This window comes from Ranitomeya variabilis, chromosome 5 (genome assembly GCF_051348905.1).
Source record: "Ranitomeya variabilis isolate aRanVar5 chromosome 5, aRanVar5.hap1, whole genome shotgun sequence".
NCBI lineage: Eukaryota > Metazoa > Chordata > Amphibia > Anura > Dendrobatidae > Ranitomeya > Ranitomeya variabilis.
In genome coordinates, this window is record NC_135236.1 from 48,356,451 (window position 1) to 48,500,629 (window position 144,179).

The 144,179-nt window shown below is 46.6% G+C and overlaps 1 protein-coding gene across 1 annotated transcript; it reads left to right on the forward strand.

The window, feature by feature from the left end:
- Positions 1-23,435: 23,435 nt before the first annotated feature.
- On the forward strand, positions 23,436-106,132 carry MISP3 (MISP family member 3). Its single transcript, XM_077261829.1, has 7 exons — positions 23,436-23,472; positions 29,486-29,526; positions 65,783-66,632; positions 76,836-78,159; positions 96,954-97,544; positions 101,651-101,718; positions 105,798-106,132. The coding sequence occupies exons 3-7, from the start codon at positions 65,802-65,804 to the stop codon at positions 105,885-105,887; spliced, it is 2,904 nt and encodes a 967-aa protein (XP_077117944.1). The 5' UTR covers positions 23,436-23,472; positions 29,486-29,526; positions 65,783-65,801; the 3' UTR covers positions 105,888-106,132.
- Positions 106,133-144,179: the final 38,047 nt, after the last annotated feature.

Consider the following 144,179-nt stretch of genomic DNA (forward strand, 5'->3'; position numbering starts at 1 on the left):
GCCAACACGCCAATTATCTATACTGTTCTTTGCCCTCTGTGTTCTTTTGATTTTAATTGTGGGGATCTAGAACTCCCTTAGTGTAGGTGGATCTCTGTATAGCCTACAGTGGTTTCCTAGGCTGCGGGTAGTGGGTGTTCCGTAGCGGATATAGGGCTGCATAGGGCCTCTAGGAGCAGCCGCCGAGGAGCGGGGGCGCCACAACGTTTCCCTTTAGGGTGCCAACCCCCGCAGACAGGCAGGTGTGAGTCCAGCGCTCACTAGGGATGTCTAGTATTCCCCATTTTTATTAAGTGTTTGTATGTGAGCACAGTGTTTTGTTTGTATAATTTTGGTCCGTCTTTTTGTGGTGTGAACCAACTTTTCAGGTTCAATAATAAAGGTTATAATTTTAAGGATAGGCATACGATAATATAGTTGAGATCCTGGCCAATATATATTTTTTCTAGACAAATTCTGACAAGGTGGCTCTTTTAGTTCGGGTCCCTGGCACTGCTGCAATAATCGCTTGTGAAGTTTGTCCCTCATACCTCAAAATCGCCAGAGAGGCAGGTCTTTCCCCCGATCCAGATGCCTCCCAGTCGTCACTCAGGGCCTCTGCGCCGCCTCCTCTCCTTCTTTAGAGTCCCCGGCGCCTGCGCTGTAAGTTCGAAGGGCAGCGCAACTGCGCATGCCCGATAAAAACCCCAACAGCACAGGCGCCGGGGAAGCTAATGAAGGAAAGGAGGCGGCGCCCGGTGCGCAGAGGCCCTGAGTGACGGCTGGGAGGCGTTTGGATTAGCCGGGAAAGAAATGCCTCCCTGGTGATTTCACAGGTATGAGGCCATGTGCACACGATCAGTATTTTTTGCGTTTTTTTCGCGTTTTTTCGCTATAAAAACGTGATAAAAACGCGAAAAAAATGCTTACATATGCCTCCTATTATTTACAGTGTATTCCGCATTTCTTGTGCAAATGTTGCATTTTTTTCCGTGAAAAAATCGCATCGCGGAAAAAAAAGCAACATGTTCATTAAATTTGCGGAATTCCGGGGATTCCGCACACCTAGGAATGCATTGATCTGCTTACTTTCCGCATGTGGCTATGCCCACCATGCGGGAAGTAAGCAGATCATGTGCGGTTGGTACCCAGGGTGGAGGAGAGGATACTCTCCTCCACGGACTGGGCACCATATAATTGGTAAAAAATGTTTTATTAAAATAAAAAATAGTGATATACTCACCTTCGATGGCCCCCGGAGTCTTCCCACCTCTCAGGTGCACGCTGCTGCTTCCGTTCCTATGTGTGTGTGTGAAGGACCTGCGATGACGTCGCGGTCTTGTGTTTGGTCGCGTGACCGCTCATGTGACCGCTCACGTGACTGCGACGTCATCGAAGGTCCTGCACACACACACCATCTATAGGAACGGACGCCGCTGAGGAGATCGGCTGTCTGCAGGTGAGTATAACCATTATTTTTATTCTTTTTATTATTTTTAAACATTCTATCTTTTACTATTGATGCTGCATAGGCAGCATCTATAGTAAAAAGTTGGTCACACTTGTCAAACACTATGTTTGACAAGTGTGACCAACCTGTCAGTCAGTTTTTAAAACTTTAGCATTCTGCAAGCTAATTACGCTTGCAGAATGCTAAAAAAAACGAGAAAAAAACGGGAAAAAACGCAAAAAAAAAAATGCGGATTTCTTGCAGAAAATTTCCGTTTTTCTTCAGGAAATTTCTGCAAGAAATCCTGACGTGTGCACATACCCTGAGGGACAAACTTCAAAAGCGATTATTGCAGCAGTGCCAGGGACCCGAACTAAAAGAGCCACCTTGTCAGAATGCAGCATCAGTGCTACACAAGGTGGCTCTCTTAAGGCCCCGTCACACTTAGCGACGCTGCAGCGATACAGACAACGATGCCGATCGCTGCAGCGTCGCTGTTTAGTCGCTGTGTGGTCGCTGGGGAGCTGTCACACAGACCGCTCTCCAGCGACCAACGATGCCGAGGTCCCCTGGTAACCAGGGTAAACATCGGGTTACTAAGCGCAGGGCCGCGCTTAGTAACCCGATGTTTACCCTGGTTACCAGTGTAAAATGTAAAATAGCAAACACTACATACTTACATTCGCGTCCCCCGGCGTCCGCTTCCCGCACTGACTGAGAGCCGGCCCTAACAGCAGAGCGGTGACGTCACCGCTGTGCTTTCACTTTCACTTTACGGCGCTCAGTCAGTGTGGGAAGCGGACGCCGGGGGATGCGAAGGCGAGTATGTAGTGTTTGTTTTTTTTACATTTTACACTGGTAACCAGGGTAAACATCGGGTTACTAAGCGCGGCCCTGCGCTTAGTAACCCGATGTTTACCCTGGCTACCAGTCAAGACATCGCTGGATCGGTGTCACACACACCGATTCAGCGATGTCAGCGGGACCTCAACGACCAAAAAAAGGTCCAGGCCATTCCGACACGACCAGCGATCTCGCAGCAGGGGCCTGATCGCTGGTACGTGTCAAACATAGCGAGATCGCTACTGAGGTCGCTGTTGCGTCACAAAACTTGTGACTCAGCAGCGATCTCGCTAGCGATCTCGCTATGTGAGACGGGGCCTTTAGTTACAAACGCCTGGGGGGATGACAGGTTCCCTTTAAGTATAGAGATGGCTACTCCTAGTTCGCACCTGTGCACACCAGTTTCCTGATTTGTAAGTGTCTTTTGTTATTTGTAGATTAGCCCTCTGACCGAGCTCTCCGCCCTCCAGCCTATGGCGGTTTTGATTGCAGCAGGATCCTACCCATAAATTTAGGCTTTAGTCTTAAAGAGGTGATCTCAGCAAAACCGGAGATTTGCAGTTCTTGGCTCTGGTGTTCCAGAATCATGGGTTCCAGACTCTGGTTTTCACAATTCTGGAGTTCATGGCTCTGGTGTTCTTGGCTCTGGTGTTCTTGCATGGGTGTTCTCGGCTCTTGTGTTTAAGGCTCTGGTGTTTACGGCTCTGTCGTTCTCAGCTATTGGGTTTCTGGGCTATGGTGTTTACGACTATGGTGTTCCTGTTCCCAATTATGGCGTTCCTGGTTCTGATGTTCAAAACTCTGATGTTCCTAGTTCTGGCATTGGCAGCCCTGGTATTCAGGGCTCTGGTATGCCAAGCTCTGTTGTTCTCAGCTCTGGTGTTCCTGGCTCTGGTGTTCTCAACTCTAGTGTTCCTGGCTCTGGTGTTCTTGGCTCTAGTGTTCTCAGCTCTGGTTTTCCAGGCTTTGGTATTCCAGGCTGTTCTTGACTCTGTTGTTCTCGGCTCTGGTGTTCCAAGCTCTGGTGTTCTCAGCTCTGGTGTTCTTGGCTCTGATGTTCCTGGTTCTGGTGTTCTCGGCTCTGGAGTTCCAAGCTCTGGTGTTCCAGGCTCTGGTGTTCTCAGCTCTGTTGTTTGAGGCTCTGGTGTTCCAAGCTCTGGTGTTCCTGGTTCTGGTGTTCATGGCTCTGGTGTTCCAGGCTCCGGTGTTCCTGGCTCTGGTGTTCCTGGCTCTGGTGTTCCAAGCTCTGGTGTTCCTGGCTCTGGTCTTCCAAGCTCTGGTGTTCCTGGTTCTGGTGTTCATGGCTCCGGTGTTCCTGGCTCTGGTGTTCCTGGCTCTGGTGTTCCAAGCTCTGGTGTTCCTGGCTCTGGTGTTCCTGGCTCTGGTGTTCCAAGTTCTGGTGTTCTTCGCTCTGGTGTTCCAGGCTCTGGTGTTCCTGGCTCTGGTGTTCTTGGCTCTGGTGTTCCTGGCTTTGGTATTCCAGGCTTTGGTTTTCTCGGCTCTGGTATTCCTGGCTCTGGTCTTCCAAGCTCTGGTGTTCCTGGTTCTGGTGTTCATGGCTCCGGTGTTCCTGGCTCTGGTGTTCCTGGCTCTGGTGTTCCAAGCTCTGGTGTTCCTGGCTCTGGTGTTCCTGGCTCTGGTGTTCCAAGTTCTGGTGTTCTTCGCTCTGGTGTTCCAGGCTCTGGTGTTCCTGGCTCTGGTGTTCTTGGCTCTGGTGTTCCTGGCTTTGGTATTCCAGGCTTTGGTTTTCTCGGCTCTGGTGTTCCTGGCTTTGGTGTACGTGGCTCTGGTGTTCCAGGCTCTGGTGTTCCTGGCTCTGGTGTTCTTCGCTCTGGTGTTCCAGGCAATGATGTTCCAGTCTCTGGTGTTCTCAGCTCTGGTGTTTCTGTCTCTGGTGTTTCTGTCTCTGGTGTTCCAGGCTCTGGTGTTCCTGGCTCTGGTGTTCCTGGCTCTGGTGTTCTTTGCTCTAGTGTTCTTCGCTCTGGTGTTCCAGGCTCTGATGTTTCTTGTTCTGGTGTTCCAAGCTCTGGTGTTCCAAGCTCTGGTGTTCTCAGCTCTGGTGTTCCTGTCTCTGGTGTTCCAGGCTCTGGTGTTCCTGGCTCTGGTGTTCCTGGCTCTGGTGTTCTTTGCTTTGGTGTTCCAAGCTCTGGTGTTCTCAGTTCTGGTGTTCTCGGCTCTGGTGTTCTCGGCTCTGGTGTTCTCAGCTCTGTTGTTCTCAGCTCTGGTGTTCCTGGCTCTGGTGTTCTTGGCTCTGGCATTCTCGGCTCTGGTGCTCCAGGTTCTGGTGTTTCAAGCACTGGTGTTCCTGGCTTTGGTATTCCAGGCTCTGGTGTTCTCGGCTCTGGTGTTCCTGGCTTTGGTATTCCAGGCTCTGGTGTTCTTGTCTCTGGTGTTCCTGGCTCTGATGTTCCTGGCTCTAGTGTTCCTAGCTCTGGTGTTCCAAGCTCTGGTATTCCAGGTTGTGGTGTTCTTGGCTCTGGTGTTCCAAGCTGTGGTGTTCAAAGCTCTGGTGTTCCTGTCTCTGGTGTTCCAGGCTCTGGTGTTCCTGGCTCTGGTGTTCCTGGCTCTGGTGTTCTTTGCTCTGGTGTTCCAGGCTCTGATGTTTCTTGTTCTGGTGTTCCAAGCTCTGGTGTTCCAAGCTCTGGTGTTCTCAGCTCTGGAGTTCCTGGCTCTGGTGTTCCAGGCTCTGGTGTTCCTGGCTCTGGTGTTCCAAGCTCTGGTGTTCCTGGCTCTAGTGTTCCAAGCTCTGGTGTTCCAAGCTCTGGTGTTCCAGGTTGTGGTGTTCTCGGCTCTGGAGTTCCAAGCTGTGGTGTTTTCAGCTATGGTGTTCCTGGCTCTGGTTTTCCTGGCTCTGGTGTTCCTAGCTCTGATGTTCCTGGCTCTGGTGTTAGCTCTGGTGTTCCAAGCTCTGATGTTCTCAACTCTGGTGTTCCAGGCACTGATGTTCCAGGCTCTGGCATTCTCAGGTCCGGCATTCTCAGCTCTGGTGTTCCTGGCTTTGGTGTTCTCAGCTCTGGTGTTCCTGGCTCTGGTGTTCCAAGCTCTGGTGTTCCAGGCTCTGGTGTTCCAGGCTCTGGTGTTCTTCGCTCTGGTGTTCCAGGCTCTGGTGTTCCAGACTCTGGTGTTCCTGGCTCTGGTGTTCCTGGCTCTGGTGTTCCTGGCTCTAGTGTTCCAAGCTCTGGTGTTCCAAGATCTGGTGTTCCAGGTTGTGGTGTTCTCGGCTCTGGAGTTCCAAGCTGTGGTGTTTAGAGCTATGGTGTTCCAGGCTCTGGTTTTCCTGGCTCTGGTGTTCCTAGCTCTGATGTTCCTGGCTCTGGTGTTCTCAGCTCTGGTGTTCCAAGCTCTGGTGTTCTCAACTCTGGTGTTCCAGGCACTGATGCTCCAGGCTCTGGCATTCTCAGCTCTTGTGTTCCAGGCTCTGGTGTTCCAAGCTCTGGTGTTCCAAGCTCTGGTGTTCCAGGCTCTGGTGTCCCAAGTTCTGGTGTTCTTCGCTCTGGAGTTCCAGGCTCTGGTGTTCCAGACTCTGGTGTTCGTGGCTCTGGTGTTCAAGGCTCTGGTGTTCCAGATTCTGGTGACCCTGGCTCTGGTGTTCAAGGCTCTGGTGTTCCAGGCTCTGGTGTTCCTGGCTCTGATGTTCCTTGTACTGTTGTTCTGGGCTCTGGTGTTCCAAGCTCTGGTGTTCTCAGCTCTGGTGTTCCTGGCTCTGGTGTTCTTGGCACTGGTGTTCGTGGCTCTGGTGTTCCAAGCTCAGGTGTTCCAAGCTCAGGTGTTCCAGGCTCTGGTGTTCACAGCTCTGATGTTCTAAGCTGTTCATGACTCTGTTCTCATCTCTGGTTTTTCTGTGATTTTCTTTCACAGATCAGAAATGTCTCTTTATGTTCTTTAAAGATAAATTGGAAAAAACATGGATTTGTGCAATATTGCCTTGCACAGGCGTGTACTCCGGAGGACAGAGAATGAACTTCAATCCAATATTGCGGCCAGCATGCAGCCAGCGGATAAGGAAAGGGTGAATCAAACACCCGAAAACCCCGCCCATATGACCCCAAACTGGTCCTGCCAAATTCAGGTGACAGGTTCCCTTTAACTCCAATTATCTTGGATAAGACCATATTCTGCGCTTTTTCCTTCAACTACAATTATTCTTTATGTTCTTTAGCACTTCAAGAGCTTTTTCCTCTGTTGTTATGAGGTATAGTACGGAGCCAGGCGATATCACTGGATGCCACTTTATTCTTGAGATTTGGTGTCTCTTTGAAACCCTAAGCAGGAGCCATGGATGGACCAAGATGTTTGTCATTGGGAAGCACAGGTGTTCTCCTGGACTTTTTAGCACAATCTCATGGATATAAATTGGCTCCTTACAAGCTCCTTGTGTCGTTTCCTTGGTTTCAGGTGTGGTTCTTAATCAGAATCAGATAGTCTTTCTCCTTCCTCCCTCTCGCCCAGGACAAGTAATATTCCTAAGTCCGGGATCACACATGCGAGAAACACGGCCGAGTCTTGCATATTAATACCCGGCCCCAGGGCCGCCATCAGGGCATTACAGTCGTTACTGCTGTATGGGGCCCGGTCAGCAGCAGTACACAGAGGGGCCCGCAGATCCGGGGCCCCACTGTTGTGGTTCTACTGATCGGGCCCCATCGTGCACTAAAATACTGTGCACTGCGGCGCACATGTCGGTGCTGGGGCCCGGGAGCCGTCTTGGAGCTGTGCACGGCCGTCTTACCTAGTCGGCTGTGCAGCTCCTGCTCGGCTGTAGCTAGAATGTATGGGCTCCCTGCAGGTCCTGACTACAGCCCATCCATTCTAGCCAGTAGCGTAGGGGGGGGGGAGGGGGCCATCGCCCCGGGCCCTGTCACATGAAGGGGCCCACCGGGAGCCAGGGCAGGGCCACTTCTGTGACGAGGCAGAACACATAGGAACAGAGCAGTAACTATCACTCCCTTGAGAAAGCGGACAATAAGGGACGCGAAACGCGCGTCGGGAGGCTTTTCTTGGACACCCGGTCTCTTTTTCCTCCATACCCCTGCCTGTGGTAAGTGCCTGCTAGCCCCCCATGGACTCACTATCACCCTACTTTAGGATTACGTCTGTGTTAGGGTCCAGGGTGGCGATAGGCATGTCCACCTATGCCATGTTAATATGCACGTGCACTTTAGACTAATGAATTGATTGGCATTGAGAGGGTGGGGATTTTTTGGAGGATTTCTACACCTTGCTGGGTTGTCCTCTGCGCATGTATCACTTTATTTCCTGTGTGTAAATTGTTTTGGTTATATATTATTGTTAATAAACTTTGTACTATTTTTACCATATATATACCTGGCAAAACTCATTTTTCTCTTCGTATTATCATGTTAGTCTGAGTGGGTATACTCTTGTATTTATAGGCTGACTACAGCCTGGCTTCTGATAAAAAGGATGTCAGAGAGGTTTTTGTGGCTACGCTGGCTACTAGCACAGTGGCCGGTTGCAGTCTCCCCCCTGCAGTGAATGGTTTCGCCCGTCTGACCTGATCATGAAGCTTTTCCTGGCGGCAGTTTTTCTTTACTCTGTGCACGCTGGGATTGGCTCAGGCACGCTGGGTCCTAGTGCCCACACTCTGCATTTCACTGACACTTCCTGGTCCTGCAGTGCAAACGTTATCAGTAAGTGCTGGGGATGGGACATGTTAGGTTTAATGAATTCAGGTATGTCACTGTGAGACTGTTGGGGTATTGTGGGGGCTGAAAGTGGGTGAGGGGGGACAGGATACTGGGGGGTGAATGTGAGCCCATGGGGGTATTGTGGGGGAGGGGAGACAGGGCACTGTGGGGGTGAAGGTGAGACCATGGGGGTATTGTGGGGGAGGGGAGACAGGGCACTGTGGGGGTGAAGGTGAGACCATGGGGGTGTTGTGGGGGGCTGAAGGTGGGTGAGGTGGGACAGGGCACTGAGGGGTGGATGTGAGACGATGGGGGTATTGTGGGGGAGGGGGACAGGTCACTGGGGGCTGAATATTATAATGTTATGATAGTATATGTACGGGGAGGCTGGAGATGGGGGGGTAGGGGGCCTTTGATACGTACCACCTGGATATTTTATGAGTATTAGTATAAGGAGCCCCCATACAGTAACCAAGAGCTGCATCACATTTACAGCACCACTTCCAGGTGCTGAAAATCCTCGTCCCCTGCCCCTGTCTGATACTCACCTTCTGGCGTTTTCATCTGTTTTTGTCTCCGCTCGGCTCCGTCTCCTGCAGTTTGTGACCTGTCCGAGGCTCCAGTGTTTCATGGAGCAGCGCAGAGGTCACTAATCAGTGTGAGTCTATGGGAGCCTCGTTCTGGCCTCTTTCTCACTCTCAGGCTATGTGCACACGGTGCGGATTGGCCGCTGCGGATCTGCAGCAGTTTTCCATCTGGTTTACAGTACCATTTAAACCTATGGAAAACCAAATCCACAGTGCACATGGTGCGGAAACACTGCATTGTATTTTCCGTAGCATGTCAGTTCTATTTGCAGATTCCGCAGCGTTTTACACCTGCTCCTGTATAGGATTCCGCAGGTGGTAAAACGCAGGTGAAATCTGCACAAAAAACACAGGAAATCCACAGTAAATCCGCAACAAAGTGCACATAGCCTCATAGTCTTACATTGAGCGCTTGTGACATAGCTTCTAACTTCTGGCCTGTCAGAAGCTGCGCTCACAAGTTTGAGCAGTGGCACTGCAGCAGTGCCACAAAATACTGAATACACCGGAGGATGAGTAAATGTCCATCATACTGTGTATACGGGAGCTGCAGGTCCATCATACTGTGTATAAGGGAGCTGTGAGTCCATCATACTGTGTATAAGGGAGCTGTTGGCTCATCATACTGTGTATACGGGAGCTGCGGGCCCATCATACTGTGTATAAGGAAGCTGTGGGCTCATCATACTGTGTATAAGGGAGCTGTGGGCTCATCATACTGTGTATAAGAGCTGCGGGCCCATCACACTGTGTATAAGGGAGCTGCGGGCCCATCATACTGTGTATAAGGGAGCTGTGGTCCCATCATACTGTGTATAGAGGAGCTGCAGGCCCATCATACCGTGTGTAATGGAGCTGTGGGCTCATCATACTGTGTATAAGAGCTGCGGGCCCATCACACTGTGTATAAGGGAGCTGCGGGCCCATCATACTGTGTATAAGGGAGCTGTGGTCCCATCATACTGTGTATAGAGGAGCTGCAGGCCCATCACACTGTGTATAAGGGAGCTGCGGGCCCATCATACTGTGTATAAGGGAGCTGTGGTCCCATCATACTGTGTATACAGGAACTGCTGCCCTATCATACTGTGTATAAGGGAGCTGGGGGTCCATCATACTGTGTATACGGGAGCTGTGAATCCATCATACTATGTATACGGGAGCTGCGGGCCCATCATACTATGTATAAGGGAGCTGTGGGCCCATCATACTGTGTTTAAGGGAGCTGGGGGTCAATCATACTGTGTATACGGGAGCTGCGGGCCCATCATACTCTGTATAAGGGAGCTGGGGTCCATCATACTGTGTATACGGGAGCTGCGGGCCCATCATACTGTGTATAAGGGAGCTGTGGGCCCATCTTACTGTGTATATGGGAGCTGCGGGTCCATCATACTGTGTATACGGGAGCTGCGGGTCCATCATACTGTGTATAAGGGAGCTGCGGGCCCATCATACTATGTATACGGGAGCTGCGGGCCCATCATACTGTGTATACAGGAGCTGTGGGCCCATCACACTGTGTATAAGGGAGCTGCGGGCCCATCATACTGTGTATACGGGAGCTGCGGGCCCATCATACTGTGTATATGGGAGCTGCGGGCCCATCATACTGTGTATACGGGAGCTGCGGGCCCATCATACTGTGTATACGGGAGCTGCGGGCCCATCATACTGTGTATAAGGAAGCTGTGGGCCCATCATACTGTGTATAAGGGAGCTGCGGGCCCATCATACTGTATATATGGGAGCTGCGGGCCCATCATACTACATATAAGGAAGCTGTGGGCCCATCATACTGTGTATACGGGAGCTGCGGGCCCATCATACTGTGTATAAGGAAGCTGTGGGCCCATCATACTGTGTATAAGGAAGCTGTGGGCCGATCATACTGTGTACAGGGGAACTGTGAGGGACATCATACTGTTTGATGGGAGCTGCCGGCCCATCATACTGTGTATAGGAAACTGTGAAGGCATATTGTGCATATGGGAGCTGTTGGCCCATTACACTGTATATAGGGGAGCTCTGGGGGGCATTATACTTTCTATAGTGGAGTTCTGTCAGCATTATACTGTGTATAGGGGAGCATTGGGCTCATCTATAGGGGAGCAGTGGGAACATCATACTGTGTAAAGAGGAGCAGTGGGAACATCATACGGTGTATAGGGGAGTTATAGAATCATCATACTGTGTATAGGGGAGCTGTGGGGGCCTTAGACTGTGTATAGGGAAGCTTTAAGCTCACCATATTGTGTATAATGGAGCAGTACATGGGGGAACTTAAGGGACATTATTAAATGTTAAGTGGGCACTTAAGCATTATTGTTATAGGGGCACTCAGAGTATTGTGACCATCAAAGTTGCATATTGTCACAATATGGTGGTAAAGTCAATGTTCGTTTTTGTATAGAGATTTATTTTCAATAACAGTAGGGTCATATTCTGAGGTTCCCCTATATTCACAATAAGTGCGCAACCGTCGCTGTAATCAGGGTTAGCTGGTTAGGGGCCCACTCAGATGTTTCGCACCCCCCTAAGTTGAAACCCTAGCTACGCCTCTGATTCTAGCAGTCTCAGTAGTGAATGTGCTAGAATGTATGGGCTCCTGTCAGGTCCTCTCAGCAGCCCATACATTCTAGCTGCTGCTTCACTGCTGGAAACACTAGACGCCCCGGAACGACTGAGGTAAGTATAAAAAACATTTTTATTTTTGTTTTTTTAAATGGGTGAGGTGGGGGGAGAGTGAGACTGCAGATGATGAAGTGTGTTTAAGGGGGCACTGCGCATGATGAAATGATAGGGGGCTGCAGATGATGAAGTGTGGTTGAGGGGGCACTGCGCATGATGAAATGATAGGGGGCTGCAGATGATGGAGTGTGTTTAAGGGGGCACTGCGCATGATGAAATGATAGGGGGCTGCAGATGATGAAGTGTGGTTGAGGGGGCACTGCGCATGATGAAATGATACGGGGCTGCAGATGATGAAGTGTGTTTGAGGGGGTACTGCACATGATGAAATGATAGGGGGCTGCAGATGATGAAGTGTGTTTGAGGGGGCACTGCACATGATGAAATGATAGGGGGCTGCAGATGATGAAGTGTGTTTGAGGGGGCACTGCGCATGATAAAATGATAGGGGGCTGCAGATGATGAAGTGTGTTTGAGAGGGCACTGCGCATGATGAAATGATAGGGGCTGCAGATGATGAAGTATGTTTGAGGGGGCACTGCGCATGATGAAATGATAGGGGGCTGCAGATGATGAAGTGTGTTTAAGGGGGCACTGCGCATGATGAAATGATAGGGGGCTGCAAATGATGAAGTGTGTTTGAGGGGGCACTGCGCATGATGAAATGATAGGGGGCTGCAGATGATGAAGTGTGTTTAAGGGGGCACTGCGCATGATGAAATGATAGGGGGCTGCAAATGATGAAGTGTGGTTGAGGGGGCACTGCACATGATGAAATGATAGGGGGCTGCAGATGATGAAGTGTGTTTGAGGGGGTACTGCACATAATGAAATGATAAGGGGCTGCAAATGATGAAGTGGGGGTGATGGGGACTGCAGATGATGAAGTGGGGGTGATGGGGACTGCAAATGATGAATTGTGTTTGAGGGGGTACTGCACATGATGAAATGATAGGGGGCTGCAGATGATGAAGTGTGGTTGAGGGGGCACTGCGCATGATGAAATGATATGGGGCTGCAGATGATGAAGTGTGTTTGAGGGGGTACTGCACATGATGAAATGATAGGGGGCTGCAGATGATGAAGTGTGGTTGAGGGGGCACTGCGCATGATCAAATGATAGGGGGCTGCAGATGATGAAGTGTGTTTAAGGGGGCACTGCGCAAGATGAAATGATAGGGGGCTGCAGATGATGAAGTGTGGTTGAGGGGGCTCTGCACATGATGAAATGATAGGGGGCTGCAGATGATGAAGTGTGCTTGAGGGGGCACTGCGCATGATGAAATTATAGTGGGCTGCAGATGATGAAGTGTGTTTAAGGGGGCACTGCGCATGATGAAATGATAGGGGGCTGCAAATGATGAAGTGTGGTTGAGGGGGCACTGCACATGATGAAATGATAGGGGGCTGCAGATGATGAAGTGTGTTTGAGGGGGTACTGCACATAATGAAATGATAGGGGGCTGCAAATGATGAAGTGGGGGTGATGGGGACTGCAGATGATGAAGTGGGGGTGATGGGGACTGCAAATGATGAATTGTGTTTGAGGGGGTACTGCACATGATGAAATGATAGGGGGCTGCAGATGATGAAGTGGGGGTGATGGGGACTGCAGATGATGAAGTGGGGGTGATGGGGACTGCAGATGATGAATTGTGTTTGAGGGGGTACTGCACATGATGAAATGATAGGGGGCTGCAAATGATAAAGTAAGGGGGACTGCAGATGAAGTGAAGGGGGGATAGGGGACTAAATGATAAAGCAAGGTGGACTGCAAATGATGAAGTGAGGGTGATGGGGACTGCATGCACATCAAGTGAGTGTGAGGGACGGTGGACAGCAATTGAATTCTAGGTGGGGGTGGGGAGAGCCAATGGTATATTGAAGGTAGGGAGAGCAAATAATGAATTTTGAGGGTGGGGAAGAGCAGTTGATAATGAATAGAGGGTGGGAGAGAGAGAAGACATGACAATGAATTGAGGCAGAAGGGGCATGTAACTATAATGAATCGGAGTTAGGGTTAGAGCGGGAGGTGCATAGTGGGATCGTTGAGGATAAAGTGACTGAAAATAAATTGGGAGAGAGTACAGGTGCTAATTAATTTATATATTAAATGGGGAAAGTGGCTATGTATAGCTAGAAGGGGCTCAGTGGCGTATTATAATTTATATTTGGAATGGTGGGTTGCATAATAACCAATTACAGTATATATTAATGGTGGGTGAATGTCTGTATTCAGATGGGTAGTGTAGAAGAAAGGAAAAAAGTGGGGAATGTGCTCTGAAAGCGGTGCTCTAGATAACTGTGTTATTTTATGCAGAGACGAGTCCTGGCTGAAAGAAGTGATGGCGGTCTGCGCTGGATTAAAAAGAAACGCAAAGATGAAGGACTTCAGCTAGAGACATCACTGGTGAGTCAGTATGTTACCTGTACACTGACACCATACACTATATACTGTATACAGAGCTCCTGTGTATCATGTCACTAGTGATCCCTGTATTACCTATACACTGACACCATACACTGTATACAGAGCTCCTGTGTATAATGTCACTGGTGATCGCTATATTATCTGTACACTAAACACTATATACAGAGCTCCTGTGTATAATGTTACTAGTGATCACTGTATTACATGTACACTGACACTATATATAGAGCTCCTGTGTATAATGTCACTGGTGATCCCTGTATTACCTGTACACTGACACTATATATAGAGCTCCTGTGTATAATGGCATCGGTGACCACTGTATTACCTGTACACAGACACTGCATACTAAGTACAGATCTCCTATGTATAATAGCACTTATGGTGATAGTATTTTTTTTTTAATTAATGATCAGTATTGTACTATTCAGTCACAATGTGGTGGTAATATGTTGTCCGGCCATGGTGTGGCGGTATTTGTTCCTTGTATGTGCTATTATTTGGTCACTATTTGGTGGTAATATGTGGTCTGGTCATGGTGTGGTGAAAATTTGTTCCTTGTACGTGCTATTATTCGGTCACCGTGTGGTGGTAATATGTGGTCTGGTCATGTTGTGTTGGTATTTGTTCCTTGTATGTAGTTGGTCACCATGTGGTGGTAATATGTGGTCTGTACATGCTGCTGTGGTATTTGTCCCTTGTATGCGATATTGTTCGGTCACTGTGGTGGTAATATTTGGTCTGCACATGGTGTGGCAGTATTTATTCCTTGTAGATAGTATTATAGGTCACTATGTGGTGATAATGTGGTGTCTGGTCATGGTGTTGTGTTATTTGTCCCTTGTATGTGGAATTATTGGTCATTTGAAAAATTGAAAAATAAATAAAAATATACCTAAATTGTATTGCATATTTTAACAAATGTTTAATAAGTTAGAGTAGAGTAGGGCCCGGCCAAAAGAGTCTACCTTGTCATCGTGGCAGATTAAAAAAACCTTTTGGCCAAAACAAAATCTGCTGGCTATGTGTGTGATCTGATGATGGGAACTGTTAATGTGTGATTGGTGAGAAGTGTAGTTTTTCCAAGAGTCAGCGGTGGTGCTGTAGACAGTTCGAGGGTTGGAGGCGGGGCTGGGGTGGAGCCTGGGCGGAGTCTTAAGGGGGCCCCGAAAATGTTGCCAGTATGGGGCCCCGAAATTTCTAGTGGCAGCCCTGCCCGGCCCTGCACTCCGGAGCGGAGCGTGTGGCTGCATAGCAATACATGGAGCCGCACGCTCCGCTGCTGAGTGCCAGCGGGAGACCCGGGTATTAACATGCAAAACTCGGCCGTGTTTCTGGCATGTGTAATCCCGGCCTAAGGGTTGTACGTGGACAAGTGGTGACATCACGATGACCCAGGCTATGCCGCAGATATGCAAAACATAACATTTAAAGGAAATCTATCAGCAGGTTTTTACTCTGAGAGCAACATAATGTAGGGGCAGACAGCCTGGGATGTGTCACTTGCTCAGTATTATGCTGTAGCGTCAATACAATCAGTGTTTTATCAGCAGGAGATATCACTGCAGGACTAGGTGTGGCATTCAAGGCAGTACAGCTAATCTGTGTAACCCGCCCCCAAAACTGATTGACAGCTTGCTTACAATATAATGTGTACACAGGATGCTGTCAATCTGGGTTATGGCCGGGTTAAACAGAGCTCAGCAGTTATAGCAGTGCTTCATGTACAGCAGACAGAACAAGGATTTAATAAAAACTTCAGCACAGTAAGTGACACATCACTGGTATCAGGATCTCTACCCCTACATCATGCTGCTCTCAGATTACCTAGCAAAAATACAATTGACAGATTCCCTATAATCTCCCATTCAGAGAGGTCACACGCAGGAGGCATTGAGCAGAGAGTTGTTGGAAGGGCAAACTTTGTCTGTGCACAGCCTGATTAACAAAAAGGTGCTAATAAATGCAAGGTGAAGGTATTTGCCAATGATCAGAGAAAATATTTGATTTGCATCTATAAGTAAAATTGCAATAGTTTTGGTAGCCTTGAATTATGAATATGTCATGTCTATGTGTGGTATGTATAGAATGCTTCAAGGATATTCCCTAAGATGACAGCCACAAGGTTTCTGGGGGAACATATGTCCGACAGCATAAATATGACCTAAAACTGGATTTAATACGAGATATGTTCCCAGCCCAACATAATTTACCTTTATTCTTTGAATTTTTCTTGTGAGAGATATAACAATGCATAACTTTTTTATTTTTAAACTTTTATATTAGCAAAAAGCAGAAGATAGAGGGTCAAAGGGTAAACTATAATTATATTACCAGTAAATGAGTTTTATTGAAAACTAGCTGTACTACCCGGCTTCGCCCGGGGTAATAACTGCTTTTAGCAAAATAGAATGTGTTAACAAAAATTTATTCTGCACAAAAAACCCACAAAACAAATAGATAGAAATGTAATTATTAAAAGGCAAAAACTAAGCTAATAGAAGCATTTTACAACATATATTTCAACACCAGAGATATTCCACACAGATTTAACTAAATTGGCCAAGTAATGTGAAGTAATCTTCTACTACTTATTCGAGAGCCTTTTGATAAACGACATTCTTAGTTTTTCTTTCAGGTGCAAAGACAAACAGATTTTTGGCTGTTCCAACTCTTGAACAGGCCACATAAAGTTGACCATGAGAAAAGCATGGAGATTGTAAATCTCCTCCTGTATATAGTATATACCTGTGTGTCATCTCACCTATATATAGTATATATCTGTGTGTCATCTCCTCCTGTATATAGTATATACCTGTATGTCATCTCCTCCTATACATAGCATATACCTGTATGTCATCTCCTCATGTATATACTATATACCTGTAGGTAATCTGCTCCTGTATATAGTATATACCTGTGTGTCATCTCCTTCTGTATATAGTATATACCTGTATGTCATCTCCTGCTGTATGTAGTATGTACCTGTATGTCATCTCCTCCTCTATATAGTATATACCTGTGTGTCATCTCTCCTGTATATAGTATATATCTGTGTGTCATCTCCTCCTGCATATAGTATATACCTGTGTGTCATCTCCCCTGTAAATAGTATATACCTGTGTGTCATCTCCTGTATATAGTATATATCTGTATGTCATCTCCTCCTGTATTAGACCTCGTTCACACGTTATTTGGTCAGTATTTTTACCTCAGTATTTGTGAGCTAAATTGGCAGCCTGATAAATCCCCAGCCAACAGTAAGCCCACCCCCTGGCACTATATATTAGCTCACACATACACATAATAGACTGGTCATGTGACTGACAGCTGCCGGATTCCTATATGGTACATTTGTTGCTCTTGTAGTTTGTCAGCTTATTAATCAGATTTTTATTTTTGAAGGATAATACCAGACTTGTGTGTGTTTTAGGGCGAGTTTCGTGTGTCAAGTTGTGTGTGTCAAGTTGTGTGTGTCAAGTTGTGTGTGTTGAGTTGCGTGTGGCGACATGCATGTAGCGACTTTTGTGAGATGAGTTTTGTGTGGCGACATGCGTGTAGCAACTTTTTGTGTGTCGAGTTGCATGTGACAGGTTAGTGTAGCAAGTTGTGTGCAGCAAGTTTTTCGCATGGCGAGTTTTGCGTGTGGCGAGTTTTATGTGTGGTGCCTTTTGAGTATGTGCAAGTTTTGTGTGAGGCAACTTTTGTATGTGTTGCAACTTTTGTGCATGTGGCAATTTTTCTGCGTGTGCAAGTTTTGCGTGTGGCGAGTTTTCCATGAGGTGAGTTTTGCACGTGTGGAGAGTTTTGCATGTGGAGAGTTTTGCGCGTGGCGAGTTTTGAGCGGCGACTTTTGTGTTTCAACTTTTATGTGGTGAGGTTGGTGTATGTGTGGTGAAATGTGCGCTGAGGGTGGTATATGTGTTCGAGCACGTGGTAGTGTGTGGCGCATTTTGTGTGTGTGTTCATATCCCCGTGGTGGTGTGGTGATTATCCCATGTCGGAGCCCCACCTTAGCAACTGTACAGTATATACTCTTTGGCGCCATCGCTCACATTCTTTAAGTCCCCCTTGTTCACATCTGGCAGCTGTTAATTTGCCTCCAACACTTTTCCTTTCATTTTTTCCCCATTATGTAGCTAGGGGCAAAATTGTTTGGTGAATTGGAAAGCGCGGGGTTAAAATTTCACCTCACAACACAGCCTATGACGCTCTCGGGGTCCAGACGTGTGACTGTGCAAAATTTTGTGCCTGTAGCTGCGACGCCTCCAACACTTTTCCTTTCACTTTTTCCCCATTATGTAGATAGGGGCAAAATTGTTTGGTGAATTGGAAAGCGCGGGGTTAAAATTTCACCTCACAACATAGCCTATGACGCTCTCGGGGTCCAGACGTGTGACTGTGCAAAATTTTGTGCCTGTAGCTGCGACGCCTCCAACACTTTTCCTTTCACTTTTTCCCCATTATGTAGATAGGGGCAAAATTGTTTGGTGAATTGGAAAGCGCGGGGTTAAAATTTCACCTCACAACATAGCCTATGACGCTCTCGGGGTCCAGACGTGTGACTGTGCAAAATTTTGTGGCTGTAGCTGCGACGGTTCAGATGCCAATCCCGGACATACATACACACACACACACATTCAGCTTTATATATTAGATTCCTCTCAAGTCAAACCCTCTGTGCTGCAAATCTCTGCAGCCGCCACTGGGGGGAGTATATAACATATGTCCTATTATCGTGTTCAATATTTGTGCTCAGTATGCAGTAAGCTCCCTCTAGTGGTGGCTGCAGGCACCTATAATTTTACCATTTAAAAGTGATTTCCGAGATCAAAAAATATTTGAGACAGACAAAAGGAACAGTGAAAAATAACAAAAGAACCTGTACCACTTGGAGTGCTTCTCCAGTACTTCTTGTCAGTGACGGTTTACTTGGTGAAAGCAATGATATCCTGTCTACTCACGTGATCTCTGCAGCCAATCAAAGGTCTCAGAACTCATACAATATCCTACTGTAGCAGTGATTGGTTGCAGCGGTGTAAGACCACTCCTGTAGTTCTGCTATGTAGCAGACCACTTTCTTTCCAGTGTGGCAGAACACAGCTTTTCTGGTTCTCCCATGAGCCACACCATTATGTGCCAGACCACTCCTGCCCCAGTTCCCCTATATGCTAAACCATTCCTTCCCCATTTCTCTTATGTGCCAGACCACTCCTTCACCAGCTCCCCTATGCGCTAGACCACTCATTCCCTTATGTGCTAGACCACTCCTTCCCCAGTTCCTCTATTTGACAAACAACTCCTTCTCCAGTTGCCCTAAATGCTACACCATTCCTTTCCCAGTTCCCTTATGTGCGAGACCACTCCTTCACCAGTTTCTATTTGTACCAGACCACTCCTTCCCCAGTTCCTCTACGTGCAGACCACTCCTTCTCCAGTTCCCCTACATGCAGACCACTCCTTCTCCAGTTCCCCTACATGCAGGCTACTCCTTCCCCAGTTCCCCTACATGCAGACCACTCCTTCCCCAGTTCCCCTATGTACCAGACCATTCCTTCCCCAGTTCCCCTATGTGTAGACCACTCCTTCCCCAGTTCCCCTACGTGCAGACCACTCCTTCCCCAGTTACCCTACATGCAGACCACTCCTTCCCCAGTTCCCCTATGTACCAGACCACTTCTTTCCCAGTTCCCCTACGTGCTGACCACTCCTTCCATAGCTCCCCTATGTGCCAGACCACTCCTTCCCCAGTTCCCCTACATGCAGACCACTCCTTCCCCAGTTCCTCTATGTACCAGACCACTCCTTCCCCAGTTCCCCTATGTGCCAGACCACTCCTTCCCCAGTTCCTATACGTGCCAGACCACGCCTTCCCCAGTTTCCCTATGTGCTGACCACTCCTTCCCCAGTTTTCCAATGTTCCAGATCACTCCTCCAGTTCCCCTATGTTCCAGATCACTCCTTCCCAAGTTCCCCTATGTACCAGACCACTCCTTCCCCAGTTTCCCTATGTGCTGACCACTCCTTCCCCAGTTTCCCTATGTGCCAGACTGTTATGATCCGGTGACCTTGGAGCCGCATGAGAGACTTTCTCAGGAGTAGGTGGAACCTGTACTGACCGCAAACCCTAAACTGTCACCGCAACTAGAAGTAGCCGTGGGATGTACCTAACACGTCCTAGACACCTCGACACAGCCGGAGGACTAAATACCCCTATAGATGGAAATGGGAATTCTATCTTGCCTCAGAGCAGAACCCCAAAGGATAGGCAGCCCCCCACAAATATTGACTGTGAGTATAAGAGGAAAGAAACACGCAGGCAGAAAAACAGGATTTAGCAAAAGAGGCACTTCTAGCTAAATAGAAAAGGATAGGACAGAATTCTAAGCGGTCAGTATTAAAATCCTAAAAATATCCACAGCAGATAATACAAACATTCTACATCTAACTAAAGACATAGAAAGTATATCTGCATCTCCTGAGAATCCAGCATGACTGAAAAATCCAAACAAAGTCTAAGCTGGACAAAAACACAATGAATTGCACTGAATTGCAAAGCACACTGCATGTGTGCACAGTGTTGTGAACTCTGTTTCCGGGCTCCCTCCTGTGGTCATGAGTGGTACTGTGTGAGTTCTCTCTTTGGGCTCCTCCTGGTGGCTCTTTTTGTTATTTTGCAGGTTTCTGGCAGGATCAGCTGTCTCGTCATCTGCTAGTTAGGTTTCCTATTTAATCCACCTGGTCCTTCATTCCTTGCCTGTTGTCGTTGTATTCAGTGCTATTCTGATTGCTCCTGTCTACATCCGTTATCAGTCTCTCCAAGAGAAGCTAAGTTCTGTTTGCTTATTTTTGCTCATCTGTGTTCAAGATGTTTCCTAGTATATGATGAGTTTTTGTCCAGCTTGCTAATATGTGATTTCCCTGCTTGCTGGTGCTCTGGGGTGCTGAGTTGCTCCCCCCACATCGTTAGTTGGTGTGGGGGTTCTCGCATTCTCTGCGTGGATATTTTTGCATAGGGTTTTTTACTGACCGCACAGATCCCTTGCTATTTTCTGCTATCTAGCGTTAGCGGGCCTCATTTGCTTAACCTGTTTCATCTCTGCGTTTGTCTTTTCCTCTTAACTCACCGTTATTATTTGTGGGGGGCATCTATATCTCTGGGGGATTTCTCTGAGGCAAGTGAGGTCTTTACTTTCTCTTTAGGGGTAGTCAGTTTCTCAGGCCATGAAGAGACGTCTAGGATTTCAGGAAACGTTCCACGGCTGCCTATAGTGTGTGCAGTTAGGATCAGGTTTGCGGTTAGTCCAGTTACCACATCCCCAGAGCTCGTCCTATTATTTTCTACTTAGCTGGTTAGATTTGTGATCCTAAGCCACTAGGATCATAACAGCACAGAGACAAAAAAACAGACACTTATCTTAGCTGAATTGGCAGCAGGGCATGAGGAACCAGAGAGAGATGCAATCCCTCCAAGAACAATGGACAACTGGCATGGACTCTTGGATCCTGCACACCTAAATACCTAATAGAGCTGCAATCAGCAGGGACACCTGCCCTGGATTACAACCCCAAGACAACTGCACTACCACCAACAACCACCGGAGGGAGCCCAAGAGCAGAATTCACAACACCAGACCACTTCTTCCCCAGTTCCCATACATGCAGACCACTCCTTCCCCAGTTCCCCTATGTACCAGACCACTTCTTCACCAGTTCCCTTACGTGCCAGACCACTTCTTCCCCAGTTCCCATATGTGCAGACCACTCCTTCCCCAGTTCTCCTATGTGCCAGACCACTCCTTCCCCAGTTCCCCTATGTACCAGACCACTTCTTCCCCAGTTCCCATATGTGCAGACCACTCCTTCCTCAGTTCTCCTATGTGCCAGACCACTCCTTCCCCAGTTCCCCTATGTACCAGACCACTTCTTCCCCAGTTCCCATATGTGCAGAACACTCCTTCCCCAGTTCTCCTATGTGCCAGACCACTCCTTCCCCAGTTCCCATATGTGCAGACCACTCCTTCCCCAGTTCTCCTATGTGCCAGACCACTTCTTCCCCAGTTCCCATATGTGCAGACCACTCCTTCCCCAGTTCTCCTATGTGCCAGACCACTCCTTCCCCAGTTCCCCTATGTACCAGACCACTCCTTCCCCAGTTCCCATACGTGCAGACCACTCCTTCCCCAGTTCTTTTATGTGCCAGAACACTCCTTCCCCAGTTCCCCTATGTACCAGACCACTTCTTCCCCAGTTCCCATATGTGCAGACCACTCCTTCCCCAGTTCTCCTATGTGCCAGACCACTCCTTCCCCAGTTCCCATATGTGCAGACCACTCCTTCCCCAGTTCTCCTATGTGCCAGACCACTCCTTCCCCAGTTCCCATATGTGCAGACCACTCCTTCCCCAGTTCTCCTATGTGCCAGACCACTTCTTCCCCAGTTCCCATATGTGCAGACCACTCCTTCCCCAGTTCTCCTATGTGCCAGACCACTCCTTCCCCAGTTCCCCTATGTACCAGACCACTCCTTCCCCAGTTCCCATACGTGCAGACCACTCCTTCCCCAGTTCCCATACGTGCAGAACACTCCTTCCCCAGTTTCCCTATGTGCCAGACCACTTTTTGTCCCAGTTCTTTCTTGTGCTAGACAATTCCTTCTCCAGTTCTCTTATGTGCACGTTTACCGGCACACCTTATATACTATTTTTGGCTCCACACATCTGCTTGTGCTCAGCCATATAAAGAAAACAGTCCCAATAGCTAAGACACTCTTCAGAAGCAGGAATACGGCAGTTCTCGCTGGTCTATAAAATATAAGCTCTGTATTCCATATAATTTAAAATACAGGGTGGAGCACAATGTGGAGTACATGGACACGTATGGACAACAGCCGTTTCGCACCTGGCAAGTGCTTCTTCAGGGTACCTGAATACCACCCCCAACAACACACCTAATTATATGACTGGAGGACTACACACAACTCCTGTGACATCATTGTAAACAAAAAAAAATATATAATCAATTATGGCTGCAATTACATTGTATGCGTTTCACTAGAGGAATCCATTTAAATTGTTGCACTCATTGATCTGCCCCTGTGCGAATAGTACAATTCACTGGTTCCATGCCTTTGCAGAAAAGATAATATGGTTGGATGATTTGATTACGATGGTCAGTTACTAGATGTTCATCTTTCCCAATTACTGAATAGTCAAAAAAGATTGTGAATGAGGTTAATCAGCCATGTCTTGCCCAAATCCTGTACATCATTTCCAGGAGGCACATCGGAGTAACCCTACGGTGCTGTCATTTATAGGAGTTGAATAAGTGAATGGGAATTCGGCATCTGTAGATAAAGATACTTTGCTATTACTAAAGAAGAGCATTTCATTATCCGCACAGATGCGCTCGGTCCCTTGGGGAGGGATGAGTGCAACAACTGAAATGAATTTTTCTAGTGAATATGATATAATATTAGTGTTTGCAATAATGTCACAGGAGTTGTGTGCAGTCCTCCCATCACATAAGTAGGTGTGCTGTTGGGGGACCCTGAAGAAGCTCAAGGCTGGAGCGAAACAGCTCTTGTATGTATCCATGCACTCCGCATTATGCTGTTTTTAAATTCTATGGAATATAGGGATTACATTTTGGTGACTGGTGAGTGCCGCAATAATTCTGCCTTTGAAGAGTATCCAGTTTTCCTACAACCACTCCTTACTCAATTTTTGTTTGTGCCAAACTACTCTTTCCTTAATTCTCCAGCATGGTAGAACATATTTCCATGATTTAGCATTAGAGAACATGATCTTCTGAGCAGCAGCACCCAGGTAGCTGTGCAGTACAGGTGAGTGATTTAGGAAAGTTCATACCTCTTATGTGCCCTTCTCTGTGTCCTCGGTACCAGGCAGTCACAACCAGTCACCAAATTACACAATCGGCTCATTGTGCCACCGAGTAACACAGGACACACTCAAGGTGAGAGAAGGAGAGACGGGTGCTGCAGAGAGCGCGACAGCCAGGTAAGCACTCACAACACATAGACAGGTGGTTGGGCTTGTAGGGTGAACTGATGGGGTGTTAGACGGGTAGGTGGTGCAGTGACAGAATTCTGGGCATGTGGAGTGAAGTCATAGGGTGCTGGGTGCTTGGGATGCAGTGACAAGGAGCTGGGAGTGTGGGGTGTACAGACCAGGCACTACGTGTGTGGGGTGTACAGACCAGGAGCTGGGAGTGTGGGGTGTACAGACCAGGAGCTGGGAGTGTGGGGTGTACAGACCAGGAGCTGGGAGTGTGGGGTGTACAGACCAGGAGCTGGGAGTGTGGGGTGTACAGACCAGGCACTACGTGTGTGGGGTGTACAGACCAGGAGCTGGGAGTGTGGGGTGTACAGACCAGGAACTTGGAGTGTGGGGTGTACAGACCAGGAGCTGGGAGTGTGGGGTGTACAGACCAGGCACTACGTGTGTGGGGTGTACAGACCAGGAGCTGGGAGTGTGGAGTGTACAGACCAGGAGCTGGGAGTGTGGGGTGTACAGACCAGGAGCTGGGAGTGTGGGGTGTACAGACCAGGAGCTGGGAGTGTGGGGTGTACAGACCAGGAGCTGGGAGTGTGGAGTGTACAGACCAGGAGCTGGGAGTGTGGGGTGTACAGACCAGGAGCTGGGAGTGTGGGGTGTACAGACCAGGAGCTGGGAGTGTGGGGTGTACAGACCAGGAGCTGGGAGTGTGGGGTGTACGGACCAGGAGCTGGGAGTGTGGGGTGTACGGACCAGGAGCTGGGAGTGTGGGGTGTACAGACCAGGAGCTGGGAGTGTGGGGTGTACAGACCAGGAGCTGGGAGTGTGGGGTGTACAGACCAGGAGCTGGGAGTGTGTGGTGTACGGACCAGGAGCTGGGAGTGTGGGGTGTACGGACCAGGAGCTGGGAGTGTGGGGTGTACGGACCAGGAGCTGGGAGTGTGAGGTGTACGGACCAGGAGCTGGGAGTGTGGGGTGTACAGACCAGGAGCTGGGAGTGTGGGGTGTACGGACCAGGAGCTGGGAGTGTGGGGTGTACGGACCAGGCACTACGTGTGTGGGGTGTACAGACCAGGAGCTGGGAGTGTGGGGTGTACGGACCAGGAGCTGGGAGTGTGGGGTGTACAGACCAGGAGCTGGGAGTGTGAGGTGTACGGACCAGGAGCTGGGAGTCTGGGGTGTACAGACCAGGAGCTGGGAGTGTGGGGTGTACGGACCAGGCACTACGTGTGTGGGGTGTACAGACCAGGAGCTGGGAGTGTGGGGTGTACGGACCAGGCACTACGTGTGTGGGGTGTACAGACCAGGAGCTGGGAGTGTGGGGTGTACGGACCAGGAGCTGGGAGTGTGGGGTGTACAGACCAGGAGCTGGGAGTGTGAGGTGTACGGACCAGGAGCTGGGAGTGTGGGGTGTACAGACCAGGAGCTGGGCATGTGGGGTGCATGGACCAGGAGCTGGGCATGTGGGGTGTACGGACCAGGAGCATGGCGGTTATGGAGCTGAGACAGGTGTCCAGATGTAAGTGGAGCAATGACAGGGTATTGGGTATGTTGGTGAAGAGACGGGGAGACGTCTGTAATGCCAAGTACTGGGCGTGTGTGTGTGTGAAGGGTTCTTTGTGTGTTGTGCAGTGACAGGGTACTGGGTGCGTGGAATGTAGGGACAGGGCGATTAGTGTGTGTGGAATAGTATGGGGTGAGGTAGACGGGATCTTTGTCTATTGTGCAGTGACGGTGGTACGTGGATGAGGGGTACAGTCATGCAATTCTTCGTTTGTTGAAAGCAGTAACTGGGTACAGAATTTGGTAGCGGGGTGCTATGAGAAATAGGACCAATGTAAAGTGCGCTGCTGTCACAAGGTGCGGGTGTAGGATAATCTGACAGGTTTGCAGTTTATAAGGGCAAAGCTGGTTCCAGGAGTGTGACAGGCGCAGGGTGTAGTGAAAAATTGCTGGGTGTAGTGACAGGGTGCCTACCATGAGGGTACAATAACAGGGTGCTGCTAGCTGTGGGGTTGAATTAATGGGCTAAGGTGATTAGGTGTATGGCTGAAGTGACAGGGTGCTGGTTGTTGGGCTGAAGTGACAGAGTGTTGGGCTGAAGTGACAGGGTGTTGGGATGAAGTGACAGGGTGCTGGGTGTTGGGGTAAAGTGACAGGTTGCTGGGTGTTGGGATGAAGTGACAGGGTGCTGGGTGTTGGGGTGAAGTGACAGGGTGCTGGGTGTAGGGGTAAAATGGCAGGGTGCTGGGTGTTGGGATGAAGTGACAGGGTGTTAGGGTGAAGTGACAGGGTGCTGGGTGTTGGGATGAAGTAACTGGGTGCTGGTATTTGGATAAAGTAACAGGGTGCTGGGTGTTGGGGTGAAGTGACAGGGTGCTGGGTGTTGGGGTGAAGTGACAAGGTGCTGGGATGAAGTATCTGGATGCTGGATATTTGGATGAAGTGACAGGGTGCTGGGTGTTGGGGTAAAGTGGCAGGGTGCTGGGATTAAGTGACAGGGTGCTGGGTATTTGGATGAAGTGACAGGGTGCTGGGGTGAAGTGACAGGGTGCTGGTTGTTGGGCTGAAGTGACAGGGTGTTGGGGTGAAGTGACAGGGTGTTGGGCTGAAGTGACAGGGTGTTGGGGTGAAGTGACAGGGTGTTGGGATGAAGTGACAGGGTGTTGGGGTAAAGTGACAGGGTGCTGGGTGTTGGGATGAAGTGACTGGGTGCTGGGTATTTGGATGAAGTGACAGGGTGTTGGGGTAAAGTGACAGGGTGCTGGGTGTTGGGATGAAGTAACAGGGTGCTGGATGTTGGGGTGAAGTGACAGGGTGCTGGGTGTAGGGGTGAAATGGCAGGGTGCTGGGTGTTGGGATGAAGTAACTGGGTGCTGGTATTTGGATAAAGTAACAGGGTGCTGGGTGTTGGGGTGAAGTGACAGGGTGCTGGGTGTTGGGGTGAAGTGACAGGGTACTGGGCGTTGGGGTGAAGTGACAAGGTGCTGGGAGGAAGTATCTGGGTGCTGGATATTTGGATGAAGTGACAGGGTGCTGGGTGTTGGGATGAAGTGACAGGGTGTTGGGGTAAAGTGACAGGATGCTGGGTGTTGGGGTAAAGTGACAGGGTGCTTGGTGTTGGGATGAAGTGACAGGGTGCTTGGTGTTGGGATGAAGTGACTGGGTGCTGGGTATTTGGATGAAGTGACAGGGTGCTGGGGTGAAGTGACAGGGTGCTGGGTGTTTGGGTGAAGTGACAGGGTGCTGGGTGTTGGGGCGAAGTGACAGGGTGCGGGTGTTGGGATGAAGTGAGTGGATGCTGGGTGTTGGGGTGAAGTGACAGGGTGCTGGGTGTTGGGGTGAAGTGACAAGGTGCTAGAATGAAGTGACAGGGTGCTGGTTGTTGGGATGAAGTGACAGGGTGCTGGGTGTTTGGATGAAGTGACTGGGTGCAGGGTATTTGGAAGAAGTGACAGGGTTCTGGGGTGAAGTGACAGGGTGCTTGGTATTTGGATGAAGTGACAGGGTTCTGGGTATTTGGAAGAAGTGACAGGGTGTTGGGATGAAGTGACTGGGTTCTGGGTATTTGGATGAAGTGACAGGGTGTTGGGGTAAAGTGACAGGGTGCTGGATGTTGGGGTGAAGTGACAGGGTGCTGGGTGTTGGGATGAAGTGACGGTGCTGGGTGTTGGGATGAAGTGACAGGGTGCTGGGTATTTGGATGAAGTGACAGGGTGCTGGGTATTTGGATGAAGTGACAGGGTTTTGGGGTAAATTGACAGGGTGCTGGGTGTTGGAATTAAGTGACTGGGTGCTGGGTATTTGGATGAAGTGACAGGGTGTTGGGGTAAAGTGACAGGGTGCTGGGTGTTGGGATGAAGTGACAGGGTGCTGGGTGTAGGGGTGAAATGGCAGGGTGCTGGGTGTTGGGATGAAGTAACTGGGTGCTGGTATTTGGATAAAGTAACAGGGTGCTGGGTGTTGGGGTGAAGTGACAGGGTGCTGGGTGTTGGGGTGAAGTGACAGGGTACTGGGCGTTGGGGTGAAGTGACAAGGTGCTGGGATGAAGTATCTGGGTGCTGGATATTTGGATGAAGTGACAGGGTGCTGGGTGTTGGGGTAAAGTGACAGGGTGCTGGGGTGAAGTGACAGGGTGCTGGGTGTTGGGATGAAGTGACAGGGTGTTGGGGTAAAGTGACAGGATGCTGGGTGTTGGGATGAAGTGACAGGGTGCTTGGTGTTGGGATGAAGTGACTGGGTGCTGGGTATTTGGATGAAGTGACAGGGTGCTGGGTATTTGGATGAAGTGACAGGGTGCTGGGGTGAAGTGACAGGGTGCTGGGTGTTTGGGTGAAGTGACAGGGTGCTGGGTGTTGGGGCAAAGTGACAGGGTGCGGGTGTTGGGATGAAGTGAGTGGGTGCTGGGTGTTGGGGTGAAGTGACAGGGTGCTGGGTGTTGGGGTGAAGTGACAGGATGCTGGGTGTTGGGATGAAGTGACAGGGTTCTGGGTATTTGGATGAAGTGACAGGGTGCAGGGTATTTGGAAGAAGTGACGGTTCTGGGGTGAAGTGACAGGGTGCTTGGTATTTGGATGAAGTGACAGGGTTCTGGGTATTTGGAAGAAGTGACAGAGTGCTGGATGTTGGGGTAAAGTGACAGGGTGCTGGATGTTGGGGTGAAGTGACAGGGTGTTGGGATGAAGTGACAGGGTGCTGGGTGTTGGGATGAAGTGACAGGGTTCTGGGTATTTGGATGAAGTGACAGGGTGTTGGGTATTTGGAAGAAGTGACAGGGTGCTGGGTGTGGGGGTGAAGTGACAGGGTGCTGGGGTGAAGTGACAGGGTGCTGGGTGTTGGGATGAAGTGACAGGGTGCTGGGTATTTGGATGAAGTGACAGGGTGCGGGTGTTGGGATGAAGTGACAGGGTGCTGGGTTTTTGGATGAAGTGACAGGGTGCTGGGTATTTGGATGAAGTGACAGGGTGCTTGGTGTTGGGGTGAAGTGACAGGGTGCTGGGGTGAAGTGACAGGGTGCTGGGTGTTTTGGGTGAAGTGAATCAGATGGGAGCTATGATTTGTGACTTGCTGTAGGGGGAGCTCTATTTCTATAGTAATATGTGTGTATAGAAATGTATATATATATATATATGTTTTTTCTTTTTACCCATTTCTTGTTATATGTTTGTACCCATGAAGCAGGACACGGCGTCCGTAGGAAGGCACAGTGTTAGGGGAGGGGGGTGCATGTTATGTCATTGCCTGGTACGGGACGTTTCCAAGGTCAATCCGTGTACAGTATATGGAGAAGGCCAGTGAACGATGGGGCGCTGATCAGGGTGGGGGAGGGGTGCAGCATGTTGTATATTTAGTATAAACATGTTGTGGTTCTGTGATAATTACAGCCTGCGATAATCAGTGTCTCATGTCCCCATATAACACATGCCCCCCCATATCCATTATCGGCTGTAATGTTACGGAGCGGCCTATAACACTTGATGCCACCTGTAGTGCCAGCCAATGGTTCCCATAATGTAAGTCACTGATGATCCCAAAATGCCAGCTAACGATGCGTCCACAGTGCCAGCCACATACTGTATGTACTGTATACTCTTTAATACCAACCCCCGATGTCTCTATGAATGTAGCCCCCAGATGTGGTGACAGTGCCCACTGGGATTTGTAGTTCCACAGCCACAGCGGTAGTGTAACCCCGGTCCTGTATGTGTGGAGGTGGTCTCCCTGGTTAATAAGTAGTCTCTCGCTGTCTCTCGCTCTCTCGGTGACTGTCTCTCACCAGCACTGTGTGTGTGGTTCCACTGACGCTCACTGTCAGTAAATATCTCCTCATCTGTTTGGCAGATACCAGTGAATTCCAGCAAATCCCGGATTTCTGAGAAGAGGTGAGTGTCATCGTCACCCCAGAGATGGTATCACGCGATCGGCTCAGATACACCCGCTCAGCATACAGTATCACACATGATAGCTCAGAAGATATTACACACAATAAGCTTAGGTACACCAACTCATCACACAGGATCACATATGAGCGGCTTAGATACCCCTGCCTAGCAGACAGTATCACACACAAATCTGGACAATTTCTGTCTTACCCTGGTTACACACGTACAACATTCATGGTCCAACTACAGACACACGACGTCCTGACTGGCCACGGGTGTGCTGACCAGCAGAGGCGTAACTAGAGTCTGATGGCACCCAGGGTAAAATTTGGACCTGAACCCCCCTGCATGTTTGTCAGATGTATGGGCCCTTGTAGTGTTCCAGATCCTGTGAAGACATACGTGTTCGCCCTCTCATGTAACAATGTCCCCCTTCCTGTAATAATGTCCCCTATCTTGTGACCCTATCCTGTAATAATGTTCCCCATCCTGGCCCTTTCCTGTAATTATGTCCCCCGTCCTCAGTCCTTTCAAGGCATAATGTCCTCCATCCTTGGCATTTTCCTGGTATAATGTCCCCTATCTTGGGCCCCTTCCAGTAATAATTTCCCCCATTCTGGTATAATGTCCCCCATCCTGGGCCCCTTCTTAGTATAATGTCCTCCATTCTGGACCCCTTCTTAGTATAATGTCCTCCTTTCTGGGCCCCTTCCTAGTATAATGTCTTCCATCCTGGGCCCTTTCCTGGTATAATGTCCTCCATTCTGGGCCCCTTTCCTGTCATAATGCCCCCAATCTTGGGCCCTTTCCAGTAGTAAATGTCCCCCATCCTCTTATAATGTCTCCCATCCTGGGACCCTTCCTGGTATAATACCTCCAGTTCCTGGTATAATGTCCTTCATCGTGGGCCCCTTCCTGGTATCATATCCCCCATTCTGGGCCCCTTCCTGGTATCATGTCCCCCATTCTGGGCCCTTTCCTGGTATAATGTCCTCCATTCTGGGCCCTTCCTGGTATAATGCCCCCCATCCTGGACCCCTTCCTGGTATAATGTCCTCCATTCTGGGCCCCTTCCTGGTACAATGTCATCCATCCTGGGCCCCTTCCTGGTATAATGTCCTCTATTCTGGGTCCCTTCCTGGTATAATGTCCTCCATTCTGGGCCCCTTCTTGGTGTAATGTCCTCCATCCTGGGCTCCTTCCAGTAATACATGACCCCCATCCTGTTTTTCAGCTCTTCTCCAGCAAAAGATCTTGGAGCTCAGATCACCTTCATCTTAATAGGAGCTGGAGTACACTATTTATATACTGTATGTCTGTGGTGGGAGCTGCAAACAGCTGATCGGTGGAGATACCAGGTGTCAGATCCCCATCAATATCTAAATCCTGGCAATTCCCATTTAAAAAGGCAAATCTGCCATTCAGGATTTCGGAAAAGCCAGATGACAACTCCTGTAAGAGCCGTGATGGTGGCCATAGTGGTTGTCGCTCATCTATCCCAGAAACACATGGTTGAATAGAATATTTATCAACACTTATTCCAGGTGGGACTGATACAGGGGCGGACATATCATTGTTGCAACCTGTGCAGCCGTACAGGGGCCCAAGAGGTGCAGGGTCCACAGCTACCTCCAAAGCAGCGGGGATTGTGCACTATGAGGGGCTCCTGGGCTGCAGAGGGCCCAAACATTGTTCTTGCACAGGGGCCCCTCCTGTCTGTGTCCGACAGTAGACTGAAGCCGATATCACCCAAAACTGGACATTTCTTTCAGAAGGGCTGACTCTTGACACCAAGATTAGCAATTCTTGTCAAAGGACCTCTGGACAAATAATGATTAGGGAAGGTGGAGAAATAGGGAAATGCTGTAGATGACCCAGGGGAGGAATAGTTAATAGGATGTCACCAGACACATGTATGTGCGGCTGCAGCGGTCACATATTGATTGATAGCTCAATGGCCTATATGTCACTAACAGTCATAAAACTTGTCAGCAGGGGGAGCCGAGGAGCAAAATGCAGAATAAGATGCAGATCAGTCCGCGAGTACATAGAAGCCATGCATTATATCCACCGCGTTCCAATTATTACACAAATGCTATTTTTCTCAAGTTTTGCTGAAAAATGGATGCAAATAAGTCAGTATAATGTTAAAATCATCAACCGTTAGAGGATAAATCACATTTTATTGGACAAACCTCCCAATGATAGCCGGATAACAGGCCAAGTTACATGTTAACATAGGACCCTTCTTTGATGTCACCTTCACAATTCTTGCATCCATTGAACTTGTGAGTTTTTGGAGAGTTTCTGCTTGTATTTCTGTGCCTCCCAGAGCTGCTGTTTTGATGTGAACGTCCTCCCCCCTCATAGATCTTGTGCTTGATGATCCTCCAAAGGTTCTCTATAGGGTTGAGGTCAGGGGAAGATGGTGGCCACACCATGAGTTTATCTCGTTTTATGCCCATAGCAGCCAATGTACCATAGAAGAAAGTGGTCAATTAGAAACTCTATATACTTTGCCAAGGTCATATTCACACCTTCAAGTGGCTACCAGCTCATTCTCCGTGATTCCAGCCCCAAACATGGCTCCGCCACCTCCGTCGCAGCCTTGTTGGGTCATGGTGACCATCCATCCACTACTCCACCCATCTGGACCTTCTAGGGTTGCTCGACACTCCTCAGTAACTGAGACTGGTTTAAAATCAGTCTTCATGTATGTCTGGGTCACTGCATCCGTTTCTGCATGTGAGTGAGTCGCCCGCCAGGGCCGTGGGGATACTCGGCTTAACCCCTTCACGACCTTTGACGCATACGCTGCGTCATGAAAGTCGGTGCCAATGCGACCTATGACGCAGCGTATGCGTCATGGAGGGATCGCGCTCCTGCAGATCGGGTGAAAGGGTTAACTCCAATTTCACCCGATCTCCAGGAACAGGGGGAGTGGTGCTTCAGCCCAGGGGGGGTGGCTTCACCCCCTCGTGGCTACGATCGCTCTGATTGGCTGTTGAAAGTGAAACTGCCAATCAGAGCGATTTGTAATATTTCACCCAAAAAAACGGTGAAATATTACAATCCAGCCATGGCCGATGCTGCAATATCATCGGCCATGGCTGGAAAACCTAATCTGCCTCCCCCCCACCCCACCGATCGCCCCCCCAGTGCTCCGTTACGTGGCCGCCCCCCTAATTCGTCCTGTCCGCTCCTCCGTCCACCTGTCCGCTCCCCCCGTGCTCCGGTGCCCCCTCCCTGTGCTCCGGTCCCCCCCCCCCCCCGTGATCCGATCACCCCCCCTTCATACTTACCTGGCCTCCCGGTGTCCGTCCGGCTTCTCCATGGGCGCCGCCATCTTGCAAAATGGCGGGCGCATGCGCACTGCGCCCGCCGGCTGGCAGATTCGTTTCAGATGTATTTTGATCACTGCGATATAGCCTATCACAGTGATCAAAATAAAAAAATAAGTAAATGACCCCCCCTTTATCACCCCCATAGGGACAATAATAAAAATAAATAAAATATATATTTTTTTTTTTCTGCTACGGTTAGGGTTAGAATTAGGGTTAGAATTAGGGTTAGAATTAGGGTTAGAATTAGGGGTAGGGTTAGGGCATGTGCACACAGTGCGGATTTGGCTGCGAATCCGCAGCGGATTGCCGCGGATCCGCAGCGGATTGGCCGCGGATCCGCAGCGGATTGCCGCGGATCCGCAGCGGATAGGCCGCGGATCCGCAGCGGATTGGCCGCGGATCCGCAGCGGATTGGCCGCGGATCCGCAGCGGATTGGCCGCGGATCCGCAGCGGATTGGCCGCGGATCCGCAGCAGATTGGCCGCGGATCCGCAGCGGATTGGCTGCTGCGAATTCGTAGCAGTTTTCCATCAGGTTTACAGTACCATGTACACCTATGGAAAACCAAATCCGCTGTGCCCATGGTGCGGAAAATACCGTGCGGAAACGCTGTGTTGTATTTTCCGCAGCATGTCAATTTTGTGCGGATTCCGCAGCGTTTTACACCTGTTCCACAATAGGAATCCGCAGGTGAAATCCGCACAAAAAAACACTGGAAATCCGCTGGAAATCCGTAGGTAAAACGCAGTGCCTTTTACCTGCGGATTTTTCAAAAATGGTGCGGAAAAATCTCACACGAATCCGCAAAGTGGGCACATAGCCTTAGGGTTAGGGTTGGAATTAGAGTTAGGGTACCGTCTCACAGTGGCACTTTGATCGCTACGACGGTACGATCCGTGACGTTCCAGCGATATCCATACGATATCGCTGTGTCTGACACGCAGCAGCGATCAGGGACCCTGCTGAGAATCGTACGTCGTAGTAGATCGTTTGGAACTTTCTTTCGTCGCTGGATCTCCCGCTGTCATCGCTGGATCGTTGTGTGTGACAGCGATCCAGCGATGCGTTCGCTTGTAACCAGGGTAAACATCGGGTTACTAAGCGCAGGGCCGCGCTTAGTAACCCGATGTTTACCGTGGTTACCAGCGTAAAAGTAAAAAAAAAAAAAACGTACATACTCACATTTCAGTGTCCTTCAGGTCCCTTGCCGTCTGCTTCCCGCTCTGACTGTCTGCCGGCCGGAAAGTGAGAGCACAGCACAGCAGTGACGTCACCGCTGCGCTCTGCTCTCACTGTACGGCGGCACTCAGTCAGAGCGGGAAGCAGACGGCAAGGGACCTGAAGGACACCGAAATGTGAGTATGTACGTTTTTGTTTTTTTTTTACTTTTACGCTGGTAACCACGGTAAACATCGGGTTACTAAGCGCGGCCCTGCGCTTAGTAACCCGATGTTTACCCTGGTTACCCGGGACCTTGGCATCGTTAGTCGCTGGAGAGCGGTCTGTGTGACAGCTCCCCAGCGACCACACAACGACTTTCCAACGATCACGGCCAGGTCGTATCGCTGGTCGTGATCGTTGGTAAATCGTTATGTGAGACGGTACCCTTAGGGTTGGAATTAGGGCTAGGGTTGGAAATAGGGTTAAGATTAGGCTTGTGGTTAGGGTTAAGGATAGGGTTAGGGTTGTCTTGGGGTTACAGTTGTGGGTAGGGTTGGGATTAGGGTTAGGATTAGGGTTGGATTTAGGGTTACGGGTGTGTTGGGGTTAGGGTTGTGGTTAGGGGTGTGTTGGGGTTAGGGTTGTGATTAGGGTTATGGCTACAGTTGGGATTAGGATTGGGGGTTAGTGTTGAAGTTAGAATTGAGGGGTTTCCACTGTTTAGGCACATCAGGGGTCTCCAAACGCAACATGGCGCCACCATTGATTCCAGCCAATCTTGCGTTCAAAAAGTCAAATGGTGCGCCCTCCCTTCCAAGCCCCGACGTGCGCCCAAACAGTGGTTTACCCCCACATATGGGGTACCAGCGCACTCAGGACAAACTGTGCAACAACTATTGGGGTCCAATTTCTCCTGTTACCCTTGCAAAAATTAAAAATTACTTGCTAAAACATAATTTTGAGGAAAGAACAATTATTTTTTATTTTCACGGCTCTACGTTATAAACTTATGTGAAACACTTGGGGGTTGAAAGTGCTCACCACACATCTAGATAAGATCCTTTTGGGGTCTAGTTTTCAAAATGGGGTCACTTGTGGGGTGTTTCTACTGTTTAGGCACATCAGGGGCTCTGCAAATGCAACGTGACGCCCGCAGACCATTCCATCAAAGTCTGCATTTCAAATGTCACTACTTCCCTTCCGAGCCCTGACGTGCGCCCAAACAGTGGTTTACCCCCACATATGAGGTATCAGCGTACTCACAACAAACTGGGCAACAAATATTGGGGTCCAATTTCTCCTGTTACCCTTGTGAAAATAAACAATTGCTTGCTAAAACATCTTTTTTGAGGAAAGAAAAATTATTTTTTATTTTCACGGCTCTGCGTTGTAAACTTCTGTGAAGCACTTGGGGGTTGAACGTGCTCACCACACATCTAGATAAGTTCCTTGGGGGGTCTAGTTTCCAAAATGGGGTCACTTGTGGGGGGTTTCTACTGTTTAGGCACATCAGGGGCTCTGCAAACGTAACATGATTCCCGCAGACCATTCCATCAAAGTCTGCATTCCAAATCGTCACTACTTCCCTTCCGAGCACCGCCATGTGCCCAAACAGTGGTTTACCCCCACATATGGGGTATCAGCGTACTCAGGAGAAACTGGACAACAACTTTTGGGGTCAAATTTTTCCTGTTACCCTTGGGAAAATTAAAAAATTCTGGGCTAAAAAAATATTTGAGGAAAGAAAACACATTTTTTATTTTCACGGCTCTGCGTTATAAACTTCTGTGAAGCACTTGGGGGTTCAAAGTGCTCACCACACATCTAGATTAGTTCCTTGGGAGGTCTAGTTTCCAAAATGGGGTCACTTGTGTGGGAGCTCCAATGTTTAGGCACACAGGGGCTCTCCAAACGCGACATGGTGTCCGCTAATGATTGAAGCTAATTTTCCATTCAAAAAGCCAAATGGCGTGCCTTCCCTTCCGAGCCCTGCCGTGCGCCCAAACAGTGGTTTACCCCCACATATGGGGTATCATCGTACTCAGGACAAACTGGACAACAACATTTGGGGTCCAATTTCTCCTATTATCCTTGGGAAAATAAAAAACTCCGGGCTAAAAATAATTTTTGAGGAAAGAAAAATATTTTTTTTATTTTCATGGCTCTGCGTTATAAACTTCTGTGAAGCACCTGGGGGTTTTAAGTGCTCACTATACATCTAGATTAGTTCCTTGGGGGGTCTAGTTTCCAAAATGGGGTAACTTGTAGGGGAGCTCCAATGTTTAGGCACACAGGGGCTCTCCGAACGCAACATGGTGTCCACTAACGATTGGAGCTAAGTTTCCATTGAAAAAGTCAAATGGCGCGCCTTCCCTTCCAAGCCTTGCCGTGCACCCAAACAGTGGTTTACCCCCACATATGAGGTATCGGCGTACTCAGGAGAAATTGCCCAACAAATTTTAGGATCCATTTTATCCTGTTGCCCATGTGAAAATGAAAAAATTGAGGCTAAAAAAAATTTTGTGTGAAAAAAAAGTACTTTTTCATTTTTACGGATCAATTTGTGAAGCACCTGAGGGTTTAAAGTGCTCACTATGCATCTAGATAAGTTCCTTGGGGGGTCTAGTTTCCAAAATGGGGTCACTTGTGGGGGAGCTCCAATGTTTAGGCACATAGTGGCTCTCCAAACCTGACATGGTGTCCGCTAACGATGGAGATAATTTTTCATTCAAAAAGTCAAATGGCGCTCCTTCCCTTCCGAGCCTTACCATGTGCCCAAACAGTAGTTTACCCCCACATATGAGGTATTGGCGTACTCAGGAGAAATTGCCCAACAAATTGTAGGATCTATTTTATTCTGTTGCCCATGTGAAAATGAAAAAATTGAGGCTAAAAGAAAATTTGTGTGAAAAAAAGTACTTTTTCATTTTTACGGATTAATTTGTGAAGCACCTGGGGGTTTAAAGTGCTCACTATGCTTCTAGATAAGTTCCTTGGGGGGTCTAGTTTCCAAAATGTGGTCACTTGTGGGGGAGCTCCAATGTTTAGGCACACGGGGGCTCTCCAAACGCGACATGGTGTCCGCTAAAGATTGGAGCCAATTTTTCATTCAAAAAGTCAAATGGCGCTCCTTCCCTTCCGAGCCCTGCCGTGCGCCCAAACAGTGGTTTACCCCCACATATGAGGCATCAGCGTACTCACGACAAATTGGACAACAACATTCGTGGTCCAGTTTCTCCTTTTACCCTTGGGAAAATAAAAAAATTGTTGCGAAAAGATCATTTTTGTGACTAAAAAGTTAAATGTAAATTTTTCCCCTATTTGTTGCTTCTGCTGCTGTGAAACACCTGAAGGGTTAATAAACTTCTTGAATGTGGTTTTGAGCACCTTGAGGGGTGCAGTTTTTAGAATGGTGTCACTTTTGGGTATTTTCAGCCATATAGAACCCTCAAACTGACTTCAAATGTGAGGTGGTCCCTAAAAAAAATGGTTTTGTAAATTTTGTTGTAAAAATGAGAAATCACTGGTCAAATTTTAACCCTTATAACTTCCTAGCAAAAAAAAAAATTATTTCCAAAATTGTGCTGATGTAAAGTAGACATGTGGGAAATGTTATTTATTAACTATTTTGTGTCACATAACTCTCTGGTTTAACAGAATAAAAATTCAAAATGTGAAAATTGCAAAATTTTCAAAATTTTCGCCAAATTTCCGTTTTTTTCACAAATAAACTCAGAAATTATCGACCTAAATTTACCACTAACATGAAGCCCAATATGTCACGAAAAAACAGTCTCAGAACCGCAAGGATCTGTTGAAGCGTTCCTGAGTTATTACCTCATAAAGGGACACTGGTCAGAATTGCAAAAAATGGCAAGGTCATTAAGGCCAAAATAGGCTGGGTCATGAAGGGGTTAAAGGGGGATGTCTGTTGTGAACTCTATTTTTGGGCTCCCTCTAGTGGTCACAAGCGGTACTGTGTAGTGTTGTCTTTCTGCAGGTTGGCAGCATCAGCTGGTTCGTTATCCTTGGCTGGTTTCCTATTTAGCTCACCTGGATACTCAGTTCCTTGCCTGCTATCAATGTATTCAGTGCTCTTCAGATTCCTTGTGACTACCTTGCTCCCAGTCTCTCCAAGACAAGCTAAGTTTTTGTTTGTTCATTTTTTTGATTATCAGCATTCATCATGTTTCTTGTCCAGCTTGCTAAAATGTGATTTCCTCGCTTGCTGGTTGCTCTAGGGGACTGAGTTTCTCCCCCCACACCGTTAGTTGGTGCGGGGGTTCTGGAAATCTCAGTGTGGATATTTTGTAAGGGTTTTTTACTGACCGCACAGACCCCTTTTCTATTTTCTGCTATCTAGTATTAGTGGGCCTCATTTGCTGAATCTGCTTTCACCCCTGTGTATGTGCCTTCCTCTTACCTCACCGTTATTATTTGTTGGGGGCTTCTATATCTTTGGGGATTATTTCTCTGGAGGCAAGTGAGGTCTTTCTCTCTCTCTCTAGGGGTAGTTAGTTCCTCAGGCTGGCTCGAGACGTCTAAGATTTTAGGTACGTTCACCGGCTACTTCTAGTGTGTTTGGATAGGTTCAGATTTGCGGTCAGTCCAGTTTGCCACCTCCCTAGAGCTTGTCCTATGTTTGTTACTTAGCTGGAGTATTTGTGATCCTCAACCACTAAGGATCATAACAGTACTGTTGTGAACTCTATTTTTGGGCTCCCTCTAGTGGTCACAAGCGGTACTGTGTAGTATTGTCTTTCTGCAGGTTGGCAGCATCAGCTGGTTCGTTATCCTTGGCTGGTTTCCTATTTAGCTCACCTGGATACTCAGTTCCTTGCCTGCTATCAATGTATTCAGTGCTCTTCAGATTCCTTGTGACTACCTTGCTCCCAGTCTCTCCAAGACAAGCTAAGTTTTTGTTTGTTCATTTTTTGATTATCAGCATTCATCATGTTTCTTGTCCAGCTTGCTAAAATGTGATTTCCTCGCTTGCTGGTTGCTTTAGGGGACTGAGTTTCTCCCCCCACACCGTTAGTTGGTGCGGGGGTTCTGGAAATCTCAGTGTGGATATTTTGTAAGGGTTTTTTACTGACCGCACAGACCCCTTTTCTATTTTCTGCTATCTAGTATTAGTGGGCCTCATTTGCTGAATCTGCTTTCACCCCTGTGTATGTGCCTTCCTCTTACCTCACCGTTATTATTTGTTGGAGGCCTTTCGGGAGCTGAAGCACCGGTTTTCTTCAGCTCCAGTCTTATGTCAGCCAGATGTCTCTCTCCCCTTCCAGGTCGAGGTTGATGCTTCTGAGATTGGAGCAGGGGCTGTTTTGTCACAGAGAAGCTCTGATGGCTCTGTGATGAAGCCATGTGCTTTCTTTTCAAGAAAGTTTTCGCCTGCCGAGCGGAATTATGATGTTGGTAATCGGGAGTTGTTGGCTATGAAGTGGGCATTTGAGGAGTGGCGACATTGGCTCGAAGGAGCTAAACATCGTGTGGTGGTCTTGACTGATCACAAAAATCTGATTTATCTTGAATCTGCCAAGCGCCTGAATCCTAGACAGTCTCGTTGGTCATTGTTTTTCTCCCGTTTCAACTTCGTGGTCTCATACCTGCCTGGTTCGAAGAACGTGAAAGCTGATGCACTTTCTAGGAGTTTTGTGCCTGACTCTCCGGGAGTTTCTGAGCCGGCTGGTAGTCTCAGAGAGGGAGTGATTTTGTCTGCCATTTCCCCAGATTTGCGACGAGTGCTGCAGAAATTTCAGGCGGATAGACCTGACCGTTGTCCACCAGAGAGACTGTTTGTCCCGGATAGATGGACCAGCAGAGTTATTTCCGAGGTCCATTCTTCGGTGTTGGCGGGTCATCCTGGGATTTTTGGTACCAGAGATTTGGTGGCTAGGTCCTTCTGGTGGCCTTCCTTGTCGCGGGATGTGCGTTCCTTTGTGCAGTCTTGTGGGATTTGTGCTCGGGCTAAGCCTTGCTGTTCTCGTGCCAGCGGTTTGCTTTTGCCTCTGCCTGTTCCGAAGAGGCCTTGGACGCACATTTCCATGGATTTTATTTCGGATCTTCCAGTATCTCAGAAAATGTCTGTTATCTGGGTGGTGTGTGATCGTTTTTCCAAGATGGTCCATTTGGTGCCCTTGCCTAAGTTGCCTTCTTCCTCCGATTTGGTTCCTCTATTTTTTCAGAATGTGGTTCGCTTGCACGGTATTCCTGAAAATATTGTGTCTGATAGAGGATCCCAGTTTGTGTCCAGGTTTTGGCGGACTTTTTGTGCTAAGATGGGCATTGATTTGTCTTTTTCGTCGGCCTTCCATCCTCAGACTAATGGCCAAACCGAGCGAACTAATCAGACGTTGGAAACTTATTTGAGATGTTTTGTTTCTGCTGATCAGGATGATTGGGTGACTTTTTTGCCATTGGCCGAGTTTGCCCTTAACCCCTTAATCCCGTTTGACGTACTATCCCGTCAAGGTGACCTGGGACTTAATTCCTGGTGACGGGATAGTACGTCATACGCGATCGGCCGCACTCACGGGGGGAGCGCGGCCGATCGCGGCCGGGTGTCAGCTGCCTATCGCAGCTGACATCCGGCACTATGTGCCAGGAGCGGTCACGGACCGCCCCCGGCACATTAACCCCCGGCACATCGCGATCAAACATGATCGCGATGTGCCGGCGGTGCAGGGAAGCATCGCGCAGGGAGGGGGCTCCCTGCGGGCTTCCCTGAGCCCCCCGCAGCAACGCGATGTGATCGCGTTGCTGCGAGGGTCTTACCTCCCTCCCTGCCTGCTCCAGACCCGGATCCAAGATGGCCGCGGATCCGGGTCCTGCAGGGAGGGAGGTGGCTTCACAGAAGCCTGCTCAGAGCAGGCACTGTGAAGCAGCCTGCACTTTCCTCAGATCGGTGATCTGTCAGAGTGCTATGCAAACTGACAGATCACCGATCTGTATTGTCCCCCCCTGGGGCAAAGTAAAAAAGTAAAAAAAAAAATTTCCAAATGTGTAAAAAAAAATAAAAAAAAAATATTCCAAAATAATGAAAAAAAAATATATATATTATTCCCATAAATACATTTCTTTATCTAAATAAAATAAAAAAAACAATAAAAGTACACATATTTAGTATTGCCGCGTCCGTAACGACCCGACCTATAAAACTGGCCCACTAGTTAAGCCCTTCAGTAAACACCGTAAGAAAAAAAAAAAAAAAAACGAGGCAAAAAACAACGCTTTATTACCATACCGCCGAACAAAAAAGTGGAACAACACGCGATCAAAAAGACAGATATAAATAACCATGGTACCGCTGCAAACGTCATCTTGTCCCGCAAAAAACAAGCCGCCATACAGCATCATCAGCAAAAAAATAAAAAAGTTATAGTCCTGAGAATAAAGCAATACCAAAATAATAATTTTTTCTATAAAATAGTTTTTATCGTATAAAAGCGCCAAAACATAAAAAAATGATATAAATGAGATATCGCTGTAATCTTACTGACCCGACGAATAAAACTGCTTTATCAATTTTACCAAACGTGGAACGGTATAAACGCCTCCCCCAAAAGAAATTCATGAATAGCTGGTTTTTGATCACTCTGCCTCACAAAAATCGGAATAAAAAGCGATCAAAAAATGTCACGTGTCTGAAAATGTTACCAACAAAAACGTCAACTCGTCCCGCAAAAAACAAGACCTCACATGACTCTATGTACCAAAATATGGAAAAATTATAGCTCTCAAAATGTGGTAACGCAAAAAATATTTTTTGCAATAAAAAGCGTCTTTCAGTGTGTGACGGCTGCCAATCATAAAAATCCGCTAAAAAACCCGCTATAAAAGTAAATCAAACCCCCCTTTATCACCCCCTTAGTTAGGGAAAAATAAAAAAATTAAAAAAAATGTATTTATTTCCATTTTCCCATTAGGGTTAGGGTTGGGGCTAGGGTTGGGGCTACAGTTAGGGTTGGGGCTAAAGATAGGGTTAGGGTTTGGATTACATTTACGGTTGGGAATAGGGTTGGGTGTGTCTGGGTTAGGGGTGTGGTTAGGGTTACTGTTGGGATTAGAGTAAGGGGTGTGTTTGGATTAGGGTATCAGTTATAATTGGGGGGTTTCCACTGTTTAGGCACATCAGGGGCTCTCCAAACGGGACATGGCATCCGATCTCAATTCCAGCCAATTCTGCGTTGAAAAAGGAAAACAGTGCTCCTTCCCTTCAGAGCTCTCCCGTGTGCCCAAACAGGGGTTTACCCCAACATATGGGGTATCGGCGTACTCAGGACAAACTGGACAACAACTTTTGGGGTCCAATTTCTCCTGCTACCCTTGTGAAAATACAAAACTGGGGGCTAAAAAATCATTTTTGTGAAAAAAAAAAGAATTTTTATTTTCACGGCTCTGCGTTATAAACTGTAGTGAAACACTTGGGGGTTCAAAGTTCTCACAACACATCTAGATAAGTTCCTTGGGGGGTCTAGTTTCCAATATGGGGTCACTTGTGGGGGGTTTGTACTGTTTGGGTACATCAGGGGCTCTGCAAATGCAACGTGACGCCTGCAGACCAATCCATTTAAGTCTGCATTCCAAATGGCGCTCCTTCCCTTCCGAGCTCTGTCATGCGCCCAAACAGTGGTTCCCCCCCACATATTGGGTATCAGTGTACCCAGGACAAATTGGACAACAACTTTTGGGGTCCAATTTATCCTGATACCCTTGTGAAAATACAAAACTGGGGGCTAAAAAATCATTTTTGTGAAAAAAAAAAAAGAATTTTTATTTTCACGGCTCTGCGTTATGAACTGTAGTGAAACACTTGGGGGTTCAAAGTTCTCACAACACATCTAGATAAGTTCCTTGGGGGGTCTAGTTTCCAATATGGGGTCACTTGTGGGGGGTTTGTACTGTTTGGGTACATCAGGGGCTCTGCAAATGCAACGTGACGCCTGCAGACCAATCCATTTAAGTCTGCATTCCAAATGACGCTCCTTCCCTTCCGAGCTCTGTCATGCGCCCAAACAGTGGTTCCCCCCCACATATTGGGTATCAGCGTACTCAGGATAAATTGGACAACAACTTTTGGGGTCCAATTTATCCTGATACCCTTGTGAAAATACAAAACTGGGGGCTAAAAAATCATTTTTGTGAAAAAAAAAAAGAATTTTTATTTTCACGGCTCTGCATTATAAACTGTAGTGAAACACTTGGGGGTTCAAAGCTCTAAAAACACATCTAGATAAGTTCCTTATGGCGTCTACTTTCCAAAATGGTGTCACTTGTGGGGGGGTTTAATGTTTAGGCACATCAGGGGCTCTCCAAACGCAACATGGCATCCCATCTTAATTCCAGTCAATTTTGCATTGAAAAGTAAAATAGCGCTCCTTCCCTTCCGAGCTCTGCTATGCGCCCAAACAGTGGTTTACCCCCACATATGGGGCATCGTCGTACTCAGGACAAATTGCACAACAACTTTTGTGGTCTAATTTCTAATCTTACCCTTGGGGAAATAAAAAAATGGGGGCGAAAAGATCATTTTTGTGAAAAAATAAGATTTTTTTATTTTTACGGCTCTGCATTATAAACTTCTGTGAAGCCCTTGTTGGGTCAAAGTGCTCAACACACATCTAGATAAGTTCCTTAGGGGGTCTACTTTCCAAAATGGTGTCACTTGTGGGGGGTTTCAATGTTTAGGCACATCAGGGGCTCTCCAAACGCAACATGGCGTCCCATCTCAATTCCAGTCAATTTTGCATTGAAAAGTCAAATGGCGCTCCTTCCCTTCCGAGCTCTGCCCTGCGCCCAAACAATGGTTTACACCCACATATGGGGTATCAGCGTACTCAGGACAAATTGCACAACAATTTTTGGGGTCCAATTTCTTCTCCTACCCTTGGGAAAATAAAAAATTGGGGGCGAAAAGATCATTTTTGTGAAAAAATATGATTTTTTATTTTTACGGCTCCGCATTATAAACTTCTGTGAAGCACTTGTTGGGTCAAAGTGCTCACCACACATCTAGATAAGTTCCTTAGGGGGTCTACTTTCCAAAATGGTGTCACTTGTGGGGGGTTTCAATGTTTAGGCACATTAGGGGCTCTCCAAATGCAACATGCGTCCCATCTCAATTCCAGTCAATTTTGCATTGAAAAGTCAAATGGCGCTCCTTTCCTTCCGAGCTCTGCCATGTGCCCAAACAGTGGGTTACCCCCACATATGGGGTATCAGCGTACTCAGGACAAATTGTACAACAACTTTTGGGGTCTATTTTCTCCTGTTACCCTTGGTAAAATAAAACAAATTGGATCTGAAATAAATTTTGTGTGAAAAAAAGTTAAATGTTCATTTTTATTTAAACATTCCAAAAATTCCTGTGAAACACCTGAAGGGTTAATAAACTTCTTCAGAGTGGTTTTGAGTACCTTGAGGGGTGCAGTTTTTAGAATGGTGTCACACTTGGGTATTTTCTATCATATAGACACCTCAAAGTGACTTCAAATGAGATGTGGTCCCTAAAAAAAAATGGTGTTGTAAAAATGAGAAATTGCTGGTCAACTTTTAACCCTTATAACTCCGTCACAAAAAAAAATTTTGGTTCCAAAATTGTGCTGATGTAAAGTAGACATGTGGGAAATGTTACTTATTAAGTATTTTGCATGACATATGTCTGTGATTTAAGGGCATAATAATTCAAAGTTGGAAAATTGCGAAATTTTCAAAATTTTCGCCAAATATTCGTTTTTTTCACAAATAAACGCAAGTTATATCGAATAAATTTTACCACTAACATGAAGTACAATATGTCACGAGAAAACAATGTCAGAATCGCCAAGATCCGTTGAAGCGTTCCAGAGTTATAACCTCATAAAGGGACAGTGGTCAGAATTGTAAAAATTGGCCCGGTCATTAACGTGCAAACCACCCTCGGGGCTTAAGGGGTTAATAATCGGGCTAGTTCTGCTACTTTGGTTTCGCCTTTTTTCTGCAATTCTGGTTTCCATCCTCGTTTTTCCTCGGGTCAGGTTGAGCCTTCTGACTGTCCTGGGGTGGATTCTGTGGTGGATAGGTTGCAGCAGATTTGGAACCATGTGGTGGACAATTTGAGGTTGTCACAGGAGAAGGCTCAGCGCTTTGCCAACCGCCGCCGCGGTGTGGGTCCCCGACTTCGTGTTGGGGATTTGGTGTGGCTGTCTTCTCGGTATGTTCCTATGAAGGTCTCCTCTCCTAAATACAAGCCTCGCTTCATCGGTCCTTATAAGATCTTGGAAATCCTTAACCCGGTGTCTTTTCGTTTGGATCTCCCAGCATCGTTTGCCATTCATAATGTGTTCCATAGGTCTTTGTTGCGGAGGTATGTGGTACCTGTGGTTCCTTCTGTTGAGCCTCCTGCTCCGGTGCTGGTCGAGGGCGAATTGGAGTACGTGGTGGAGAAGATTTTGGATTCTCGTATCTCTAGACGGAGGCTTCAGTATTTGGTTAAGTGGAAGGGGTATGGTCAGGAAGATAATTCCTGGGTTGTTGCCTCTGATGTTCATGCGGCCGATTTGGTTCGTGCCTTCCACGCGGCTCATCCTGATCGCCCAGGGGGTCTTGATGAGGGTTCGGTGACCCCTCCTCAAGGGGGGGGTACTGTTGTGAACTCTATTTTTGGGCTCCCTCTAGTGGTCACAAGCGGTACTGTGTAGTGTTGTCTTTCTGCAGGTTGGCAGCATCAGCTGGTTCGTTATCCTTGGCTGGTTTCCTATTTAGCTCACCTGGATACTCCGTTCCTTGCCTGCTATCAATGTATTCAGTGCTCTTCAGATTCCTTGTGACTACCTTGCTCCCAGTCTCTCCAAGGCAAGCTAAGTTTTTGTTTGTTCATTTTTTGATTATCAGCATTCATCATGTTTCTTGTCCAGCTTGCTAAAATGTGATTTCCTCGCTTGCTGGTTGCTCTAGGGGACTGAGTTTCTCCCCCCACACCGTTAGTTGGTGCGGGGGTTCTGGAAATCTCAGTGTGGATATTTTGTAAGGGTTTTTTACTGACCGCACAGACCCCTTTTCTATTTTCTGCTATCTAGTATTAGTGGGCCTCATTTGCTGAATCTGCTTTCACCCCTGTGTATGTGCCTTCCTCTTACCTCACCGTTATTATTTGTTGGGGGCTTCTATATCTTTGGGGATTATTTCTCTGGAGGCAAGTGAGGTCTTTCTCTCTCTCTAGGGGTAGTTAGTTCCTCAGGCTGGCTCGAGACGTCTAAGATTTTAGGTACGTTCACCGGCTACTTCTAGTGTGTTTGGATAGGTTCAGATTTGCGGTCAGTCCAGTTTGCCACCTCCCTAGAGCTTGTCCTATGTTTGTTACTTAGCTGGAGTATTTGTGATCCTCAACCACTAAGGATCATAACAGATGTCACAGTGGCGGCGACCCGGTCCGTGGCCCTGGGCGCCCATGTTAAAGGGAATGTCCTTAGAGGGGTTTGTAAAAAAAAGATTGTTCATGACACCACCTGTGGTATTTGGTCAGTGGGGACCGACGCTGCTTAAAGGGGTCCACTGGGGTGATGTTATGGCAGCTAGATGGTATACCTTCCCACAGGTGAAGTGTATCTCCAGGGTTCCCGGTGTATAGATGAGGATGGTGAAAGCTCCTTTCTGGCTTTCCCCAGCTCTCCTCTCTGTACTCTCCCTCAGACTGCTCCAGTCTCCTTGCTGACTCTCTCCCACTCCTCCTACTGACTGACTGACTGACTTTCCCTCCCATACATATCTAGGGAAGCCACTCACAAACCGGGTCAGGGCTCCCCCTTCTGGCCTGGAGTGTGAACATGTTGTGTGCTTTGTGGTTCCCTGATGAAAGAGATCTAACCTTGCTTCCAAGCATGACATCACTCTACCCGTGAGGAAAGCAATGCCACTGTAACAACCACGACCCTGGGGTGTTACATGAGCACTGTTTAGGGGTGGCTGAATAGTAGGTCTGTGCACAACTGAAAGCCTTTGAAGGATCCTACGCCTTGAACTTCACAAGACTCCACAGGCACCAGCAGCTTCAAATACGTTTTTGCTGCTTTATAATGGTATTTTAACAGTTGTTCTTAATCTGATGAATTTGTCTGGCAGAAACCTTCCTCATTATGCCTTTATCTGCACGAACCGTCTGTGCTCTGTATCAGCCACAAATCTCTTCACAGTACAATGATCAGGCTTTTGTTTTGGTGCAATATCTAATGTTTGCATACCTTTCCCAAGGCATTGCACTATTGGATGACTTTTCTTTTCCATGTCACCTGAAAAATGTTGACGTCCTTCTTAAGTGTCTTAGTAGCAGAGAAAGAAAAGTGAACCAGGGAAAGAAGAACTAATAACTGGCAACTGGAGGCAGGAAGCTAAGAGTTAATTTAGTGTGTAGCTTCGCTGAGAGCTCACAAAATGGAGTTAATGAGAAAACAATGTTCAGTCATTAACCCTCAAACTCCTTGCCAGCATGACACCACAAGTCCCAGAATATAAAATCTTTTATTCTTTAGGTCGGTACAATTACAGAGATACCAAGGTTATTCAATTTTTTGCAATTTTGCTAATTAAAAACTAATTTTTACAAACAATGATTTGATTTTGCCATATTTGGATGGAATATAACGTTCTTATTTCAGTATGATGAAAAATGTACATTTTTGTTTTTTGTTTTATCTATTTTTCTACATTTTTAATGTTTGAGTTAGATTATGGGACTGTTCATAGATCGTGGCAGGGATACCAATAATATTTGCTTTTTTGCTTTTTTTTTGCACATACAGAAAAACAGTGTTTTTAGTTGCAAAACATTTTTCTGCTACTTTTTTCTCACTTTTTTATATTTTTAAAAACATTTTCATACTTTTTATTTTACTCTTTTATTGTGTAGGCAATCTTGCACTTTTTTTGCTTAATTGCGGTGACACATAGGAATAGCAGAGCTGTGTAGGCAATCTAGCACCTTATTTGCTGAAGTGCAATGACACATAGGATAACCCAAGCCCTAACCCTGCTCAGCCCTAGCTGTAGTCATATAACTGTAATACTAGCTCTAACCCAAGCCCTAACCCTGCTCAGCCCTAACTGTATTCATATAACTGTAATACTCGCTCTAACCCCAAGCCCTATCCCTACTCAGCCCTAGCTGTAGTCATATAAGTGTAATACTAACTCTAACCCAAGCCCTAACCCTACTCAGCCTTAGCTGTAGTCATATAACTGTAATACTAGCTCTAACCCAAGCCCTAACCCTACTCAGCCCTAACTGTATTCATATAACTGTAATACTCGCTCTAACCCAAGCCCTAACCCTGCTCAGCCATAACTATATTCATATAACTGTAATACTAGCTCTAACCCAAGCCCTATCCCAACTCAGCCCTAGCTGTAGTCATATAAGTGTAATACTAGCTCTAACCCAAGCCCTATCCCTACTCAGCCCTAGCTGTAGTCATATAAGTGTAATACTAACTCTAACCCAAGCCCTAACCCTACTCAGCCTTAGCTGTAGTCATATAACTGTAATACTAGCTCTAACCCAAGCCCTAACCCTACTCAGCCCTAGCTGTAGTCATATAACTGTAATAATAGCTCTAACCCAAGCCCTAACCCTGCTCAGCCCTAACTGTATTCATATAACTGTAATACTCGCTCTAACCCAAGCCCTAACCCTGCTCAGCCATAACTATATTCATATAACTGTAATACTAGCTCTAACCCAAGCCCTATCCCAACTCAGCCCTAGCTGTAGTCATATAAGTGTAATACTAGCTCTAACCCAAGCCCTAACACTACTCAGCCCTAGCTGTAGTCATATAACTGTAATACTAGCTCTAACCCAAGCCCTAACACTACTCAGCCCTAGCTGTGGTCATATAACCATAATACTAGCTCTAACCCAAGCCCTAACACTACTCAGCCCTAGCTGTGGTCATATAACCATAATACTAGCTCTAACCCAAGCCCTAACACTACTCAGCCCTAGCTGTGGTCATATAACCATAATACTAGCTCTAACCCAAACCCTAACCCTGCTCAGCCCTAACTGTAGTGATAATACTAATTCTGCTCCTACTCTTAACCCTAACTGTAGTTCTAACCCTAGTACTAGCCCGAACCTAACCCTACTCTTAGCCCTAGCTATAGTGCTAACCCTAATTCTAGCCCTAACCCTACTCTGAGCCCGTTATAGTGCTAACTCTAATACTAGCTCTAACCCAGCCCTAACACTACTCAGCCCTAGCTGTAGTGCTAACCCTAATTCTAGCCTGTCATGGTTCACGGGGAGGATACCTTTATCATCCCCGCCGTTCACACCAATTTGTCAGGAACCGGGATTTGGTTGCTCCTGGTTCCTTTCTGAAGGGGATTTATCTATATCCCACTTCCCAGTTCTGGTTTGGAACTTGCAGCTCCCTGGCACCCCCCTTACCCTCAGGTCAGACTAGGTACCGCACCTAGGATAATTAGTCGCCAGAAAGGCTGCCTTATTTTGTACTGGCTAATGGGTCCGTTGCTACAAAGCCTCCCAAATACACAGGACAAATACGCCGCCACCAGCTCCGATTTCTTAATAACGGGTCTGGAGCCAACCCAGATTAGTAGCGTAATTCACTACAGAGGATGTGACAGTTCGTTATAGAGCAAGGGTGATAAAGCTAGTAATTTCATATATTTTACTCCAAAAAGGTAGGCAGTGTTTACAAAATGGTAAAAGGATATTATAAAAGAAGACAAGTATCATATGTACAGTACAATTACAAATAAAATGGGATTCCAGTTGAAAAAACACTTACATTTCGTTCATACATTTCATCTCATGGCTGACCATGTGCTGTAGGGGATGGGAACACATCTAGGTGCATTACACATCTGTCTCGCAGCTAGACCCAGGACAAAAGACTAGTGAAGACTGATGTCTCACTCAGTTACCTCCGTGCCCAAAACCAAGACACTCCCCCTGTGGTGACCTCACTCAGAAGCTGAATACTCCGTTTTCTTAGAGTTATGGCAAGCCATTTCTATACATAACTCGCTGGATGAACCTCGTATGAGAATGACAGAATGATCAGGATGTTCACCACATCAGGTGGGTTCGTTTAAGTATAAAAACGGCGTATATACATGACCCGCTTACGGAAAAATCTGCTCCTTGCAACTCGTTGGGTTTAGCTCCTAGCGATTTTAGTGAGCTATAGATCTCTCGGTGGACATCCGGAATATATAATCCTTATATCTCTAGCCCTGATCGGTGCCAGTATACATAACTTTAAAAGAACAATAGAGTCCAATGCAGTTTGGAAGTTGCTTTACCAGTTTTATCTGGTATCAGGCGGGAGGGGAAATGACGGGTTTGGGAAAATACTGGCTTTCGCAGCACAGAGCCATAAAAAATATTCCATGGAGCTGGCACACTGGTCTCACATTACACTGTATAGCAGGAGGGAGGGAGTTGCCTGCAGGCTAAGAGAGAAGCAGAGCTTTCTAGGCAGAGTGAAGAGGGGGGGACGGAAAAGCCCACAGCGTGTGTCTGAAAGCCATGGACCTTTTAGGTATATACTCAAAGCATGACATGTATTATCGCGACATAGCCCTAACCCTACTCTGAGCCCCAGTTGCAGTGCTAACCCTAATATTAGCTCTAATCCTACTCTGAGCCCCAGTAGTAGTGCTAACCCTAATTCTAGCCCTAACCCTACTCTGAGCCCCATTTGTAGTGCTAACCCTAACACTAGCTCTAACCCTACTCAGCCCTAGCTGTAGTGCTAACGATAACTCTATCCCTACTCTTAGCCTTAACTGTAGTGCTAACCCTAATTCTAATCCTACCTCTACCCCTCTCACCTCTAACTGTAGTTCTAATCCTCATACTATCCCTATCCTAACCCTACTGTCATGGCTCTGGATGGGAATTCCTTTCCCCATCCTGGGCTGTACGGAGTTAACTTTGCTGGCCTCCTTTTGGTTTGGGGAGGGCTATATTAACCCGCTATCCTGTGGGGAGTTTGTCAGTGATAGTTCTGTCCTCGGCTGAGCAGCTGACTTTGCTATACCTGTGTATACCATTTGTTCCCGTGTGCTTGTCTAGTGTATGATCTGGCTTGTCCCTCGTTTTGTGTCTGCGCTCTGATTCTGTACCTCTGCTATTTCTCTGGTTCTGATCTCTGGCTTGCTCTCCGACTGCTCTCCTTGTCTGTGCCCTTGAATACTGCATTGCCCTCTGGCTATTGTACCCCTATCTATTGTACCCTATTGTACCCCTCTCTCTCTTGCTCAGAGCTTAGCTCCTTCTCCAGCCACTCCCCCTGTGATCACGTGTCTCAGGTCCTGTTAGTGCAGCCATACACTTCTATTAGTTCTGCAGTCTCCCCATTCACTCCCCCTAGCATTCATTCCCTGGACACAATCTGTGTGTCCGTCACATTATCACTGACCCAAAAAAAACTTTTTTTCCCCTTGTGTTTGGGTTGTTTTTTTTTTCTCAGTTGTGTTATTATGGATCCTCTGCATGCTCTCTCAGAGCAGGTCACCAATTTAACCCAGATGATGCAGAATTTTGTCTGCGGAGCAGAGGAATCTGGCTCAGTCCCATCAGCAGGTTCAGAGGGAGGTTGCTGATGCCATTCGGGGTGATCCTCTCTCTGGAGCTCAGCGTAGGGGAGTTACTGATGGTTCGCTATTTTCCCCTGAACCTCCAGTTAAACTACCTGATACCTTCTCTGGGGATAAGAGAACATTTTGGGCCTTTAAAGAGGGGTGTAAGTTATTTTTTTCTTTGCGACCCTGTTCTTCAGAGGACGAGGATCAAAGGGTGGGGGTTGTCATCTCTTTATTAAGGGAGGCTCCGCAGGCTTGGGTTTTTCTCTTTCCCCCACGGCTCCGGAAAGAATGTCTGTGGATTGGTTCTTTGAGGCACTTGGGCAAATCTATGATGAACCTGATTGTGTGCGACTGGCTGAGGTTATGGTTATGAGTCTGTCCCAGGGGAAGCACTAGGCTGAGTGGTACTGTTCAGAGATTAGGTGGTGGGCCACAGAGATGTTTTGGAATAATTCGGCCCTCAGGGGATTGTTACGCCGAGGTCTGTCTGAACACCTTAAGGACACTTTGGCGTTACATCCTCTGCCGGACACTCTCGAGGAGGCCATGACACAGGCTGTCCACATGGACCGTAGACTCCATGCTAGAGGAGGGATGCAGCAGAAGACCCACTGGTATCCCGTCAAGGTTTATTCTACATCGTCTGTGGAACCCATGGAGGTGGGAGCAGTGACCTTTAAGAAAAAGGATAGGAGACGCCGCAAGGAAAATAAACTTTGCATCTACTATAGGGCTCCGGGACACTGGAGAAAGGACGGCCCCTCTTGCCCTCCATCCTCCAAGGTGTGGGGAAATGTCTAGGTCTGGGTAACGGTCGAGGAGGTTACCCAGACCCTCAGATACACTTTTCCTCAATGTCTAAAATTCTGCTCCAGGTGGAACTTGGGGTAGATGGTAATCTATTCCCTACTACAGCTTTTGTGGATTGTGGTTCAACCAGTAATTTGATTGACTCTAACTTGGTTACACTCTGTAAGATAGGGACAGTTAGGCTCGAGACCCCACTAAAAGTTGTGGCTATTGACTCCATTCACCAAGTGGGGAATCACCTATGTCTCGGAAATATTCTTGCTTAAGGTGGGCTCTGCTCATATGGAACATATTACTTGCTTTGTTTTTGACAAATTACATGTCTGTTTCGTCTGTTGGTCCGGAGGGTATTCCAGAGTACCTAAAGGATTTAGAAAACGTGTTCTCCGAAAGCGAGGCTGAGGTTTTACCACCAAATCGTCCTTTTGATTGCACCATTGATTTGATTCCGGGTGCTAAATTGCCCAAGGTCCGGTTGTTTAACCCCTTTCTGCCAGCTGACGGAATAGTACGTCAGTGTTGTGAACTATACTTATTGGCTCCCTCTTGTGGTCACTAGTGATTTGGCACTTGGATTGTCTTTTACCAGGTTGGTACTCACCTGCTTCGTTAGGCCTGGGGTGTTGCTATTTAAACTTCCTGGATTCTCAGTCCAGTGCCTGGCATCGTTGTAATCAGTTCATTTCTGTTTGCTCCTGTCTTCAGGTCCTGGTTCTTTGCAAGATAAGCTAAGTCCTGCTTTCTTATTTTTTGATCATTTGCATTGTTTATATTTTTGTCCAGCTTGTACAAAATGTGATTCCTGTTTTCGCTGGAAGCTCTAGGGGGCTGATATTCTCCCCCCACACCGTTAGTCGGTTTGGGGGTTCTTGGATATTCAGCGTGGATATTTTGCAGGGTTTTTGCTGACCATATAAGTCATCTTACTATATTCTGCTATTAGTCAGTGGGCCTCTCTTTGCTAAAATCTAGTTCATTCTTACGTTTGTCTTTTCTTCTTACCTCACCGTTATTATTTGTTGGGGGCTTGTATTACTTTGGGGTCTTTTCTCTGGAGGCAAGAGAGGTCTTATTTTCCCTTATAGGGTTAGTTAGTTCTCCGGCTGGCGCGAGACGTCTAGGATCAACGTAGGCACGTTCCCCGGCTACTGTTAGTGTTTGTGCTAGGATCAGGTATATGGTCAGCCTAGTTACCACGTCCCTATGAGCTGGTATTTATGTTTGCAGACTTTGCTGTAATCTCTGAGATCCTTTGCCATTGGGATCATAACAGTATGCCAGGCCAATGAATAGTTAATGCATTGCAGAAGTGGGATTAAAAGAAAAGGAGTTCTGAGTTTTTTTTTTGTTTTTTTTTCCTCCTCTTTCTTCCTTCCCCTTTTTCTCAGAGTGGCTGTAAGCTTTGCTGCAGACATGAATGTTCAGACCTTGATTACTAGTGTGGATCAGCTTGCTGCACGAGTGCAGAGCATTCAGGATTTTGTTGTTAGCAGTCCTATGTCTGAGCCTAAGATACCTATTCCTGAGCTGTTCTCTGGAGATCAATTTAAATTTAGGAATTTTAGGAATAATTGTAAATTGTTTCTATCTTTGAAACCTCGTTCGTCTGGAGATTCAGCTCAGCAAGTTAAAATTGTTATCTCCTTTTTGCGTGGCGACCCTCAGGATTGGGCTTTCTCGTTAGCGCCAGGAGATCCGGCATTGGCGGATGTTGATGCGTTTTTTCTGGCGCTCGGATTGCTTTATGAGGAGCCTAATCTTGAAATTCAGGCAGAAAAAGCTCTACTGGCTATCTCTCAGGGCCAGGATGAAGCCGAAGTGTATTGCCAAAAATTTCGGAAATGGTCTGTGCTTACTCAATGGAATGAATGTGCTCTGGCCGCAAATTTCAGAAATGGTCTTTCTGAAGCCATTAAGAATGTGATGGTGGGTTTCACAATTCCTACAAGTCTGAAGGATTCTATGGCGCTGGCTATTCAGATTGATCGGCGTTTGCGGGAGCGCAAATCCGCTAATCCTCTGGCGGTGTTGTCTGAACAGACACCTGTTTCAATGCAATGTGATAGAAACCCCGATCCAGCAATGCAATGTGATAGAATCCTGACTAGAACCGAACGACAAAATCATAGACGACAGAATGGGCTGTGTTTTTACTGTGGTGATTCTACACGTTATATCAGCATGCTCTAAACGCCTAACCAAGGTTGTCAGTCCTGTCTCCATTGGTAATTTGCAGCCTAAATTTATTTTGTCTGTGACTTTAATTTGTTCATTGTCTTCCTACCCTGTTATGGCGTTTGTGGATTCAGGTGCTGCCCTGAGTCTTATGGACTTGTCGTTTGCCAAGCGCTGTGGTTTTGTCCTGGAGCCTTTAAAAGTTCCTATTCCTCTCAGAGGAATTGATGCTACGCCACTGGCGGAAAATAAACCGCAGTATTGGACACAAGTGACCATGTGCATGACTCCTGAACATCGGGAGGTGATTCGTTTTCTTGTTCTGCATAAAATGAATGATTTGGTCGTGTTGGGTCTGCCATGGTTACAGACCCATAATCCTGTTTTGGATTGGAAGGCTATGTCGGTGTCGAGTTGGGGTTGTCAGGGAATTCATTGCGATTCCCCGCCGGTCTCTATTGCTACTTCTACTCCTTCAGAAGTTCCTGAGTATTTGTGTGACTATCAGGATGTATTCAGTGAGTCCAGGTCCAGTGCTCTTCCTCCTCATAGGGACTGTGACTGCGCAATAGATTTGATTCCTGGCAGTAAATTTCCTAAGGGACGATTATTTAATTTGTCTGTACCCGAGCATGCCGCAATGCGTTCTTATGTCAAGGAGTCTTTGGAGAAGGGGCATATTCGTCCATCCTCTTCCCCTCTTGGTGCGGGATTCTTTTTTGTGGCCAAGAAGGACGGGTCTTTGAGACCTTGTATAGACTATCGGCTTCTGAATAAAATCACTGTTAAGTTTCAGTATCCTTTGCCACTATTGTCAGACTTGTTTGCTCGGATTAAGGGTGCCAAGTGGTTCACCAAGATAGATCTTCGTGGTGCGTACAACCTTGTGCGCATTAGGCAGGGAGATGAATGGAAAACTGCATTCAATACGCCCGAAGGTCATTTTGAATACTTGGTGATGCCCTTTGGGCTCTCTAATGCTCCTTCAGTGTTTCAGTCCTTTATGCATGATATCTTCCGGAAGTATCTGGATAAATTTATGATTGTTTATCTGGATGATATTCTGTTTTTTTCGGATGATTGGGAGTCCCATGTAAAGCAGGTCAGGATGGTGTTTCAGGTTTTGCGTGATAATGCTTTGTTTGTGAAGGGCTCAAAGTGTCTCTTTGGAGTGCAGAAGGTTTCCTTTTTGGGTTTTATTTTCTCCCCTTCTGCTGTGGAGATGGACCCAGTCAAGGTCCGAGCTATTCATGATTGGACTCGGCCCACGTCTGTTAAGAGTCTTCAGAAGTTCTTGGGGTTTGCTAATTTCTACCGTCGCTTTATCGCTAACTTTTCTAGCGTTGTTAAACCTTTGACGGATATGACCAAGAAAGGTTCTGATGTGACTAGTTGGGCCCCTGCAGCCGTGGAGGCCTTCCAGGAGCTGAAGCGCCGGTTTACTTCGGCACCTATTTTGGGCCAGCCTGATGTCTCACTTCCCTTTCAGGTTGAAGTGGATGCTTCTGAGATCAGTGCTGGGGCTGTTTTGTCGCAGAGAGGCTCTGGTTGCTCTGTGATGAGACCATGTGCTTTTTTCTCTAGGAAGTTTTCGCCTGCTGAGCGGAACTATGATGTTGGTAATCGGGAGTTGTTGGCCATGAAGTGGGCATTTGAGGAGTGGCGTCATTGGCTCGAGGGTGCTAAGCATCGTGTGGTGGTCTTGACTGATCACAAAAATCTGATGTATCTCGAGTCTGCTAAGCGCCTGAATCCTAGACAGGCTCGTTGGTCATTGTTTTTCTCTCGTTTTGACTTTGTGGTCTCGTACCTGCCTGGTTCGAAGAATGTTAAGGCTGATGCTCTTTCTAGGAGCTTTGTGCCTGACTCTCCTGGAGTCTCGGAGCCAGCTGGTATTCTTAAAGAGGGAGTAATCGTGTCGGCCATATCTCCTGATTTGCGACGTGTGTTGCAGAGATTTCAGGCTGGTAGACCTGACTCTTGTCCACCCGACAGACTGTTTGTTCCTGATAAATGGACCAGCAAAGTCATTTCCGAGGTTCATTCCTCGGTGTTGGCAGGGCATCCAGGAATTTTTGGTACCGAGATTTGGTGGCTAGGTCCTTTTGGTGGCCTTCCTTGTCACGGGATGTGCGGTCATTTGTGCAGTCCTGTGGGACTTGTGCTCGGGCTAAGCCTTGTTGTTCTCGTGCTAGCGGGTTGCTTCTGCCCTTGCCCGTCCCGAAGAGGCCTTGGACACACATTTCCATGGATTTCATTTCTGATCTTCCGGTGTCTCAAGGAATGTCTGTCATCTGGGTGGTGTGTGATCGTTTTTCCAAGATGGTCCATTTGGTACCCTTGCCTAAGTTGCCTTCCTCTTCCGATCTGGTTCCTTTGTTTTTTCAGAATGTGGTTCGTTTACACGGCATTCCGGAGAATATCGTGTCCGACAGAGGATCCCAGTTTGTGTCCAGATTCTGGCGATCTTTTTGTGCTAAAATGGGCATTGATTTGTCGTTTTCATCTGCCTTCCATCCTCAGACTAATGGTCAAACGGAGCGAACTAATCAGACACTGGAGGCTTATTTGAGATGTTTTGTTTCTTCGGACCAGGATGATTGGGTGACCTTCTTGCCATTGGCGGAGTTTGCCCTTAATAATCGGGCTAGTTCCGCTACTTTGGTTTCGCCATTCTTCTGCAACTCTGGTTTTCATCCTCGTTTCTCCTCGGGTCATGTTGAGTCTTCTGACTGTCCTGGGGTGGATTCCGTGGTGGATAGGTTGCAGCGGATTTGGAATCATGTGGTGGACAACTTGAAGTTGTCACAGGAGAAGGCTCAGTGTTTTGCCAACCGCCACCGCGGTGTGGGCCCCCGACTTCGTGTTGGGGATTTGGTTTGGTTGTCTTCTCGGTATGTCCCTCTGAAGGTTTCCTCTCCTAAGTTTAAGCCTCGCTTTATTGGTCCTTATAAAATTTTGGAAGTTCTTAACCCGGTTTCTTTTCGTTTGGATCTTCCGGTGTCGTTTGCCATTCACAACGTGTTCCATAGGTCTTTGTTGCGGCGGTACGTTGTGCCTGTGGTTCCTGCTGTTGAGCCTCCTGCTCCGGTGTTGGTTGAGGGCGAGTTGGAGTACGTGGTAGAGAAGATCTTGGATTCTCGTCTCTCTAGACGGAGGCTTCAGTATTTGGTCAAATGGAAGGGCTATGGTCAGGAGGATAATTCCTGGGTGGCCGCCTCTGATGTTCATGCGGCCGATTTGGTTCGTGCCTTCCACGCTGCTCATCCTGGTCGCCCTGGTGGTCTTGGTGAGGGTTCGGTGACCCCTCCTTAAAGGGGGGGTACTGTTGTGAACTATACTTATTGGCTCCCTCTTGTGGTCACTAGTGATTTGGCGCTTGGATTGTCTTTTACCAGGTTGGTACTCACCTGCTTCATTAGGCCTGGGGTGTTGCTATTTAAACTTCCTGGATTCTCAGTCCAGTGCCTGGCATCGTTGTAATCAGTTCATTTCTGTTTGCTCCTGTCTTCAGGTCCTGGTTCTTTGCAAGATAAGCTAAGTCCTGCTTTCTTATTTTTTGATCATTTGCATTGTTTATATTTTTGTCCAGCTTGTACAAAATGTGATTCCTGTTTTCGCTGGAAGCTCTAGGGGGCTGATATTCTCCCCCCACACCGTTAGTCGGTTTGGGGGTTCTTGGATATTCAGCGTGGATATTTTGCAGGGTTTTTGCTGACCATATAAGTCATCTTACTATATTCTGCTATTAGTCAGTGGGCCTCTCTTTGCTAAAATCTAGTTCATTCTTACGTTTGTCTTTTCTTCTTACCTCACCGTTATTATTTGTTGGGGGCTTGTATTACTTTGGGGTCTTTTCTCTGGAGGCAAGAGAGGTTTATTTTCCCTTATAGGGTTAGTTAGTTCTCCGGCTGGCGCGAGACGTCTAGGATCAACGTAGGCACGTTCCCCGGCTACTGTTAGTGTTTGTGCTAGGATCAGGTATATGGTCAGCCTAGTTACCACGTCCCTATGAGCTGGTATTTATGTTTGCAGACTTTGCTGTAATCTCTGAGATCCTTTGACATTGGGATCATAACACGTCAGCTGGCAGATCCCCTGCTTTGAGGTGGGCTCCGGCGGTGAGCCCACCTCAAAGCCGCGACATGTCAGCTGTTTTGTACAGCTGACATGTGCGCGCAATGAGCGCGAGCGGAATCGCGATCCGCTCGCGCCCATTAACTAGTTAAATGCCGCCGTCAAACGCTGACAGTGGCATTTAACTAGCGCTCCCGGCCGCGCGGCTGGAGGCGCTCGCACCGCTGACCCCCGTCACGTGATCGGGGGTCAACGGTGCATTGCCGTAACAACCAGAGGTCTCCTTGAGACCTCTATGGTTGTTGATGGCCGATTGCTTTGAGCGCCACCCTGTGGCGGCGTTCAAAGTACACCTGCCTTTCTGCTACATAGAGGTGATCTGTACTTCACCTCTATGTAGCAGAGCCGATCGTGTAGTGCATGCTTCTAGCCTCCTATGGAGGCTATTGAAGCATGCCAAAATTAAAAAAAAAAAGTGTTTAAAAATAGAAAAAAAATAAAAAATATATGAAAGTTCAAATCACCCCCCTTTCGCCCCAATCAAAATAAAACAATAAAAAAAATCAAACATACACATATTTGGTATCGCTGCGTTCAGAATCGCCCATTCTATCAATAAAATCAAAGGATTAACCTGATCGCTAAATGGCGTAGCGAAAAAAAAATCAAAACGCCAAAATTACGTTTTTTTGGTCGCCGCAACATTGCATTAAAATGCAATAACGGGCGATCAAAAGAACGTATCTGCACCAAAATGGTATCACTAAAAACGTCAGCTCGGCACACAAAAAATAAGCTCTCAACTGACCCCAGATCACGAAAATTGGAGACGCTACGGGTATCGGAAAATCGCACAATTTTTTTTTTTTTTTAGCAAATTTTGGATTTTTTTTTCACCACTTAGATAAAAAATAACCTAGACATGTTAGGTGTCTATGAACTCGTAATGACCTGGAGAATCATAATGGCAGGTCAGTTTTAGCATTTGGTGAACCTAGCTAAAAAGCCAAACAAAAAACAAGTGTGATATTGCACTTTTTTTTGCAATTTCATCACACTTGGAATTTTTTTCCCGTTTTCTGTTACACGGCATGGTAAAACCAATGATGTCGTTCAAAAGTACATCTCGTCCCGCAAAAAATAAGCCCTCACATGGCCATAATGACGAAAAAATAGAAAAGTTATGGCTCTGGGAAGGAGGGGAGCAAAATGCAAAAAAACGGAAAAAGCTCCGGGGGTGAAGGGGTTAACCTTTCAGGCCCTGAATGGGTTGCCATGAAGGAGTATATTGCTGAGAGCCTCGTAAGGGGCATATTCGTCCTTCTGTTTCTCCTGTGGCAGCCGGGTTTTTCTTTGTTAAAAAGAATGATGGTGGTTTGTGCCCTTACCTCGACTTTCGGGAACTTAATAAGATCACTGTGAGAAACACGTACCCACTCCCTCTTATTCCCGATTTGTGTAACCAATTGTCCAAGGCTAAATGGTTTTCTAAGTTACATTGATGGGGAGCCTATAACTTGATTAGGGTAGGAGAGGGAGACGAGTGGAAGACGGCGTTTCTCACGTCCAAGTGTCTTTTTGAAAATCTGGTTATGCCTTTTGGACTGACAAATGCTCCTACTTTCAAAATGTTATAAATTTTGTGTTTTCAGACCTCATCGGTCTCTTTGTAGTTATATACCTAGTTGACATTTTGATTTATTCCTCAAACAAGCTCATGTGGGACATTTGCGTACCTTTCTCCAGAGACTTAGAGAGAATCAACTTTTTGCTAAGTTGGAAAAATGTTCATTTTTTGTGCAAGAATTGTCATTTTTGGGGCCTATTGTATCTAAGGAGGGTTTTCACATGGACTCCAAGAAGGTCCAGGCTATTGTCGATTGGGTTCAGCCACGAGACTTGAAGGGGTTACAGCGCTTTCTGGGGTTCGCAAACTATTACCGGAAATTCATCAAAGGATTTTCACAGGTGATTAAACCCCTTACTGATTTTACACTTAAGGGTGCGGATGTAAAAACTGGTCAACGTCTGCTGTGGAATCTTTTTTGACCTTAAAAAAGTGTTTTATGTCCACCCCGATGCTGGTGCAACCGAATCGGTCCAGACCTTTTATCATGGAGGTTAATACTTCTGGAGTGGGGGTGGGGGCAGTCTTGTCACAGGGTCCCGCCACTCTTACCAATCTTAACCCCTTCACCCCCGGAGCTTTTTCCGTTTTTTCATTTTCGTTTTTCGCTCCCCTCCTTCCCAGAGCCATAACTTTTTTATTTTTCCGTCAATTTGGCCATGTGAGGGCTTATTTTTTGCGGGACGAGTTGTACTTTTGAACGACATCATTGGTTTTACTATGTCGTGTACTAGAAAACGGGAAAAAAATTCCAAGTGCAGTGAAATTGCAAAAAAAGTGCAATCCCACACTTGTTTTTTGCTTGGCTATTTTGCTAGGTTCACTAAATGCTAAAACTGACCTGCCATTATGATTCTCCAGGTCAGTACGAGTTCATAGACACCTAATATGACTAAATGACTAAAATTGCGCCATTTTCCGATACTCGTAGCGTCTCCATTTTTCGTGATCTGGGGTCAGGTGAGGGCTTATTTTTTGCGTGCCGAGCTGGCGTTTTTAATGATAGCATTTGGGTGCAGATACGTTCTTTTGATCGCCCGTTATTGCATTGTAATGCAATATCGCGGCGACCAAAAAAACGTAATTCTGGCGTTTCGATTTTTTTTCTCATTACGCCATTTAGCGATCAGGTTAACGCTTTTTTTTTATTGATAGATCGGGCGATTCTGAACACGGCGATACCAAATATGTGTAGGTTTGATTTTTTTTATTGATTTATTTTGATTGGGGCGAAAGGGGGGTGATTTAAACTTTTTTTATTTTTTTCACATTTTTTTTACTTTTTTTTTCACTTTTGCCATGCTTCTATAGCCTCCATGGGAGGCTAGAAGCAGGCACAACCCGATCGGCCCTGCTATGTAGCAGCGATCATAAGATCGCTGCTACACAGCAGAATTGCAGGTGTGCTGTGAGCGCCGACCACAGGGTGGCGCTCACAGCTACCGAGGATCAGTAACCATAGAGGTCTCAGGGACTTCTATGGTTACCTTCCTGACACATCGCCGACCCCCGATCATGTGACGGGGGTCGGCGATGACGTCATCTCCGGCCGCCCGGCCGGATGCGGTAGTTAAATGCCGCTGTCTGTGTTTGACAGCGGCATTTAACTAGTTAATGGGCGCGGGCGGATCGCGATTCCGCTCGCGCTCATTGCGCGCACATGTCAGCTGTACAAAACAGCTGACATGTCGCGGCTTTAAGGTGGGCTCGCCGCCGGAGCCCACCTTAAAGCGGGGGTTCTGCCAGCTGACGTACTATTCCGTCAGCTGGCAGAAAGGGGTTAAACCATGCTCCTTCATTTCCAAGAAGTTCTCTCCAGCCGAGAGAAATTATGATGTGGGTAATAGAGAGCTTCTTGCGGCTAAGTTGGCTTTTGAGGAATGGAGACACTTTTTGGAGGGAGCAGCTCATCCCATCTCTGTGATTACTGATCATAAAAATTCAACCGACATCGAGTCTGCCAAAAGATTGACTCCTAGGCAGGCCGGGTGGTCACTTTTTTTTCCCTGGTTTCAGTTTTCCATTACATTTCGCCCTGGTTCAAAAAACATTTAAAGCTGATGCATTGCCCGAAGTTTTGATCCTTTGTCCCCTCCCGAGCATCCATCCTCCATTCATCAACCTGGGGTGGTTGTGGCTGATATCTCGTCTGAATTGGAGGGGGAGATCATGGAGGCCCAATCTCTTGCTCCTAGGTCTAAACCAGTTGGCAAATTGTCCCTGAACAATTTCGGTTAAGGCTCCTTCGGGAGTTCCATGAGTCTGTTTTGAGTGGGCATGTTGGGATCTTTGCCACTTGTGGGGTGGTGGCTAGGGTCTTTTGTTGGCCCTCACTGATTGCTGATGTCAGAAAGTTTGTGTCTGCGTGTGGAACTTGTGCCCATACTAAAATTCCTCATAGCCGGCCGGCCGGGGAATTGGTGCCTTTGACAATTCCTGATAGACCATGGACTCATCTGTCCATGGATTTTATCACCAACCTCCCTCCTTCCAGGGGTAATACCGTTTTGTGGGTGGTAGTGGACAGGTTCTCTAAGCAAACCCATTTTGTACCTTTATCTGCGCTACCTTCTGCTGAGACATAGTCCAGGTTGTTTGTGCAACATGTGGTGCATTTGCATGGAGTGCCGTTGAATGTGGTGTCTGACAGAGGTGTCCAATTTGTTGCTAAGTTCCGGAGGGCGTTTTCTAAAAAGTTGGGCGTTTCTTTGTCCTTTTCTTCTGCATATCATCCGGAGTCAAATGGCCAGACTGAACGTACGAATCAGGCTCTAGAACAATTTTTACGATGTGTAGCCTCCAATCAACAAGAAGACTGGTGGACGCTTTGCCTTTAGCTGAGTTCGCTTTTAATTATCATGTCAGCCAGGCCACTGGCATGTCCCCCTTTTTTGCCAATTATAGGTTTAATCCACATTTTGGGGAGTTCTCTCGTTTGGACTCTGGTTGTCCTGGGGCTGAGGGGGCTGGACAGCATCTAAAGTAATTGTGGACCGAGGTTCGACAAAACATTACCAAGGCACAGAAAAATTACACATTTTTTGCAGATAAGAAGCGAGTGTCTGGTCCCACTTTCCAGGTTGGGCAGAAGGTGTGGTTATCCAATCGAAACATTAAACTTAAGGTTTCCTCTGCTAAGCTGGGTCCTAAGTTTATTGGCCCATAAGAAATTATTGAGATTGTTAATCCAGTTGCCTTTAGGTTGCTCCTCCCAGACTCCTTTAAGATTTCCAATGTGTTTCACAAATCTTTTTTAAAGCCTTTAGGAACTGTGGATGAGGAGTCTTTGTCTGCTGCTTCCCCGGTACTTGTTGATGGCCACATGGAGTACGATGTGGTATGCATTGTGGATTCTCGGAGGGTGCATGGTACTTTGCAGTATCTTGTTCACTGGAAGGGTTATGGTTTGGAGGATCGGTCATAGGTGTCGGCTCGTTCTGTTCATGATGATTGGTTGGTCCAAGCGCTTCATATCAGACATCCTGAGAAACCTGGGGTCCGGTGGCCCCCGTTGAGAGGGGAATTCCTTTCCCCGTCCTGGGCTGTACGGAGTTACCTTTGCTGGCCTCCTTTTGGTTTGGGGAGGGCTATATGAACCCGCTATGCTGTGGGGGGTTTGTCAGTGATAGTTCTGTCCTCGGCTGAGCAGCTGACCTTGCTATACCTGTGTATACCGTTTGTTTCCATGTGCTTGTCTAGTATATGATCTGCGAGTCCCTCGTTTTGTGTCTGCGCTCTGATTCTGTACCTCTGCTATTTCTCTGGTTCTGATCTCTGGCTTGCTCTCCGACTGCTCTCCTTGTCTGTGCCCTTGGATACTGCATTGCCCTCTGGCTACTGTACCTGGCTTGTCTGACTGCTCTCTCTTGCTCAGAGCTTAGCTCCTCCAGCCACTCCCCCTGTCATCAGGTGTCTCAGGTCCTGTTAGTGCAGCTCGCTCTCTGCAGCAGCTATACACTTCTATTACTTCTGCTGTCTCCCCATTCACTCCCCCTAGCATTCATTCCCTGGACATAATCTGTCTGTCCGTCACACCTACTCTTTGCCCTAGCCATAGTGCTAACCCTAATTCTAGCCCTAACCTAATCCTACTCTTAGTCCTAGCTATAGTGCTAACCCTAACCCTGCTCTGAGCCCCAGTTGTAGTACTAACCCTAATACTAACTCTAGCCCTAACCTAACCCTACTCTTAGCCCTAGCCATAGTGCTCACCCTAGCCCTAACCTTACTCTGAGCCCCAGTTGTAGTACTAACCCTAATACTAACTCTAACCCTAGTCCTAACCCTACTCTTAGCCCTAGCTACAGTGCTAACCCTAACTCTGCTCTGAGCCCCAGTTGTAGTACTAACTCTAATACTAACTCTAACCCTAGTCCTAACCCTACTCTTAGCCCTAGCTATAGTGCTAACCCTAACCCTGCTCTGAGCCCCAGTTGTAGTACTAACCCTAATACTAACTCTAGCCCTAGTCCTAACCCTACTCTTAGCCCTAGCTATAGTGCTAACCCTAACTCTGCTGAGACCCAGTTGTAGTGCTAACCCTTATATTAACTCTAACCCTAGTCCTAACCCTACTCTTAGCCCTAGCTATAGTGCTAACCCTAACCCTGCTCTGAGCCCCAGTTGTAGTACTAACCCTAATACTAACTCTAGCCCTAGTCCTAACCCTACTCTTAGCCCTAGCTATAGTGCTAACCCTAACTCTGCTGAGACCCAGTTGTAGTGCTAACCCTTATATTAACTCTAACCCTAGTCCTAACCCTACTCTTAGCCCTAGCTATAGTGCTAACCCTAGCCCTAGTTGTAGTGCTAACCCTAGTTCTAACTCTAATATTAGCTCTAACCCTAACCCTAGTACTAACCCTTGTTCGGGTTAGAAAACGTATGTAATAATGTACAGTTTATTATAACACTAGTGTTTTTATTTTTTTTTAAGGGGTCACTTTTTAAATTTGGGACAGCTCCCTAGTGGGTCTCTGTCACTCCTCTTATAGGGATCTGTGAGAGAGCACAATACAGCTTCTTTCATTTTGTCTATGCAGAGTGCAGCAGTGGAGGTAATTTGGCTGTTGGCTGCTGCACTCCGCATAGGCAGCAATCAAGATTACAAAACTGCCTATGAAGAGGTTTAGTGTAGGTATTGTTTGTCTGGGGATCTTTTTGTTTGACCTATGAAGACAGTAGCATGATGACAAAGTCATCTCGACTAGTGCCATGCTGCGCTCTGCATAGGCACTGATACTGGCAGTGAGTGGGTTGTCTGACTCTGCTATATCAGCTGATACCGACTTGTGGGGATCAATTTATTTTCTACCATTATAGACTTTTGCAGCCGGGTTGCTGCCCCTATGACCCACCATGCTATGTCACTGGCAGTCAACAATACTAAAAATACTACCCATCGGTTGTGACCATAACCCTGACCAGAAAAGCTTACATTCTAATGCAACGTTTTCTATTAACACAGGAATTCTGCAAAACAATCAATGGCGTCAGAGCAGAAACTGCCAAGCACTGGTGATAACCTGCCAAATGCCACGACCACCAGCATCGGGGAGCCCATAAACCCTGCAAATGACAGCAAAAGACCCAGCTGCTGTACTTCTGATGCTGACCACAAGGGGGAGCCAGAGTCACATCCAGTCACAGGTGTCGCTCAGGACAGGAGAGGACAGGTAGAGGGGGCAAATGATGGGTGCGGGGTCAATACAGGAGAACAGCAAGGAGCAGCAACAGAAGAGAGGCAGAAGGAGGGAGAGAAGAGAGCAGAAGAGAAGGTCACCTGTAATAATACATCCCACCAGGTGCCAAAGGTGGAGGTGTCAGAGAGTAAGGAGGGGGTACATGTAGGGTTATTAGTGTCAGTGGATGAAAGTGACCCATCAGAGGAGGAAGGAGCAGCCCAAGGGCCACAGGTCACAGGACTGGAGACAGAAGAGCATCAGATAAACGGACAGATGTCAGAGAAGCGGACAGGCCCAGAAATGACAGAGGTGACAGGTGAAGGGACAGCACCACAGGTGACAGGTGAAGAGACATCACCACAGGTGACAGTTGAAGGGACAGCACCACAGGTGACAGGTGAAGAGACAGTTCCACAGGTGACAGGTGAAGGGACAGCACCACAGGTGACAGGTGAAGGGACAGCACCACAGGTGACAGGTGAAGGGACAGCACCACAGGTGACAGGTGAAGGGACAGCACCACAGGTGACAGGAGAAGTGACAGCAGCACAGGTGCCAGGTGAAGAGAAAGTGCCAATGGTGACAGGAGAAGTGACATCGCCACAGGTGACAGCTGAAGAGACAGCACAACAGGTGACAGGAGAAGTGACAAGTGTGGACGCTATTGAGCAGGTGGCAGGTGAGGAGAGATGTTCCCGAAGAACAGATGAAGACCCTGCTGCAGAAGCCAGAACTCCTGAGATAGGTGGGAATGCAGGCGCAGAGGAGCAGAGAGGAGCACAGGTGACTGACACAGGGGTGCTGGAAAGTACCGATGCACAGGTGTCAGGTGCTGGCGAGAGGTGGATACACATGCTGGTGCACACTATAGTGACAGAGGCGGCAGGTCAGGGGGCCTGTACAGGTGAGCAGGACACAGGTGCCCAGGTGTCAGTCTGTGCGGAGGCTGCAGATACCATAGCTGTGAGGATAGAGGAGGAAGAACATTCCACCGTGCAAGTAACAGGAACGGAGACAATGGCGGGAGCACAGGTGACGGCACAGGCAGCAGGTGCAGCCGCACAGGTGAACACTGACAGGCAGATGTCTAATGACAACACAGACATAGCTCTACATGTGTCAGGAGAGGAGCCGGGGCTGCAGGTGAGGGCCGAGGAAGCTACACCTGAGCAGGTGACTGTAGAAGCCACAGGCACGCACAGGCAGGTAGAAGAGGCGGCCGCCCAGGTGACTGTCACCGGGGAGGAAGTGCAGGGGGAGAGTGGCAGCAATGTGGAAGTGGGTGCACAGGTGACAGCCTCAGGAGAGGAAGCAGACAGGGAAGTGACACCTGATCTGGTGGCACTCACTGGCAGGGAGGGGACATTAGTCCAAGACCAGCAAGCAGCATGCCGGGAGAAGGAGTGGCCACCTCTTATTTGCACTGTCAGTGAGGTAAGAACAGTCACAGCAGCACAGGGAGACACATCACAAGGGTCAGTTACCCAGAAAGACGCTTCCACCAAGACACCTGAGATGAAGGAAAGGGAAATTGAAGAAGATGGGCACAGTCCGTCCCCAGAAACCCCCATAGAGCGTGAGATCCGCTTGACCATGGAACGAGAGATGATGCTACGTCAAGAGAGGGGCATCAGCTCCCCCATTGGGCACCAGCAACAGTTGGTTGAGGTGCGAAGAAAGACAATATCGGTGGAGCCGGTGGCAGTTCCTGGCAAAGAACGCCAACTGGCGGGGGCACAGATGCAGAGGGAGATCCAGCTGGAGACCCAAAGGGAGAAAGACTTGGTGGACCTGGGCAAAGTAATGGGCACCTACGACCGTGGGCCTCAGCAGGAGCTGCAGGAGAAGAAAATGATCTTTGAGAGCATGAATACAGGTATGTGGTTCATTTTATGTGGGGGGTGCCATCTTGTATACCCCTCACACTCCGTAGGCATGTTTCTGGGCAGAGCTACTGGTATCCCGACTCAAGAGGGCCGCCTAGTATGACATGGCCAACCGATCATCCAGCGAAGTGTGAGGAGTGATCTGCTCCATCGCCGGCCTCATCAGGGATCCCCCACAGGTCACCATTATGCCTCTCAGAAGTGGCCGAACGCCCAGCCACCCATACCCTTCTTTATTATAGGACTGTACGTCTTCTCCACCTGTCTCCAGTACTAAAAGTACACTGGGCTTTCAGTCTAGACCAGTTCCTTTGTACCTGACCGCCTGCCCAGCACAATGACATCCTAAATGGGACTTGTCTTTCTGTCCTAACCTGTTCTTTGGTATTTCACTGTCTGCACCTACCTACGATGGAGACTTCTCCGCTATCGGATATCCATATTAAGGACAATTGGAGATATCGGTGATGGAGCCATATTCTAGTGTAGGGATGATGGATGTGCCAGGGTTTCTCATGGTTCTACTGAACCCAACTTATCTAGAAAGTAATGATGAGGTAAGTGTGGTTCAGTATAACCACGGAGGTGTTATGTGCACGCTGATGTGGCTGCATCAGGGACATCTGTCTTGTATGACCTACATATCACCAGTTATGACCACCACCCAATACATAAAGATCTCCCGTCAGATAAAGGCGGCAACACTCATTCATTACTGTAACCCTCCTACTGTGCACATAAAGGGATCATACTGTATTAGAAATATACCGCTTTATTATGGTACAAAACTATGAATATACTGACCCTGTACCAGGGCCAGACTGGGGTGTCTTTGGCCCACCAGGGGAATGGACTCTAGGGGCCCACCCTACAGCTATATGCAGATATCTGTCAGTCGTTATCCCCATTATTGTGGAGCATCGGCTATAAAACACAGGGGGCTCCTGCACATTTACTGTGCGCCATCATAACTGGGATGTATACTTACGGTACTTTACATTAATGGGGTTCTATGGTTAAAAGAAGTTATCACCGATCCATGGGCTCCATAAGATAGTGATCGCTTAGGTACGACCATTAGAAACTGCACCGATCGGAAGAATGACGAAGTTTTATCGTTGATAGGACACTTATCCCCATTTTAAAATGGAGCGGCAGGTGGGATATCGGACCGCAGCTCCATTCATTATGTTTGGGGCTTATAGAAAAAAAAGTGCAGCCACTGAGGGAATGAATGGATCAGTGGTCAAGTCGGACACTCCACACCAGTCTAATGGGGATAAAAAGTTCCACATTTTGCTGAATGGGTCCAAGTAGTCAGACCCCACCAATCATTACGTTATCACTTATCCTGCGGAAAGGTGATTATTTTTTTCCACAGGAAACCCCTGTAAGTGCATCTCTGCCACTGTGTTCCAATTATCTAATCTCTAATGGAAATAAAGAATCTTCTAATTAATATCAGAGAGAACAAATGACCACCATACACAACACAATCCCCAATACTAAAGGTACCGTCACAATCAACGAGAACGACAACGATCCTTGACGTTGCAGTGACGTTGCAGCGACGTTGCAGCGTCCTGGATAGCGATCTCGTTGTGTTTGACACGCAGCAGCGATCTGGATCCTGCTGTGATATCACTGGTCGGAGCTAGAAGGTCAGCACCTTATTTCGTCGCTGGATCACCCGCTGTCATCGCTGGATCGGTGTGTGTGACACCGATCCAGCGATGTGTTCACTTGTAACCAGGGTAAACATGGGGTTACTAAGCGCAGGGCCGCGCTTAGTAACCCGATATTTACCCTGGTTACCATTGTAAAAGTAAAAAAAAAAACACTACATACTCACCTTCTGATGTCTGTCACGTCCCCCGGCGTCCACGCGCTGCTGCAGAGAGCTTTCCCTGCACTGGCTGTGTGAGCGCCGGCCGGCCGTAAAGCAGAGCACAGCGGTGACGTCACCGCTGTTACTGCCGGCGCCGCTGACACATTCAGTGCAGGGAAAGCTCTCTGCAGCAGCGCGTTGACGCCGGGGGACGTGACAGACATCAGAAGGTGAGTATGTAGTGGTTTTTTTTTACTTTTACAATGGTAACCAGGGTAAATATTGGGTTACTAAGCGCGGCCCTGCACTTAGTAACCCAATATTTACCCTGGTTACCCGGGTGCTGAAGACAGTTTCAACGATGCCGAAGTCTTTCCCCTGATCGTTGGTCGCTGGAGAGAGCTGTCTGTGTGACAGCTCCCCAGCGACCACACAACGACTTACCATCAATCACGATCGCTGGTCGTGATCGTTGGTAAGTCGTTTAGTGTAACGGTACCTTAAGACAAATACCACCACCTACAGGAAGAAATACCACCACACCATGACCAGACTACATACAGTAGTGACTGAATAATACTACTTACAAGGGGCAAATACCGCCACACCATGACCAGACCACATATTACCACCACATAGTGACTGAATAATAACATATTACCAGCATATAGGGACCAAATAATACCACATAATACCACATACAAGGAGAAATACTGCCACAACGTGACCAGACCACAAATTACCACCACATAGTGACCGAATACTACAATACTGATTATGAATACAAACCACAATACTAACCACACTGTTATTACCACCAGTGACATTATGCACAGGAGCTCTGTATATACTGTCAGTGTACAAGCAATACAGTGATCACCGGTGACATTATACATAGGAGCTCCGTATATAGTGTCAGTGTACAGGAAATACAGGGATCACCAGTGACATTATACACATGAGATTTGTATATAGTGTCAGTGTACAGGTAATACAGTGATCACCAGTGACATTATACATAGTGTAATGTATAAGAATTAGATCTGTCTCTTTAAGAAAGTGAGGGCGGGAGTTGAGTTTAGTTTCAGTTTCAGTTATAGCCTGAGGGGAAAATGTTATGCTGTGTGCTGGAGGAAAAGAGGAGAAGAATAAAATACAGTTAAAGCTTACTCTCTCTTAAATTCCTTACACCGTGTGGACGCTACAACTGGCGACGAGGATGGGATTGAATCACCTGCTGCTGTGAGTACTGACCCCTGCTTTACTGCTTCACACGCCAGCGCCACTGAGAGACTCCATCATGGCTGAATACTTGCACACGTTCCCACAGTTTGATATGACTGATGTCACTAATCTCTCTCATAACTGGAGAAAATGGTTAAATCGGTTTGAGAATTTCCTGGAAGCAATAGATATAAAGGATGATAAAAGAAAGCGAGCCGTGTTCCTGCATTGTGCGGGCACAGGAGTCTATGACATATACAGCACATTACCGGCAGCAGAGACAGACACGTACAGCAACTGCTCCAAAGCTCTCACTGACTACTTCAACCCTAAACAAAACATCAGATATGAAAGATACAAGTTCATGATTGCTAAGCAGCTTCCAGAAGAATCCATAGACACCTATGTCACCCGGCTAAAAGAACTAGCACATGGGTGTGCATATTTACTGACGTAGATGATGAAATCCTAACTCAAGTAATTGTCACCTGCTCGTCTAATAACATAAGGCGTAAAGCTCTGCAGCAGGATCTCTGTCTGCATGATTTACTCAAGATGGCCCGCGCTATAGAGATAGCAGATCATCAGGCAACTGCAATGGAGAATGGGGGATAATTTACATGTGCATAATCTCAAACATAACAGTGCACAAGGCAAGCAAGCCCTGCAACAGAAGAAATGTTATAGATGTGGACAAGACTTCCCTCACCACATGAACAAATGTCCAGCTTAGGACAAACTTGCAGCAAATGTGGAAAAGGGAACCATTTTGCAGTTGTCTGCAAATCAGCGCCCAACAAGTCTCCTCTGCCAATGACAAAGCCTGCAAATATAAAAATGGTAAATCAGGATATAGAAGAAATGTCTGTGGCTGAGAACTATGCGTTCACGACTTCTGTTACTGGCTCAGTGCAGTCTCCATGTATTACACTCACCATCTGCAACACGGATATCACCTTTACAATAGATACAGGAGCTTCGGTGGATATCATAGACAGCAATGCTTACACTATGTTCCAAATTATTATGCAAATTACATTTTTATCAGATTTTCCTAAATGGTCGGTGCAAATGACAGTCAGTCTAATAAAAGTCATCACCCGTTAGATTATACATCGAATTTTATTGAAGAAACCTCCCAATGATAACAGTATAATCTCCAAAATGAATAAAACCTCACAATGCACTGTTCCAAATTATTAGGCACAGTAGAATTTCTAAACATTTGATATGTTTTAAAGAACTGAAAATGCTCATTTGTGGAATTTGCAGCATTAGGAGGTCACATTCACTGAACAAAAAAAGCTATTTAACTCCAAAACCTCCTAACAGGCCAAGTTACATGTTAACATAGGACCCTTCTTTGATGTCACCTTCACAATTCTTGCATCCATTGAACTTGTGAGTTTTTGGAGAGTTTCTGCTTGTATTTCTTTGCATGAAGTTGGAATAGCCTCCCACAGCTGCTGTTTTGATGTGAACTGCCTCCCACCCTCATAGATCTTCTGCTTGATGATACTCCAAAGGTTCTCTGTAGGGTTGAGGGCAGGGGAAGATGGTGGCCACACCATGAGTTTATCTCCTTTTATGCCCATAGCAGCCAATGACTCAGAGGTATTCTTTGCAGCATGAGATGGGGCATTGTCAGCATGAAGATGATTTTGCTCCTGAAGGCACGTTTCTGCTTTTTAGACCATAGAAGAAAGTTGGCAGTCAGAAACTCTATATACTTTGCAGAGGTCATTTTCACACCTTCAGGAACCTTAAAGGGCCTTACCAGCTGTTTCCCATGATTCTGGCCCAAAACATGACTCCTCCACCTCCTTGCTGACGTTGCAGCCTTGTTGGGACATGGTGGCCATCCACCAACCATCCACTACTCCATCCATCTGGACCATCCAGGGTTGCTCAACACTTATCAGTAAACAAGACTGTTTGGAAATTAGTCTTCATGTATGTGTGGGCCCAATACAACCATTTCTGCTTGTGAACACTGTTTAAGGGTGGCCGAATAGTAGGTTTATGCACCACAGCAAGCCTTTGAAGGAGCCTACACCTTGAGGTTCGAGGGACTCCAGAGGCACCAACAGCTTCAAATATCTGTTTGCTGCTTTGTAATGGCTTTTTAGCAGCTGCTCTCTTAATCCAATGAACTTGCCTGGCAGAAATCTTCCTCATTATGCCTTTATCAGCACAAACACATTTGTGCTCAGATACAGCCACAAATCTCTTAACAGTACGATGATCACGCTTATGTTTTTGGAAAATTTCTAATGTTTTCATCCCTTCACCAAGGCATTGCACTATTTGATGCTTTTCAGCAGCAGAGGGATCCTTTTTCTTTCCCATGTTACTTGAAAACTGTGACCTGCTTAATAATGTGGAACATCATTTTTAAGTAGTTTTCCTTTAAATAGAATCACCTGGAAAACCAATTATCACATGTGTTTAAGATTGATTTCAGTGATCCACTGAGCCCTGAGACAATACCATCCACGAGTTTATTTGAAAAACAAAACAATTAAATCTTTATGACACTTAAATCCAATTTGCATAATAATTTGGAACACAGTGTATGAACAGTTGAAAACAAAGCCAGTCTTACAGCAAGTGCATACGAAAATCTTTCCATATGGATCTAAAACACCTCTAGTTACAATGGGACAATTTGATGCTGAACTGAGCTATAAAGAAAATAGGCAGAAAACCACTTTTCACACATTACAAGGATCGGGAGGCTGTCTTCTCAGCTATCACACTGCCTTGAAGCTAGAACTCATCTAGATTGTTCATACCATAACCGACCCTGCGGACCTGGATGTACAAGCCATGGTGAACAGTTTTCCCTCCCTATTTAGTGGATTAGGAAAATTAAAGGACTCTCAAGTGCACCTTCATGTGGATGACACTGTTCGTCCAGTAGCCCAGGCTCACAGGCGGATTCCATTTCACCTGAGAAAGAAGGTAGAAAAGGAACTCCAATTACTCATGGATGATGATGTCATAGAAACTGTTTCTGGTCCCACTCCGTGGGTCTCTCCACTTGTGGTAGTTCCAAAACCAAAGACTCCAGAGCAGGTGAGACTGTGTGTTGACATGCGCCTGCCCAACACTTCTATTCCAAGGGAAAGACACATCTCACCCACAATTGATGACATTATTCATTTATTAAATGGAGCAACCGTTTTTTCAAAGCTCGACCTCAGTAAGGGCTATCATCAACTATAATTGAGCCCAGAATCCAGATACTTAACATCATTTTCCACCCATGTGGGTCTCAGAAGATACAAAAGATTGACGTTTGGGGTCTGCTCAGCAGCGGAAATTTTTCAAGATACGATAAGGAGCGTCATTCAACATATTCCAAATGCCTTTAAGTAGAGTGATGACATACTGGTTTTTGGGAAAACTCAAGCTGAACATAATCGTGCTCTATATGCTATCTTTAAATGTCTGCTCTCTGTGGGACTCACTTTAAACAAAGAAAAATGTGAATTTGATAAAAATTCATTGGAGTTCTATGGTCACATTTTCTCGGCGGATGGAGTACGACCTGATCCCAAGAAAGTGGAATCCATCAGAGCAGCTTCAATTCCACAGAATGCCAGTGAAGTGTGCTCTTTTCTTGGAATGGCAAGCTACTGTGCTAGATATATTCCAAATTTTTCAACAATCAGCACTCCATTAAGGGCACTTACGAAACAAAATTGCGTTTTTCAATGGTCCCAAGACTGTCACGCCTCGTTTGAAACAATTAAAAACGAACTCTGCTCAACAACCACCATGGCCTATTTTGATCCAGCTCTTCAAACCGAACTGATTGTGGACGCCAGTCCCGTGGGACTGGGTGCAATTTTAGCACAATACAAGGATGACAATCAAAGTCCCCACATCATTTCTTATGCAAGTAAAAGCTTAACAAGCACTGAAAGAAAGTATTCGCAACCTGTAAAAGAAAGCTTGGCAGTCGTCTGGGGATGTGAACATTTTCACTTATTTCTCTATCAAGCTCCCTTCACTATTGTCACAGATCATCAAACTCTCCTTACAATTTTTGGAAATCCCAGAGCTAAAATGCCGGCACGGATTGAACGATGGGGTCTTCGTCTACAGGACTATAATTACAAAATTGTTCACAAACCTGGAAAATACAGCAATCCGGCTGATTATCTCTCAAGACATCCTACGGATGATGATTTACCTGTGCATTCCTCCATTGAAGAATACATCCACTTTGTTACAGCTCACGCCGTGCCAAAAGCACTTTCTGTTGATCAGTTTGTGAATACAACAAGTGATAAGACACTCTGTGCCTTAATACAAATTATCCAAAATAGAAGGTGGCATGAAATTCAAAAGAAAACAATTCCTGAAGATGGGATTGATCTGAAGGAGTTAAAACTTTTTTCAAATGTACGTGAGGAATTATCAGTCACTGAAGACCAACTCATCCTTCGTGGTACCAAACTGGTTGTACCTAAGGCCTTGCATAACCTAGTCATACAGATAGCACATGAAGGTCATCTAGGAATTGTTGGCACAAAAAAGTTACTCACAGAAAAAGTGTGGTTCCCAAATATGGATAAATTGGTGGAAGAGAAGATTAGACATTGCTCCACTTGTCAATTAATTACTCCATCGTCAACTCTAGAGCCATTACAAATGTCTCTGTTACCCACTGCTGTATGGGAGGAAGTGGCAGTTGACATATATGGACCATTACCAAATGGCCAATACATTCTAGTAACAATTGATGAATATTCTAGATACCTTGTCATTTCACTCATCTCTTCAACGTCTGCTAATAGTGTCATACCAGAACTGGACGACATATTCTCTGCATATGGCATTCCAAGAGTGGTCAAAACAGATAATGGACCTCCATTCAATGGACATGTGTTTGCACAGTTTTCTGAATACTTGGGGTTCAGCCACAGAAAGATCACACCTTACCAAATGACTCTTCAGTGCGATCAACAGATTTCTTTAACAAGCAAGCCATGAAACATTATGCAGACAGAAGGCGAGGGGCACAGCCATGTGCCATCAAAAGAGGTGATATGGTTGTTGTGCGTCAAAAATCAACCAACAAAACCTCAGCTGTATATAGTCCTATAAATCCGTCCGTATCACATACCGCTAACCCATAGCCGTGAAACAGAAAAAGCACAGATAACTTTCTTTCGCTAATAAAATCGTTTTTTATTTTAAATAAATTTTAAAAGATACACATTTAACAATAGTAAATAAACAACCTTATACCTCAAATGTAAGGGACTGCTATGTGTTGTGAATTCCGTCTGGGCTCCCTCTGGTGGCCTTTAGCGATACTGCGGGTCTGGAGATGGGCTCAGCTGCCTCATTTCCTGCTATGCTGGTTCCTATTTAACTCCACCTGCACCTTTGTTTGTTGCCTGCTGTCGTTGTATTCAGTACTGGTTCTGATCTCTCTGGACTTCCTTGTGACCTGTCTCCATCCGGAGAAGCTAAGTCTTGCTAGTTCATGTTTGCTCATTTTTCTCTTGAAAATATGTTTCATTATATGATGAGTTCAGTCCAGCTTGCTTATATGTGATTTTTTGCTTGCTGGAAGTTCTGGGGTGCAGAGTGCGCCCCTCACATCGTGAGTCGGTGTGGGGGTTCTTGTATCTTCTGCGTGGATAGTTTTTGATAGTTTTTGTACTGACCGCACAGATCCCTTGCTATCTTCTGTCTATTTAGCATTAGCGGGCCTCATTTGCTTAAACCTGTTTTTCATTACTACGTTTGTATTTTCCCCTTAACTCACCGTTATTATTTGTGGGGGCTGTCTAAACTTTGGGGTCATTTCTCTGAGGCAAGTGAGGCTTGGCTTTCTCTCTAGGGGTAGTTAGTTCCTCAGGCTGTGACGAGGCACAGGTGCCAGGTGAAGAGAAAGTGCCAATGGTGACAGGAGAAGTGACATCGCCACAGGTGACAGCTGAAGAGACAGCACAACAGGTGACAGGAGAAGTGACAAGTGTGGACGCTATTGAGCAGGTGGCAGGTGAGAAGAGATGTTCCCGAAGAACAGATGAAGACCCTGCTGCAGAAGCCAGAACTCCTGAGATAGGTGGGAATGCAGGTGCAGAGGAGCAGAGAGGAGCACAGGTGACTGACACAGGGGTGCCGGAAAGTACCGATGCACAGGTGTCAGGTGCTGGCGAGAGGTGGATACACATGCTGGTGCACACTATAGTGACAGAGGCGGCAGGTCAGGGGGCCTGTACAGGTGAGCAGGACACAGGTGCCCAGGTGTCAGTCTGTGCGGAGGCTGCAGATACCATAGCTGTGAGGATAGAGGAGGAAGAACATTCCACCGTGCAAGTAACAGGAACGGAGACAATGGCGGGAGCACAGGTGACGGCACAGGCAGCAGGTGCAGCCGCACAGGTGAACACTGACAGGCAGATGTCTAATGACAACACAGACATAGCTCTACATGTGTCAGGAGAGGAGCCGGGGCTGCAGGTGAGGGCCGAGGAAGCTACACCTGAGCAGGTGACTGTAGAAGCCACAGGCACGGACAGGCAGGTAGAAGAGGCGGCCACCCAGGTGACTGTCACCGGGGAGGAAGTGCAGGGGGAGAGTGGCAGCAATGTGGAAGTGGGTGCACAGGTGACAGCCTCAGGAGAGGAAGCAGACAGGGAAGTGACACCTGATCTGGTGGCACTCACTGGCAGGGAGGGGACATTAGTCCAAGACCAGCAAGCAGCATGCCGGGAGAAGGAGTGGCCACCTCTTATTTGCACTGTCAGTGAGGTAAGAACAGTCACAGCAGCACAGGGAGACACATCACAAGGGTCAGTTACCCAGAAAGACGCTTCCACCAAGACACCTGAGATGAAGGAAAGGGAAATTGAAGAAGATGGGCACAGTCCGTCCCCAGAAACCCCCATAGAGCGTGAGATCCGCTTGACCATGGAACGAGAGATGATGCTACGTCAAGAGAGGGGCATCAGCTCCCCCATTGGGCACCAGCAACAGTTGGTTGAGGTGCGAAGAAAGACAATATCGGTGGAGCCGGTGGCAGTTCCTGGCAAAGAACGCCAACTGGCGGGGGCACAGATGCAGAGGGAGATCCAGCTGGAGACCCAAAGGGAGAAAGACTTGGTGGACCTGGGCAAAGTAATGGGCACCTACGACCGTGGGCCTCAGCAGGAGCTGCAGGAGAAGAAAATGATCTTTGAGAGCATGAATACAGGTATGTGGTTCATTTTATGTGGGGGGTGCCATCTTGTATACCCCTCACACTCCGTAGGCATGTTTCTGGGCAGAGCTACTGGTATCCCGACTCAAGAGGGCCGCCTAGTATGACATGGCCAACCGATCATCCAGCGAAGTGTGAGGAGTGATCTGCTCCATCGCCAGCCTCATCAGGGATCCCCCACAGGTCACCATTATGCCTCTCAGAAGTGGCCGAACGCCCAGCCACCCATACCCTTCTTTATTATAGGACTGTACGTCTTCTCCACCTGTCTCCAGTACTAAAAGTACACTGGGCTTTCAGTCTAGACCAGTTCCTTTGTACCTGACCGCCTGCCCAGCACAATGACATCCTAAATGGGACTTGTCTTTCTGTCCTAACCTGTTCTTTGGTATTTCACTGTCTGCACCTACCTACGATGGAGACTTCTCCGCTATCGGATATCCATATTAAGGACAATTGGAGATATCGGTGATGGAGCCATATTCTAGTGTAGGGATGATGGATGTGCCAGGGTTTCTCATGGTTCTACTGAACCCAACTTATCTAGAAAGTAATGATGAGGTAAGTGTGGTTCAGTATAACCACGGAGGTGTTATGTGCACGCTGATGTGGCTGCATCAGGGACATCTGTCTTGTATGACCTACATATCACCAGTTATGACCACCACCCAATACATAAAGATCTCCCGTCAGATAAAGGCGGCAACACTCATTCATTACTGTAACCCTCCTACTGTGCACATAAAGGGATCATACTGTATTAGAAATATACCGCTTTATTATGGTACAAAACTATGAATATACTGACCCTGTACCAGGGCCAGACTGGGGTGTCTTTGGCCCACCAGGGGAATGGACTCTAGGGGCCCACCCTACAGCTATATGCAGATATCTGTCAGTCGTTATCCCCATTATTGTGGAGCATCGGCTATAAAACACAGGGGGCTCCTGCACATTTACTGTGCGCCATCATAACTGGGATGTATACTTACGGTACTTTACATTAATGGGGTTCTATGGTTAAAAGAAGTTATCACCGATCCATGGGCTCCATAAGATAGTGATCGCTTAGGTACGACCATTAGAAACTGCACCGATCGGAAGAATGACGAAGTTTTATCGTTGATAGGACACTTATCCCCATTTTAAAATGGAGCGGCAGGTGGGATATCGGACCGCAGCTCCATTCATTATGTTTGGGGCTTATAGAAAAAAAAGTGCAGCCACTGAGGGAATGAATGGATCAGTGGTCAAGTCGGACACTCCACACCAGTCTAATGGGGATAAAAAGTTCCACATTTTGCTGAATGGGTCCAAGTAGTCAGACCCCACCAATCATTACGTTATCACTTATCCTGCGGAAAGGTGATTATTTTTTTCCACAGGAAACCCCTGTAAGTGCATCTCTGCCACTGTGTTCCAATTATCTAATCTCTAATGGAAATAAAGAATCTTCTAATTAATATCAGAGAGAACAAATGACCACCATACACAACACAATCCCCAATACTAAAGGTACCGTCACAATCAACGAGAACGACAACGATCCTTGACGTTGCAGTGACGTTGCAGCGACGTTGCAGCGTCCTGGATAGCGATCTCGTTGTGTTTGACACGCAGCAGCGATCTGGATCCTGCTGTGATATCACTGGTCGGAGCTAGAAGGTCAGCACCTTATTTCGTCGCTGGATCACCCGCTGTCATCGCTGGATCGGTGTGTGTGACACCGATCCAGCGATGTGTTCACTTGTAACCAGGGTAAACATGGGGTTACTAAGCGCAGGGCCGCGCTTAGTAACCCGATATTTACCCTGGTTACCATTGTAAAAGTAAAAAAAAAAACACTACATACTCACCTTCTGATGTCTGTCACGTCCCCCGGCGTCCACGCGCTGCTGCAGAGAGCTTTCCCTGCACTGGCTGTGTGAGCGCCGGCCGGCCGTAAAGCAGAGCACAGCGGTGACGTCACCGCTGTTACTGCCGGCGCCGCTGACACATTCAGTGCAGGGAAAGCTCTCTGCAGCAGCGCGTTGACGCCGGGGGACGTGACAGACATCAGAAGGTGAGTATGTAGTGGTTTTTTTTTACTTTTACAATGGTAACCAGGGTAAATATTGGGTTACTAAGCGCGGCCCTGCACTTAGTAACCCAATATTTACCCTGGTTACCCGGGTGCTGAAGACAGTTTCAACGATGCCGAAGTCTTTCCCCTGATCGTTGGTCGCTGGAGAGAGCTGTCTGTGTGACAGCTCCCCAGCGACCACACAACGACTTACCATCAATCACGATCGCTGGTCGTGATCGTTGGTAAGTCGCTTAGTGTAACGGTACCTTAAGACAAATACCACCACCTACAGGAAGAAATACCACCACACCATGACCAGACTACATACAGTAGTGACTGAATAATACTACTTACAAGGGGCAAATACCGCCACACCATGACCAGACCACATATTACCACCACATAGTGACTGAATAATAACATATTACCAGCATATAGGGACCAAATAATACCACATAATACCACATACAAGGAGAAATACTGCCACAACGTGACCAGACCACAAATTACCACCACATAGTGACCGAATACTACAATACTGATTATGAATACAAACCACAATACTAACCACACTGTTATTACCACCAGTGACATTATGCACAGGAGCTCTGTATATACTGTCAGTGTACAAGCAATACAGTGATCACCGGTGACATTATACATAGGAGCTCCGTATATAGTGTCAGTGTACAGGAAATACAGGGATCACCAGTGACATTATACACATGAGATTTGTATATAGTGTCAGTGTACAGGTAATACAGTGATCACCAGTGACATTATACATAGTGTAATGTATAAGAATTAGATCTGTCTCTTTAAGAAAGTGAGGGCGGGAGTTGAGTTTAGTTTCAGTTTCAGTTATAGCCTGAGGGGAAAATGTTATGCTGTGTGCTGGAGGAAAATAGGAGAAGAATAAAATACAGTTAAAGCTTACTCTCTCTTAAATTCCTTACACCGTGTGGACGCTACAACTGGCGACGAGGATGGGATTGAATCACCTGCTGCTGTGAGTACTGACCCCTGCTTTACTGCTTCACACGCCAGCGCCACTGAGAGACTCCATCATGGCTGAATACTTGCACACGTTCCCACAGTTTGATATGACTGATGTCACTAATCTCTCTCGTAACTGGAGAAAATGGTTAAATCGGTTTGAGAATTTCCTGGAAGCAATAGATATAAAGGATGATAAAAGAAAGCGAGCCGTGTTCCTGCATTGTGCGGGCACAGGAGTCTATGACATATACAGCACATTACCGGCAGCAGAGACAGACACGTACAGCAACTGCTCCAAAGCTCTCACTGTCTACTTCAACCCTAAACAAAACATCAGATATGAAAGATACAAGTTCATGATTGCTAAGCAGCTTCCAGAAGAATCCATAGACACCTATGTCACCCGGCTAAAAGAACTAGCACATGGGTGTGCATTTACTGACGTAGATGATGAAATCCTAACTCAAGTAATTGTCACCTGCTCGTCTAATAACATAAGGCGTAAAGCTCTGCAGCAGGATCTCTGTCTGCATGATTTACTCAAGATGGCCCGCGCTATAGAGATAGCAGATCATCAGGCAACTGCAATGGAGAATGGGGGATAATTTACATGTGCATAATCTCAAACATAACAGTGCACAAGGCAAGCAAGCCCTGCAACAGAAGAAATGTTATAGATGTGGACAAGATTTCCCTCACCACATGAACAAATGTCCAGCTATAGGACAAACTTGCAGCAAATGTGGAAAAGGGAACCATTTTGCAGTTGTCTGCAAATCAGCGCCCAACAAGTCTCCTCTGCCAATGACAAAGCCTGCAAATATAAAAATGGTAAATCAGGATATAGAAGAAATGTCTGTGGCTGAGAACTATGCGTTCACGACTTCTGTTACTGGCTCAGTGCAGTCTCCATGTATTACACTCACCATCTGCAACACGGATATCACCTTTACAATAGATACAGGAGCTTCGGTGGATATCATAGACAGCAATGCTTACACTATGTTCCAAATTATTATGCAAATTACATTTTTATCAGATTTTCCTAAATGGTCGGTGCAAATGACAGTCAGTCTAATAAAAGTCATCACCCGTTAAATTATACATCGAATTTTATTGAAGAAACCTCCCAATGATAACAGTATAATCTCCAAAATGAATAAAACCTCACAATGCACTGTTCCAAATTATTATGCACAGTAGAATTTCTAAACATTTGATATGTTTTAAAGAACTGAAAATGCTCATTTGTGGAATTTGCAGCATTAGGAGGTCACATTCACTGAACAAAAAAGCTATTTAACTCCAAAACCTCCTAACAGGCCAAGTTACATGTTAACATAGGACCCTTCTTTGATGTCACCTTCACAATTCTTGCATCCATTGAACTTGTGAGTTTTTGGAGAGTTTCTGCTTGTATTTCTTTGCATGAAGTTGGAATAGCCTCCCAGAGCTGCTGTTTTGATGTGAACTGCCTCCCACCCTCATAGATCTTCTGCTTGATGATACTCCAAAGGTTCTCTGTAGGGTTGAGGGCAGGGGAAGATGGTGGCCACACCATGAGTTTATCTCCTTTTATGCCCATAGCAGCCAATGACTCAGAGGTATTCTTTGCAGCATGAGATGGGGCATTGTCAGCATGAAGATGATTTTGCTCCTGAAGGCACGTTTCTGCTTTTTAGACCATAGAAGAAAGTTGGCAGTCAGAAACTCTATATACTTTGCAGAGGTCATTTTCACACCTTCAGGAACCTTAAAGGGCCTTACCAGCTGTTTCCCATGATTCTGGCCCAAAACATGACTCCTCCACCTCCTTGCTGACGTTGCAGCCTTGTTGGGACATGGTGGCCATCCACCAACCATCCACTACTCCATCCATCTGGACCATCCAGGGTTGCTCAACACTTATCAGTAAACAAGACTGTTTGGAAATTAGTCTTCATGTATGTGTGGGCCCAATACAACCATTTCTGCTTGTGAACACTGTTTAAGGGTGGCCGAATAGTAGGTTTATGCACCACAGCAAGCCTTTGAAGGAGCCTACACCTTGAGGTTCGAGGGACTCCAGAGGCACCAGCAGCTTCAAATATCTGTTTGCTGCTTTGTAATGGCTTTTTAGCATCTGATCTCTTAATCCGATGAACTTGCCTGGCAGAAATCTTCCTCATTATGCCTTTATCAGCACAAACACATTTGTGCTCAGATACAGCCACAAATCTCTTAACAGTACGATGATCACGCTTATGTTTTTGGAAAATTTCTAATGTTTTCATCCCTTCACCAAGGCATTGCACTATTTGATGCTTTTCAGCAGCAGAGAGATCCTTTTTCTTTCCCATGTTACTTGAAAACTGTGACCTGCTTAATAATGTGGAACATCATTTTTAAGTAGTTTTCCTTTAAATAGAATCACCTGGAAAACCAATTATCACATGTGTTTAAGATTGATTTCAGTGATCCATTGAGCCCTGAGACACAATACCATCCACAAGTTTATTTGAAAAACAAAACAATTAAATCTTTATGACACTTAAATCCAATTTGCATAATAATTTGGAACACAGTGTATGAACAGTTGAAAACAAAGCCAGTCTTACAGCAAGTGCATACGAAAATCTTTCCATATGGATCTAAAACACCTCTAGTTACAATGGGACAATTTGATGCTGAACTTAGCTATAAAGAAAATAGGCAGAAAACCACTTTTCACACATGACAAGGATCAGGAGGCTGTCTTCTCAGCTATCACACTGCCTTGAAGCTAGGACTCATCCAGATTGTTCATACCATAACCGACCCTGCGGACCTGGATGTACAAGCCATGGTGAACGGTTTTCCCTCCCTATTTAGTGGATTAGGAAAATTAAAGGACTCTCAAGTGCACCTTCATGTGGATGACACTGTTCGTCCAGTAGCCCAGGCTCACAGGCGGATTCCATTTCACCTGAGAAAGAAGGTAGAAAAAGAACTCCAATTACTCATGGATGATGATGTCATAGAAACTGTTTCTGGTCCCACTCCGTGGGTCTCTCCACTTGTGGTAGTTCCAAAACCAAAGACTCCAGAGCAGGTGAGACTGTGTGTTGACATGCGCCTGCCCAACACTTCTATTCCAAGGGAAAGACACATCTCACCCACAATTGATGACATTATTCATTTATTAAATGGAGCAACCGTTTTTTCAAAGCTCGACCTCAATAAGGGCTATCATCAACTAGAATTGAGCCCAGAATCCAGATACTTAACAACATTTTCCACCCATGTGGGTCTCAGAAGATACAAAAGATTGACGTTTGGGGTCTGCTCAGCAGCGGAAATTTTTCAAGATACGATAAGGAGCGTCATTCAACATATTCCAAATGCCTTTAAGTAGAGTGATGACATACTGGTTTTTGGGAAAACTCAAGCTGAACATAATCGTGCTCTATATGCTATCTTTAAATGTCTGCTCTCTGTGGGACTCACTTTAAACAAAGAAAAATGTGAATTTGATAAAAATTCATTGGAGTTCTATGGTCACATTTTCTCGGCGGATGGAGTACGACCTGATCCCAAGAAAGTGGAATCCATCAGAGCAGCTTCAATTCCACAGAATGCCAGTGAAGTGTGCTCTTTTCTTGGAATGGCAAGCTACTGTGCTAGATATATTCCAAATTTTTCAACAATCAGCACTCCATTAAGGGCACTTACGAAACAAAATTGCGTTTTTCAATGGTCCCAAGACTGTCACGCCTCGTTTGAAACAATTAAAAACGAACTCTGCTCAACAACCACCATGGCCTATTTTGATCCAGCTCTTCAAACCGAACTGATTGTGGACGCCAGTCCCGTGGGACTGGGTGCAATTTTAGCACAATACAAGGATGACAATCAAAGTCCCCACATCATTTCTTATGCAAGTAAAAGCTTAACAAGCACTGAAAGAAAGTATTCGCAACCTGTAAAAGAAAGCTTGGCAGTCGTCTGGGGATGTGAACATTTTCACTTATTTCTCTATCAAGCTCCCTTCACTATTGTCACAGATCATCAAACTCTCCTTACAATTTTTGGAAATCCCAGAGCTAAAATGCCGGCACGGATTGAACGATGGGGTCTTCGTCTACAGGACTATAATTACAAAATTGTTCACAAACCTGGAAAATACAGCAATCCGGCTGATTATCTCTCAAGACATCCTACGGATGATGATTTACCTGTGCATTCCTCCATTGAAGAATACATCCACTTTGTTACAGCTCACGCCGTGCCAAAAGCACTTTCTGTTGATCAGTTTGTGAATACAACAAGTGACAAGACACTCTGTGCCTTAATACAAATTATCCAAAATAGAAGGTGGCATGAAATTCAAAAGAAAAAAATTCCTGAAGATGGGATTGATCTGAAGGAGTTAAAACTTTTTTCAAATGTACGTGAGGAATTATCAGTCACTGAAGACCAACTCATCCTTCGTGGTACCAAACTGGTTGTACCTAAGGCCTTGCGTAACCTAGTCATACAGATAGCACACGAAGGTCATCTAGGAATTGTTGGCACAAAAAAGTTACTCACAGAAAAAGTGTGGTTCCCAAATATGGATAAATTGGTGGAAGAGAAGATTAGACATTGCTCCACTTGTCAATTAATTACTCCATCGTCAACTCTAGAGCCATTACAAATGTCTCCGTTACCCACTGCTGTATGGGAGGAAGTGGCAGTTGACATATATGGACCATTACCAAATGGCCAATACATTCTAGTAACAATTGATGAATATTCTAGATACCTTGTCATTTCATTCATCTCTTCAACGTCTGCTAATAGTGTCATACCAGAACTGGACGACATATTCTCTGCATATGGCATTCCAAGAGTGGTCAAAACAGATAATGGACCTCCATTCAATGGACATGTGTTTGCACAGTTTTCTGAATACTTGGGGTTCAGCCACAGAAAGATCACACCTTACCAAATGACTCTTCAGTGCGATCAACAGATTTCTTTAACAAGCAAGCCATGAAACATTATGCAGACAGAAGGCGAGGGGCACAGCCATGTGCCATCAAAAGAGGTGATATGGTTGTTGTGCGTCAAAAATCAACCAACAAAACCTCAGCTGTATATAGTCCTATAAATCCGTCCGTATCACATACCGCTAACCCATAGCCGTGAAACAGAAAAAGCACAGATAACTTTCTTTCGCTAATAAAATCGTTTTTTATTTTAAATAAATTTTAAAAGATACACATTTAACAATAGTAAATAAACAACCTTATACCTCAAATGTAAGGGACTGCTATGTGTTGTGAATTCCGTCTGGGCTCCCTCTGGTGGCCTTTAGCGATACTGCGGGTCTGGAGATGGGCTCAGCTGCCTCATTTCCTGCTATGCTGGTTCCTATTTAACTCCACCTGCACCTTTGTTTGTTGCCTGCTGTCGTTGTATTCAGTACTGGTTCTGATCTCTCTGGACTTCCTTGTGACCTGTCTCCATCCGGAGAAGCTAAGTCTTGCTAGTTCATGTTTGCTCATTTTTCTCTTGAAAATATGTTTCATTATATGATGAGTTCAGTCCAGCTTGCTTATATGTGATTTTTTGCTTGCTGGAAGTTCTGGGGTGCAGAGTGCGCCCCTCACATCGTGAGTCGGTGTGGGGGTTCTTGTATCTTCTGCGTGGATAGTTTTTGTACTGACCGCACAGATCCCTTGCTATCTTCTGTCTATTTAGCATTAGCGGGCCTCATTTGCTTAAACCTGTTTTTCATTACTACGTTTGTATTTTCCCCTTAACTCACCGTTATTATTTGTGGGGGCTGTCTAAACTTTGGGGTCATTTCTCTGAGGCAAGTGAGGCTTGGCTTTCTCTCTAGGGGTAGTTAGTTCCTCAGGCTGTGACGAGGCGTCTAGGTTTTTAGGTTACGCTCCACGGCTTCCTTTAGTGTGTATTGGATAGGTTCAGTGTTGCGGTCAGTATAGTTTCCACATCCCCAGAGCTCGTCCGAATATTCTGGTTTACCTATCAGGTCAGTTTGGTGATCCTACCACCGGATCATAACAGTACAGCAGGCCAGTAAAGAGTTAATGCATCGCAAAAGAGGGATAAGGGAAATCCTGAGTTCATTTTTTTTTTTTTTTCTGCAGTGTGTCTTGCCTCTCTCCTCCCCTTAATCTCTGGGAGGTTCAGAATTCAGCTGCAGATATGGACATTCAGAGTCTGTCTTCTAGTGTGGATCATCTCACTGCTAGAGTACAAGGCATTCAGGATTATGTAGTTCGCAGTCCTATGTCAGAGCCTAAGATACCTATTCCTGAGTTGTTCTCCGGAGACAGATCTAGGTTTTTGAACTTTAAAAATGATTGCAAATTATTTCTTTCTCTGATACCTCGTTCCTCTGGTGATCCGGTTCAGCAAGTTAAAATTGTTATTTCTTTGTTGCGTGGCGACCCTCAAGACTGGGCATTCGCCCTGGCGCCAGGAGATCCTGCATTGCGTAATGTAGATGCGTTTTTTCTGGCGCTGGGTTTGCTTTATGATGAACCTAATTCTGTGGATCAGGCAGAGAAAATCTTGCTGGCTTTGTGTCAGGGTCAGGATGAAGCAGAGGTTTACTGTCAGAAGTTTAGGAAATGGTCTGTGCTCACTCAATGGAATGAGTGTGCCCTGGCAGCGATTTTCAGAAAGGGTCTTTCTGAAGCCATTAAGGATGTTATGGTGGGGTTCCCCACGCCTGCGGGTCTGAGTGAGTCAATGTCTTTGGCCATTCAGATTGATCGGCGTTTGCGGGAGCGCAAACCAGTGCACCATCTGGCGGTATTTTCTGAGCAGAAGCCTGAGTCTATGCAATGTGACAGGATTCTGACCAGAATTGAACAGCAAAATCACAGACGTCAGAATGGGTTGTGCTTTTACTGTGGTGATTCTGCTCATGTTATCTCTGATTGTTCTAAGCGCACAAAAAACGTCGCTAGGTCTGTCACCATTGGTACTGTACAACCTAAATTCATTTTGTCTGTTACTTTAATTTGCTCTCTGTCATCCTACTCAGTTATGGCTTTTGTGGATTCAGGTGCCGCCCTGAATTTGATGGATTTGTCTTTTGCCAGGCACTGTGGTTTTGTCTTGGAGCCTTTGCAATTCCCTATTCCACTAAAGGGAATTGATGCCACGCCATTGGCCAAGAATAAACCTCAGTACTGGGCTCAAATGACTATGTGCATGACTCCTGCACATCAGGAGGTGATTCGCTTTCTTGTGTTACATAATTTGCATGATGTTGTCCTGTTGGGTCTGCCATGGCTGCAGGCTCATAATCCAGTCCTGGATTGGAAAGCAATGTCTGTGTCAAGTTGGGGTTGCCAGGGGATTCATGGCGATGCTCCTTTGGTGTCAATTGCTTCTTCTACTCCTTCTGAAGTCCCTGAATTTTTGTCGGACTACCAGGATGTATTTGATGAGCCCAAGTCCAGTGCCCTACCTCCTCATAGGGATTGTGATTGCGCCATAAATTTGATTCCTGGTAGTAAGTTCCCTAAGGGACGACTTTTTAATTTGTCTGTACCAGAACATGCCGCTATGCGGAGTTATATCAAGGAGTCTTTGGAGAAGGGGCATATTCGTCCGTCCTCGTCCCCTTTGGGTGCGGGGTTCTTTTTTGTGGCCAAGAAGGATGGTTCTCTAAGACCCTGTATAGATTATCGCCTTCTAAATAACATCACGGTCAAATTTCAGTATCCTTTGCTCGGATTAGGGGGGCCAGTTGGTTCACCAAGATAGATCTTCGTGGAGCGTATAATCTTGTGCGTATAAAGCAGGGCGATGAATGGAAAACAGCATTTAATACGCCCAAAGGCCATTTTGAGTACTTGGTGATGCCTTTTGGGCTTTCTAATGCCCCTTCTGTGTTCCAGTCCTTCATGCACAACATTTTCCGAGAGTATCTGGATAGGTTTATGATTGTGTACCTGGATGATATTTTGGTCTTTTCTGATGATTGGGAATCTCATGTGAAGCAGGTCAGGATGGTATTTCGGGTCCTGCGAGCCAATGCCTTGTTTGTGAAGGGCTCTAAATGTCTCTTCGGAGTCCAGAAGGTTTCCTTTTTGGGCTTTATTTTTTCTCCTTCTACCATTGAGATGGATCCAGTCAAGGTCCAGGCTATTCATGACTGGACTCAACCTACATCGGTAAAAAGTCTTCAGAAGTTCTTGGGTTTTGCTAATTTTTACCGTCGCTTCATCACTAATTTTTCCAGTGTGGTTAAGCCTTTGACGGATTTGACTAAGAAGGGTTCTGATGTGACGAATTGGTCTCCTGCGGCCGTGGAGGCCTTTCAGGAGCTCAAACGTCGGTTCTCTTCGGCTCCTGTCTTGCGTCAGCCGGATGTCTCTCTACCTTTCCAGGTCGAGGTTGACGCTTCTGAGATTGGAGCAGGGGCTGTCTTGTCACAGAGAAACTCTGATGGCTCTGTGATGAGGCCATGTGCTTTCTTTTCAAGAAAGTTTTCGCCTGCCGAGCGGAATTATGATGTTGGTAATCGGGAGTTGTTGGCAATGAAGTGGGCATTTGAGGAGTGGCGACATTGGCTTGAGGGAGCCAAACATCGTGTGGTGGTCTTGACTGATCACAAGAATTTGACTTATCTCGAGTCTGCTAAACGGCTAAATCCTAGACAGGCTCGATGGTCGCTGTTTTTCTCCCGTTTCAATTTCGTGGTTTCATACCTTCCGGGTTCGAAGAACGTGAAGGCTGATGCTCTTTCTAGAAGCTTTGTGCCTGACTCTCCGGGAGTTTCTGAACCGGCTGGTGTCCTCAGAGAAGGGGTGATTTTGTCTGCCATCTCCCCTGATTTACGACGGGTACTGCAGGAATTTCAGGCCAATAGACCTGATCGTTGTCCACCGGAGAGACTGTTTGTCCCGGATAGATGGACCAGTAGAGTCATTTCTGAGGTTCATTCTTCGATGTTGGCAGGTCACCCTGGGATTTTTGATACCAGGGATTTGGTGGCTAGGTCCTTTTGGTGGCCTTCCTTGTCGCGGGATGTGCGTTCCTTTGTGCAGTCCTGTGGGATTTGTGCTCGGGCCAAGCCTTGCTGTTCTCGTGCCAGTGGTTTGCTTTTGCCTTTGCCTGTCCCAAAGAGGCCCTGGACGCATATTTCCATGGATTTTATTTCGGATCTTCCAGTCTCTCAGAAGAAGTCAGTTATCTGGGTGGTTTGTGATCGTTTTTCTAAAATGGTCCATTTGGTGCCCTTGCCTAAGTTGCCTTCCTCCTCTGATTTGGTTCCACTGTTTTTTCAGAATGTGGTTCGTTTGCATGGTATTCCTGAGAATATTGTGTCTGATAGAGGATCCCAGTTTGTGTCCAGATTTTGGCGGTCCTTTTGTGATAAGATGGGCATTGAATTGTCTTTTTCATCGGCCTTCCATCCTCAGACAAATGGCCAAACCGAACGTACTAATCAGACCTTGGAGACTTATCTGAGATGTTTTGTTTCTGCTGATCAGGATGACTGGGTGACCTTTTTGCCATTGGCTGAGTTCGCCCTCAATAATCGGGCTAGTTCTGCTACTTTGGTTTCTTCTTTTTTTTGCAATTCTGGTTTTCATCCTCGTTTTTCCTCAGGTCAGGTTGAGTCTTCTGACTGTCCTGGGGTGGATTCTGTGGTGGATAGGTTGCAGCAGATTTGGAACCACGTGGTGGACAATTTGACGTTGTCACAAGAGAATGCTCAGCGCTTTGCTAACCGCCGTCGCTGTGTGGGTCCCCGACTTCGTGTGGGGGATTTGGTGTGGTTGTCTTCTCGTTATAGTAAATATAGAAAAACTGACTGAACAGCCATCTAGTCTGAACTGGTGCATAACCAAAAAGTCTTACATAGCAAATAGATAATGGCTGCACTCAAGTTTATTGTGCTAAAGCAAGGAAATGTGCAATACATGAAATGTGAACAGCATAATGGCTTGTGAAATTTATGAAAAAACACATGAGATTTTTAGCACAAAATTTGGCCAAAAGTTGTGAGCCCATTCACCAAACGTCAAGGTAATCTCAGATCGAATGGGTAACTAACCTGTCTGCCTAGTGTGAACACTTACCTATGGCTAATAAAATGGTAAAGCCTGTATTTATAGAGGAGGTTAGAACCAACTGTGTTTGGATGTAGTTAAAATCACAGCATGGTGAAGGGCGGGGCGTTCAAGTCAGAAAAAACAATACATAGTAAATATAGAAAAACTGACTGAACAGCCATCTAGTCTGAACTGGTGCATAACCAAAAAGTCTTACATAGCAAATAGATAATGGCTGCACTCAAGTTTATTGTGCTAAAGCAAGGAAATGTGCAATACATGAAATGTGAACAGCATAATGGCTTGTGAAATTTATGAAAAAACACATGAGATTTTTAGCACAAAATTTGGCCAAAAGTTGTGAGCCCATTCACCAAACGTCAAGGTAATCTCAGATCGAATGGGTAACTAACCTGTCTGCCTAGTGTGAACACTTACCTATGGCTAATAAAATGGTAAAGCCTGCATTTATAGAGGAGGTTAGAACCAACTGTGTTTGGATGTAATTAAAATCACAGTGGATTTTGATACCACGTGTGTGCTTAAATGGTTGTGCACATCCTAGTGTTCTGCTTCTGATAACGTTATCTGGTTATAAAATACTTCTTGGGTATAATGAGATTAGTACCATAGCAGTCCCTTACATTTGAGGTATAAGGTTGTTTATTTACTATTGTTAAATGTGTATCTTTTAAAATTTATTTAAAATAAAAAACGATTTTATTAGAGAAAGAAAGTTATCTGTGCTTTTTCTGTTTCACGGCTATGGGTTAGCGGTATGTGATACGGACGGATTTATAGTATTGGGAAAGCACATAGTAATATTGGATCATTGGGTTGATGTATATAGTCCTGCAAAATATAATGTTACTGAGAAAAAAGGCAATATGGTCACAGCTGAACGAGACGGACACTCCATCACTCGAAATTCCTCACATTTTAAAATCATACCGCAGAACAATGGTAATGAATTCCCACCAGTGGAAGATTTGTTAAGGTACCGTCACATTAAGCGACGCTGCAGCGATAGCGACAACGATGCCGATCGCTGCAGCGTCGCTGTTTGATCGCTGGAGAGCTGTCACACAGACCGCTCTCCAGCGACCAACGATGCCGAGGTCCCCGGGTAACCAGGGTAAACATCGGGTTGCTAAGTGCAGGGCCGCGCTTAGTAACCCGATGTTTACCCTGGTTACCAGCGTAAAAGTAAAAAAAACAAACAGTACATGCTCACCTGCGCGTCCCCCAGCTTCTGCTTCCTGATACTGACTGAGCTCCTGCCCTAACAGCACAGCGGTGACGTCACCGCTGTGCTTTCACTTTCACTTTTTAGGGCCGGCGCTCAGTAAGTGTCAGGAAGCAGACGCTGGGGGACGCTGGGTGAGTATGTACCGTTTGTTTTTTTTACTTTTACGCTGGTAACCAGGGTAAACATCGGGTTACTAAGCGCGGCCCTGCGCTTGGTAACCCGATGTTTACCCTGGTTACCAGTGTAAAACATCGCTGGTATCGTTGCTTTTGGTGTCAAACACAACGATACACGGCGATCGGACGACCAAATAAAGTTCTGGACTTTATTCAGCGACCAGCAACATCACAGCAGGATCCAGATCGCTGCTGCGTGTCAAACACAACGATATCGCTAGCGAGGACGCTGCAACGTCACGGATCGCTAGCGATATCGTTTAGTGTGACGGTACCTTTACCCGACAGTGGAGAGGACCAACAAGAGGTGACTGATCCGTCAGCACTGGACACCCCCAGTGAACCCAGACATTACCCTACATGGGAAAGAAGGGCTCCATCGAGACTTATTGAAGAGATATAATTTTTAAAAAAGGGGGGAATAAGACAATACGGACATATGGTTTTTCTTGGACATGTTCGTGTTGTTGCATTGTCAATATTTGTTTTAGGTTGTTAATATATAAAAAAAAAAAAAAAGGGGGGATGATGTAATGTATAAGAATTAGATCTGTCTCTTTAAGAAAGTGAGGGCGGGAGTTGAGTTTAGTTTCAGTTTCAGTTATAGCCTGAGGGGAAAATGTTATTCTGTGTGCTGGAGGAAAAGAGGAGAAGAATAAAATACAGTTAAGGCTACGTTCACATTTGCATTGCGTCGGGCGCAGCCGTGGTGACGCATGCGTCATGCGCCCCTATATTTAACATGGGGGGCGCATGGACATGCGTTGTGTTGCGTTTTGTGACGCATGCATTTTTTTGGCGCAAGCGTCAGGGCGCAGAGGACGCAGCATGTTGCATTTTTTTTGCGCTAAAAAAATGAACGCATGCGTCACAAAACGTTGCGTTTTGCGTGCGTTGTGCGTTGTGCGTTGCGTCGCCGACGCAGCACACAACAATGCAAATGTGAACGTAGCCTAAAGCTTACTCTCTCTTAAATTCCTAACACCGTGTGGACGCTACACATAGGAGCTCTGTACACAGCATATAGTGTGCGTGTACATGCAATACACTGACTCACCAGTGACGTCTGTAATTGAAGTCCTTCATCTTCGCTTTTCTTCTTCAACCAGCACAGACCGCCATAACTTCTTCCAGCCAGGACTCATCTCTGAAAAATGACAGTCATCACTAGTTGATCCCTTCCAGAGCACTTTCCCGACTTTTTCCATAACTTCTACACTACGTCAGATGAAGAAGAAAAGCAAAATAGTACCGCCCTGCACAGTAACAGGACCTCCCTTTTGTTCCCTCCATGGAAAACTGTTTCCTAAAAAGTAAATTATATTACAGTAGTAATAATGTCCCCAATTGGAACCTAAAGAAATTATGTTCCCCACTTGTTACCATAAACTAATATACTGTAGCATGTTCCTCATTCTGGCCCCCAAACAGTAATTAAGTCCCTCATCTCGGCCCCCTTTATTTAATATTCTCACCCAGCCTGGCCCCCTATATTTTATAATATGCCCCAGCCTGGCTCCTTTATTTTATAATATGCCCCAGCCTGGCCCCCTATGTCCCTTGTCCAGCCTGGCCCCCAGATATCCATCCTGATCCCCAGCTATACATCCTGGCCCTCCTATGTCCCTTGTCCTGCCCCACCATATATCTCTCCTGGACCCCCATATATCCTTCCTGGTCCCTTGTCCTGGCTCCCCCATATATATGCAACCTGCCTCCCCCCCATATATATGCTTCCTGGGCTCTTGTACTGCCCCCCCAATTTGACTCTCATAGTTGTGGTCTATCTATGATGTCAATTACAGGCCTCGCTCATCTTTTTAAGTGGGAGAACTTACACAATTGGTGGCTGACTAAATACTTTGTTTCCCCACTGTATATCCTGTGTTATACTCTGGAGCTGCACTCACTATTCTGCTGGTGGAGTCACCGTGTACATACATTACTGATCATGTACTGATCCTGAGTTATAGCCTGTATTATACTCCAGAACTGCACTCTGGAGTATAATATAGGATGTACGGTAACTTGGGATATGTAGGATAAGTAATGTAATAAATGTACACAGTGAAAGGACCAGCAGAATAGTGAGTGCAGCTCTGGGGTATAATACAGGATGTAACTCAGGATCAGTAATGTAATGCATGTACACAGTGACTGCACCAGCAGAATAGTGAGTGCAGCTCTGGGGTATAATACAGGATGTAACTCAGGATCAGTAATGTAATGTATGTACACAGTGACTGCACCAGCAGAATAGTGAGTGCAGCTCTGGAGTATAATACAGGATGGAACTCCGGATCAGTAATGTAATGCATGTACACAGTGACTGCACCAGCAGAATAGTGAGTGCAGCTCTGGGGTATAATACAGGATGTAACTCAGGATCAGTAATGTAATGCATGTACACAGTGACTGCACCAGCAGAATAGTGAGTGCAGCTCTGGGGTATAATACAGGATGTAACTCAGGATCAGTAATGTAATGTATGTACACAGTGACTGCACCAGCAGAATAGTGAGTGCAGCTCTGGAGTATAATACAGGATGGAACTCCGGATCAGTAATGTAATGCATGTACACAGTGACTGCACCAGCAGAATAGTGAGTGCAGCTCTGGGGTATAATACAGGATGTAACTCAGGATCAGTAATGTAATGTATGTACACAGTGACTGCACCAGCAGAATAGTGAGTGCAGCTCTGGAGTATAATACAGGATGGAACTCAGGATCAGTAATGTAATGTATGTACACAGTGACTGCACCAGCAGAATAGTGAGTGCAGCTCTGGGGTATAATACAGGATGTAACTCAGGATCAGTAATGTAATGTATGTACACAGTGAAAGGACCAGCAGAATAGTGAGTGCAGCTCTGGGGTATAATACAGGATGTAACTCAGGATCAGTAATGTAATGCATGTACACAGTGACTGCACCAGCAGAATAGTGAGTGCAGCTCTGGGGTATAATACAGGATGTAACTCAGGATCAGTAATGTAATGTATGTACACAGTGACTGTACCAGCAGAATAGTGAGTGCAGCTCTGGGGTATAATACAGGATGTAACTCAGGATCAGTAATGTAATATATGTACACAGTGAAAGGACCAGCAGAATAGTGAGTGCAGCTCTGGGGTATAATACAAGATGTAACTCAGGATCAGTAATGTAATGCATGTACACAGTGACTGCACCAGCAGAATAGTGAGTGCAGCTCTGGGGTATAATACAGGATGTAACTCAGGATCAGTAATGTAATGTATGTACACAGTGACTGCACCAGCAGAATAGTGAGTGCAGCTCTGGAGTATAATACAGGATGTAACTCAGGATCAGTAATGTAATGTATGTACACAGTGACTGCACCAGCAGAATAGTGAGTGCAGCTCTGGAGTATAATACAAGATGTAACTCAGGATCAGTAATGTAATGTATGTACACAGTGACTGCACCAGCAGAATAGTGAGTGCAGCTCTGGGGTATAATACAGGATGTACGGTAACTTGGGATATGTATGATAAGTAATGTAATAAATGTACACAGTGAAAGGACCAGCAGAATAGTGAGTGCAGCTGTGGAGTATAATACAGGAAGTAACTCAGGATCAGTAATGTAAAGTATGTAAACATACTGGTGGTCTATACACTATGGTGTTGTCACTGCTTGTAGAGACCAAGCTTACAGGCATTGCACCCTGGGAAAAAAAGTATGCAAATTATCTCTAATCCAGTAGGAATAAACATGTCTCCCTGCTGCCACCTGTAGGTGAATGACCTGTAAGTCAATGTGTTGTGTGGCTGGCTGCTGGCCCTCACCTCTGGCGGCAGGCTGTCTCAGGCAGTAATAAAGAATAGGGTACAATTAAATCCAACATGTCAAATCCTTCTTTTCCCTGAAATCTGCCATTCAGATGAGGGGTTCTCGCATCCCCGAAGGACATTAAATGATGGACTAATGCCAAAATCAGACTGTAATCTAGTGTGTATGGCGATCTGAACATTTCAGGACCAATACAAACAGTGGTATCCGGAGCTCTGCACTGGATCCAACCACCAGTTTTAGCGACACTCTATGTATTTCCAACCCTTGGACCCTCCATTCTTTATTATTTATCCATTTCTATCTATGACTTCATTCCTACTGACTTCTAACAGCAATTGGCTGAGAAATCACTATATAGGTCAAAGCAAATCTTGGGAAAAAAAAATCTTGCTTGATCATTTAAGTCATAATCTCTTGTATATTTTTACAGAACCATCTGATGCTCCTCCCATGAAGAAGAAGCAAAGTGAGACCCAGCAGCAACCAAAGTCCCAGGAAACTCCCCCATCAATTATCCCCTTATCTACTAACCATGTAGAACCTGCAAAAGTAACCAAAAAGGGGCCTTCATATGCTGAGGCCAATGGTAGCAATGTTATCATCATAGAGCACAGCTCTTTGCTCCGAAGGTCTGCTCAGGGAAATACCTTTAGCTCCGCCCCTGCGGATTCTCGTCGCTCCGCCCCTGCTGATTTATGTCGCTCCGCCCCTGCGGATTCTCAACGCTCCACCCCTGTGGATTCTCGTCGATCAATCTCTGCTGAGATCTCCTACACAAACTCATCAAGACCTCCTGTCATCAACCCTGCTAGCACCCCTGTACCTTCGGGAAGCCCCTATCAGCTGCTCCAATCGCCGAGTCCAGGTTCTTTGCTAGAGAGAGAAATAGAGGAGGTGAATGAAAGAGAGCAGGAACTCCGGAGGCAGAGAAGTAGTATATATGGAAGAGATGAAACTGACGGGCAGACCAAACAGAGGACACAAGAGATCGCGTCTGACATCCAAAGTGTCTACCAACCAGGTGAGACCTTAATCATGGGAAATACCTCTCTTAAAGGGCTGTTTGTGTTAGAAAATTAATTTTCATGTACCCTAATTTGGATTTCTAAGCTAATAAAGGGGAGTCTGACTTCCAGGACCCTTATGTACGAGGTAGAGCTGATACAAAGAACCTCTCAGCGCATCCACTTATTACACAGACAACCCATTGATTTCAATGGGAGCTGTGTACTGCCTAATTTTCTCCAGTGGTGGCGCTCTAGGGAAATCGAACACTTGTTTTCCACAGATAACAGCTGTCTGACATCGATTAATTCTCTTATACACATGCACACTCAGTGTCACTGAGCATGCAGGTGTTTTCCATAGTGAGAAGAGAATAAGCTGCTGGCCCACACCTCTGGCGGCAACTTAAGAGAGGCAGACATACTGAAATCTTGCAGCAAAACATATTGTGATCAGTTTATCATTTAAAGACCCTCCTAATTTAAAGTGATTGTCCTGTGCAGGGGGGACGCCTTTATACTGAACCCATATTAGAAGTTTTCGCTCAAAATAAAGTCCCTTTGTTTTTGCTGTCACAGTCCGGATTCTACATACTGGCTGCCCATGACACATTTTAACCCTTCCCTAGCTCACTGCCGAGTGTCAGGTTGTCACAGCCATAGCTCAGCCCAGGGAAAGATTTATTAAAGGTGCACATGGAGAAGTTCTTTAAGGCAGGGCAGAACTCCTTATATTACGAGGGTTCTCCCATAATAACCCTAACCTGTGTGCTCCTGCCTTCCGGAGCGGGATGTCTCGCAGTGTGGGCAGCCAGGCTGCTCTACATATTAACCCGAGCGCAGTGGTTGTGTTCCTAGAGGCAATGACATAACCCATATAATGGCGGAGCGCCGGTAATATCAGCATTAGTGTGTGCAGCACTGCGCCCCCAGAGGACGGGGATCAGAAAATTACCTATTACTTATACATTTTTCATGTTAAATTAATTTGTTTAGAATATGCGATAATGTTTTTTAATCTTCTTTATCACTGTCTGTACGTAAAAAAATAAAAAAAAGAAATCTTGCAATTTTCACACTGGCCACTAGGCTTAATATTAAACTCCTACATTCTGTTGGGCACATTGACATTAGTAGCAATAGACCGACTCAGACCCGACTGAATGGTTTTGAAATATTTAATGAGCATGTTGTCATCAGGGCAAAGATTATTGTACAGGAGGAGGAGGAGGTGAGCTGTGACATCACCTATTGTGAATGGTGGATCCTGGTATCTACTGTATATAGAGGTGTTATCAGTCATTGTACAGGGGGAGGAGGTGAGCTGTGATATCACCTATTGTGAATGGTGGATCCTGTGTTATCTACTGTATATAGAGGTGTTATCAGTCATTGTACAGGGGGAGGAGGTGAGCTATGATATCACCTATTGTGAATGGTGGATCCTGTGTTATCTACTGTATATAGAGGTGTTATCAGTCATTGTACAGGAGGAGGAGGTGAGCTGTGATATCACCTATTGTGAATGGTGGATCCTGGTATCTTCTGTATATAGATGTGTTATCAGTCATTGTACATGAGGAGGAGGTGAGCTGTGATATCACCTATTGTGAATGGTGGGTCCTGTGTCATCTACTGCATATAGAAGTGTTATCAGTCATTGTACAGGAGGAGGTGAGCTGTGACATTACCTATTGTGAATGGTGGATCCTGTTATCCACTGTATATAGAGGTGTTATAAGTCATTGTACAGGAGGAGGCGGAGGTGAGCTGTGGCATCACCAATTGTGAATGGTGGATCCTGTGTTATATACTGTATATAGAGGTGTTATCAGTCATTGTACAGGAGGAGGAGGAGGTGAGCTGTGACATTACCTATTGTGAATGGTGGATCTTGTTATCTACTGTATATAGAGGTGTTATCAGTCATTGTACATGAGGAGGAGGTGAGCTGTGATATCACCTATTGTGAATGGTGGGTCCTGTGTCATCTACTGCATATAGAGGTGTTATCAGTCATTGTACAGGAGGAGGAGGTGAGCTGTGACATTACCTATTGTGAATGGTGGATCCTGTTATCCACTGTATATAGAGGTGTTATCAGTCATTGTACAGGAGGAGGCGGAGGTGAGCTGTGGCATCACCAATTGTGAATGGTGGATCCTGTATTATATACTGTATATAGAGGTGTTATCATTCATTGTACAGGAGGAGGAGGTGAGCTGTGGCATCACCTATTGTGAATGGTGGATCCTGTGTTATCTACTGTATATAGAGGTGTTATCAGTCTTTGTACAGGAGGTGGAGGAGGTGAGCTGTGACATCACCTATTGTGAATGGTGGATCCTGTGTTATCTACTCTATATAGAGGTGTTATCAGTCATTGTACAGGAGGAGGAGGAGGTGAGCCTGTGACTTCATCTATTGTGAATGGCGGATCCTGTGTTATCTACTGTATATAGAGGTGTTATCAGTCATTATACAGGAGGAGGAGGTGAGCCGTGACATCACCTATTGTGAATGGTGGCTCCTGTGTTATCTACTGTATATAGAAGTGTTATCAGTCATTGTACAGGTGGAGGAGGAGGTGAGCTGTGATATCATCTACTGTATACAGAGGTGTTATCAGTCATTGTACAGGAAGAGGAGGAGGTGAGCTGTGCCGTCACCTATTGTGAATGGTGGACCCTGTGTTATCTACTGTATATAGAGGTGTTATCAGTCAGTACAATGGGGGGGGAGGAGGTGAGCTATGACATCACCTATTGTGAATGGTGGATCCTGGAGGGTAAAGAAAATGGTAAAAATAAATTATTGAGAAAAACCTGATTTGAACATTGTCATTTTCTGATCACACATTCTCTTTAAGTTGACCCCCTCTTTGCTATAGTTCTTGGTTTCATAGGATCATTAGTGTTTATTGGAATCAATGTGATATAATCTATGACCACCATAGTAAATGTCTGACTGTTTCCAGGAGCTGTACCCTACCTCCCTCCTAAAGAACAAACTGTATAGGAGGAAAGTCTTCAATCAGGAGAGTTCCATGCTACAGATAGGAGGGAGAGGGAAGAGGCGGCACATTTATGGGTCTGACTGCCATCCATCCTGACTGAACCTTATACATTGGGACCTCTATGTAGGCACCATTCACATGCGATTGTCATTGGATTCCCTATAAAAAAAAATCTCATGTCTACAAGTAGCCTCAGCTGATCTCCAATGTAGGAGATGCCTCCTCTGTGGTCAGGGACCGGCACCCATGTGCCCAAGAACAGTACTGCCTCCTTGGGTTCATCTCTGACAATCACAAGAATGATCACGACATGGGGGGTGTACGTTAATTGACAGCTGGTATCACAATTGTGGGCTTTTAAGGTTTAATATTAAAGAGGACCTTTCACCAAATGTGTCATATTGAACTGGAGACAAAGTATAATAATGGCTGCAGGGTGGAATAAAACTTTTTTGGTTTGTTTTTAATTCCGCCTCACCATTGCGGAGATATTAAGAATCAAAGTTTTTGGCACCTAAGGAGTTAACTTTTTAAAAAAAGTTTAAGTGGGTGTTATCAGACAGTTTTCACTGGGGGCGTGTACTTCTTCTCCCTGTATGATGCTGACCAATCATAAGCAAGAAGCAACACTCAAAGTACACAAAGAACACCCCCCCACAATAGCTTACAGCCAGTTTCTCAGTGTGTGAGATGTAAAGATACAGCTCTGATCTCCTGCAAGAGTCAGTGTGAGGGGAGGGGCTATGGTGGGGGCGTGGTCTTCTTACCTTTGAGAGTTTCTGCTTACTCTTGATTGGTCAGCATTATACAGGGGGAAGAAGTACACGCCCCCAGTGAAAACTATCTGATTACACCCACTCGAACTGTAAAAAAAAAAGTCATCTTATTATTTTGACTGCTAATATTTCCGCATATGTTTTATTTCACTCTGCAGCCGCTATTGCATCGCGTGTCCAGCTCAAACATGAACGATTTGGTGAAAGGTTCTCTTTAAGTGCAGTGTTTGTTGAATTTAGTTGTGCAATCATCTGATGCCAGGAGGAGGGGGGTGTTATTGTAGGGTTAATGACTCAACATGTACAGTATAACCTGTGTTCTCTATTACAGAGCGTCCAAGCTGGAGGAAGTTAGAGGTTAACTGGCCACCGAACAAAGAGGCTGCAATGAATGGACAGGTAATGCAGGACAGGGGCTGTGTACACATGTCATATGCCAGAAGGTCATTTTTAGGGTCCAAAAAGACTCTTAACGCAAGCCCTTTACTACACCATGATTCACATGTAATGTTTGTATGGAGACTCCATACTACGAGTGCACACAATGCCAGGGATAGTCAGGCTTTTGTTGGCCCATTAGGGTATTAAATAGTCCCTGGTGACACAGTGTACAATACCCAGACTCACTTACCAAAGACAGTGATCGTCCGTACCTGGTTATCCCGAAGTTTTTGTTTCTACCATGATATGAGGTGGTTTAATGGCCTCTAAGATTGGTTTCACCGATTCATCCTTTGCGATAATCCAGTAGTTCTGAAGCCAGGGATAAAATCATATCCCTGGTGGTCTAGTGGTGTAACACATAATACGTCTGGTGGTACAGTGGCTCGCAGTGTTGCTAAAAATGATCCCTGGTGTCTAGGGACGTATGAAACACCCATGGTGTAGTTATTGAAAAATCATATCACTGGAGTTTAGTTGATTAACAAAGATGTCCAGCAATGATTTTTTCCCTAATCCCTCCTACTTATGTATGTAATGTAGTGATCGACGTTTTTTCCGAGTTTCAAGCGCTGCTCCGGTCGTCTTCTAGCCCACATGACCCCTCGGCAGCTTTGCTAGCTCGTACTGTCTAGGGCGACGTGTCTTTCCCTCCGCTCTACACTTAAATCTCTATGTGAGCCGGAAAATCTGTTTTCAGGTCATGTAGACCACAAGTCATGAGAGGCGCTGAAAATCAGGGAAGAAGGCAGTGTCCCTAGTCTTCCGCATTCAGGGCCACATATGCCAGAACAACTCAGCAAAACTACAGTCAAAGAAGTCCAGATATATAAGAAGAATAGAAACAACTTTATTAATAATAATATCAGGTAAAATAACAAGTAGAAACAATCCCCGTGCCACCCATAGCACGTACAGAAAATAGGGCAGGGGTAGGTGCCTAATAATGCAAACCAAAGTACACAGACTGATCCTCCATAGGGTACAGATCTATATATAGAGAAAGTGAACCGTTCATATGTCTGCACGTATATATCTATAATCAAAGCGCATGTAAGCAGTAAAAACAGGTCCACACATAATATACATACCGGTCAGTCGTAGAAAGAAAAGATGTGAAATATGCAGGTACCACACCCCCGTCCACCCCGACGCGCGTTTCGGCAAATGCCTTTCTCAAGGCCTGATCTAAACTCACAACTTCCAGCATGGTAAGCAGAAATGTTAGAAATGAATCACAGGCTGCACTGCTAACTCTAGGGGAATTTTCTCTGCCTAAATATCTAAATGCGATTTTTCTTCTTTACAGGCCTATTGTACTGGTACATAGAGATATATTTCTCTATATGTATGTATGTCTCTACATAACCGTATATAAGGGGTTAAATAAAAGTCAACATTTTGTTTTCACTAAATAAGTAGTGATGAGCGAATATACTTCAGGCAACCCCCACATGTACTTATGCTGGCTATCAGATGTAAATCATTCAGCTGCGGCAAGAAAAACTAAAACTCCGAGCACTAAAAAATACTCGGAGGACCCCCGAGCGTGCTCGAGAAATCTCGAGTAACGAGTATATTCGCTCATCACTATATATAAGTACTAAAAGCTAATGAAAACATTATTAATGATGATTGTTTTGTTTGTTTTTTTCTCCATGAAACCCATAAAAAAGTTAGCACAAACGTAATGATAACATACATGTTTTGGCAATAAAACAAGATCTTAGGAAGTGAAGCTTACATAAAAGTAATTAAAAAAAAATCACCTAAACAAGAATATCACAAAAAATGTCACTGTGTACATGCCAGTGTGCAGATTTTATACAACATATACGCATGTGTGCAGTGTATATGCAGAATGTGTGTGTAATATGTGATTGTGTGTAATGTATATTTTATATATGCAGGGCCTAAAGCTAAGGCCGAACTCCAGAGGTTGATAGTACAAAGGTTGCTGCCGGTGTGCAGAGCTATGGATATTGTGAAGGGGAGAGGGTGGTGATTTTCAAGAACGGGGCGTATTACACACTTATAGGTCCATCTCGCAAAATTAGAATATCATCAAAAAGTTAATTTATTTCAGTTCTTCAATACAAAAAGAGAAACCCATATATTATATAGGGTCATTACAGAGTTATCTATTTCACGTGTTTATTTCTGTTAATGTTGATGATTATGGCTTACAACCAATGAAAACCCAAGTCATTATCTCAGTAAATTAGAATACGTTATAATACCAGCTTGAAAAATGATTTTAAAATCTGAAATGTTGGCCTACTGAAATGTATGTTCAGTAAATGCACTCAATACGTGGTCAAGGCTCCTTTTGCATTAATTATTGCATCAATGCGGTGTGGCATGGAGGCGATCAGCCTGTGGCACTGCTGAGGGGTTATGGAAGCCCAGGTTGCTTTGATAGCAGCCTTCAGCTCGTCTGCATTGTTGGGTCTGGTGTCTCATCTTCCTCTTGATAATACTCCATAAATTCTCTATGGGTTAAGGTCAGGCGAGTTTGCTGCCAATAAAGCCCAGTGATACTGTTGTTTGTACACCAGGTATTGGTACTTTTGGCAGTGTGGACAGGTGCCAAGTCCTGCTGGAGAATGAAATTTCCATTTCCAAAAAGCTTGTTGGCAGAGGGAACCATGAAGTGCTCTAAAATGTCCTGGTAGACGGCTGTGCTGACTTTGGTCTTGATAAAACACAGTGGACCTACACCAGCAGATGACATGGCTCCCCAAACCATCACTGATTGTGGAGACTTCACACTAGACCTCCAGCAGCTTGGATTGTGGCCTATCCACTCTTCCTCCAGACTCTGGGACCTTGATTTCCAAGGTCTAGTGTAAAGTTTCCACAATCAGAGATGGTTTGGGGAGCCATGTCATCTGCTGGTGTAGGTCCACTGTGTTTTATCAAGACCAAAGTCAGCACAGCCGTCTACCAGGACATTTTAGAGCACTTCATGGTTCCCTCTGCCAACAAGCTTTTTGGAGATGGAACTTTCATTCTCCAGCAGGACTTGGCACCTGTCCACACTGCCAAACGTACCAATACCTGGTCTACAAACAACAGTATCACTGGGCTTGATTGGCAGCAAACTTGCCTGACCTTAACCCCATAGAGAATCTATGGGGTATTGTCAAGAGGAAGATGAGAGACACCAGACCCAACAATGCAGACGAGCTGAAGGCTGCTATCAAAGCAACCTGGGCTTCCATAACCCCTCAGCAGTGCCACAGGCTGATCGCCTCCATGCCACGCCGCATTGATGCAGTAATTGATGCAAGTCGAGCCCGACCAAGTATTGAGTGCATTTACTGAACATACATTTCAGTAGGCCAACATTTCGGATTTTAAAATTATTTTTCAAGCTGGTGTTATAAAGTATTCTAATTTACTGAGATAATGACTTTTGGGTTTTCATTGGCTGTAAGCCATAATCATCAACATTAATAGAAATAAACACGTGAAATAGATCACTCTGTGTGTAATGACTCTATATAATGAGTTTCACTTTTTGTATTGAAGAACCGAAATAAATTAACTTTTTGATGATATTCTAATTTTGTAAGATGCACCTGTATTAGCCCTGGTGTCTAGTGGGTAATTAATATTAGCCCTGGTGTCTAGTGGGTAATTAATATTAGCCCTGGTGACTAGTGGGTAATTAATATTAGCCCTGGTGTCTAGTGGGTAATTAATATTAGCCCTGGTGACTAGTGTGTTATTAAAAATCTTCCGAATAGCTAGTAGTTTACTCCTGTCTACAGGTATAATAAATACTAGTATGCTGTAAGGTATTCAGCACCCATGACATTTGGTGGCTTAATAACACCTGCGGTTTACATTAAATTAATAATGATGACCGACATCATGAGAATAATATCTGTGGTTTGGGGCTTTCAGGCTGAGATCCATGGAGCGAGCCCCGGACGCCAAGCCCTGGTGATGTCACTAGTAGCGTGTAATGGATGGATGTTGTACTATTATAAGAAATATTCATTCTGTGTATGTTCTCTGCCCTCGCTCAGGTTTCGGACAGCCCTCGCACCCGGCGGCAGCGCAGTGCTCTCATCCAGAGCTGGGAAAGTGGGAACCCCAATCCGAAGGCTGATGAATAAGGAGCGGTTACAGAGGACTGAGCTAGAACTTGTGCTATGTGGATGAGACGTCCTCACCGCTCCTCTCTATACACGGATTATCGGACTGCCATCTTCCTCCTCTTCTTCCTCCTCACCCCCCATTTCAATGCTTCGGATATCATCCCAACAACTGACTGTGCCTCCTGCATCACAATCGGTATCTAATCTGCCAATCAAGATTTTGTAACCTGTAAAAAAATTATTTGTAATAAATTATTCAAAAATTTCAACGTCTGTGGACTGTGCGAAAGTATTAGCCCCCTTCTGTATGTTTTATGCTATTAAGCTATTTATATGGGTGTGCCTATCTTCTGTCTGAAAGAGCGCACTGCTCCCCATCCTGCTGGATTGCTGCGTGCTGGGGTGGCAGTGCGCTCCTGAAAATTGACAGTTTCGCCCACTGGCATGGTCGTGCTACTGGCCTGTACCATGCGCTCTCAGATGTTGCTAGCACTGTATATATTCTCTAGAAGGTTCGCTGATTTCCTTCCTGATTGGGAGTTAATTACTAATATCCCTGATGTGGGGCATCATACTGTGTAGGGAAATGTACTTTGGTAGCAACATACTTTATAGGGGACACTGTGCAGTATCATATTGTGTGGAGGGGCTGTGGGTTATCACACTGTGTGTAGGAGGCTAGGGTGCCATCATACAGTGTTTTGGTGACATCAAATTGTTTGTGGCTGGAATTTATTGTCTGGGTATCATACAGTGTGTGGGGGAGTGTTGGGGGCATCATACTCTGTGTGGGGAGGCTGTGGTGGCATTATGTTGTGTGTGTGGGAGGCTGTCAGAACACCATACTGTGTTTGGGAGGCTGTGGGAGCATCAAAATGTGTGGGAGGCTATGAGGACATCATACTATGTGTGGGGTGATGTGGGACCATTAAATTGTGTGTGGGGTTTGTAGTGGCATCATACTGTGTGAGGAGGAGCGATGGGGGCATCATACTATGTGTGAGGAGGCTGTATTGGCACCATACTGTGTGTGGAAAGCTGTGATGTCATCATAATGCATGTGGGAGGCTGTGAGGTCATAATACTGTGTGTGGGAGAGGCTGTGAGGACATCATACTGTGTGTGGGGGAGGCTGTGCGGACATCATACTGTGTGTGGGAGAGGCTGTGAGGACATCATACTGTGTGTGAGAGGCTGTGAGGTCATCATACTGTATGTGGGAGAGACTGTGAGGACATAATACTGTGTGTGGGGGAGGCTGTGAGGACATCATACTGTGTGTGGAAGGCTGTGATGTCATAATGCATGTGGGAGGCTGTGAGGTCATCATACTGTGTGGGAGAGGCTGTGAGGACATCATACTGTGTGTGGGGGAGGCTGTGCGGACATCATACTGTGTGTGGGAGAGGCTGTGAGGACATCATACTGTGTGTGGGGGAGGCTGTGAGAACATCATACTGTATGTGGGAGAGACTGTGAGGACATCATACTGTGTGTGGGGGAGGCTGTGAGGACATCATACGGTGTGTGGAAGGCTGTGATGTCATCATAATGCATGTGGGAGGCTGTGAGGTCATCATACTGTGTGTGGGAGAGGCTGTGAGGACATCATACTGTGTGTGGGGGAGGCTGTGAGGACATCATACTGTGTGTGGGAGAGGCTGTGAGGACATCATACTGTATGTGGGAGAGGCTGTGAGGACATCATACTGTGTGTGGGAGAGGCTGTGAGGACATCATACTGTGTGTGGGAGAGGCTGTGAGGACATCATACTGTGTGTGGGGGAGGCTGTGCGGACATCATACTGTGTGGGAGAGGCTGTGAGGACATCATACTGTGTGTGGGAGAGGCTGTGAGGACATTATACTGTGTGTGGGGGAGGCTGTGAGAACATCATACTGTATGTGGGAGAGACTGTGAGGACATAATACTGTGTGTGGGGGAGGCTGTGAGGACATCATACTGTGTGTGGAAGGCTGTGATGTTATAATGCATGTGGGAGGCTGTGAGGTCATCATACTGTGTGTGGGAGAGGCTGTGAGGACATCATACTGTGTGGGGGAGGCTGTGCGGACATCATACTGTGTGTGGGAGAGGCTGTGAGGATATCATACTGTGTGTGGGGGAGGCTGTGAGAACATCATACTGTGTGTGGAAGGCTGTGATGTCATAATGCATGTGGGAGGCTGTGAGGTCATCATAGTGTGTGGGAGAGGCTGTGAGGACATCATACTGTGTGTGGGGGAGGCTGTGCGGACATCATACTGTGTGTGGGAGAGGCTGTGAGGACATCATACTGTGTGGGGGAGGCTGTGAGAACATCATACTGTATGTGGGAGAGACTGTGAGGACATCATACTGTGTGTGGGGGAGTCTGTGAGGACATCATACGGTGTGTGGAAGGCTGTGATGTCATCATAATGCATGTGGGAGGCTGTGAGGACATCATACTGTGTGTGGGGGAGGCTGTGCGGACATCATACTGTGTTTGGGAGAGGTTGTGAGGACATCATACTGTGTGGGAGAGGCTGTGAGGACATCATACTGTGTGTGGGAGAGGTTGTGAGGACATCATACTGTGTGGGAGAGGCTGTGAGGACATCATACTGTGTGTGGGAGAGGCTATGAGGACATCATACTGTGTGTGGGAGAGGCTATGAGGACATCATACTGTGTGTGGGAGAGGCTGTGAGGACATCATACTGTGTGTGGGGGAGGCTGTGAGGACATCATACTGTATGTGGGGGAGGCTGTGAGGACATCATACTGTGTGGGGGAGGCTGTGAGGACATCATACTGTGTGGGAGAGGCTGTGAGGACATCAAACTGTATGTGGGAGAGGCTGTGAGGACATCATACTGTGTGTGGGAGAGGCTGTGAGGACATCATACTGTGTGTGGGAGAGGCTGTGAGGACATCATACTGTGTGTGGGAGAGGCTATGAGGACATCATACTGTGTGTGGGAGAGGCTGTGAGGACATCATACTGTGTGTGGGAGAGGCTGCGAGGACCTCATAGTGTGTGTGGGCGGCTGTGAGGACATCATACTGTATGTGGGAGAGGCTGTGAGGACATCATACTAGATGTGGGAGGATGTGAGGACATCATACTGTATGTGGGAGAGGCTGTGAGGATATAATGTATGTGGGTGGCTGTGAGAACACCATGCTGTATGTGGGGGAGGCTGTGAGGATATCATACTGTATGTGGGAGGATGTGAGGACCTCATAGTGTGTGTGGGCGGCTGTGAGGACATCATACTGTATGTGGGAGAGGCTGTGAGGATATAATGTATGTGGGTGGCTGTGAGAACACCATACTGTATGTGGGGGAGGCTGTGAGGATATCATACTGTATGTGGGAAGATGTGAGGACATCATAGTGTGTGTGGGCGGCTGTGAGGACATCATACTGTGTGTGGGAGAGGCTGTGAGGACATCATACTAGATGTGGGAGGATGTGAGGACATCATACTGTATGTGGGAGAGGCTGTGAGGATATAATGTATGTGGGTGGCTGTGAGAACACCATACTGTATGTGGGGGAGGCTGTGAGGATATCATACTGTATATGGGAAGGTGTGAGGACATCATACTGTATGTAGGAGGCTGTGAAGACATCATACTGTATGTAGGAGGCTGTGAAGACATCATACTGTATGTGGGAGGCTGTGAGGACATCATACTGTATGTGGGTGGCTGTGAAGACATCATACTGTATGTGGGTGGCTGTGAGAACACCATACTGTATGTGGGGGAGGCTGTGAGGATATCATACTGTATGTGGGAGGATGTGAGGACATCATATTGTATGTGGGAGGCTGTGAGGACAATTTACTGTGTGTGGGAGGATGTGAGGACATCATACTGTATGTGGGGGAGGCTGTGAGGATATCATACTGTATGTGGGAGGATGTGAGGACATCATATTGTATGTAGGAGGCTGTGAGGACACCATACTTTATGTGGGAGGATGTGAGGACATCATACTGTATGTGGGAGGCTGTGAGGACATCATACTGTATGGGGGTGGCTGTGAAGACATCATACTGTATGTGGGTGGCTGTGAGAACACCATACTGTAAGTGGGGGAGGCTGTGAGGATATCATACTGTATGTGGGAGGATGTGAGGACATCATATTGTATGTGGGAGGCTGTGAGGACAATTTACTGTGTGTGGATGTGAGGACATTATACTGTATGTGGGGGAGGCTGTGAGGATATCATACTGTATATGGGAAGGTGTGAGGACATCATACTGTATGTAGGAGGCTGTGAGGACACCATACTTTATGTGGGAGGATGTGAGGACATCATACTGTATGTGGGAGGCTGTGAGGACAATTTACTGTGTGTGGGAGGATGTGATTACATAATGTATGTGAAAGGCTGTGAGGACATCATACTGTATGTAGGAGGATGTGAGGACATCATACTGTATGTGGGAGGCTGTGAGGACATCATACTGTATGTGGGAGGCTGTGAGGACACCATACTGTATGTTGGAGGCTGTGGGAGCATCAAACTGTGTGTGGGGGTTGTTGGGATATCATACTGTGTGTAGGGTGCTGAGAGGACATCATACTGTATGTGGGAGTATCATACTGTGTGTGGGAGTTGTAGGGATATCATACTGTGTGTGGCGTGCTGAGGGGACATCATACTGTGTGTGGGAGGCTGTGAGAGCATCATACTGTGTGTGGGGGCTGTAGGGACATCATACTGTGTGTGGTAGGCTGTGGGAGCATCAAACTGTGTGGGAGCTGTAGGGATATCATACTGTGTGTGGGGGCTGTGGGGACATCATACTGTGTGTGATGAGCTGAGAGGACATCATACTGTATGTGGTAGGCTGTGGGAGCATCTTACTAGGTGTGGGGGCTGTAGGGATATCATACTGTGTGTGGGGAAATGTACTGTGGGAGCATCATACTGTGTGGGCACAGTGTGTGAATTATAGTGTACCAGATTAGTGACGAGCACAGTTACAGAGTGAAGTGTGTTCTACTAGATCAGTGATGAGCATAATTACAGGGTGAGGTGTGATGTACCAGAAAAGTGATGAGCAGTTATAGCGTGAGGTGTAATGTGCCAGATCAGTGAAGAGCACAGTTATAGGGTGAGGGGTGATGTACCAGAAAAGTGATGAGCAGTTATAGGGTGAGGTGTAATGTGCCAGATCAGTGATGAGCACAGTTATAGGGTGAGGGGTGATGTACCAGATCAGTGATAAGCACAGTTATAGGGTGAGGGGTGATATACCAGATCGGTGATGAGCACAGTTATAGGGTGAGGGGTGATGTACCAGATCGGTGATGAGCACAGTTATAGGGTGAGGGGTGATGTACCTGATTAGTGATGAGCACAGTTATAGGGTGAGGGGTGATATACCAGATCGGTGATGAGCACAGTTATAGGGTGAGGGGTGATGTACCTGATTAGTGATGAGCACAGTTATAGGGTGAGGGGTGATATACCAGATCGGTGATGAGCACAGTTATAGGGTGAGGGGTGATGTACCAGATCGGTGATGAGCACAGTTATAGGGTGAGGGGTGATGTACCTGATTAGTGATGAGCACAGTTATAGGGTGAGGGGTGATGTACCAGATCAGTGATGAGCAGTTATAGCGTGAGGTGTAATGTGCCAGATCAGTGAAGAGCACAGTTATAGGGTGAGGGGTGATGTACCAGAAAAGTGATGAGCAGTTATAGCGTGAGGTGTAATGTGCCAGATCAGTGATGAGCACAGTTATAGGGTGAGGAGTGATGTACCAGATCGGTGATGAGCACAGTTATAGGGTGAGGGGTGATGTACCAGATCAGTGATGAGCACAGTTATAGGGTGAGGGGTGATGTACCAGATTGATGATGAGCACAGTTATAGGGTGAGGGGTGATGTACCAGATCGGTGATGAGCACAGTTATAGGGTGAGGGGTGATGTACCAGATCAGTGATAAGCACAGTTATAGGGTGAGGGGTGATGTACCAGATCGGTGATAAGCACAGTTATAGGGTGAGGGGTGATGTACCAGATCGGTGATGAGCACAGTTATAGGGTGAGGGGTGATGTACCAGATCGGTGATAAGCACAGTTATAGGGTGAGGGGTGATGTACCAGATCGGTGATGAGCACAGTTATAGGGTGAGGGGTGATGTACCAGATTGATGATGAGCACAGTTATAGGGTGAGGGGTGATGTACCAGATCGGTGATGAGCACAGTTATAGGGTGAGGGGTGATGTACCAGATCAGTGATGAGCACAGTTATAGGGTGAGGGGTGATGTACCAGATCGGTGATGAGCACAGTTATAGGGTGAGGGGTGATGTACCAGATCAGTGATGAGCACAGTTATAGGGTGAGGGGTGATATACCAGATCGGTGATGAGCACAGTTATAGGGTGAGGGGTGATGTACCAGATCGGTGATGAGCACAGTTATAGGGTGAGGGGTGATATACCAGATCGGTGATGAGCACAGTTATAGGGTGAGGGGTGATGTACCAGATCAGTGATAAGCACAGTTATAGGGTGAGGGGTGATGTACCAGATCGGTGATGAGCACAGTTATAGGGTGAGGGGTGATATACCAGATCGGTGATGAGCACAGTTATAGGGTGAGGGGTGATGTACCAGATCAGTGATGAGCACAGTTATAGGGTGAGGGGTGATGTACCAGATCGGTGATGAGCACAGTTATAGGGTGAGGGGTGATGTACCAGATTGATGATGAGCACAGTTATAGGGTGAGGGGTGATGTACCAGATCGGTGATGAGCACAGTTATAGGGTGAGGGGTGATGTACCAGATCAGTGATAAGCACAGTTATAGGGTGAGGGGTGATGTACCAGATCGGTGATGAGCACAGTTATAGGGTGAGGGGTGATGTACCAGATCAGTGATAAGCACAGTTATAGGGTGAGGGGTGATATACCAGATCGGTGATGAGCACAGTTATAGGGTGAGGGGTGATGTACCAGATCGGTGATGAGCACAGTTATAGGGTGAGGGGTGATGTACCAGATCAGTGATGAGCACAGTTATAGGGTGAGGTGTGATGTACCAGATCAGTGATGAGCACAGTTATAGGGTGAGGTGTGATGTACCAGATCAGTGATGAGCACAGTTATAGGGTGAGGTGTGATGTACCAGATCAGTGATGAGCACAGTTATAGGGTGAGGGGTGATGTACCAGATCAGTGACGAGCATGTGATCTATTTACTTGCCTTTATGGCACATCGCACGATGGGTGGAGTTCTCCTTTAAGTACTATCACTTCTTCCTATGTGCTAGTTTCTCTCTCCTAGTTTCCTTTCTCTTCGCTTTTCACAAGTGTTCAGCAATCATTCCCTAATCTCATGTCAAATACACAACTCTCCACCCCGAGACTCGGGAACTGAAGTAATGAACAAAAGCTACTGGATCAAACACGGCGGGTTCAATGCTCAAATCCCCTTCTGGGTCCACCTAAGATCTTCTTTTCACATGGAAAAAAAATGAGTGTGCTGAGAGGGCGAGGTCCCCGAGAAGGAGCGATGTGTTTGTAGAGGACATTACTGAGCGCGGGCAGTATATATATAGCAGGTGGAGTGGTTTATATACCCATTACTCACAGCATGGCCGCCTCCACCCTGTCAGACAGCTGATACAGGCTGGAAGGCAAAGACTGATTGTCCCTTTCTCCATACCAATGCTTCTGAATGTGTTTTGTGGGATACTCCCTGTTTCTGCTTTTAGTACCTGCCTCCTCCACCTCCCCTTTCTCTTTGATCTTCTCTGAGGTGGACAGACAGGTCAGGTTGGCGTAGAGCACTCAAGGAGTGTAACTGGGCATCAATGGCACCGGCAGATAAAGGTACCCATAGCGAGCCAGTATAGTATAAAATGTTAGTAATATAAATAAACTCAGACCCCAGGCCAGACCCTTAAATAAACTCAGACCCCAGACCAGATCCCTAAGTAAACTCTGACCCCGTGGAGACCCCCTAAATAAACTCAGTCCCCAGATCAGATCCCTAAATAAATTCAGACTACCCAGACCAGACACCTAAATAAACTCAGACCCTAGACCAGATCCTTAAATGAACACAGACATCAGACCAGATGCTTAAAAAACTCACACCTCAGACCAGATGCTAGTGCAGCGCCCCAGAGTCCTGGTCGTTGCAGTACTGTGGCTCCGCCACTATGGGGAGCTATGGTGCGTCTGATGGCACTGAAGGAGTTCATCTAATCAGGTATCACAGACACCAATTCATTTCACCGCCGGGCCTTCAGGGGGAGCTAAGGGTTCTATTCATTAGGCCACTCCTCACAAACTGGTAAAACTGGGGGTCAGGCAGGAAGTTAGAGAGAAAGCTGACTGGGTTGGAACCAGGCAACACCTTGTGGCAGAGGGTGTTGTAGGGGAAGAGACAGTAGGGTCTCTGTTAGGGGTAGGATCCTGACAGAGGCTTGGCAACGAGAACGAACGTAACGGGACCGTGCCTGCTCCGGGTAGCGGCGGTGCCCAAGAAAGGATTAGAAGAGAGATAGATTGTGCTGAGTGAGAAACGAGATCAAAGCGATAGGAGAATACCAGTAGGAGTCGTGCTGTAAGACCGAGGCAACATTCTACTGAGGCGCACAACCGGTGGCCGGAACGCCGAGAGAGTATCATAATATCCAGCTTCAAGCAATACTCTAAACAGCGGCAGGACAGTCAGTCTCAGGCGGGCTGTCTAACTCAAATCACCTATGAAGTCTTGGGGGGCAACTTGTGGAGAGGGGCGTCTCTAGGGTCCCGGAAGAGCTCCGAGCCTACCCGTCAAACGGGTGCCGTTCCTACCCGAACCTCAGGGAGGGACGGAGGATTAGCAGAACATAATCTAGTCGAGTCGTGAGGGAACTTAAGAAACAGACACAACAGTTGTGGGGACTTTCCGTAAGCACAGCAGGGAAGGACCACAACACATAGCGCAAGCAGGAAGGCACAGATTTCCACCTGTGAAGAGAACTCTGGAGGTGCCATTGGACCGGCCGGACTTGCGCAGCCTGGTAAACCGTATTCTGGACTGAGGACTCAGAGATCTTCAGTAAAGAGGTAAAGAGACTGCAACCTGGTGTCCTCGTTATTTACCGCGACCTGCACCTCACAATTGCACCGTTACACCACCACTTATTGCACCGGACGTCCCCCACTGACAGACAGGGCCACGGACCGGGTCTAGCCACCGTGACAACCCCAGAACTGAACAGAGACTCTCAGAGGCCCGGCTCCGGGTATCCCTCGGCCCTGCGGCGGTGTGGGGGCGCTCCAAACTTGGCGTCACGAACAGGATCTACTTAAGCCTGAAGAATCAGGTCATGTGTGCCTTGGAACTGTGATTTATTGTGCTTGGACTGTACTTTATTGCAAGGACTGTGCTGCGCCATTTGCCGCCAAAATCCGCCGCCATTACAGCGCTGAGGAGAGCGCAGGAAGAGAAGAGGGGCGTGGAGTGGGCGTAGGCAAGCTGGAGAGCGCGAAAGACAATGGCCGCCCAGTCTAAATATTTCTGCACTGTGAGGACGTGTCCGTCAGCAGCAGAGATCCGCCTCCTAATCCTCAATGGAGGGCGGAGACCGAGAAAACGACACCGCCCACGAAGGAGAGAGCGGGAAAAGGACCAGGAAATGACCCACGTGGAGGACGCCATGGCCAGCAGCTCCGAGGCCGAAAGCGGGGTGGAAGCGGACGTCTCCCCTGACTACCCGGATGAGCGTGCCGGCCGGTTCTCCGAGGACAACACCAGATTCCTGAGAGCCGAGATGGAGAACTTATTTAACCAGCTCCTCCAACTGAATGTGAGGGTCCAGGCTCCACACCCGGTGGCGCCGAAAGAGAGCCCCCGGACATCGGACCCATTGCTGTCGGAATTGTTACCGGAGTTCTCGCCGATGGAACCAGCAGAACCCATTGCGGAGGGAGAGCCTACACCGACTGGTGAGTCCGCCGACCCTGCCCCGCCAGAAGAAGATGTGTTAGTGGGCCCCGTTGCAGCACCCCCTCTCCCTGGGACCCACAAGCTCCAACGCCTGTTACCCTGGGAGGAGGCCACGGGCATGGAACACCGCATGAAGGCCCCGATTACGCCAATCACCCTGTCATGCGGGACCCGTGCGGAGCGCACGGTATACCGCTGGGTGAACCCAGGATCTGACCTCATGGGATTCCCCGGGGTGAAGACACGAGAAGGGGAGATGGTGCAGGCCTTGAGCTGGGAGGCATATCAGGCCCAGCTGGAGCAGCGGTGGAAGGAGGAGAACCAGGCGTACCAGGCCGGGCTGGAGGCGTACCATCAGAAAGACCTAGCAGTTAAGGACCGGGCCCGCAAGGACCCCACCTCTCACCAGGCCCCGCGCAAGCAGGGCATCGTCACCACCTTTAAGCTCCGAGGAGGCTGGGGCTTTATTAAAGAACCGGGGCTATACGCGGAGGTCTTTGTTAACCGCCGGGACGTGGAGTCGCACCTCAGAGAGGGTCACCCTGATCGAGACCTCTACCCGGGGGACAGCGTTACCTATACCAGGCATTTTGGGGAGAAGGGGTGGTTCGCTCTGAACGTCCGTAAGGAGAAACCGTCCCCTGTAGCCAAGGTGCCGCCGTGTGGCCGACCCGTGACCACCACCCAGACCACCGTGGTCACCCCCACCGGTACACTAGTAAAGACCATGACCTGCAGTATTGCCACCACCACTGCTGTAGTGGCCCAGGAGGTGCTGCCTCCGACGGCCGGTGTTCCTGCTGCATTAAAACGGAAAACGGTGGGGACTCAGACCCTCATCACCGCACACGACCTGGTTGTGCAACAGACCCGAACCCATGGGGTGTACCTGGCAGCGGGAGTGGACCTGGAACCTGAACTGCCTGGACTGCAGGGGTTCACCCACCAGGTGGCGCCTCTTGGGGGATTACTTAAAAATGAGTAAGCATGAATGCCTTAAAGATGTACATAGTTTTTAACTGTTTGTTGTTTCCTCTTTTACTGCTAAACCCGTCCAGGGTTAATTCTTCAATGGATCCCTTTGTTGACCCGGGATCCCTGTTTGTTTATTCTTCTTCGAGTTTGCACAAAAGTTGAAAGAACTGTTGTAATCATGGACCGTGCGTGATACAAACTTTTTTTTGTAAATAGTTTGCACCTTCTTAAAGGCGCTTCCTACTGGTTTTACTTAAAGACTCTTTGCGAAGATACCGCACCGGAGCCTTTGCTGAGTAAAGACTGGTAGCCAGAGAATAAATGTTACCCCTTAAAGACTTGGTCCCCTCCCTTAAAGGAGACCTCCATGTTTTACATTCACAGAACTGTATTGCTTTAAGATTGATGGATAGCAATAATGTCTTGATGGACGAAAGTGATGACAATCTTTACATGTAAAAGTTATATGTATCTGACTAGTTAAGTTGTAAAAGAAAAGCAGATGATGTTTTCAGAAGGAAAGATGCAGTGGACCCGTAGGGGCAGACATAGTGTCCTGCATAGTTGTTAGCACAGAAGTTAAAATAGAAGGCTTAATGTTCAGTAGAAAATGTTTTGATAATGTTGATAAGGAAATGGGGATAGAAGGTAAACCCTGAGTCCTCCATAGGAAGTTAGTCCTTTTAGGAAAAGAGTTAATAATGTGTTACAAAGGACAGAAAGTGAGCCCGTAGGGGTTAGTTAGTGAGTCCTTTTAGGAGTCATGTAGAGATGGCTCAGTGCTCTTAAATTGAAAGAATGTTAGGATCTATACTGTGTATAGAAGTCGAAAAGGCAGTAGGCCCTGGCTGAACGGGGCGGTCCTGTAACAGAAAGGAGAGGCAGTAGGTCTGGTGCCGATAGGACAGGCGGTCCTGCAGATTTAAAGAAGGAGAATGAAAAAGTTAATTTACCTTATAATGTGATAATAGGAAGGCCTTTAGTGGATACAGAGTGTATGTCCTTAAAGGCAACGTTAAAGTACTGTTCAACAATTTTTGCACTTAGTAGAATACCCGGTTGGGTAAGAAGAATTATTTATAGCATGTTGCTATGTTATTTAACCATGTTTGTAACGTTCAAGTGTCCTTACCTCCCATAAAGGGAAGCCTGTTCAAGTATACTTATTGTTATTGCACTCAAACAAAACTGTATGTCTTTTTGCTAACTTGTATTGTTGTTTTTCTTCCCAGTCCCGGAGTACTGTGTTTAACCAGGGGGGAGTGCAGCGCCCCAGAGTCCTGGTCGTTGCAGTGCTGTGGCTCCGCCACTATGGGGAGCTATGGTGCGTCTGATAGCACTGAAGGAGTTCATCTAATCAGGTATCACAGACACCAATTCATTTCACCGCCGGGCCTTCAGGGGGAGCTAAGGGTTCTATTCATTAGGCCACTCCTCACAAACTGGTAAAACTGGGGGTCAGGCAGGAAGTTAGAGAGAAAGCTGACTGGGTTGGAACCAGGCAACACCTTGTGGCAGAGGGTGTTGTAGGGGAAGAGACAGTAGGGTCTCTGTTAGGGGTGGGATCCTGACAGAGGCTTGGCAACGAGAACGAACGTAACGGGACCGTGCCTGCTCCGGGTAGCGGCGGTGCCCAAGAAAGGATTAGAAGAGAGATAGATTGTGCTGAGTGAGAAACGAGATCAAAGCGATAGGAGAATACCAGTAGGAGTCGTGCTGTAAGACCGAGGCAACATTCTACTGAGGCGCACAACCGGTGGCCGGAACGCCGAGAGAGTATCATAATATCCAGCTTCAAGCAATACTCTAAACAGCGGCATGACAGTCAGTCTCAGGCGGGCTGTCTAACTCAAATCACCTATGAAGTCTTGGGGGGCAACTTGTGGAGAGGGGCGTCTCTAGGGTCCCGGAAGAGCTCCGAGCCTACCTGTCAAACGGGTGCCGTTCCTACCCGAACCTCAGGGAGGGACGGAGGATTAGCAGAACATCATCTAGTCGAGTTGTGAGGGAACTTAAGAAACAGACACAACAGTTGTGGGGACTTTCCGTAAGCACAGCAGGGAAGGACCACAACACATAGCGCAAGCAGGAAGGCACAGATTTCCACCTGTGAAGAGAACTCTGGAGGTGCCATTGGACCGGCCGGACTTGCGCAGCCTGGTAAACCGTATTCTGGACTGAGGACTCAGAGATCTTCAGTAAAGAGGTAAAGAGACTGCAACCTGGTGTCCTCGTTATTTACCGCGACCTGCACCTCACAATTGCACCGTTACACCACCACTTATTGCACCGGACGTCCCCCACTGACAGACAGGGCCACGGACCGGGTCTAGCCACCGTGACAACCCCAGAACTGAACAGAGACTCTCAGAGGCCCGGCTCCGGGTATCCCTCGGCCCTGCGGCGGTGTGGGGGTGCTCCACTTATATAAATTCAGACCCCAGACCAGCCTTTTAAATAAACTCAGACCCCAGACCAGACCCTTAAATAAGCTCAGACCCCAGACCAGACCCTTAAATAAGCTCAAACCCCAGACCAGACCCTTAAATAAACTCAGACCCCAGACCAGACCCTTAAATAAACTCAGACCGAGACCAGACCCCTAAGTAAACTCTGACCCCCGTGGAGACCCCTAAATACACTCAGTTCCCAGATCAGATCCCTAAATAATTTCAGACTACCCAGACCAGACACTTAAATAAACTCAGACCCCAGACCAGATCCTTAAATAAATTCAGACCTCAGACCAGATGCTTATATAAACTCAGACCCCAGACCAGCCCTTTAAATAAACTCAGACCCCAGACCAGACCCTTAAATAAGCTCAGTCCCCAGACCAGACCCCTAAGTAAACTCTGAACCCAGATCAGACATCTAAATAAACTCAATCCCCAGATCAGATCCCTAAATAAATTCATACTACCCAGACCAGACACCCAAACGCAGACCCCAGACCATATTCCTAAATAAGCTCAGACCTGAGAGTACACCTGCAAAGAAATATAGACCACAGACCAGACCCTTAAGTAAACTTAGACCCCTAAATAAACTCAGATCCCAGACTAGACCCCTAACAAACTCAGACAACAGGCCCCAAAACATACTCAGTCCCCAGATTGGAACCATAAATAAATTCAGACCTCAGACCAGACCCCTAAGTACATTTTGACCCCAGACTAGCTTCATAAATTAGTCCATATGCTAGAGTTCTGAACACTTACCAGACCTGTAAATAAATTCAGATAATAAAACCCAAAATAAATTCAGATCCAAGACCTAAAAATGAATTTGGATCCCCTGATTAGAATCTTTATTAGGTTCAGTGTTATGATCCGGTGACTTTGGAGCCGCATGAACTTTCTCTGGAGTAGGTGGAAACTGTACTGACCGCAAAACCTGAACTAACACCGCAACTAGAAGTAGCCGTGGGGTGTGCCTAACAAACCCTAGACACCTCGACACAGCCGGAGGACTAAATACCCCTATAGATGGAAATAGGAATACTACCTTGCCTCAGAGCAGAACCCCAAAGGATAGGCAGCCCCCCACGAATATTGACTGTGAGTAGGAGAGGAAAGACACACGCAGGTAGAAAACAGGATTCAGCAAAAGAGGCCACTCTAGCTAAATAGGGAAAGATAGGACAGAATACTAAGCGGTCAGTATTAAAACCCTTCCAAAAATATCCACAGCAGATAATACAAAAAGTTCCACAATCTAACTAAAGACATGGAATGTATATCTGCCACTCCAGAGAATCCAACAAGACTGAGAAAATACTGACACAATCAAGCTGGACAAAAAAAAAACACTGAATAGCACAGAATTATTAAGCACACAGGATGTGTGCCACAGAAACCAAAACCAGACACTTATCTTTGCTGAATTGGCAAAAGGCAGAAGGAACCAAACCAGGACTAAAACCTCCCAACAACCATGGACAACTGGCAAGGACTAATGAATCCTGCAAGCCTAAATACCCCAGTCAGAACTGCAATCAGCAGATACACCTGACCAGGACTGCAACTCAGGGACAACTGCATTACCACCTACAACCACCGGAGGGAGCCCAAAAGCAGAATTCACAACAGTTCAGACCCCAGACCAGACCCCTAAATAAACTCAGATTGCAGACTAGACCTCTGAATAAACTTAGACCCCAGACAGGCCCATTAATATATTCAGCTCCCAGACCAGAACCATAAATAAATTCAGACCTAAATGTTCAGATAGCAGAATTAATACTAAATTCTGACCAGATCTGAACATAGATCCAGACCACAAAACCTCAAATAAATTCAGATCCCAGACCTCAAATAAATTCAGATCTCCGACTACAACCTTAAATAAGGTCAGACCAAACCCCTAAATACACTTAGTCCCCAATCCAGGACCCTAAGTAATTTCAGACCCCAGACCAGACCACTAAATATATTTCAACTCCAGACTAGACCCAAAAATGAGTTCAGATCTGAAAATAAATACTGAACCTTGACCAGACCTGTATTCAGACCCCTAACTGAAACCTTAAAAACATTCAGTCCCCAGGCCAGACCCCACATTATATTCATTTCCCATACTAGACCCTTAAAAGGTGTTTAGACTGTAGACTAGACCTTCTTAATACATTACAACCCCAGACCAGGCCCCTAATAAATTCTGCCACCACACTAGAACCCAGACCCTAGATCTTTAAATAATAATAATAATTTTTATTTATATAGCGCCAACATATTCCGCAGCGCTTTACAACTTATAGAGGGGACTTGTACAGACAATAGACATTACAGCATAACAGAAATCACAGTTCAAAACAGATACCAGGAGAAATGAGGGCCCTGCTGCTCGCAAGCTTACAAACTATGAGGAAAAGGGGAGACACGAGAGGTGGATGGTAACAATTGCTTTAGTTATTTGGACCAGCCATAGTGTAAGGCTCGGGTGTTCATGTAAAGCTGCATGAACCAGTTAACTACCTAAGTATGTAGCAGAACAGACACAGAGTGCTATTAACTGCATAAAGTGTGTGAGAACACGATGCAAGGAACCTGATTATGTGTTGTTTTTTTTTTCTATTTTTAATAGGCCACACAGGGATAGTTAGGTTAATGCGTTGAGGCGGTAGGCCAGTCTGAACAAATGCGTTTTTAGGGCACGCTTAAAACTGTGGGGATTGGGGATTAATCGTATTAACCTAGGTAGTGCATTCCAAAGAATCGGAGCAGCACGTGTAAAGTCTTGGAGACGGGAGTGGGAGGTTCTGATTATTGAGGATGCTAACCTGAGGTCATTAGCGGAGCGGAGGGCACGGTGTTGTGAAATTGGATTTTGGGCTCCCCCGGTGGCCACTGGTGGAATTGAACTGGTGTGCATCATCCCCTCTGTTCACCTGTTTCCATCAGGATGTGGGAGTCGCTATTTAACCTTGCTCCTCTGTCACTTCCATGCCGGTCAACATTGTAATCAGAAGCCTTTCTGTGCATGTTCCTTGTTATGACCCCAATAGCGAGGGTCTCAGAGGAACGTGGAAGTCTGCAGAATACAAAAATCCAGCTCATAGGGCAGTGGTAACTGGGTTGACCATATATCTACTCCTAACGCCAACACTAGAAGTAGCCGGGGATCATTCCTACGTTGATTCTAGATGACACGCGCCAGCCGGAGAATCTAGCTACCCCTAGTAGAGGAAAACAAAGACCTTTCTTGCCTCCAGAGAAGGGGACCCCAAAGCTGGATAGAAGCCCCCCACAAATAATGACGGTGAGGTAAGAGGAAATGACAAACACAGAAATGAACCAGGTTTAGCACAGAGAGGCCCGCTTACTGATAGCAGAATAAAGAAAGGTAACTTATATGGTCAACAAAAACCCTATCAAAATCCACACTGGAAATTCAAGAACCCCCGAACCGTCTAACGGTCCGGGGGGAGAACACCAGCCCCCCTAGAGCTTCCAGCAAAGGTCAGGATATAGATTTGGAACAAGCTGGACAAAAATACAAAACCAAAACAAATAGCAAAAAGCAAAAGGCAGACTTAGCTGATATAACTGGAACCAGGATCAGTAGACAAGAGCACAGCAGACTAGCTCTGATAACTACGTTGCCAGGCATTGAACTGAAGGTCCAGGGAGCTTATATAGCAACACCCCTAACTAACGACCCAGGTGCGGATAAAAGGAATGACAGAAAAACCAGAGTCAAAAAACTAGTAACCACTAGAGGGAGCAAAAAGCAAATTCACAACAGTACCCCCCCCCTTAGTGAGGGGTCACCGAACCCTCACCACGACCACCAGGGCGATCAGGATGAGCGGCATGAAAGGCACGAACTAAATCGGCCGCATGAACATCAGAGGCGACCACCCAGGAATTATCCTCCTGACCATAGCCCTTCCACTTGACCAGGTACTGAAGCCTCCGCCTGGAGAGGCGAGAATCCAAGATCTTCTCCACCACGTACTCCAACTCGCCCTCAACCAACACCGGAGCAGGAGGCTCAGCAGAAGGAACTACAGGCACAATGTACCGCCGCAACAAGGACCTATGAAATACATTGTGAATAGCAAACGACACAGGAAGATCCAGACGAAAAGATACAGGATTAAGGATTTCCAATATCTTGTAAGGCCCAATAAAACGAGGTTTAAATTTGGGAGAGGAGACCTTCATAGGAACAAAGCGGGAAGAAAGCCATACCAAATCCCCAACGCGTAGTCGGGGACCCACACCGCGGCGGCGGTTGGCAAAGCGCTGAGCCTTCTCCTGTGACAACTTCAAGTTGTCCACCACATGATTCCAGATCTGCTGCAACCTATCCACCACAGAATCCACCCCAGGACAGTCAGAAGGCTCCACATGACCCGAAGAAAAGCGAGGATGGAAACCAGAGTTGCAGAAAAAAGGCGAAACCAAGGTGGCGGAACTAGCCCGATTATTAAGGGCAAACTCAGCCAACGGCAAGAATGTAACCCAATCGTCCTGATCAGCAGAGACAAAACACCTCAAATAAGCCTCCAAAGTCTGATTGGTTCGCTCCGTCTGTCCATTAGTCTGAGGATGGAAAGCAGACGAAAACGACAAATCCATGCCCATCCTACTACAAAAGGATCGCCAGAACCTGGAAACGAACTGGGATCCTCTGTCTGACACAATATTCTCAGGGATGCCGTGCAAACGAACCACGTTCTGGAAAAACACAGGAACCAGATCGGAAGAGGAAGGCAGCTTAGGCAAAGGAACCAAATGGACCATCTTGGAGAAGCGATCACATATCACCCAGATAACGGACATGCCCTGAGATAGCGGAAGATCAGAAATGAAATCCATGGAGATATGTGTCCAAGGTCTCTTCGGGACAGGCAAGGGCAAGAGCAAACCGCTGGCACGAGAACAGCAAGGCTTAGCTCGAGCACAAGTCCCACAGGACTGCACAAATGACCGCACATCCCTTGACAAGGAAGGCCACCAAAAGGACCTGGCCACCAGATCTCTGGTGCCAAAAATTCCCGGGTGACCTGCCAACACCGAGGAATGAACCTCGGAAATGACTCTGCTGGTCCACTTATCCGGGACAAACAGTCTGTCAGGTGGACAAGACTCAGGCCTATCAGCCTGAAATCTCTGCAACACACGTCGCAGATCCGGAGAAATAGCTGACAAGATAACTCCATCTTTAAGAATACCAACAGGATCAGCGACTCCAGGAGCATCAGGCACAAAGCTCCTAGAAAGAGCATCGGCCTTCACATTCTTTGAACCTGGTAAATACGAGACAACAAAATCAAAGCGGGAGAAAAACAATGACCAGCGGGCCTGTCTAGGATTAAGGCGTTTAGCAGACTCGAGATACATCAGATTTTTGTGATCATTCAAGACCACCACACGATGCTTAGCACCCTCGAGCCAATGACGCCACTCCTCAAATGCCCATTTCATGGCCAACAACTCCCGATTGCCCACATCATAATTTCGCTCGGCAGGCGAAAACTTCCTAGAGAAAAAGGCACAAGGTCTCATAACAGAGCAACCAGGGCCTCTCTGCGACAAAACGGCCCCGGCCCCAATCTCCGAAGCATCCACCTCAACCTGAAAGGGAAGTGAGACGTCAGGCTGGCACAAAACAGGCGCCGAAGTAAACCGGCGTTTCAACTCCTGGAAAGCCTCCACGGCAGCAGGAGCCCAGTTAGCTACATCGGAGCCCTTCTTGGTCATATCCGTCAAAGGTTTCACAATGCTAGAAAAATTTGCGATAAAACGACGGTAGAAGTTAGCGAAGCCCAAGAACTTCTGAAGACTCTTAACTGACGAGGGCTGAGTCCAATCAAGAATAGCTCGGACCTTGACTGGGTCCATCTCCACAGCAGAAGGGGAAAAAATGAACCCCAAAAAGGGAACCTTCTGTACACCAAAGAGACACTTTGAGCCCTTGACAAACAAAGAATTTTCACGCAAAATTTTAAAGACCAACCTGACCTGCTCCACATGCGAATCCCAATTATCAGAAAAAACCAAAATATCATCCAGATAAACAATCAAAAATTTATCCAGATACTTCCGGAAAATGTCATGCATAAAGGACTGAAAAACTGAAGGCGCATTGGAGAGCCCAAAAGGCATCACCAAGTACTCAAAATGACCTTCGGGCGTATTGAATGCGGTTTTCCATTCATCACCTTGCTTAATGCGCACAAGGTTGTACGCACCACGAAGGTCTATCTTGGTGAACCACTTGGCACCCTTAATCCGGGCAAACAAGTCAGACAACAGCGGTAAAGGATACTGAAATTTGACAGTGATCTTATTTAAAAGCCGATAATCAATACAAGGTCTCAAAGATCCGTCCTTTTTTGCCACAAAAAAGAATCCCGCACCAAGAGGGGAAGAAGACGGACGAATATGTCCTTTCTCCAAAGACTCCTTGATATATGAACGCATAGCGGTATGTTCAGGTACCGACAGATTAAACAGTCTTCCCTTAGGAAATTTACTGCCTGGGATCAAATCTATAGCACAGTCACAGTCCCTATGAGGAGGCAGTGCACTGGACTCAGACTCACTGAAGACATCCTGATAATCAGACAAATACTCCGGAACTTCCGAAGGCGTAGAAGAAGCAATAGACACAGGCAGGGAATCCCCATGAATACCACGACAGCCCCAACTTGAGACTGACATAGCCTTCCAGTCCAGGACTGGATTATGGGTCTGTAACCATGGCAGCCCTAAAACAACCAAATCATGCATTTTATGTAAAACCAGGAAACGTATCACCTCGCGGTGTTCAGGAGTCATGCACATGGTAACCTGTGTCCAATACTGCGGTTTATTTGCTGCCAATGGTGTAGCATCAATACCCCTAAGAGGAATAGGATTTTCTAATGGTTCAAGAGTAAAACCACAGCTCTTAGCAAATGAGAGATCCATGAGACTCAGGGCAGCACCTGAATCTACAAACGCCATGACAGGATAAGATGACAGTGAGCAAATCAAAGTTACAGACAGAATAAATTTAGGTTGCAAATTACCAACGGTGACAGGACTAACAACCTTAGCTATACGTTTAGAGCATGCTGAGATAACATGTGTAGAATCACCACAGTAGTAGCACAAGCCATTCCGGCGTCTATGAATTTTCCGCTTATTTCTAGTCAGGATTCTATCACATTGCATTAAATCAGGTGTCTGTTCAGACAACACCATGAGGGAATTTGCGGTTTTTCTATCACATTGCACCGAATTAGGTGTCTGTTCAGACAACACCATGAGGGAATTTGCGGTTTTGCGCTCCCGCAACCGCCGGTCAATTTGAATAGCCAGTGCCATAGTATCATTCAGACCTGTGGGAATGGGAAAACCCACCATAACATTCTTAATGGCTTCAGAAAGGCCATTTCTAAAATTAGCGGCCAGTGCACACTCGTTCCAATGTGTCAGCACGGACCATTTCCGAAATTTTTGGCAATACACTTCAGCCTCGTCCTGCCCCTGAGACATAGCCAGCAAGGCCTTTTCTGCCTGAATCTCAAGATTGGGTTCCTCATAAAGTAAACCGAGCGCCAGAAAAAACGCATCAAGATCAGCCAATGCCGGATCTCCTGGCGCCAGCGAAAAAGCCCAATCCTGAGGGTCGCCCCGTAAGAACGAAATAACAATTTTTACTTGCTGAGCAGAATCTCCAGATGAACAGGGTCTCAGGGACAAAAACAATTTACAATTATTCACGAAATTCCTAAACTTAAACCTGTCTCCGGAAAACAGTTCAGGAATCGGTATTTTAGGTTCTGACCTAGGATTTCTGATAACATAGTCTTGTATGCCCTGCACACGAGTAGCCAGCTGGTCCACACTTGTAATCAAGGTCTGGACATTCATGTCTGCAGCAAGCATAGCCACTCTGAGGTAAAGGGGAAGAAGAAAAAAAAAAAAAAAAACAAAACTCAGAATCTTCTTTCTTATAATCCCTCTTCTGCAATGCATTAAACATTTAATACAGGCCTGGCAAACTGTTATGACCCCAATGGCGAGGGTCTCAGAGGAACGTGGAAGTCTGCAGAATACAAAAATCCAGCTCATAGGGCAGTGGTAACTGGGTTGACCATATATCTACTCCTAACGCCAACACTAGAAGTAGCCGGGGATCATTCCTACGTTGATTCTAGATGACACGCGCCAGCCGGAGAATCTAGCTACCCCTAGTAGAGGAAAACAAAGACCTTTCTTGCCTCCAGAGAAGGGGACCCCAAAGCTGGATAGAAGCCCCCCACAAATAATGACGGTGAGGTAAGAGGAAATGACAAACACAGAAATGAACCAGGTTTAGCACAGAGAGGCCCGCTTACTGATAGCAGAATAAAGAAAGGTAACTTATATGGTCAACAAAAACCCTATCAAAATCCACACTGGAAATTCAAGAACCCCCGAACCGTCTAACGGTCCGGGGGGAGAACACCAGCCCCCCTAGAGCTTCCAGCAAAGGTCAGGATATAGATTTGGAACAAGCTGGACAAAAATACAAAACCAAAACAAATAGCAAAAAGCAAAAGGCAGACTTAGCTGATATAACTGGAACCAGGATCAGTAGACAAGAGCACAGCAGACTAGCTCTGATAACTACGTTGCCAGGCATTGAACTGAAGGTCCAGGGAGCTTATATAGCAACACCCCTAACTAACGACCCAGGTGCGGATAAAAGGAATGACAGAAAAACCAGAGTCAAAAAACTAGTAACCACTAGAGGGAGCAAAAAGCAAATTCACAACAGTTCCTGCTGCTAGACAACTCCCAGCTAAGTTGGACTTTAGTCCTCGTTTGTTTTTGCATTTTGTTCCAGTTCACAGCTGTAGTTTCGTTTCTGTGTCTGGAAAGCTCTTGTGATCTGAAATTGCCACTCTGATGTTATGAGTTAATACTAGAGTCTTAAAGTAATTTCAGGATGGTATTTTGATAGGGTTTTCAGCTGACCATGAAAGTGCCCTTTCTGTCTTCCTGCTATCTAGTAAGCGGACCTCAATTTTGCTAAACCTATTTTCATACTACGTTTGTCATTTCATCTAAAATCACCGCCAATATATGTGAGGGCCTCTGTCTGCCTATCGGGGAAATTTCTCTAGAGGTGAGCCAGGACTATATTTTCCTCTGCCAGGATTAGTTAGTCCTCCGGCCGGCGCTGGGCGTCTAGGGATAAAAAACGTAGGCAACGCTACCCGGCTACTGTTAGTTGTGCGGCAGGTTTAGTTCATGGTCAGTTTAGTTTCCATCCTTCCAAGAGCTAGTACTTATGTTTGCTGGGCTATGTTCTCTTGCCATTGAGAACCATAACAGTTTGACCGGCCCAAAAAGGGTTAAATTAATTGACAGAGAAAGGAGAGAAAAGAGAAGTCTGCTGAAGATTTTTTTTTTTTTTCCCTTCCCTTCAGTTCTGAGTGTGCTTGTAATTGAATCTCTTGCAAGTCTGCCTATATTGCAGCCTTTCTCTCTCTCTCTCTCCTTCTAATCCTGGAATGGCTCTGTGTTCACCTGTTTAAAATGGATATTCAGAGTTTAGCTGCAGGTTTGAATAATCTCACCACGAAAGTTCAAAATTTACAAGATTTTGTTGTTCATGTTCCTATATCTGAACCTAGAATTCCTTTGCCTGAATTTTTCTCGGGGAATAGATCTTGCTTTCAAAATTTCAAAAATAATTGCAAGTTGTTTTTGTCCCTGAAATCTCGCTCTGCTGGAGATCCTGCTCAGCAGGTCAGGATTGTGATTTCCTTGCTCCGGGGCGACCCTCAGGATTGGGCTTTTGCATTGGCTCCAGGGGATCCTGCGTTGCTCAATGTGGATGCGTTTTTTCTGGCCTTGGGGTTGCTTTATGAGGAACCTCAGTTAGAGCTTCAGGCGGAAAAGGCCTTGATGTCCCTATCTCAGGGGCAAGACGAAGCTGAAATATACTGCCAGAAATTCCGTAAATGGGCTGTGCTTACTCAGTGGAATGAGTGCGCCCTGGCGGCGAATTTCAGAGAGGGTCTCTCTGATGCCATTAAGGATGTTATGGTGGGGTTCCCTGTGCCTGCGGGTCTGAATGAGTCCATGACAATGGCTATCCAGATCGATAGGCGTCTGCGGGAGCGCAAACCTGTGCACCATTTGGCGGTGTCTACTGAGAAGACGCCAGAGAATATGCAATGTGATAGAATTCTGTCCAGAAGTGAACGGCAGAATTTAAGACGAAAAAATGGGTTGTGCTTCTATTGCGGTGATTTAACTCATGTTATATCAGCATGCTCTAAGCGTACTAAGAAGCTTGATAGGTCTGTTTCAATTGGCACTTTACAGTCTAAGTTTATTCTATCTGTAACCCTGATTTGTTCTTTATCATCTATTACCGCGGATGCCTATGTCGACTCTGGCGCCGCTTTGAGTCTTATGGATTGGTCCTTTGCCAAACGCTGTGGGTATGATTTGGAGCCTCTTGAAACTCCTATACCCCTGAAGGGGATTGACTCCACCCCATTGGCTAGTAATAAACCACAATACTGGACACAAGTAACTATGCGGATAAATCCGGATCATCAGGAGATTATTCGCTTTCTTGTGCTGTATAACCTACATGATGTGTTGGTGCTTGGATTGCCATGGCTGCAATCTCATAACCCAGTCCTTGACTGGAAAGCTATGTCTGTGTTAAGCTGGGGTTGTAAGGGGACGCATGGGGACGTACCTGTGGTTTCCATTTCATCATCTATTCCCTCTGAGATTCCTGAATTCTTGACTGAATATCGTGACGTTTTTGAAGAACCTAAGCTTGGTTCATTACCTCCGCACCGGGAGTGCGATTGTGCCATAGATTTGATTCCGGGTAGTAAATACCCTAAGGGTCGTTTATTTAATCTGTCTGTGCCTGAACATGCTGCTATGCGAGAATATATAAAGGAGTCCTTGGAAAAGGGACATATTCGTCCTTCGTCATCTCCCTTAGGAGCCGTTTTTTTCTTTGTGGCTAAGAAAGATGGCTCTTTGAGACCGTGTATTGATTATCGGCTTTTGAATAAAATCACGGTTAAATATCAATATCCGTTGCCACTGCTGACTGATTTGTTTGCTCGCATAGAGGGGGCCAAGTGGTTCTCTAAGATAGATCTCCGTGGGGCGTATAATTTGGTGCGAATTAAGCAGGGGGATGAGTGGAAAACCGCATTTAATACGCCCGAGGGCCACTTTGAGTATTTGGTGATGCCTTTTGGTCTTTCAAATGCCCCTTCAGTCTTTCAGTCCTTTATGCATGACATTTTCCGTGATTATTTGGATAAATTTTTGATTGTGTATCTGGATGATATTTTGATTTTTTCGGATGACTGGGACTCTCATGTCCAGCAGGTCAGGAGGGTTTTTCAGGTTTTGCGGTCTAATTCCTTGTGTGTGAAGGGTTCTAAGTGCGTTTTTGGGGTTCAAAAGATTTCCTTTTTGGGATATATTTTTTCCCCCTCTTCCATCGAGATGGATCCTGTCAAGGTTCAGGCTATTTGTGATTGGACGCAACCCTCTTCTCTTAAGAGTCTTCAGAAATTTTGGGGCTTTGCTAACTTTTATCGTCGATTTATTGCTGGTTTTTCTGATGTTGTTAAACCATTGACTGATCTGACTAAGAAGGGTGCTGATGTTGCTGATTGGTCCCCTGCTGCTGTGGAGGCCTTTCGGGAGCTTAAGCGCCGCTTTTCTTCCGCCCCTGTGTTGCGTCAGCCTGATGTTGCTCTTCCTTTTCAGGTTGAGGTCGACGCTTCTGAAATCGGAGCTGGGGCAGTTTTGTCGCAGAGAAGTTCCGATTGTTCCGTGATGAGAACTTGTGCCTTTTTCTCGCGTAAATTTTCGCCCGCCGAGCGGAATTATGATGTTGGGAATCGGGAGCTTTTGGCCATGAAGTGGGCTTTTGAGGAGTGGCGTCATTGGCTTGAGGGGGCTAGACATCAGGTGGTGGTATTGACTGACCACAAAAATCTAATTTATCTTGAGTCCGCCAGACGCCTGAATCCTAGACAGGCGCGCTGGTCGTTGTTTTTCTCTCGGTTTAATTTTGTGGTGTCCTACCTGCCGGGTTCTAAGAATGTTAAGGCGGATGCCCTTTCTAGGAGTTTTGAGCCTGACTCCCCTGGTAACTCTGAACCTACAGGTATCCTTAAGGATGGAGTGATATTGTCTGCCGTTTCTCCAGACCTGCGGCGGGCCTTGCAGGAGTTTCAGGCGGATAGACCTGATCGTTGCCCACCTGGTAGACTGTTTGTTCCTGATGATTGGACCAGTAAAGTCATTTCTGAGGTTCATTCTTCTGCGTTGACAGGTCATCCTGGAATCTTTGGTACCAGGGATTTGGTGGCAAGGTCCTTCTGGTGGCCTTCCCTGTCTCGAGATGTGCGAGGCTTTGTGCAGTCTTGTGACGTTTGTGCTCGGGCCAAGCCTTGTTGTTCTCGGGCTAGTGGATTGTTGTTGCCCTTGCCTATCCCGAAGAGGCCCTGGACGCACATCTCGATGGATTTTATTTCGGATCTTCCTGTTTCTCAGAAGATGTCTGTCATCTGGGTGGTGTGTGACCGTTTCTCTAAGATGGTCCATTTGGTTCCCCTGCCTAAGTTGCCTTCTTCTTCCGAGTTGGTTCCTCTGTTTTTTCAAAATGTGGTCCGTTTGCATGGTATTCCGGAGAATATCGTTTCTGACAGAGGAACCCAATTCGTGTCTAGATTTTGGCGAGCATTCTGTGCTAGGATGGGCATAGATTTGTCTTTCTCATCTGCTTTCCATCCTCAGACTAATGGCCAGACCGAGCGGATGAATCAGACCTTGGAGACATATTTGAGGTGTTTTGTGTCTGCAGATCAGGATGATTGGGTTGCTTTTTTGCCTTTAGCGGAGTTTGCCCTCAATAATCGGGCCAGCTCTGCCACCTTGGTGTCTCCTTTTTTCTGTAATTCGGGGTTTCATCCTCGATTTTCTTCTGGTCAGGTGGAATCTTCGGGTTGTCCTGGAGTGGATGCTGTGGTGGAGAGGTTGCATCAGATTTGGGGGCAGGTAGTGGACAATTTGAAGTTGTCCCAGGAGAAGACTCAGCTTTTTGCCAACCGCCGGCGTCGGGTTGGTCCTCGGCTTTGTGTTGGGGACTTGGTGTGGTTGTCTTCCCGTTTTGTCCCTATGAGGGTTTCTTCTCCTAAGTTTAAGCCTCGGTTCATCGGCCCGTACAAGATATTGGAGATTCTTAACCCTGTGTCCTTCCGTTTGGACCTCCCTGCATCTTTTTCTATTCATAATGTTTTTCATCGGTCATTGTTGCGCAGGTATGAGGTACCGGTTGTGCCTTCCGTTGAGCCTCCTGCTCCGGTGTTGGTTGAGGGCGAGTTGGAGTACGTTGTGGTAAAAATCTTGGACTCCCGTGTTTCCAGACGGAAACTCCAGTATCTGGTCAAATGGAAGGGATACGGTCAGGAGGACAATTCTTGGGTGACTGCCTCTGATGTTCATGCCTCCGATCTGGTCCGTGCCTTTCATAGGGCTCATCCTGATCGCCCTGGTGGTTCTGGTGAGGGTTCGGTGCCCCCTCCTTGAGGGGGGGTACTGTTGTGAAATTGGATTTTGGGCTCCCCCGGTGGCCACTGGTGGAATTGAACTGGTGTGCATCATCCCCTCTGTTCACCTGTTTCCATCAGGATGTGGGAGTCGCTATTTAACCTTGCTCCTCTGTCACTTCCATGCCGGTCAACATTGTAATCAGAAGCCTTTCTGTGCATGTTCCTGCTGCTAGACAACTCCCAGCTAAGTTGGACTTTAGTCCTCGTTTGTTTTTGCATTTTGTTCCAGTTCACAGCTGTAGTTTCGTTTCTGTGTCTGGAAAGCTCTTGTGATCTGAAATTGCCACTCTGATGTTATGAGTTAATACTAGAGTCTTAAAGTAATTTCAGGATGGTATTTTGATAGGGTTTTCAGCTGACCATGAAAGTGCCCTTTCTGTCTTCCTGCTATCTAGTAAGCGGACCTCAATTTTGCTAAACCTATTTTCATACTACGTTTGTCATTTCATCTAAAATCACCGCCAATATATGTGGGGGCCTCTGTCTGCCTATCGGGGAAATTTCTCTAGAGGTGAGCCAGGACTATATTTTCCTCTGCCAGGATTAGTTAGTCCTCCGGCCGGCGCTGGGCGTCTAGGGATAAAAAACGTAGGCAACGCTACCCGGCTACTGTTAGTTGTGCGGCAGGTTTAGTTCATGGTCAGTTTAGTTTCCATCCTTCCAAGAGCTAGTACTTATGTTTGCTGGGCTATGTTCTCTTGCCATTGAGAACCATAACAGCACGGGTAGGGTGGTAGACTGAGACCAGAGAGGAGATGTAGGGTGGTGCTGAGCCATGGAGTGCTTTGTGGATGAGGGTAGTAGTTTTGTACTGGATTCTGGAGTGGATGGGTAGCTATTGTAATGACTGGCACAAGGTAGAGGCATCGGTGTAACGGTTGGTGAGGAATATGATCCTGGCAGCAGCATTCAGGACAGATTGGAGCGGGGAGAGTTTGGTAAGAGGGAGGCCGATTAGTAGAGAGTTACAATAGTCCAGACGAGAATGAATAAGTGAGACAGTAAGAGTTTTTGCAGAGTCGAAAGTAAGAAAAGGGCGAATTCTAGAAATGTTTTTGAGATGCAGATAAGAAGAGCGAGCCAGTGATCGGATGTGGGGGGTGAATGAAAGCTCGGAATCAAGGATGACCCCAAGGCAGCGGGCATGTTGCTTGGGAGTAATGATGGAACCGCACACGGAGATGGCAATGTCAGGCAAAGGTAGGTTAGTAGAGGGAGAGAACACGAGGAGTTCAGTTTTTGACAGGTTCAGTTTCAGATAGAGGGAGGACATGATGTTAGAGACAGCGGTAAGACAATCACTGGTGTTTTCTAAGAAGGTCGGAGTGAAAGCAGGAGAAGAGGTGTATAATTGGGTGTCATCAGCATAGAGATGGTACTGGAACCCAAATCTACTGATTGTTTGTCCAATAGGGGCAGTATACAAAGAGAAGAGGAGGGGGCCTAGGACTGATCCTTGAGGAACCCCAACAGTAAGGGGAAGGTGAGAGGAGGAGGAACCAGCAAAACATACAGTGAAGGATCGGTCAGAGAGATAGGAGGAGAACCAAGAGAGAACGGTGTCCTTGATGCCGATGGAGCGGAGCACAGTGAGGAGGAGCTGATGATCCACAGTGTCAAATGCTGCGGAAAGATCCAATAGAATTAGCATGGAGTAGTGACCATTAGATTTAGCTGTTAGTAGGTCATTGGAGACTTTAGTGTGGGCAGTTTCAGTAGAGTGTAAAGAGCGGAAGCCAGATTGAAGAGGGTCGAGAAGAGAGTTATCTGAGAGATAGCAGGTAAGACGGGAGTGGACCAGGCGTTCCTGGAGTTTAGAGATGAAGGGAAGATTAGAGACAGGTCTATAATTAGCGGCACAGTTTTGGTCGAGGGAGGGTTTTTTAAGTAATGGATGTATGATGGCATGCTTAAATGAGGAGGGAAAAATACCGGAAGTGAGGGAAAGGTTGAATATTTTTGTTATGTGAGAGGTGACAGCCGGGGAAAGGGACTGGAGGAGATGTGACGGAATGGGGTCACTGGTGCAAGTGGTCGGGCGAGAAGATGCAAGGAGCCTGCTTACTTCTTCAGTAACTGGTTCAAAGTCAGAGAGTGAACTAAATGCAGTGGGGGAGGGAGGACAGTGCCTGGTATGAAGAGATTGGGAGATGATTTCCTGTCGAATGTGGTCAATTTTTTCTTTGAAGTAATTGGCCAGATCGTCAGCACGGAGATCTGTGGTTGGGGCCTGCTCTCTTGGGTTGAGTAGGGACTGGAAAGTGTCGAAGAGATGTTTAGGGTTATTGGACAGTGAGGTGATGAGGGTGTTGAAATAGGTTTGTTTGGAGAGGTGAAGGGCAGAGTTGTATGTTTTTAGCATGAACTTATAATGGATGAAATCTTCGGGTAGATTAGATTTTCTCCACAGACGTTCGGCGCACGTGGAGCATCGCTGCAGGAAGCGTGTTTGCAGCGTGTGCCACGGTTGTCGCTGTCTGTGTCGAGTTGCTCTATGTATAGGAGGAGCAGCTTCATCCAGGGCACTTTGCAGGGTTTCATTGTAATGGTTCAGAGCAGAATCAGGACATGAGATGGAGGAGATTGGGGCCAATGAGGACTGCAAGTTCTTCATAAGTTTCTGGGTGTTAATGGCCTGTATGTTTCTATAAGTGTGGAAAGTGGGGGTGACCTGAGCGGGATGGCAGTTCTTGATAGAGAATGAAAGAAGGTTGTGGTCAGAGAGCGGGAGAGGGGTGTTTGTGAAATCATCCATTGAGCAAAGTCGGGAGAAGACCAAGTCAAGGGAGTTTCCATCTTCATGCGTTGGAGAGTTAGTATGCTGCGAGAGGCCAAAATAGGTTAGAGATAAAAGGTGAGAAGCAGACGGGGAAAGGGGAGAAGCAATGGGGATGTTGAAATCACCCATGATAAGGGTGGGGGTGTCACAGGAGAGAAAGTGTGGAAGCCAGGTGGCAAATTGATCCAGGAACTGATGAGAGGGGCCAGGAGGACGATACACCACCGCCACTCGCATGGAGAAGGGGACGTAGATAAGTTCTGATACCACTTAAAACCTCAAAATAAATTCGGGCCATCAGACTATGGACCTGACCGCTAAATAAGTCTAAATAGAAAATCTACGGGTGTCAGAAAATGGCAACAAACGACAATTTATTTATTTTTTCTTGAAGACTAAACTAATACAAGTCTGCTATCACTGTAATGGTACTGCACTGGAGAATACTGCTACTGAGTCATTTTTTCTGCATAACAAATGAGCTTCTTTTTTTGGTCATTTTACTGCATTTGCTTTTTTTCAGGTTTTCAGTACATGATATGGTAAAATGAATGGCGTTGTTCAAAGCTGGAAAAATGTGGGAAATCAGAAATGTAGACGGAAAAATGAAAATCTTGTGAAGGGGAGGGAAAAAATGACAATTGGCTAAGAGGCCAATGATGTCTTCTTAGAAGGAGGACAGTGGGAAGGTGTACTTTGTTTGATAATCAGTAAGGAATGATGAATGATTCTCATCAGGGACACCGAAGACGTCAGCAGTAGATCTGGTTTGATAGCATATTTGAGATGGGTTGTCTGAGTCTACGTCAGGGCTTTGGCTTTACTGTATGTGGGGCAAGAAAATATTGAGTTGCTTTTAATTACCTTAATCTGTGTGGATATATACAGTATATACAGTACAGACCAAAGGTTTGGACACACCTTCTCATATAAAGATTTTTCTGTATTTTCATGACTATGAAAATTGTACATTCACACTGAAGGCATCAAAACTATGAATTAACACATGTGGAATTATATACTTAACAAAAATGTGAAACAAATAGAAAAAAGAAAAAAAAGAAAAAAAGCCAGCTCACCGATAAATGCAAGAGGCACGGAACTTCGTCCTGAATGTGAAACAACTGAAAATGTCTTATATTCTACGTTCTTCAAAGTAGCCACCTTTTGCTTTGATGACTGCTTTGCACAATATTTATATATATATATATATATATATATATATATATATATATATATATATATATACCGTATATATATATATATATACATACAGTTTAAGCCAGATGTTTCCATACACTATATAAAAAGACACACATATCTAACATGAAATCAGAATAAACCTTTCCCCTTTTAGGTCAGTTAGGATTACCATAATTATCAATATCTGCCAAATGCCAAAATAATGAGAGCGAGAGAGAATGTTTGAAGGCATTTTTATTACTTACTGCAAAGTCACAAGTTTCCATCCATTTCATTAGTATTTGGTACCATTGCCCTTGCGTCACACGTTTGGGATCTCCTTCCACAAGCTTCTCACAATAGTTGGTCGGAATTTGGGCCCCTTCCTCTTGACAAAACTGGTGTAACTGATCCAGGTTTGTAGGTCGCCTTGCTCGCACCGGCCTTTTCAGCTTTGCCCATACATTTTCAATAGAACTGAGATCAGGGCTTTGTGATGGCCGCTCCAAAACAAGGTTTATTCTTATTTCATGTCAGATATTGAGAAAGACATGCATACATGTCTTTTTATATACTGTATGATATATATCTCAAAGGGCTATGTTGATTTGTAAAATCCAAAAATAATGTTCTAAAACTTATTGGGCTCTTGAGTTTGAGCCATTAGACCGGCGGCCTATCTGGAAATCATTGTTCATACTCGGACTCATGATCGCTAAGGGGCCCTGTTGGACAATTTGTAATGGAGCCCACAAGCTTCAAGTTACAACACTGCTTAAAGATGATTGATCTGTTGTAGCGCCCCCACTGCCGCAGGGCCGAGGGGTACCCGGTACCGGGCCTCTGAGTCTCTGCTTGGGGTTGTCACGGTGGCTAGACCCGGTCCGTGACCCTGCTGAGGGGCGTACAGTAATAGATGTGGATAGTGGTGGTAGTGCGGTGCAGTAAATAACGAGGACACCACGTTGCAGTCTCTTTACCTCTTTACTGAAGGCTTCAGGTGTCCAATCCAGGGCACTGTTAATCGGGCTGTCTGAGACCGGCCGGTCCGAAGGCACATCAGGAGTCCCCTTCACAGGTGGGAATCAGCGTCTACCTTCTAGCGCCTGTGTGTTGTAGTCCTTCCCTGCTGAGCACCCCAGGATAGTCCTCACAACTGCTTCTGTCTGTCTCTGATGCTCGTTCTCTCCGTCCCCCAGATGATATGGTAGGACGCACCCGTATGACGAAGTAGGCCTGGAGTTCTTCCGGGACTCTAGAGTTGCCCCTCTCCCACAGCTGCCTCCGTTGTCTGCTTAGGTGTTTTAGTGAGACAGCCAACCTATAATTGGCTGTCCGGCCGTGGTTTGAAGTAATGCTTGTAGTCTCTTACTTGCTCGGCGTTCCGGCCACCGACTGTTGCCCCTCAGAAGGATGTTGCCTCGATCTTACAGCACGACTCCTTCTGGTTCTATCACTTCTTTGCTGTATCCCCATTGCTCACTGGTTTGTGCTATTCTTAGGAGTCTGCCAGGATCCCATCCCTGACAGGTCCTCTCACTAGCTCTTCCCAGTTACTTCTCCCCATCTTCCTGTCCAACCCCCAGTTTTACCAGAGTGTGAGGAGTGGCCTACTAGATAGAACCACTCCCCCTGGTGGCCGGAGTGTGAAGTGTAATGTGAGTGTTACCTGATCAGGTGAACTCCTTTAGTGCAATCAGACGTAACATCACTCCCCTTAGCGGCAGAGCGACGTTACTGCAACGACCAGGACTCTGGGGCACTGCACTCCCCCCCGGTTAAATCCAGTACTCCTGGACTGGAAAAATAAGAACAACAATACATGTTAACAGGAAAACACACAACATTTTGAAAGATTATACACAATTAAACATAACATTGCTTCCCTCTATGGGAGGTGAGGACTCTTGAACGTTGCGAAAGTTAGGTCATGCACAGTTTATGACTCTCAGTCCAGTGGTTGAAACAGCGGGGACCCCGGGTAAACAAAGGGGTCCCCTTTTAGAAGTTTTTGGAGCAATTCACTGTCCATTACCCCGTTGTCCATTTTTAAAACCTGTAACAGAAGATATGCACACAAACATTTTCAACTAAATAGCAGCCCTCATTAATACCTCCAAGTTTTGTAGCGGAGTTTGATTCTGAGTGCTGCGTGTGGACCTTCGCAGCGCAGTGGTCGCTATTGACCTAACAGGGCCCGCTATGCTTGCTACCGCTGGTGTAGTGCACTGTCTTCTGGCTACACTTCTAGTGAGTCTGGGTAGCACTGGCAGGCTAGAGCTCTCAGGGCTGCTGCTACCAACAGTGGGTACGACAGATTCGCCGATAGCAGAGGGAGGACTTGCCGGTTCAACGGTTGGCATGGCATCTTCAGATCGGATCTGCTGAGCTGGCTGAGGCTGCGGGGTCGGATGATCTGGTACCACCATTGTTTCTGGTGGGTCCGGCTGTTGGAACGTTAGAACAGGTACCACGATGGCCTGATTTATCTGAGTCCAGGACTGGGGAAAGTCACCAAGGACAGTGTGGATCATCTTCTCCTTTTGTTGTGAACTCTGTTTCCGGGCTCCCTCCTGTGGTCATGAGTGGTACTGTGTGAGTTCTCTCTTTGGGCTCCTCCTGGTGGCTCTTTTTGTTATTTTGCAGGTTTCTGGCAGGATCAGCTGTCTCGTCATCTGCTAGTAAGGTTTCCTATTTAATCCACCTGGTCCTTCATTCCTTGCCTGTTGCCGTTGTATTCAGTGCTATTCTGATTGCTCCTGTCTACATCCGTTATCAGTCTCTCCAAGAGAAGCTAAGTTCTGTTTGCTTATTTTTGCTCATCTGTGTTCAAGATGTTTCCTAGTATATGATGAGTTTTTGTCCAGCTTGCTAATATGTGATTTCCCTGCTTGCTGGTGCTCTGGGGTGCTGAGTTGCTCCCCCCACATCGTTAGTTGGTGTGGGGGTTCTCGCATTCTCTGCGTGGATATTTTTGCATAGGGTTTTTTTACTGACCGCACAGATCCCTTGCTATTTTCTGCTATCTAGCGTTAGCGGGCCTCATTTGCTTAACCTGTTTCATCTCTGCGTTTGTCTTTTCCTCTTAACTCACCGTTATTATTTGTGGGGGGCATCTATATCTCTGGGGGATTTCTCTGAGGCAAGTGAGGTCTTTACTTTCTCTTTAGGGGTAGTCAGTTTCTCAGGCCATGAAGAGACGTCTAGGATTTCAGGAAACGTTCCACGGCTGCCTATAGTGTGTGCGGTTAGGATCAGGTTTGCGGTTAGTCCAGTTACCACATCCCCAGAGCTCGTCCTATTATTTTCTACTTAGCTGGTTAGATTTGTGATCCTAAGCCACTAGGATCATAACACCTTTTCTTCAGGTGGGGAGATTCCTGGAGCCGTTTCCCCCTCTCTCAACTTATCAGGGCAGACCTTAAGGTGATCCCTGGATATCACCGTTGAGGTCTCTCCTCCATCCTTGCTGATGAGACAGACCTTCGTGTTGTCGAAATCGGATGGCAGGATGGTATACGGTTCCGCTTCCCATTGGTCATCGAGCTTGTGTAGTCTCCTCTTTCGTTTGAGTACTTGCTCACCAGGTGACAGGGGAATCGCAGGAGCGTGCTGGTTGTAGTCCCTTTCTTGTTTTTGCCTAGCCTGGGCGAGACTCCTCTCTACGCACTCCTGTACCTTGCGGTACCTTTGCTGCCTTTCTACATCCCAATCTGCATCCGGTGAGGTATCTTCGGGGACTAGGACCCCCATGTCCAGATCAACGGGTAACTGGCTAGACCTTCCTCGCATCAGGTACGCTGGAGTGCAGTTGGTAGAATTTACTGGGATGTGATTGTATATATCCACCAAGTCAGGCAACTTTGTCGGCCACAGGTTCCGTTCCTCTACGGGCAAGGTTTTCAATAAGTCAATCACCACTTGGTTCATCTTTTCGCACATCCCATTGGTTTGAGGATGGTACGTTGTGGTTCTGATCTTCTTACACCCGTACAGTTGGCAGAACTCTTGGAACACTTCTGCTTCGAAGGCTGGTCCCTGATCGGTCAGTACCTTCTCCGGGTAGCCATGGGGCCTACAAAAGTACTGCTGGAAGGCCTTGGCGGCAGTCCTGGCCGTTAGATCCTTGACAGGTACAACCACCAAAAATCTGGAGTAGTGATCTACGATGGTAAGAGCGTAGATATAGCCTGACCGGCTAGGTGTCAGCTTCACATGATCTAGCGCGACCAGTTCGAGCGGCCATTTGGTGATGATAGGCCGCAGGGGAGCCCGTTGGCTGTCAAGGTCCTTCCGGCGTAGGCTACATTGACCACACTCCCGACACCACTTCTCAATGGCTCTCTTCATGCCAATCCAATAGAACCTCCCTCGGAGCAGCCTCTCTAGCTTCCTCCATCCGAAGTGTCCGGCTCCATCGTGGTAGGCTCCCAGAACCATGGGCGCATCTCGCCTTGGCACCACTATCTGCCACACCAATTCATGAGTACGTGGATCGATGCTTCTCCTGCACAGCTTGCCATCATGGATAAACAGTTTGCTTCTCCCCTTCCACAGCTGTTGGGTTTCCTGTGGGTCATCTGGGCCGGGACGTAACCCTGCCTGCGTCAAGAGCTCTTTCACCCGACGGACCGCGGGGTCACCATCCTGGGTTTCCGCCCACCCGTGATGGGGCAGGGGGTTCAGCGTGGCATCCGGTTGGTTCTTATGCCTGTTCCTCACATGATGGGAATTCTGAGTGGCTTTAGGGCAATGGAATGCGGGAAGCTCCACCTCTTCAAGTGCCTCCGGGTCTTCCTCTGCTTCCGGCAAATTGGGCATCCGAGATAAGTCATCGGCATTCGCATTCTTGTGTCCTGCCCGGTACTTGATGGTGAAGTTGTAGTTGGACAGCCGGGCCATCCACCGCTGCTCCAAGGCCCCGAGCTTGGCTGTATCCAGATGCGTTAGCGGATTGTTATCCGTGAAGACGGTGAGTTTCGCGGAGGCCAGGTAGTGTTTGAACCTCTCTGTCACTGCCCAGACAATAGCAAGGAACTCCAGTTTAAAGGAACTATAGTTGTCAGGGTTCCTTTCCGTGGGACGAAGCTTCCTGCTGGCGTAAGCGATCACCCTCTCCTTGCCTTTCTGGACCTGGGACAGCACGGCTCCCAATCCCACATTGCTGGCATCCGTGTACAGCACAAACGGTTGGTCGTATTCAGGATAGGCCAGTACCTCTTCTCCCGTCAGTGCCGACTTCAAACACGTGAAGGACCCTTCCAGCCCCTCGTTCCAGTCAAATGGGGCGTTCTTCCCCTTGGCCTTCTTTGATTGGCCCACCAACAGGGTGGGCAAGGGTGCGGCCTTCTTGGTGAAGTCCTTGATGAACCTTCGGTAGTAGCCTACTAGTCCGAGGAACTGCCGGACTTCGTGGAGGTTGCTGGGCTTACGCCAGTCTTGGATCACCGTGACCTTGTCGGGGTCTGGGGCCACTCCTTCGGCGCTCACCACATGGCCCAGGTACTACACTTTGGGTTTCAGCAGATGACTGTTGTGAAATTGGATTCTGGGCTCCCCCGGTGGCCACTTGTGGAATTTAACTTGTGTGCATCATCCCCTCTGTTCACCTGCTCCTATCAGGATGTGGGAGTCGCTATATAACCTTGCTCCTCTGTCAGTTTCATGCCGGTCAACAATGTAATCAGTAGCCTTTCTGTGCATGTTCCTGCTACTAGACAACTCCCAGCTAAGTTGGACTTTTGTCCTTGTGTGTTTTTGCATTTTGTTCCTGTTCACAGCTGCTGTTTCGTTACTGTGTCTGGAAAGCTCTTGTGAGCGGAAATTGCCACTCTGGTGTTATGAGTTAATGCTAGAGTCTTAAAGTAATTTCTGGATGGTGTTTTGATAGGGTTTTCTGCTGACCATGAAAGTGCCCTTTCTGTCTTCATGCTATCTAGTAAGCGGACCTCGATTTTGCTAAACCTATTTTCATACTACGTTTGTCATTTCATCTAAAATCACCGCCAATATATGTGGGGGCCTCTGTCTGCCTTTTGGGAAAATTTCTCTAGAGGTGAGCCAGGACTGTCTTTTCCTCTGCTAGGATTAGGTAGTCCTCCGGCTGGCGCTGGGCATCTAGGGATAAAAAAACGTAGGCATGCTACCCGGCCACTTCTAGTTGTGCGGCAGGTTTAGTTCATGGTCAGTATAGTTTCCATCTTCCAAGAGCTAGTTCTCATATATGCTGGGCTATGTTCTCTCGCCATTGAGAATCATGACAGTTTGACCGGCCCAAAAAAGGGTTAAATTACTGGCTGAGAAAGGAGAGAAAAAAGAAGTCTGCTACAATTTTTTTTTTTTTTTTTTTCCCTCTAGTTCTGAGTGTGCTCTTAATTGAATCACTTGCTAGTCTGCCTATACTGCAGCCTTCCTCTCTTCCTCTCCTTCTAATCCTTGAATGGCTCTGTGTTCACCTGTTTCAAATGGATCTTCAGAGTGTAGCTACAGGTTTGAATAATCTCGCCACAAAGGTACAAAATTTGCAAGATTTTGTTGTTCATGCACCTATGTCTGAGCCTAGAATTCCTTTGCCTGAATTTTTCTCGGGGAATAGATCTCACTTTCAAAATTTTAAAAATAATTGCAAATTGTTTTTGTCCCTGAAGTCTCGCTCTGCCGGAGACCCTGCACAGCAGGTCAGGATTGTAATTTCCTTGCTCCGGGGCGACCCTCAAGACTGGGCTTTTGCATTGGCACCAGGGGATCCTGCGTTGCTCAATGTGGATGCGTTTTTTCTGGCCTTGGGGTTGCTTTATGAGGAACCTCATTTAGAGCTTCAGGCGGAAAAGGCCTTGATGTCCTTGTCTCAGGGGCAAGACGAAGCTGAAATATACTGCCAAAAATTCCGCAAATGGTCTGTGCTTACTCAGTGGAATGAGTGCGCCCTGGCGGCGATTTTCAGAGAAGCTCTCTCTGATGCCATTAAGGATGTTATGGTGGGGTTCCCTGTGCCTGCGAGTCTGAATGAGTCCATGACGATGGCTATTCAGATCGATAGGCGTCTGCGGGAGCGCAAACCTGTGCACCATTTGGCGGTGTCTACTGAGAAAACGCCAGAAAATATGCAATGTGATAGAATTCTGTCCAGAAGCGAGCGGCAGAATTTTAGACGAAAAAATGGGTTGTGCTTCTATTGTGGTGATTCAACTCATGTTATATCAGCATGCTTTAAGCGTACTAAGAAGCCTGACAAGTCTGTTTCAATTAGCATTTTACAGTCTAAGTTTATTCTATCTGTGACCCTGATTTGTTCTTTGTCATCTATTAC

Bases quoted from the DNA above. Each gene is read 5' to 3' on its own strand.
- MISP3 (XM_077261829.1), top strand. From the start codon at position 65,802: ATGGCGTCAGAGCAGAAACTGCCAAGCACTGGTGATAACCTGCCAAAT. The intron at 78,160-96,953 runs GTATGTGGTTCA...ATATTTTTACAG, and splicing joins CTTTGAGAGCATGAATACAG to AACCATCTGATGCTCCTCCC. The intron at 101,719-105,797 runs GTAATGCAGGAC...GCCCTCGCTCAG, and splicing joins AGGCTGCAATGAATGGACAG to GTTTCGGACAGCCCTCGCAC.